Source organism: Camarhynchus parvulus, chromosome 5, assembly GCF_901933205.1.
Source record: "Camarhynchus parvulus chromosome 5, STF_HiC, whole genome shotgun sequence".
Taxonomy (NCBI): Eukaryota; Metazoa; Chordata; class Aves; order Passeriformes; family Thraupidae; genus Camarhynchus; species Camarhynchus parvulus.
The window spans coordinates 59,863,969-59,969,343 of NC_044575.1; the positions used below are offsets into that span (position 1 = coordinate 59,863,969).

The following is a 105,375-nucleotide window of genomic DNA, read 5'->3' on the forward strand; positions in this document are numbered from 1 at the left end:
CACCTCCCAGATGTTTTTTCCAGCAGGGAACCAAGCTGGGAAAGATGAATTAAAGCTCAGAACACAAGATGGGCTCTGAGAGCTCACTCTCCACCACTGACAAGATGGGATGCGAAACTGCACCTCCAGGTGGGAAGTGAAACTTAACCCAGCAAGGACTAACTACAGCAGCTTTTGCAGTGAATTGCAGCCCCTCAGATCTGAAAGATGTTCTAGGAGGCCAAGCCTTAATGCACCATCTGCCACTGGAAGATGAAACGTCCTTTTTGCTGTGCCGTCATCCCATGGCTTGTCAGGAGCAGCAAGTCAGCAGAGTGAAAAGCATCAGCTGAGGAAGGGGAAAGAAAAAGGACACAAACAGCTCCCTATCGGGAGCACAGGAAGCTGATCTATGAGGGGAAAGGTAATTGCTTTGTTAAAAATCACTTGAGGAAATACAGCTCTCTAAAGGGTAAATAGTTCCTTGTTTATTGGGGGTTCAGGAAAACTTGGGTATTTATGTTGGAAAGGACGTACAGGATGCAGAAGGCTTGGAGAACACAAGGGGAAATTAAATGGGAATCTCTTTAAGTGAGCAGCCCTGAGCTCTCCTGTTGCTGGGAGGTGGGGCAGGTTACATTTTGCAGCCCAAACGAGCCCATAAATAAATCCCAATAAACCCAAGGGCCACTATGCAATTCTCAGGAATCTGCACATGATGCCTTTGAGTTTAACCTAAAGCACCACAGATCCTAATGAAGTCTGCTATGGAGCCTGTGGTCTGCAGGAAAATCTTATGCAATCCACACCACTCTGTCAGGTACTACTTGTGGGATTTCTAAGTGTAAGAGCAAGTTCAAAGCCAGGCTCCATTTTAAACCCAAGATCAGTGCTTGGCTACGTTGTCATTAGGCTATATTGGGCCTGCCTGAGCTGTGTGGCTGCCAAAGAAGCAGAATCTGTTCTGAAATAAGCAATCCTGGACACCAGAGACTCCTACATCTGGCATCCATTTGAATTTTTTCTACCTAACTTCTGCAGACATATTTCCTGCCCTGAGTATGTGGTAGTTTTTATGCCTAGAAAATCACACCTCCTTTCAGGCCCTAATGATTCTCCTTGCAGCGCGTGCTACTGCAAATTCCAGCATTCCTCTACTCCCTATCCCCACCTTTGGGCTTCTTAAATTGTTCAGCACTCATTTCAGAGACCATGGGTGAGCTTTGCCCAGAATTTCAGCTGCTTTTCTGAAAATAATTGGGAAAGGCAGCTATAAATGCTTTCCACTTTGCAGGTTCACAGAAGCTTTTTTTGACTTATGGAGCCCAGGGAGACAAGTCCCAGCAACTCTGAGGTAATTCTGGTGTGACTTTCATTGCACTGGTTACCCACAAAGCTAAATGCCACCTGATTAGCCCATGAGAAGGATTACATGATGTGGCTGCAAGGCTGCAATCCAGATCAGTCCTACATCCTCCTCTCCTTCCTCCTCCTTTTCCTTCTCGAGTCTCTTGGGAAGTATCCCAGCCTCTGGTGTGAAAGATGGAAAGCTCAGCCTGGTGTTTGGTATGAGCAGATATGAGGATAGAGATATATATATAAAATATAGGTGGTGTGGCCAACCTGGGGCTTTCTTCCTGCCTCAAACAGGCTGAAAGCCCTGCCTGTACCTGCACTTCTCCCTCCACAATGAAGCCCTGTTGGATCAGAAGAGGCACAAAGGTGCTCCAAGGGCTGGAACCCTTCTGCTCCAGGCTGCAGAGCCGGGGGCGCTCACCTGGAGAGGAGAAGGCATCAGGGAGAGCTCAGAGCCCCTGGCAGGGCCTGAAGGGGCTCCAGGAGAGCTGCAGAGGGACTGGGGACAAGGGATGGAGGGACAGGAGCCAGGGAATGGCTTTAAGCTGGGAAAGGGAAGATTTAAGTTGGATATTGGGAAGAAATTCTTCACTGTGAGAGTGAGGCCCTGGCACAGAGCAGCTGTGGCTGCCCCTGGGTCCCTGGAAGTGTCCCAGGCCAGGTTGAACACTGGGGCTTGGAGCACCCTGGTCTAGTGGAAGGTGTCCCTGCCATGGCAGGGGATGGAATGGGATGGAATTTAAGCTCCCTTCCAACCAAAACCACGCTGGGATTCCATAAGCAGCCGTCGGGCCGCGGGGCGGGCAGCGCTCTGTAACAGCCCCACGGCAGCGGTTCCCGGAGCGGCGCCGGGCAGGAGCGGAGCGGGGCCGAGCCTGAAGCGGGGCTGGGCCGGGCTCGGGGCTGGGCCGGGCTCGGGGCTGGGCCGGGCTCGGGGCTGGGCCGGGCTCGAGCGGGCCGGGCTCGGAGCGGGGCCCGCGTTGGCCGCGCCGGGGCGCTGCGGCGGCGCGGAGGCGCTGCCGGCCCGTCCCGTCCCGAGCCGAGCGAAGCCGGCCCGGCTCGGCCGCGGAAGGAGAACGAGAAGGAGGAGGAGAAGGAGGAGGAGGAAAAGGAGGAGGAGGCAGCGGTGGCGGTGCTCGCCCTCCGTTCCTCCCTCCCTCCCCGGCGGGACAAAGGGCTGCGGCGCGCAGGTAGGAGCCGGCCCGGCCTGGCCGCCCCGGCGGACGGGCCGCAGCGCCGGCGGCACCGGAGCTCCCTCCCCGCCCGCCTCGGCTCTTCCTGGTTGCCCCGAGGAGCCCCGGGAGCCGCGGAGGGCGCGGCCGCCCGCCCGCCTTTGTCTGGGCCGCCCGGAGCCCCCCTGAGCCGCCGTTGCCGCCGCAGGAGCCATGGGCCGGGGGCCGCCGCGGTAGGAGCATCCCGGGGCCGGCGGGGACGCGGCGGGGACATGGAGCCGGCGGCGCGGGCCAGCGGCGATATCCTGAGGCGGAACCCGCAGCAGGACTACGAGCTGATCCAGCGGGTGGGGAGCGGCACCTACGGCGACGTGTACAAGGTGAGCGGCGGGGGGAGCGCCTCTGGCAAAGCCGGAGGATTCCCAATTGTGTGGGAAAGGATTGAATGTGAGGGAGGTGAGGCCCTGGCACGGGGTGCCCGGAGAGGCTGTGGCCATCCCTGCAAGTGTCCAAGGCCAGGTTGCACCGGGCTTGGAGCACCCTGGGATAGTGAAAGGTGTCCCTGCTCATGCCAAGAGATTTGACTGAATGAGATCTTTAAGGTTCCTTCCAACCCAAACCATCCTGCGATTCTGTGCTTGCAGCACCAGAGAAGGTTCTCTCTCTGCTGCCCTTCTTGGAGGTTTTATTGGTGAATATCGCAGGCGATTCTTCCCACGTTACTGCCCCAGGAGGTAGAGGATATCCCTTGGCTGTACCTGTTTGCAGAACGCGTCCAGTTAAAGCACCTGATTAAAAGGGTGCCACTTTATCCCCGAGGTTAATAATAGCCCGTGAAAGGCAGAAGCAGATTAAAGCTCTTCAGAAGCTGGAACGGAGCTGCAGCACGAGGTAGAGTTAGTGCAGCGCATCAAGTAGATGCTCTTGGAATGGTGCATACAAAAAGTGACCCTGTCCATGGCAGGGAGTTGGAACTGGGTGATCTTTTAGGTCCCTTCCAAGCCAAACCATTCTGGGATTCTGTAATTCCATACTGGTGCTCACATCAGCAGAACCGCAGGCGTGGGGGACAGGAGGTGCAGGCAGTGGTGTGTTCTTCTCATAGGAGCCCTGTCCTCATCCTTCAGGGATGTTCCTCACACCTCAGGGGTGTTCCTCACACCTCAGGGATGCTCAGCAGCTTTTAGAGCTGGGTGAATTATAAAGAAAGCCTCGAAGTTTTCAACCTGTGCTTGGCAATGTGCGTGTTCAGCTGCACGGGGAGGGAGCTGTGGGATGTTTTCCTTTGTAGTGCTGTTGAGTGTGTTTAAAATAGACCTGACACAGCCAAGCGTGGAAGGGAAGGTGTGTTACTGTGCCACATGAAAGGCAGCAGTAATTGCTCCTGCTGGGGGAGGGCTCTTTGCTAATGTTCAAATTGAAGTTTTATGGATGGATCCTGTTCCCACCACCCCTTTGAAATGGTTACTTATGACCTCAGGGAGCTATTTTTAAAAGTTTTCATGGTGCATATTTACCTTCCTCTTTTATTTTTTTTTAATCCTATAGTGCTGTGCACAGATCAGTCAGCTTCTTTCCTAGGGATTCTAGCACTAAATCCTTTAAAAGAACATTTCAACTGTCATAAATCTGGAGCTCTGCCTACCTTGAGCTGCCTTGTTTGTGTGTGCCTGCCCAGTGCAGGGCAGCGTGACAAGAAATAACCAGGCAGCACGACAAGAAATAACTAGTTGCATTGCAGGGAAGCGTTTTTTGTGTCATCTCTTTGTGGAAAAAGAAATATTCTGCTTCTCATTATCCTGGTAATTAGTGGAGAGCTGTGCTGACATGTCATCCAGCTTCCGCTTCCGGAGCTGGGCTGGATGCATGGCTCTGCTCCGTGCCATGTAAACACATCCATCCCCTGGAAACAAAAAAAACCCACAGCCCTCTGCCCCCTCCTCCTCTCCTTGGCTCCTGAAAAATGCTCCTTCTACTCCTGAAACGCTTTCAGATAAGGAGCAAACCCAAACTTGCTCCTCGTGCAGCCTGGCAAATTTCAATCCAAGTTTTTGGCAGGAGTTTCGGGCGCTGTTATGAGTCCGAAACGAGTATAAAGTTAATGAGTTTAAAGGAGTTTGAGAGGCTGCATTTGTTTCTAGGTCATTGGTTTGCTCTTTGTTTTTGTGAAGGCCTGCAGCAGGAACTGTGTCAAGGGAATACTGAATCAGATGGCATTGCCTCTTATGACAAATATGCACAGCAAACTTATTTTTTAAAGTCATTGATGTTATGATAATTTTAAAAGTGAGGTAAACCTTTTTTTCTTGAAAGGACTTAATGTATAAACATTGTACTTTTATTTTTCGTAGCCCCTGGTAAGTCTCAGTGCAGATGGCACATCTTGTGCTGGCTGAGGGCTGTCGGAAGTGTTTATAAAATGAATTTGTTAGTGAATATCCAAGTGTTTTTATTAGTGAATATCCAAGTGTTTTTATGTTGCAGAGCTCGGGAAGGGTTTGCTGGAGAGGGCTCTTAAATTAAAATGGAATTTTCCCCTCACCTCTTCAAGTGGTTTCTCTGCTCCTTCACTAATAATGAGTCACCAGCGTCTCCAGCTCAGTTGTTTTTGGGATGTCTAAGCCAGGCAGCCTCTCTGATTGTGGGACATCTGCCTCTTCCTCAGATGCTTTTTGGTGGTTGTGGTTAATGCTTTAAATTCTTCTTGGGGCATTTGGTAGCTTTTAGAGTAATTGGCTCTTTTTTGGATGGTGAAGGTGGAGGTTAAGCAAATATTTATCTTCACTATTAGGTTACAGAAGAATATTTAAAGGCTTTTCCAAAATTCTCCTGTCCACTTTGCTTTTCATTACTACCATGAAAGCTTTAAAGAGAGATGTGTTTTCTTAGTGTTTGTGGGATTTATTTCTCTTGTCTGTCACATGGCACACAATGGCTGATTGTAGGACTGCTCCTAAGTGCTGGATTGTTGATGTTGTTTTAATATCTTTTTTTCCCCAAAATGCATTTCAGGGCTGGGGAGAAACCATCTGTAAATAAACTCTTGTCTATTCACAGCCTGTGTAAATAGATCCAAGTTTGTGTCTAGCAATCTTGGGAGTAATTTCCATTACAATCCTGACTTGCTAGTTGTCTCATCTGTGGTGGGAAAGCTTTTTCTCCTTTTTAATAGAGGATATTAATATTAAACCATTGGAATAATTTATCCCTCACAGCATTGCACCAAAATATCCTGAATTATTGACTTGTGGAAGAGGTTGTAATAGCAAAGATGAGAATTGGAGCTTAATAATTTGCTGTTTAAAAAATCGTATTTTTATGTCCCCAGTGTCTCTCTAATCTGGCTTTCCTGGAAAGGTCTTCCCGCTGTGGTCATAAAAATTAAAATCTCAAGGCAGTGTTTAAAAATGACATCAGTTTGTTCTGTTTGCATTCAGAAGTTCTGAAATGCATCTGTTTCATGCTGAAATAGCTGTTATGTGTGGTTAATGAAGAAACACATATTTGACTGGGTTCTTGGAGCAGAAAATTTAAAAAAGCTGCTGGAGACTGTAAATGGAATTTAACCTCCAGCAGTGGGAAGTGGCTGGTCAGATCCCATCCCAGGTAAATTCCCGGTGTGGTGAGATGTTTCCCAGGATGGGTTTTCACACCAGCATGACCTGTGAGTGAACCTGCAGCTTTTCAGTAGGGCTTTGTAGTCCTAATTTGTTTAAGGCTGGGTTGATACCAAGGTCACACCATCGGCTGGATCATCACAAGTTCCTGCAGTCCATGGTATTTTCTGGAAGTACTTGGAATAGCAGAAGACTGGGCTGTTTTGCTTAACTTGTGGAATTTGGTTGCATCACAACATCCATCACAACATTGTGTGCAATTGTGGATCTTGGTGTCCTTTGTAAAACAGGACTTGAATTCAGGGGATAATTTCCTGCTGCTCGTCCTTCCTGAGATTCCTGTATGGATTTTTTATTGGAGTGTTTATTCATGGCTCTGAAGAGGTTTGCTGGAGAGATTTAGGGGAAATATTCAAGTGTCCAAGCCAGGTTGGATGAGGCTGGGAGCAACCTGGGGTGGTGGAAGTGTCCATGGCAGGGCTGGAATGGGATGGGATTTAAGATCCCTCCCACCCCAAACCATTCCCAGGCCTCAGCTTTTTGTATTTTTCATTCCAAGTGCCCCAAACAGAGTTTTAACTGCTCCCTGCTTCTGCAGAGGGGAACAAAGGGGTGGTTGATGTAGCTGGGTGTAAATCCATCCTTGTTGAAGGCTGTTGTTTGGCAGCTGAGCTGGGATGAACAGCAGCATGTCTGTGCTCCCCGATGATCAAACATGACCTTGTGCAGCAATTCTAAAGCTGGCTTGTTTGGGCTTTTCCAAGCAGGATTGTGAGCAGTGCCACAGTGTCTTTCTTGAAAAGTAAGCACAAGGGACAAGGAATGCACCAAACTCGTGGCAGAAACTGCCTGTAAACAAGGGGTGCGTTTTTATTGAATATCATGATATTTTATTTCATGGTAGTCATCATGAAAATTTCATTCTTTCTGGAGTCACCTGCTCAGTCTCTCTTCTCTTGAGATTACTGTCATTATTTTTTAATCTCCTGCACCAAATAAAGGCATCAACTTAGAAGTAACCTGCAGTGTTTTCAACTTAAAAGAAACCTGCAGTGTTTTGCCACTGATTGCTGCTGGAAAATAGTGAGCAATGAAATTGGATTATGGCACACACAGACTTTTTTCTCAAATTCAGTTTAAAACAAACCAACAAAAAGATTTGTTTTACTTTCTTAGTGTTTTCTTTTTTTTTAAAGTTGCCATAAAAGTGTGACTCTGTCCAGTTTGAATCAGGTTTCAGCTCTGCTTGTGTGGTCACTGCCTTGTTCTCAGAGCTCTGGGTTCTAATTCCTGGTGCAGCCAAAGGCTGCTGAGAACCTGGATTTGATGTTTAGAAAATAATTCTCAATGTCATTCTAATCTCTCAGATAATGAAAATTTATCAGTTTTTTATCAGTGTTTTACTGCTTAAGTCAACAGGTTAAGAAGAGAGTATTAAAGGTTTTTTTTGATACCAGAGAACAGTTATGGCTGTGACAGCTTTTAATCACATATTCCCAACTTTCATACCAACACCTTTTGGCAGCTGCAGACCAATTGGATTTGGCCATGCCTGACTCAGCACTGCTGTCCCTGGTGAATATCTGTTGCTTCCACATATAAATGACCATAAAACATCTGTCATGTGGGGGATTCCACTCTTGCCCTGCAGATCAAAGCCCTCTGGTCAGCAGTGTTTGCTGTAGCCATGCCTGAGCTCTGTGTACTCTTTTTTCCATAGCAATGGTGTTTGGAATGACATCAAACCAGGGCTCTGGAGTTCTTTCTTACTGCTGTGGAGTTCCTCTTCTGGGGAATGGCATGCTTTTCTTTTAGGATGCAGCAGTCAGTAGGATTTCTGCTTTGAGAACTGAGATGCTCTGTGGCTTGTTGACGCCCTCTGTGAGGATATTCAGCAGTGGAAGGTGAAACCTTTGGGTTTCCATTTGAAATATTTGTAATAGTTTTTCTTATTAAGGATTTGGTCTTTGATGTGGGATGTTCCAAGCTGTTTGGCTTTAAATATTATATCCTGTCACTCATGTTTCTGTTTAGTAGGAGCTGTAGTGACCGGACAAGGAGTAATGGGTTCAAAGTGAAAGAAGGGAAACTAAGGTTGGATTAATTGGCTGTGGGGGTGGTGAGGCCCTGGCACAGGGTGCCCAGAGAAGCTGTGGCTGCCCCTGAAGTGTCCAAGGCCAGGTTGGACAGGGTTTGGAGCACCCTAGGACAGTGGAAGGTGTCCCTGCCCGTGGCAAGGGCGGAACTGGATGATTTTGAATGTTCCTTCCAACGCAAACCATTCTGGAATTCTTGGTGTTAATGGGAGGTTACATGGTGGGAGTGGTGTTTCCCCTGTGGTTATTTCTCCCTGTCTCTTACTTTGAGGAGCCAGGCACTCTCCAAAATCTTAAAAATAGAGGAGGAGGTGGTGGAATCCCCATCCCTGGGTGTGTTTAACAAAACCTGGATGTGGCACTGGGTGCCAGGGTTGAGTTGTGGTGTTGGGGCTGGGTTGGACTTGATGATCTCGAAGGTCTCTCCCAAGCCAGTGATTGTGTGAATTCTGTGAATAAAATAGAATTTCTTCTCAATGTGAGATACCCATTAAGAGGAAGCAAACAGTGCAGGTCACAGCACTCACCACCCCCCAAGAGCAGAGACCTGAGAGGGAAGAAGAGATCAAAGCTGAGAACATTTGCCTGCCAGGACCTCCTTCCTTCCTCTCTGTCTCCAGAAGATGCAGTGGTCAGGTTCATTGCCAACGTTTGGAGACCCTGGAAAGCCTCCAGGATTTCTGGGCTGTGTCTGAGCCCCAGTTCTGTCACGGAGGTGTGTGGTGGAAGCTCACAGATCATCCCTGTCAGAGGGAGCAGCTCTTCCTGTCAGCGAGGCCGTGACGGAGTTTGGCAGCACGTTCTGCTGACACCAGCAACTGTCCCTGCTCATTCCAGCTGGAAAAACAACCTTCCCTGCTACCTTGAGCTGGGTTTGGCACCTGCTGCTTGCTTGCAGCTGGGAGGGAAGAGGAGAGGCAGCATCAGCCCAAGGTGATTGCAGTTCAGAGGGACACGTCCATATTCATGAAGTTATTCTTCAGCTCGAGGCAATCTCCGTGCTTGGTGGTTGAGGTTGCCAAGGCTTTTCACAAGGATGTGGAGTGATAAGATAAAAGGGAATGGCTTCCCACTGGCAGAGGGCAGGGTTACATGGGATATTAGGATTAAATTCTTGGCTGGGAGGGTGGGAGGCCCTGGCAGAGGGTGCCCAGAGAAGCTGTGGCTGCCCCTGGATCCCTGGAAGGCCAGGGCTGGATGGGGCTTGGAGCAAGCTGAGAGGTGTCCCTGCCATGGCAGAGGGTGGAATTCCTTCCTAAATTCCCTCCCATCTCAAACCATTCTGTGACTTTCTCACATTTTGCCATTTCATTAGGTTTTCAGATTTCAGATTTTCCAAAGAAGCCAGAAGAGTTCTTTCCCAGTTTCTGAAGGATTTCTAGCAGTAAAACACTCAAAGGTTTGGTGGACATAGCCACCTTGGATTTGGGGAGTTATGCTGGTCCCTAACCCATTCTGGATTTCCAATAAAAAATCACATATGGAGTCTGGATAAACTCCTCCTTCCTAGATGGACAAAAATTTGTGAGTTTGGCACAGAGAGGTTTCTGTTCTGCTCTTCAGCTTTCTAAATTCTTTCACCCAAGTACTGCAGTGATTCATTTCATCCAGCACAGTGGATAGATAGTGTCTGCAAGGTCCTCCTCAGCCAAAACTTACCTTTTTCCATGATGGATGGAAAACTGTGTGAGGAGAAGCTGCAGCTTGACCTCATCTTTGAAGCTGTTGACTGAAAGAGCACATGGGAGGCTGAGCAACAGAATAATCCCTTATCCTTTGTGTTGCTCTGTGTGTTTCCACTGACTTTACTCTCCTAAAGATAGCAAAAATATTGTACAAATATAGTCATAGATACCCTCAGAGCACACAGTCCTGGTGTCCAAAACTGCTGGGTTTATTGATCCTTCAAAATGGCATCTTTAATGCCAGATTTAATATCTTGGCACATCGGAATTACTCCTCCCCCAAGTGTATTTTTGTGTCTCCTGCATGAATATCGTGTCTAGGAGGTTCATGTTTTTATAGAGATGAGGAAGATTTGGCTGGAGAAAGAATGTCTGAAAAATGAAGGCTGAATGAACCATATTTTCAGCTCAGTGGGAAAAATCTGGATTTGTAGTGTGTTTTGAAATGTGAATTTTGAGATGTTCCAGAAAGGCAAGTGCTGTATTTCTTCTGAATGAAGAGGTTATTGCAGGGGGACTCTGTTGTCTTATTGATAAGAAATCATTCTTAAGGGTTTTTTTTGAGTAGCTTTGTCTTGTGCAGCATTAAAGACATAACTTCTTACATTTGAGGGGATGATCCACCCCAAAAAAGCTGTATTTGTGAGGATCTACCCCAAAAAAGCTGTATCATTTGTTATGATCCACCCCAAAAAGCTGTATTTGTGAGAATCTACCCCAAAAAGCTGCATTTGTGAGGATCACCCCAAACAAAGCTGTATTTGTGATTATTTACCCCAAAAAGCTGTATTTGTGAGTATTCACCCCAAAAAGCTGTATTTGTGAGGATCACCCCAAAAAAAGCTGTATTTGTGATTATTCACCCCAAAAAGCTGCATTTGTGAGGATCCACCCCAAAAAGCTGTATTTGTTAGGATCCACCCCAAAAAAAAAGCTGTATTTGTGATTATTCACCCCAAAAAGCTGTATTTATGATTATTCACCCCAAAAGCTGCATTTTTGCCCTGTTCTCAGCAGTGGGTGTGATTTTTCGCTGATCATTGCTGTTGAAGCAATAAAGAATTGAGTTTGTGTGCCTTACCTCGCTGTTTAACATACAGACATGAAGATCAGAGCTGAATTATAAACACCAGGCTCCCAAAAATGTTTGGGGGATTTAGTCATTAATCCCAAGGGAAGATAAATGGTCAAGTCTCTTGTACAGGCACAGGGATGTAAACGTGGTAAACGAGGCAAAAAGAATAAAGATGGGGCAATACCATCTTTTATGGATGTATTTTCTCTTGATAGAACAAAAAGATTTAAAATTTGACAGAAGCAGTGCCTGGGGGGTGCTCATTGCTCTCAGGGATGGAACAGCTTCAGGAATTTGTGGTTTATTTATGACGGGATGGGAAACAACAGCAGCTGAAATTTTGAAGCATTTGGTCTGCAGTGAGTAAAGGGAGAGAATTTGATGTGTTCCTTGTAAATATTCACAGCCCTGACCCCAGACAGTCCCCAGGATGTGCAGGTTCTGGTAAAACCATTTTGTTTTCTCAGGCATGTGTGTGATTAAATTTAAAGCACTAGTTGAGCTCTGATCCTTTGCTTCTTGGTTAATTATGAAGAGGTAGGAATAACTTCTGGATTAACACAGAGCCTGCTAAACTCTTGCCAAACAGTTCTTGTCCTGAGAGTCTTGTTTTGAAATTTGGCTCACAGTATCAAAGAGGACAAAGGGATTTCTGGATAAGGAGATGGATCAGGAGATGGAGAAGGAGATGGAGAAGGAGATGGATCAGGAGATCTGCAATTTTGGTTCCATGATCCATCAGGCCTGCCCAGGGCACATGAACATGGATTTTTCCTTTTTCTCGTTCTGTGGGTGTTGAGGTTTGTGTAACTCCTGCAGTGGGATGTCTGGAGCACAGCCTGACTGTGCTGGCTGCAGGAGGATGGAAGAGGAGGAGGAGGAGGAGGAGGAGGATGTGGCTTTGCTCCATGACAGCATCCTGTGAAATTCCCCATCCCTGGGGCTCCTCAGGGCCAGGCTGGACAGAGCTTGGAGCAGCCTTGCAGCGAAGTCCCTGCTCCCAGCACGAGGTGATGTTTGGTGATCCAAGCCAAACCATTCCTTGACTTTTTAAATAACTTTCCCCGAGAGCTTTGTTGTGCTTCCTCGAGGGCAGCTGAGGCAGAAATTTGGGAGCAGGGAGGCAGCCAGGCTGTGCAGGGCCTGCAGCACCATCTCCCCTGGCTCTCTCCGGCACATTCCTTCTGCTGTCTGCCTGGGGGAGGCTGCTCCGTGGAAAATGCACACAGCTGCTGCAGGGAGACATGAAACTTTTATCTTGTTTCATGTATATTACTATATTCTAAAACCTTAAACTCTCAGTTTTTTGCTATGTGATTTTTATTCATTTTTATATTCTTTTTTATTCATTTATATACCTTATTTTTATATATTTTTATTTATTTTATTATTTCTTTTATTTGATTATTTGATTATTATTTTTTTATTATACTACTTTATGTATTTCGATATTATTTATATATGGTATATTTATGTTTATCTATTATACATAAATTTAATAGAAATGTATAAAATGTATACATTATATATTATATTGAATTTATATGTAAATATATGTTTTATATAAATTTAATATAATATATAATGTATACATTTTATATATTTCTAGATTTTATCTGATATTATATTATTTTATATATTTACATTTTATCTCTATATAATATATTTATCTATATATTTATTTATAAATTCAATCTATTATATATTTATATATAAATTATATATATAATTTTATATCTTTAATATATTTATTTTTAATATTATATATAACTATATATTTTATTATTTATTATATTGTTTTCTTTTTATTATATTATTTTATTATGTAGTTTTATTCAAACTCCACACCCACAATCCCAGTTTTGTCATTCCATTTTGGAAGATTTTTCCACAGCCTCAGGTCAATGCAGTGTTCTCCTGGGGGTCGGTGCCTGGCAGCACAGAAAATCTGAAATTCTCAGGAATTTTAGGAGAGGGTTCCATTCCAAGAGCAGAGGATTTCATTCCCTGGGGATGGGAGCAGGGACAGAGCCTGGCATGGAGGGGTGGCCTTGGGGGTTCCCCCACGTGTTGGAATTCTCAGAACTTTGTAAACCAAAATTTAGAATTAAACACAAGATTTGATCTTAGAAAAAACTTCCAAACCGAAGTACTAAAAGCAAGAATATAGATTTATAGTTTACAACAGAAACATGTTGAATTAAGTTTAAATTTTTAGAGTTTAAGATATAAAAAATAAAAATAGTTACAAAGGTAAACAAGGAATTTAGAATACAATGCTATAAGTTTGTGTGTCATAACATGATGAAGTAAGAAAACTTGCACTACAGCATAAATCCATAAAACAAAATATTTAAAGATTAAATCAAAATATAAATATCCTTATTAACAGTGTTTTATTAATCAGTAAATCCTTTAAGAATCTTATAACTTGGAATCTTACAACCTTCTAAATCATACTATAAAGATGTAAACCAACCTCACCCTTCCTACCTATGTGGAAAAGAAGAAAATAAACCACATCATCATAAACAACTGAGAAATCCCATCTCTAACTCCTTCAAAACTCCTTCAAAAATCCCCATACCCAGGGATGCAGCAAATGTGAATTTAAAACCCTACAGAAACACAATCAAGAAAATAAAATCTATGTGGAGAAGAGAAATAAGGCAAGATGGAAAATGTTCTCCAGCGTGTTAAAATTTAAAAATTAAAAAACTTCTTTTAAAATTCCACTTAAATCATCAGGCCAAATTTACCAGAATATTCTAATTATTGAATAACACATATTACTTGAGCAGCACAGTTGTGGTTCATCTTTCAAAGCAAAGTGAGGAAGTCTCTGGCCAAGTGCTTGAAATCAGGTGACTGAAGTGAAACTGGTGCTCCATCACTGTAGATGAAATTGCAGAAAAATATTCTGATTTTCATGTGCCATCTTGAAAGAGTCTTGCTTCCAGGTGACATCATTTACATGAGTTAATTGGTTAAAATGAAGAAAAAATAATAATAAAAAGTCAGAGCAGGTTTTTTTTTCCTCTGTTCTGGCTAAAAATAAAGTGAGAGGATGAGATAACTTGCACGATTTTCAGTTATCATCTGTAATGAAATGGCAGCAGATTTCCTCTCTGCTTCATCAGCACAAGTGCAACACTTATTTTATCTGTAACCTTTCAGCACATTTAGAACTTCCATTTTTCCTCACTAAAAAACCTACTGAAATGTCATTACTGTTTATTCCTGCAGAATTCCAGGTTCTGATTTTTTTCTCCTGAATTAGAAATATTGCTGATCACTATTTGCATCACTATAAAATAAAGACTGGAAATAAATTCTGGGGTTTATTTTAGCAGAAACAGCTGTTCCAGTATCAGAAAGAAGCATCAAATCTCACCCATCTCCCACCCCAAGAAGGTGACAATTGATACAAACCAGATGCAAACCCAAGCTCAATTGTAGAACAGGAAAAGAATCTTCCAACTCCTTTTTTTTTTACCTAATTTTCCTTTAACTTCTTAAATTACACAATTTCTTTATTAATTCTGTTCTGGTCACTGGTTTATTTAACAATAAAGAGCAAAACACTGACCTGTTTTCTTCATCAAGGCAAATTTATGGCTTGTTAATTTAAATTTTATTTTAAATTATTTTAATTAAATTAATTATTTAATTAATTTAAATTTTTTTTTAATTTTTCGTTTTGTAATTGTGAGTTCATCTCTGAAGAACTGAAATTTTTAAGGAGGTGATTACTGAGCAGCTTTGTTGGAGGTAGATTTTTCTACTTAATTCTGCATTTTCAACTTGAATCTCTTGAGGTTCTATCAGATAAATTATAAGGAAAAGGAATTGATGTGGATTTTTACCCTTGGTTTGGAAGGTTTGAGATAACATTTGCAATCTCAAAATTCCTTTTTTTCCCTTTAAAATGCCAGTGGAGGCTCCTCAGTTTTGCCTTTCTGAGGGACACATCTCACTGGGTGTTAGCTCATATTTACAAAACAGTAAAAAATACCTTTTTTTTGGTAAAGAAGTAAATGATGGTCTGAAATTCTTTAGTTTTTTGTTATAAAAAAGCAACCCTTCTTTTCCTTTAGAAATTTGTTTTCTCCCTGCCAACAAAGTCAGATTTTTTTAAATTTTTTTTTTGTCAGTAAAAGAAGACACACAGATATTTTCTTTCAAATATTTTGGTTGTCACATCTCTTAGTTCTTTCATCTCTAAGGAATAAATAAATTCCCCTGCAGCTGATGAAATGTATCATCTTTTAATGTTTCTTGGGTTTGTACTCCATAATACTGTGAGGGTTTTTTTGCTGTCATGGTTTATGCATTCAACATAGGAATACAATAGAATTGTTTTATATTTATTCTCCCTATCTTCTGGTGAATAAATGCTTTTAAAATCCATCTTGGTTTGTAGTTTAATGCATTTAAAGGTATATTTTCTTTTTTTTTTCTCTCTTTTTCCTATTTTATACTCTGGCCTGTAAAGCTGTTGGGCATCTGTTCATTTTTGAGTGTATCAGCAGCTCCATGGGCATTCTTTGATTTTCATGATCTTATGTTCAAAAATGTTTCTTATTCCCCAGGAAAGTGAGTTATTTCTAGTAGCTTTTCAAACCACTGCAATGCACACAGTTGTAACTTGAAAAGGTTCTTTGCTGGTTTGTTTTCTTCTCCAGCTGAGTCAAAATTGGGGCCTTTTAGATTTTTTTTCCCCTCGTGTGGTATTTGTTTGTATCTTTTGTGCTGCATTAGTTGCTAAATAATACTTTTGTGGTCAGGGTCTGTTTCTAGCTTCAGCTTTTCAGTTTTAGAAGGATGATGCCAAATATTTTGCAAAGCAGGATCTGCCAAGAAAATTTCATAGGAGAATAACCAACCTCTGCTGGGAAGCACAGAGCTGACTTCTTTTGGTTTTTTTTTTCTCCTCTAAATAAATGTTAAGTTGTGCATTGATCTTTGCTTTATTACTGTTATCTTTATTATTGTTATCTTTATTGCCCCAGGTCCTTCAGTAATTATTACCAGGGATGAGAATTAAATGTTTTTAGTGGCTACTGAACCCTACAAAACCTCTCTGCTTATACAAATCCTCAGCTTGGTTTTCTGGAGAATAAAGGGAGTTGGCCTCCCATCATTAATGAGCTGTTAATCCCTTACTGCTTGAGTTAATTGGCCTTGAGTAAGAAAGTGTCAGAAGTCTCTGAGTGAAAGGTAGGTTCTCCTCCTCCCAATTTTCCCTGTCAGAGATAAACTATCTCAATTTCACCAAAATTAAATCCATTTAAGCTTTATTTGCATTATAGCTGTGGTCAGTGGTGGGTTTGGGATTCAGGTTTTAATGTGGGATTTATTGAAATCCTGGCACTTGTGCATATTCTGAGTCCTGTCCTTTCAGCAGGAAGTGTGGAAATGTGGAAATAGGGAGTGACAGCTGGGAATTTTTCATCCAGCCTCGTGCTGCTGCTTGTTCTGAGGGATGAGGACTGGCAGTACCCATCTGGAGAGCACCCACAAAATCAATATTTGTCCTCCTACAAGATTCAGCTCAGAACATCCAAAGTGATGGCTCTGTTGCAACTACAGAATAAACTAGTAAAATTACCATGAAATCTTCATTTTGGGTTTATCCCAAAAAGCAGTGACTGTTGGTTTTAAGAGACCGTTCTTTTTTAGTGTCTTGAATCTATAAAGTCTCTGTTTGGGAAATAATTTCTGAAAAGCCTCTGTGCCTTCCACTACAAAGGAGTCTGGTACTGCTCTCCACCTCCAAAAATCCAGCTGGAAGATTTCAGGGGGAACAATTTCCTCTGGATCTTTCTGCTTCCTAAAAGACAAACAGCCCTGAAAATCAAGAATGGTGTTCGGGTTTCTCTTTCCAGCAGCACAGAGCAGCCAGATCTGTCCCAGGCGTGAGCACAGCTCCAGGGAGGAGTGCAGAGTCCCCATGGGCAGGGACAGCTCCACTCTCAGAAAGGCTCAGAAATTTGGGGTTTTCAGCCTGGAGAAGAGAAGCTTTGGGATGAATTAATTGTGGCCTTTCAGAACCTGAAGGACCCAAAAAAAAAAAAGGATGGAGAGGCTTTGAGTGAGGGCCTGGAGTGACAGGACACAGGGAATGGCTTCCCACTGCCACAGGGCAGGGGTGGGTGGGATATTGGGAAGGAATTTGTTGGCTGTGAGGATGTGGAACAGCTCTGCCAGGGAAGCTGTGGCTGCTCCAGGATCCCTGGAAGTGTCCAGGGCCAGGCTGGAGTAACCTTGGGTGGTGGAAGGTGTCCCTGACCATGGCAGGGATGGAACTGGATCATCTTTAATGTCCCTTCCAACTCAAACAATTCAGGGATTTTGTGATTCTATGGCATTGGTTCTGTCTGGCACAAATCAGCCTTAAGATTTGCCAGAGTTGTCCAATTTTTTAGGTTTTTTTAAGCTTTCCTCCTTTGTTCCAATTACATTTTTAATCCATTCACAGACCTTCAGAGGTGAAAGGATATGTTCAGTATCTGTTACACAAACACTCTCAGCACCAAGCAGGAGGGATTTATCCAGTCTCACACTCTCTTTAGGTTTTCTTGGCATGGGGCTGTGGGGAATTTTGGCTTGATTTTGCTTATTTTGTTTTATGTAAAAGAGGGGTTAAAGCCCCAAACCAAGAACTGCAGCTGTGAGGGTGGAATCTGTGGATTGAATCCATTCCTAGGAGTGTTCTGAGGGTGCTTTGGGATGTGCTGGTCTTGGGAGAGGAACCAGCACACTCTACTCACTCCAAAACTGGGAAACGGTAGTGGGAGCTGCTGGTTTGGGCTGGAGCCAGGGCAAGGTGATTGTTCCTCCTGACACCAAGGTTTGGATCTTTGGATCTGCTCTGAGCAGATCTGCCTTGGCTCTGGTCTCTCTGCTTGGGTTAACCTGCAGATTTTCAAGGATTATTTATTTTTTAGAGCTTTCAGAGAGTTTGGTTTCTTTTACAAAAGTTCTTTCTGAATGTACAGCACTGCAGAAAACTGTGATGTCCTCTTGCAAAGGAAGGCAGCTTCAGCTCATACAGTGCAGATTAACTCTTGTTGCTGTTTATTTGGGCTTGGGTTAACCTGCAGATTTTCAAGGATTAATTATTCTTTAGAGCTTTCAGAGAGTTTGGATTCTTTTACAAAAGTTCTTTCTGAATTTTCAGCACTGTGGTGTCCTCTTGTGAGGGAAGGCAACTTCAGCTCACACAGTGCAGATCAACTCTTGTTGCTGTTTATTTGGGCTTGGGTTAACCTGCAGATTTTCAAGTTTGTTTTTTTGTTTTAGAGCTTTCAGAGTCTTTGGTTTCTTTTACAAACGTTCTTTCTGAATGTACAGCACTGCAGAAAACTGCTGCTGTGTCCTCTAGTAATTACAGGAAGGGAACTTCAGCTCACACAGTGCAGATTAACTCTTATTGCTGTTAATTTGGGCTTTCTGAGTCATTTTCTGGCTTCAGCTGACATTTTAAGAATCCTCAGTTCTACATTTGAGGTGTTAAACTGACCTGATATAGAGATTGTGTTTGAGAAGAGCAAACATCTCCTTTCCAGTCATTAAGAGTATGTTGCTGATACTTGTTTTTTCCAGCTCTAGTTACAAAGCATTTTTTAAATCTGTCAGATTTATGTAAATCGCAAGTGTAAGCAGAATTGTAGAGTTAATTGTAATAAACACTAGGAACATTTATTAAACCTTCTGCATTAGGACATAATTCAAATTCTGAGAGTCCAGCAGATCACCATCCACCAAGAATTCCCTGGTTTTATGCTTTTTAGGGCAGCCCATAAAATGAGAGACATTTCTTTGGGTCACTTCAGCTGGGTGAGGGCTTTTGACAGTGCTAGATGTGAATTTAGAGATGCAGGAAGATGAATTTAAGAGTCTATTTGAGGATGCTGTGAGATATGAAAAGAAAAACAGAGCATAATGGGAATTTCCAAACCACACAGAGCAGGTTAGGCATTCTAAAGTGTCAGAGGTCAGAAAGTGGAAAGCAGAGGAGCTTGAGTTTCACTCCCAGGGCACGAGGTCAGGTACAGTTAATTGTAATTGTAAGCAGAATTGTACAGTTAATTTACAGACACTAGGAACATTTATTTAAACTTTTGCATTAGAACATAATTCAAATTCTGTTAGAGTCCAGCAGATCACCATCCACCAAGAATTCCCTGGTTTTATGGTTTTAGGGCAGCCCATAAAATGAGAGACATTTCTTTAGGTCACTTCAGCTGGGTGAGAGCTTTTGACAGTGCTAGATGTGAATTCAGAGATGCAGGAAGGTGAATTTGTCTGTTTGAGAATGCTGTGAGATATAAAAACAGAGCATAATGTGAATTTCCAAACCACACAGAGCAGGTTAGGAATTCTAAAGTGTCAGAGGTCAGAAAGTGGACAGCAGAGGAGCTTGTGTTTCACTCCCAGGGCACGAGGTCAGGCACCTTTTGGGGGGATATTCAGTGACTGGGGACAAGCAGGCAGCACTTGGAGGCAGCAGAACCTCGTGGTCAGGGGTGAGTGAAGCTTGGCAAGGGGTGAATAAGCTGGGCAGGGAGGGGGGGAAGGAGGGAGCGCTGCCACAGGAGCTGCAATCAGGATTCAGTTAATGGAGACACGCTCCAGCAAACAGCTCCTCTCTGAATGGCGCTGCTGATCCAAGGCTGGAGATGAGACAGTGACCGTGGGGAGAGGAGAGCATTTCACCATGGAAATTGGAAATACTAATTTGGAGCCTGACAGAGGGATGTTGCTGCATGAATCTTCTCTTTCTCTGTGGTTAGGAAGAGGACACTGAGCACAGATTCAAATGTCCAAGATTCCCCCATTTTTGAGCACCTCACGTGGCTCAGCACTGTGGACCCCCTGGGCTGGAACTGTTTGGCTTGCGCTCTTGGAAACAAATAAAACACAAGTGCAGAGTGCATAACTGGTTTTGAAACCAGTTCTGTGTGTTATTTCTGGTCACTGGCTGCAGAAATGCCCTCCCCAGACTGTATTTTCTCAGGTGTGGTGTTTGGGTGTGCGGTGGGAAGCGTCGCACACAGCGACTGCCACGGGCCTCACCTCGGGTCCCATTGTCCCACAGCAGCTGTTGGGGAAGAAAGTCAAGGCTCAGTGGGAAAACCCAATGATTTTTTTGTTTGTAATGCTACAAAACTCTCCCAGCTCCCCAAAATAGTCCTACTAACAGAGCTGTCACGTTAGTGGGGTGGGATGTGCTCAGTCACTACAGCAATGCAATGCAATATCCAAAAAAAAGTACTTGTGTTTGTACTTTGTGTTTTGTTTTATTTTTATTTTGAACACAGATTGCATGTGATGTTCTGCAGTGTTAGTATTCAGCTGCTAAAATATTCTGGAAGAGCTGAGCTCAGTGGGATGCTGTCACTCATCCTCTGTCAGGATGTGGGACAGCTGAAGAGGTGACCAAAAGGCTGCTGCCAAACTCTTCTTTCTCAGTAAATAAACCCTGTAAATGACATTGAGCAAATGAAAATTTGGCTGTGGTTCACCTCATTCAAATACATTCTTGTTCTGATCCCATTCTGGTGTGGCTCGTGTTGGAGCTTTGCAATCCTTCTGCCAAAATCCTGTAGTGTTAATTTTCATCCTATAGGGAACATGATCTTCAGCTTTGAGTCTCATTAAATAAAATTAGGATCAATAGTAATAAAGGGCAAAGCTCTGTCTTCCTCTTGGAGAAAGTCTTGCAGCAAATATCATGGGAATTTGGGACCTGCTTCTGTCCTGTGGAGCTGGACCACGTTGCTGATGGAGATGTGGACACCAACACTGAGTCTTTCAGCCTTTAGTGTCAAATAAATTCTTAGGAGATTTTCTTATATATTGAAGGGATCAAGGCAAGAAGAATGAAAGACAATAAGGCATCTAACAAATCTTTTCTTCCTTAAAAGTGAAATATATCACCAAGGGTCATTTTATAGATGTCATCTTTATGGGATAAATGCATATAAATGATTATTTCCTTTGTCAGTAATAGCTCACGAGATACTGAACAGGTCTGGATTACTGGCATGAAGTAATAACTTCCCTGGCCTCTGGCTAATTTCAAAAATTTCAGCTGATTTTAAATTGAAATTGAAATACAGAGGAAATTTCAAGGGATGAGGAGGAGGCAGATATCTTGCTGTTGGGCTCAGGAAATGTAAATAACATGAGTTGAAGAACTGTAATTTCTTAGTCTGTAGTTCCACCTCTGCAGTGCAGAATTATATCAATAAGACAGACTGATAGATCATTCATTAATTTTTCCCATTAGGGATTTATATTTTTGTCAGATATCATTTCTAGTCAAATTTCAGGTTTGATTCACAAAGCCAGTGACGTTGGCTTTGGTGCCTTCCTGTCTGTGACTTCCTTGGTAACTGCAAAGTTCTTTAAAAAAAATTAGAATGATGCAAACTGCAGTGACTCGTGGGAAATGAAGATTTCTTTGACTAACACATCCCAGAGTGATCTGAGGAATCCTGATCTGACACTTTTCACATCTAGGTGTGTACAAGGAGAACCAGTTTTTAGCCCTGGCCTTGTTGCATTTTTAATGAGAGCAGTAATTCATTATTGATGGAGTGTTCAGTGACAGGTGGCAGAGGGAAGGTGGAGCTGCTGCCAGCCAAGAGCAGGGAACAAAAGCCTCTGGTGACATCTGGGTGACGTCCCTTGGGAAGCATTTTGGGTGATTTGCTGTGTGCTCACAGTGCCAATGTCTAGACTGGAGATGTAAAACCATTCCTTGTCTGGGAGCACCCACACAGGGATTTTAAGGATCAGGGAATATTTGGGATTTTGCCTTTGGTTCTGGCACAGCAGGAGTTAATGATCACGTGTGGTCTCGGTGTCATCAACTCAAGAATGTGTCTGGTGGAAGGGGAAAGCTGTGGGACCAGAAAACACAGACAACTTGATAGCTTTAGGTCATAAATATCAACCCAGTGGGGACTTCTGTGTTCCAGCAGGCAGAGTCTGAGGGTTGAAACCCAAAATAGTCCAAGCTATAGATTAAATATGAGCTTAGTGGTGATATTGGAAAGCAGCAGGACAGGATTTAGTGGAGCTGTGTCGTGTGTGAGAGCTGGGAGCCAGGAACTGCAGCATTCCCCTGCCTGAACCTTCAGATCCCAGCCAAGCAGACCTTTGGCAGACTCCATCCATTCCTTCAGGCTTCAGCATGACAGTGGCACTTACTGCTGGTGTGGAAAAGGAATCTTTGTGAGGAATATGATCCTTTTGGTACTCCAGAAGTGAAGCTGATACTCTGGAAGCGGTGCAGGCCACTTCACCTGAACAGCTGAGCTGCTCCTGGACAAAAGTGTGGGTAGTGGAGCACCCCTGGCTTCAGTGAGGCAGAGTCTGTGTCCCTGCTGGGAACATCCCTGCTTCACATTGGTCTAACAGGACCAGAGCAGTCATTTATCCTTTATCCTAATCCTTTATCCCACTGGCATCCACCTGCTCCTTCTGCATTTTGAAGGACACCAAAGATTTTGCTGTGGTCTAAAAAAAAAACACCTCGGTGGGAAGGTGCTTTCAGAAGTGGTGAATGTTTCCTTTGTGGTTTGCAGATGACTCTGAGTGATTTGGTCTGCAGATGTTTGGGTCCTTTGTAGAATTGTTCAGATTCTCTTTGAGATCAGCTTGAGTCATATTTGTGTCCTTGGCCTGCATTTTGAAACCCATCTCTTGTCTTAGCACTGAAGGATTTTGAAAGGCCAATCATTGGGTTTGGTTTGATTTGGTTTGGCTTGGCTTGGTTGGGTTTTTTTCCTGGCTGGAAAGCCTTTCCCTATTTTGAAGCTTGACTAAGTATTGATAAAACTCAGAGGTTAATCCTTCAGTCTCTTGATCTTCCTTTTTGAAGGACTTTTTAAACAAGAAGTTTTTAAGACTTCTTGTCCATGCACAGGAGAAGAGTGTTCTGTAATGACTCCCTTCACAGGGTCAAATTTCCTTTATATCCTCATCTTAAGTCCAAATTGATTTAATTTAACCCAGTTTTCCCTCCATTTTCTATAATCCACCTCTTCACCAGATTTCAGCTGTTCAGAAGATTCTGCATATTTGTTAGGGTGAAAATGAAACAATTGGGGTTAAACTCTTGTAAGTCTTGAATGCTCAGCCTAATTAAATCAGGTTGTGTGTCCTGAATAATAGTTTAGCTCTGGTGATGGTGCCTGAGTGATTTAGTTACTAGAAAGTGTTCACAAAATCTTCTCTTAAAACTTTCTATATCTGAGGTTCCTGTCACATCTTCTTCCAGTACTGAATTTTCAGTTGAAATTTGGAGCTTATCCAGAGAGGACAGTTCTGTAAAAGCTTCATTGGAGCTGCTGCTGCTTCTGAGGAGGAGGAGGAGGGATGAAGGAAGGAGTTTGCAGAGAGAAGTTGTTGCAGGGAGCTGTGACTCATCCCTGGTGCCTCTGCTGTGCCTCTCCTGCCCCTCTCAGTTCCACTTTTGGGGCACTCTGAGGTTCAGCACCATGAGATGGCTGAGCCCCTGGTGCATCCTGGAGTGCCAGAAACTTCCCTTAAAAATGGTGTTTGAGAGGAGTGAGCTCTCATTTCCAGGTTCAGGTTGGACATGAGGAGGAATTTCTTCCTCTAAAGGGGGTTCAGGGGTTGGAAGGGGCTGCCCAGGGAGGTTTGGAGTCCCCATCCCTGGAGGTGTCCAGGGAATGACTGGATGTGGCTCTCAGTGCTCTGGGCTGGGGACAAGGTGGTGACAGTCACAGATGGGATGACCTTGGAGGGCTTTTCCAGCCTCAGTGATTCTGTGATTTGATGTTTTAAAGTCTGCAAAAGAACTGTCAGGAACATTTCACAATTCCAGCCAGGCTGGTGCTGAGCTGATTCCAAACCCAAATTATCCTCACCCACGTTGGTCTCAGCTTTGCATTGTATTTGTATCAGACAACATCTTATTTTTGCACAATCTGTAAGACTGTGAGGTGCCTTGATTTATGATTAAATATATCTTAACTATAGCTAAATATCTAAATATCTATCTTAACTATATCTAAATATATCTTAACTCTCTTGTTTCAGGCTAGAAATCTTCACACAGGAGAACTGGCTGCTGTAAAAATAATCAAGTTAGAGCCTGGTAAGTTTTACATTCTTTCCTGTATTTTTGAATCACATTTTCATTTTTTCCATGTGTTTATTTTCACCCACTGTGAAGTCCTAGACAAAAGAAGTGTTTGGGGTTGGGGTTTTTTTTGTAGTTTCAGTGGTTAGATGACAGGAAGCCCTGCAGGATGTACCACTGCTCTTGGCTGCATCACGCTCACTATTTCCTTGTTTGTTCTTATCTGCCTGATCAATTGCTGCATGAAGAGATGTTGCAATTACAACGTGTTATTGGTACAAAGAGGAGATTAGGGACAGATGGTAAATTGTGAGCTCTGAGCCAGTGAGGAGCTGTGGGAGTTGAAAGGGGGAAGGGATCAGGCAGTGATCCCAACTCCCACCAAAGGTGCACTGGGAAAAGCAGAGCCCTGGTTTGGGATGTGTCATCTTTTCTTTTTGTGCTGAGGGAGGGGGATGGCTCCTACTGTCCATGGAGTTTCTGCCATTCCTCCTAAAAGCAGGAGGCCCAGGGGATCTCCTTTGCTGCCCAGATCTCCTGAGCGGAAGTTTTACCTGAGCCCTGCACAGAGAGCTGAAATCTGAAATTGTGTCCTGAGTGGAAATCATAGAATCACAAAATCCCAGCATGATTTGAGTTGGAAGAGAACTTGAAGACCATGTGGGGCTGAAGGGCTGAAGGGAGGGTTAATTTTTATTTCTGGTTGGTTCTGTGCAGAAAAAGAAATGGGTTTGAAGGCTGAAGGTAGAAAAAGCAGGGAGAGACTCCGGGGAGGAGTGAAAATCACCGTCGTTGGGTGCCTGGGACTGCTCAGCCCCCTTGGCAGAGCAGGCTGGTTTATTAATTGGGCTGCAGTGCTGGGGTTAATTAGGCAGTGGGCACACAGGGGAATCCCTCACACCCTGTGTGAGCTGCTGTGGCCAGAGCCTGGGGCAGTGGGGCTGTGGTGAGGCAGAGTGAGGCTTCAGTGACAGAAAAAGGACAATAATAACCCACTGCTACCTTGGTGAGGAGCTTCCTCCAGCCCTGTGTCACTGCAGCTCATCCAAATGAAGTGTGTCTGGTTTTATTCTGAATTTGAGGGAAATGTTTTGGAAGCTGAAGTGAAGCAGGGACCAAATCCTCTGTTGATACTGAGGGAGGAGCAGGATTCTGCCTTTCCTTGGTGCTGCTTAAGCACTCCAGTGATAAATGCAAGACTCTGGCCCCAGTTTTAATTAGCACTGATGACCATGTCTTGTGTTTAATTATGTTGGTCTGATCACCACAGGGAAGCCATTTTTTCTGGTTTGTTTTGGTTTGGTTTTTAATCCATCTTCTTTTAAACGTTGCCAACCTGATCTCCATCCATCTCATGTACACCCACAGCCTCCTGGCAGGGATCTTGTTGGGTGTTTGGTTTTTAAGGAGAATTCACAGCATTTATTTACTTACTTACTCCTTTTTCAGTTCTCATGTTTGAAATACTCCAGATTTTTAAAGAAATTATTAATTGGCTGCTACACATTAAATTTTCTGACTAATTTTAAGGGTTTTGAGTAGTTTTTGAAGACTGTAAATTGCAGGGCACTATCAATTCCTGGACTAGGTCAGGAGCTGTTGGAATTCTCTGTGGTGGTTTCCTGGGAAGGGCAGCCCCTCCAAACACCAGCACAAGTTCCTTTCACACAGTAGGGCACAGCTGGAATAAAATTAATAATAAATTTCCTAAATTAGAGAGTGCAGAAATAGGCTTGGGAGTTACATACAGCATCTTCTGGAGAGGAGGAGGAGAAGGCTCATCAATGGTAATTAATTAGCTGATGGAAAAATAAGAGCTCTAAACTCAATACTTGATTAATCCATAGACAGGGGAATTGGGAGCAAAAGACAAAAGGCTCTGAAGCAGAGAGTGCTCCAGAGGAGGTGAGGAATGTGTTCAATGAAGGCTGAAGGAACTGCACTCAGTAAAATGGCAGGATTTGAGGAGATCAGGGTACTGCTGGCATGGCAGGGGTGATCCTGGTTTGTTCCTGTTCCTCCCTCATCTCCTGCAGGTAGTGAGTGAGTACCCAAAGAGAGCTGGGAGCAGATCCCAGCATGGATCTGTATTTTATTTCATCAGCTCTTACCTTTGTCTCTTGTCCAGACAAAGAAAACAAACTCAGCTTGGAAGGTTGCTGTCAGTAATTTATTTGAATTTGGGGCAGTTCTCTAGGTCTGCTCCCACAGTCACTTGGAGTCAAAATAGTGTTTTTCCCTTTTTTTTTTTATTTTTTTGGCACAGACTTTGGAGAGCATTAGGCAAAAGTATTATGGCACGCTAATGACATTTCCCAGCATTCCCTGAGCACAAATGCTTCAAATAATTTGGGAGCCAATTCTATTTCAGAAACTAATCCAACTGTACTCAGCAGCACAGCAGCCAAAACTGTCTGAAACACTAAAGCCTCTTCCTTCTATGGGTTTAGCAGATGACTCTAGAGGGGACTCAATACAAAGAGGGAACTATTTGCCAGTGGAGTTTTCAGCCACAGAACGTTCTCCCTGGGAGAATATCATAAAAAGTATTTTTAAATATGCTAATGTCTGTTTTAAGTGCTGCTGTCATGATAACTAATGCCCTCTGTCGTGTTCAGAACCTTCTGCAAGGTTACAGAAGAATCTCACTGCTGGGTTTTGGGGTTTTTTTTCAGTCAATGATTGCATTTTCCATCTGAGATCCCAGAAATGGCAGTTCCCTATTTCAGGTTGGATGCTAAGCTGGACAGGGAGCTGCAGGAGCAGAGCCATGCAGAGCTGTGAGGTTTGTGCTCAGTGCATCCAAGCCAGGTCTGTGTGTGCTGATCCTGTGCTTCAGCCAGCTCAGGAAGGGGATTTTCCACACAGGAGGAGCAGGGTCAGGGCCACAAGGGGGTCTGGCCCTCTGCACCAACCAGAGCAGCACAGCAGAGCTGCCCTGTGGCAGCCCAGGACTTTGGGGACTGAGGCAGGGCAGCCTCATTTCCCATACAATGAATTCCCCAAAGGTGACATGAGCTGTGGAGAAGAACCAGCTTGAGGCTGATTTAAACTGAGCCTGAGGCTGATTTAAACTAACCCTGCTGGGCTTGAACCGTTGTTGGCAGCACCTGGGGTTGAGGAAATATGAAAATAACTTCTCATTAGCACACACACACCTTCCATGCCTCATGCTGTGCAGCCTGGTTGGGTTTGGGATCATGGCTGGGGCCAAATTCCTGAGGTTCCAGGGGTTCCAGAGCCGTTAAAGGCTGGACATGGCCTGTGTGTGACATCCCATGTCCCTTGTGGTGCTGTCACAGCCTCAAAGCTGCTCAACCCCACACAGGGCAAAGCAGAGGCAGTGTGGACTTGGAATCCTGAGTGCCCAGAATTTTAATTACATCCAGCTTGTTGAAATGGGGTCAGATTTTACTTTGTGTCCTTGTAGTGAATTTATAATCCACTGTTCTTCTAAAGAAATGTGTGTATCCAGAGCAGGATCCAGGTAGTGCAAGTTTTCACTTAAAACAAGACTTTTTGGGATGGGGAAAGTGGGCAGAAGGGGTTGTGGTGGGGGAAGGAGGTTCTACAAGTAGGAAAGAAGCTGCAGAGTCCCACATTTGAGTTGGAAAGGAGTGCAGAGTGTGACCCTTGGGGTGAATTAGAACACATCATTTGGCAAAATACATCAAGAAAAACAGCAACAGCGAAGATCAAAGACGGAGCTGTACAACAGTGGGTAGGTGAGGCAAGGAGAGAGAAAAAGAAACTGCTAAGAGAGAGGAATCCCAGAATCCCTGAGTGGTTGGGGTTGGAAGGGACCTTAAGGATCATCCCAATCCACCCCTGCCATGGCAGGGACTCCTTGCACCATCCCAGGGTGCTCCAAGCCCTGTCCAACGTGGCCTTGGACGCTCCAGGGTTGTGACAGCCACAGCTTCTCTGGGCAATACCAATTATATATTTTGAATTACCAATTATATATTTTTAATGACCAATTATGTATTGAGAGGCTGGTCATAACCAGGAGCCAGGCAGGGCAGAAGAGAAAATCCACAGGGAAATTGTTCTGGTGTTGGATCACTCACTCCAAATTCTGGTGTGCTCCTTGCTGTGGAGCTCGTGGCAGCACATCACCATCAGAAATATTTAGTATCAGCAGAGAGATAATGAGGAGCATCAGTGGTTAGCAGTTGGCAGCTCCATGCCCAGCAGGAAAATCTGCTGCTGGAAACATCACTGTTTCCAAATAGCTGCTCCTGCTTGGAATCAAGTTTCTTGAGTTTCAGGTTTGGGGAATTGAAATTCTTTCTGTCGGATTGCAGGTTTCCATGAGTCCTGTGAAAAGCAGTCTGGATAAAACAGCATATTAAAAATTTCTATAGAAGATATGGATAAAGCAGGATGAAAGATCCTGCATTTTGGGAAATCCATCCCTTTCCTCAGCACAGCCTGAGCCTTCCTGAGCTTCAGGAGAGTGGTTTGGAGTGAGTGACTGGGATCTGTTGGAGCACAGGGGTGTTGGGGAGTCAGCACAGAGCTCACCTGTGGGAGAGCTGGGGGTGCTCCCCTGGAGAGGAGAAGGCTCCAGGGAGAGCTCAGAGCCCCTGGCAGGGCCTGAAGGGGCTCCAGGAGAGCTGGAGAGGAGCTGTGGATGTTGCTGGGCTGTGGACTAGGGCAGATAGTTGTCATTCCCATAGGGATTCCTCTCCTTGTTTGGGAACTCAGGTTGTTGAAATAAGAAATGTTTGAGGAATGGTCCCAGCAGAGGCTGCAGTGGTGTGACCCTGCTCTTTGTCCTTCAATGCTCCTTACAAGTGTTCCTCAAGTCCTGTTGTTAAATACAATCTAGTTTTTAAATTACAAATGTTAATTATTAAAGTGTTAAAAATCCCAAATCTTTGTTAAAGTATTAAAAATCCCAGGTCAGGCTGCCTGGAGAGGTTTGGGAGTCACATCTCCATGTCCATCAGGAGAGGTCCATGGTGTCCATGTCCATGGTGGGGACTGGGAGGGATTGGACAGGAGTGCTGCACCTGGAAGGTCTGGTCTCTTCAAATGTGCCTCTGTCCCACCCTCTGGTGACACTGGGGTGTCTCTGAGTGCCATCACTTCTCTGCTCCCACACAGCACCAGCTGTGAAGTGATGCAGAAGAAACCAATTTAAAACAAACCCCAGGAGTTTCTCCCCCAAGAAGTCACCTTTGGACACCAAAAGGATTCACAGCTCTTCCCAGGGGTTGTTGTGACAAGTGACCTGGGGTCTTCCTGCAGGATGGGAACACTGGGAGCAGTGGAGCAGCTGAAAATAGGTGCAGGAATAAACTTGGCTAAAAGCCATGAGGATGAGGAATGCCCAGAGAGCAGCAGTGCTGGGGATGGGCACTGGAGCCAGCAGAGACCCAGGGTCCAGCTGCTCTCCATCCAGGAAAACCTGGCAGGATCTCTCTACATTCCAGCTGTGCACAGAATCATGGAATGGTTTGGGTTGGAAGGGACCTAAAGCCCACCCAGTGCCACCCCTGCCATGGCAGGGACACCTCCCACTGTCCCAGGGTGCCCCAGTGTCCATCCTGGCCTTGGGCACTGCCAGGGATCCAGGGGCAGCCACAGCTGCTCTGGCAATTCCAGCCCAGCCAGGAATTCCCAATTCCCAATCTCCCATCCATCCCTGCCCTCTGGCACTGGGAGCCATTCCCTGGCTCCTGTCCCTCCATCCCTTGTCCCCAGTCCCTCTCCAGCTCTCCTGGAGCCCTTCAGGCCCTGCCAGGGGCTCTGAGCTCTCCCTGGAGCCTTCTCCTCTCCAGGTGAGCACCCCCAGCTCTCCCAGCTTCTCACACAGGTGAGCTCTGCAAGTAGAATAATTCACAGCTATTGATGTGCCACCAGTTTCCTCCATGATCTCCCATTTAAATTCAGATTTATCATGAATTTCCCAGCCCTTACCTTGCTCAGCTTCTGGGATGGGCTCAGATCCCACCCCATGGCAGGGGCTGGGTTCCTGCAGTCCCCTCCCTGGCAGCTGGGGACAAGCAGCCTCTTGTTCTGTCCAAGGAGAATATTCCCCTGTGGGGCTCTCTGCAGAGCTAAAACCCCACAGCAGAGGAGGCTGCAGTGCCTCAGTCCCTGCTCAGGCTCAGACTTTGCAGCATTCCCCTGATGGATGGTCCCACCCAGTGTGCCACATCCCGAAACTGCCACACATCCCAAAACTGCCACACATCCCGAAACTGCCACACATCCCAAAACTGCCAACATGGCAGCAGGCAAACCCAATCTTCCCAATTCCCTCTTGTTCACCATCAAATCCCTGACTGCTAAACCAGATTATTTTGTATGGATGTTTTGTCACCTTTGGTCTAATTCTTTTTATCTTGCTGTCTCCCTGTCAGTGAAGTATTTTCTACAAATTGTGTCTGGTTTTTTTCCTGCTATCCAAGGATATTTAATTTTTGCCCTATTCCAGTGCTTCTTGCCAAGATTAATACTGCAGCTGCCTGGAAACTCTGAATTGGTTTGTTTTGTATTCATTCTTGTCATCTTTGAGCAGCTATACATCTTCTCCCCTATCTCTGTGTCTCATCTTTCAGAAAAATTTCCTCCATATTTTAGCCAAACTTTTCTCATGGATAACTTCTCTTCTTTCCATCTGTTTGCTACTTCTCTATCAGCTCCCTGTCTTCTTTCTTCTTTCTCTTCCAAATCCTTTATTTCTCCTCCTTTCTCTATAAGTAACCCCCATTTCTTGCATGAATTCTTCATTTATAAATAGCAAATCACAAGATCATCTTTGCTGTCTCCCTCTACTACAGGCAGCATCATTTCAAGTCATTCCTGGTGGGTTTTGTTGAATGTTTTCTTCTTTCTTTTTTTTTTTTCATTTGTTGGAAATTTTACACAAAAAAAATTGTTGGAAATTTTACACAAAAGTAAACATTCCAGATTCCCATTCCTGATATTTCTCCAGTTAGGAAAACCTTTTCATCTGCCCAGGCAATGTAGGTGAGGGTAATTTAAGCCCATTGTTAATTATCCTATTATAAGACTGCAGACAGATTATCCCTTCTCCCCACTTCCCTGCTATCTTTTATGTGCATTGTTATCTTCTCACTGTCAGTCCTTTTCTAGCCCAAAAGTCTGCATTCCCTTCAATTTCCCCCGTTAGTCACAGTTCCTAGAACTGCCCTGGCGCTCGGCAGCGATCCCCACGCAGCTCCAGCTGCTGCCTCTGAGGTTTTCCTGTTCTGGGGATGTTGTCAACAGGATTTTCACATGGGGCAGTGTGGAGTCTTTGCTTCTTTGTGCCAGGGTTGGGATTAAATGCACAGGACAGTATTTCTTGTTGGGATTCAGATGTTTATTAATTCTTATTTATGTTTGTCTGGGTTTGGAAAGACAGGTTTGAAAAGCAGGAGCCTTCCTTGAAATGGAAAATGCAAACCTCCTCTCTCTGAATTATTATAATTTTTTGATTAAGGGGCTCTCAAGCAAAGATATGGGAAAAGGAATAACAGTTCTTTACTAGGAAAATTAAAAATACAAATTCAATAATACAAAAAAAAGAAAACAAAACACAGAGTGAGAGCAGTCCTGCCCCGTGTGTGTCAGGAGGTGGCACAGCCCCATCCCATGGGGGCTCAGCCCTCCTGCAGTGCCAGCTGTGCTGCTGCTGGAGCAGGGATCCTGCACAAGGGGGGAGTTTTCCTCTGCAGCTCCAGGGCTGCTGCAGATGGGCCTGGGCTCCCTCTGGCAATGCAGGGCAGCAGAAAGCTGCTCCTCTGGCAATGCAGGGGGCAAAGGCTGCTGTGCTGCTCCAGGCTCAGATTGGATCCAGGTAGGAATGCTTGGCTCCTCCCCTGGGCGCAGCATCTCCCCATGGGATGCTGGAATTGGATCAGCCCTGCAGGGACACTCAGTGGCCATGGACAGCAGAGATCTCCTGGAGGGAGGATTGGCTGTGGCAGAGATAAAGAAAAAACTGCCCCATGGACAGCAGAGAACTGCCCCAGCTCTGACAGGTGGACATGGAATACACACATATCTTACAAACCAGGACAATGTCACAGTCTCACAAACCTTGAGTTCTGCAGCACTTCACTCTCACAAACTAAAAATGGAGCCCCATCTCTCTCTCTCTACAAGGCCTTTTAGGGATAAACTGTCCCATTAGGAAATGACACCTCAATTATTTCACTTTTAACCCAATAACCAACCACCCCTGCCTGCAATGGGGACTTTTTTATCCAATTACACAAAACCACCCCAAGCCCATGGAGAAGGAGGTGAAGAAGAAGGAGCAGGAGCAGCTTCCACCCTAAAACCTCCATTTTGTTTTAGATATATTTCTGTACTCTAAAACCCCAAACTCTGAGTTTTCCACCCTGTGATATCACACACTTCTAATCAATCCCACACCCACAATCCCAGTTCTGTCATTCCATTTTGGAAGCTTCTCTACAGCCTCAGGTCAGTGCAGTGTTCTCTTGGGGGTCAGAGCCTGTCAGCACAGAAAGTCTGACATTCTCAGCACCCAGTGTTCCAACAGGTCAGGATTCAGCTGTGCTGAAAGGCTGCAGCTGACATTTCAAGGATTCTTCGGTTTGAAGAGGCTACTGGCATTTGGCATTGGATCCTCTGAGCTCATGGACAAGGGGCTGTGGAGAAAGATGGAATTTTTTCAGTGGGGGTGAGAGGATTTTGCTTTCATTCTGGTTCAGATTTGAATTTCTTGAAAATGCTTGAGTAGTTTGAAAATTCTCCAGTTGTCTGAGAGAATTCAACAATTTCCTTTAGGAATTTTGTTGGAGAAACGGGAGGAATGAATCCATGAGATTTAAGCTTGAATTAAAGAATCTTATAAAAAGGAATGAGAGGGACTTTAAACAAAGGATGGAGGGTCAGGATGGGGGAAATGGCTTTTAACTTGGATATTGGGAAGGAATTCCTGGCTGGAGGGTGGGCAGGCCCTGGTAGAGAATTGCCAGAGCAGCTGTGGCTGCCCCTGGATCCCTGGCAGTGCCCAAGGCCAGGTTGGATATTGGGGTTTGGAGCAGCCTGGGACAGTGGGAGGTGTCCCTGCCATGGCAGGGGTGGGATGGGATTTAATTTCCCTTCCAACCCAACCCATTCCATGATTCTCTAAACTCGGGAATCTTCACTCACAGTGATCATTTATAAGCAGGATGTGTGAATCCAAGCAAAGCCGTAGCTGCAAGGAATCCCTAAACCAAGCCCAGTGTGAAATCTGTGCTAATTTTATGGAGATTGTGTTGCCTTTTCTCTTTTTCATTTGTTAAAAAAATACTACCGATGTTTATAAAAAGCCTCTTGACATTTGAAACTTCTCTACTACTGTTTTCCTGCCCCAGTGAAGTGTTTCTTAACATAATTCAACATCAAGAACCCCTTGAGGATTTACTTAAATCAGTCAGGGGTGGATTCCTGTGAGTTGGTTCCCATTTTCCTTTGTATTTTGTAGTTATTTTCTTAAATGAAAGCCTGGCAGTCCCTGAGACATAAAGGTTGTGATAATTTCTTCTATAACACGCTGGTTCTTCTTTTGCCAGTGACACTGTTCTCAGGGAAGCTGCCTCACAGCTCAGCAAATATAAACATCTCTTTTAAATGAGGTTATTAAAAATATTAGCTGTGCTGCTACTTAAATAAACACATGAAGAATTCAATTTACACCAGTGCTTGAGTCCTCTTGGACTTGTCAAAATCAACTAAATTAAAGGGAGCAGGAGAAAGCTCTTCATGTTTTCTGGGTTGGACATCCCTGACTTTAATTTAGGAGGGAATTTTACTGGGGAAACTTGAAACAAAAGTAAACATCCCAGAACAATTTGGGTTGCAAGGGATATTAAAGCTCATCCCAGTCCACCCGTGCCATGGCAGGGACACCGTCCACTGTCCCAGGCTGCTCCAAGCCCTGTCCAGCCTGGCCCTGGGCACTGCCAGGGATCCAGGGGCAGCCACAGCTGCTCTGGGCACCTGTGCCAGGGCCTGCCACCCTCACAGGTGGGAATTTCTTCCTCATATCCCATCTAAATATCCCTTTCTTCACCTTAAAGCCATTCCCCTTTGTCCTTCCATGTCACAGGATGAAAAAAGTTAATAATATATAAAATAATGAAAGCAGAGCTGCAGGGTTTGAGTTCAGGATTCCGGGGAGAGCATCCTCTGCTTGGAAATTCTCTCAAGGGGATTTATCATCTGTATAAATACAAACAGAAATTGCATCTCTGAAATTATTGCTTTTTTAATTTATAAAAAATTATCCTTTTATTTTAAAGTGGCAGAAACATGCCCTGCTCATAATGGATTTTTTAGTAGATACTTTTTTTTTCCCCAAAAAAATATATTTAGGATGTGCCAATGTGCACAACCACCCAACCCCCCACCCTGAGCTCTGAGTCAGCTGAGTGGGTGTGCAGGCTCATATGCTCCATCCAGGTCCCTTGGGAATGAAATATTCCTCACAACCAGCCTGTGGAACGTGGGCTCCCCTCCTTCCAGGCTCTGCAGTTCAGCAATCCTCACTGTTGGGGGCCTTGTGCTGGGAGCAGCTGGATGGAAACAAAGCTTGAAAAGTAAATTTTGAATTTACTCCCATCCCTCCCTGGATCCCCGTGCTGCTTTCCTGGAGCTCTCTGAACTCATGGATCACTCTCAGGCCACCAGCTCTGGTGGTCTTCAAGGAATATCTGTGCAAGCCCTGCTCTCTTGATCTTCAAAAAATATCTGTGCAAGCCCTGCCCTCTTGGTCTTCAGAAAATATTTGTGCCTCACTGTTGGAGCTCTGGGTGCTGAGAATCTCAGACTTTCTGTGCTGCCAGGCTGTGACCCCCAGGAGAACACTGCACTGACCTGAGGCCCTGGAGAAGTTTCCAAAATGGAATGACAGAACTGGGATTGTGGGTGTGGGGTTTGAATAGAAGTGTGTGATATCACAGGGTGGAAAATGGAATTATATAATATCTGGAAAACTCAGAGTTTGGGGTTTTAGATTAGTAATATATACAAAGCAAGATGGAGGTTGTAAGTGGAGGCTGCTCCTTCACCTTCTTCTCCATGGGTTTGGGGTGGTTTTGTGTAATTGGATAAAAAAGTCCCCATTGCAGCCATGTGTGGTTGGTTATTGGGTTAAAAGTGAAAATAATTGAGGTGTCATTTCTTAATGGGACAGTTTATCCTTAAAAGGCCTTGTAGAGAGAGAGAGGCAGCCATTTTGTATCTTGTTAGTAGAATACTGTCTCTCTCTCTACAAGGCCTTTTAAGGACAAACTGCCCCATTAAGAAATGACACCTCAATTATTTTCACTTTTAACCCAATAACTCTGCTCCCCAGCTCCCATCTCCATTTACTCACCTCCAGCTTTGATCCTTCCCTGGCCTTTCCATCACCACTTTTCCAGCTCCTGGTGCTTCCTGGGCCTCTCCAGGTGGAGCAGCACGCCAGGGACAGATGGAAACCCGTTGGAACCCTGGATGCTGAGAGTTTTGGGGTTTTGTGCTGAAAGGCTCTGACCCTCAAGAGAACACTGCATGGACCTGAAGCTGTGGAGAAGCTTCCAAAATGGAATTATAGCACTGGGATTGTGGGTGTGGGGTTTGAATAGAAGTGTGTGATATCACAGGGTGGAAAACTCAGTTTGGGGTTTTAGAATATAGAAATATATACAAAGCAAGATGGAGGTTTTGCAGTGAGGTTGCTCCTTCTTCTTCACCTTCTTCTCCATGGGTTTGGGGTGGTTTTGTGTAATTGGATAAAAAGTCCCCATTGCAGGCAGGGTGGTTGGTTATTGGGTTAAAAGTGAAAATAATTGAGGTGTCATTTCTTAATTGGACAGTTTATCCTTAAAAGGCTTTGCAGAGAGAGAGATGGGGCTCCATTTTTAGTTTGTTAGAGTGAAGTGCTGCAAAACTCAGGGTTTGTGAGACTGGGACAGAGATAAGAAATGATAAACATCTGAGCCTGAACCTCAACCATCATCTCGAGTGCCTTCAGTCCTGACCTTGACAGAGGTGGAAAAAAGAATCCAAACCCAGCACCTGAGCAAAGCTCAGCACAGGGAATCCAGCTGGGGGGATGGGCTGGGATCCAGACCCTTGGAATGTTTTCCCAAATTCTGTGCATCCCTCCAGAGCTCTCTGGACGTTCATCATGTAACCCTGGCTGCTTCCTGTTTTTCAGGAGATGACTTCTCCCTGATCCAGCAGGAGATATATATGGTTAAAGAATGCAAACATTGCAACATAGTCGCCTATTTTGGGAGTTATCTCAGGTAAATCCAAGTTTTTATGTCAGTATTCCTGCTGGTTCTCTCCTAAAACAATCCCAGTCTGGTTTACTCCTCTATCCTCATTACATCTTCTTCCAGAGGTTGAATTGCCCTTGGTTTTTTGTTGTTTTTTTTTTTAAGCCAACCCAATTGGTTCTAAAAACCAAAAGTGACTAATATTTTGTTTTCTCTGCTGGCCAAAAGGCTGGAATATTTTTATCACTAGGAACAGAAAGAAACATTTCCCTTGGAGGCTCTTGCAACATACCCAGTCCTACTCACACATTTATCAGTTCTAATATAAAAGCAGTTCATTATTTCTCTAGAGCAGAATTGCCTTTGGATATTTTATTTAATTATAGTTGTCTGGGCTATGAAACCATGGCTGGGGAGTTAAATCTGAGCTGCTGGAAATAACATTTCTCACAGTTCTGGTGTAACAGAGGCAGAACCAAGGTGGTGTCAGCTCCCTGCACCTTCCATTTTAAATGTTAAATATATTAAATATTATACAGGAAATCAGGGAATATTCTCCATTTCTGTGCAACTCTGCCATTTATCATTTGGCTCTGTGGGAATATAAATCTGCACTTTGCCTGCTTGGTCTTTTTTTCTGTGAGACTTCAACTTTTTCTTGGAGGGCTGCATTTAAATAATCCCTGCAGCCCAAATGGACTCAATTGGAACTAAATTTCTAATTTCTAATTCTGAATTTAGAAGAGTTTTTTAGATATAATGAGGTAATTTCAATTTAAGATTGAAACACTGAGTTTAGTATGATATTTAGTGTAATTTTGCTGATAGCAGATAAACCTCAGGTGTTTTATTGTAGAGTTAAAGCACCACCTTTTATGTTTAATAATGTTTAAATATTTCTCAGGGACTTTGGCATAAAACTTTTGTTTTGATTGGTGAAAATTATATTTTTATATTTTAGCATCAATATTTTTATATTGATAACATGAGAATTTATATTAACAACACAAGAATTTGGATTTATAACAGTGTAACTGCTGGTCATGTACCAGAATGTGTATTTTTAACAGAGAGTGACCAAGAATAATAGAAAATAATTTAAATTATGAAGTTCTGCATCCAGATCAGTCAGCTTCTGATGCCTGTGTTTGAATTTTGTTTCGTAGCCGTGAGAAGCTGTGGATATGCATGGAATACTGTGGTGGGGGATCCCTCCAGGACATCTACCACGGTACTTGGCCAATTATTTTCACTTCTTTGACTTTGGAAAGCTTTCTGCAAAAAGAAAAATAAATAATAAACCTTACAGGGAACAGTTGGCACTGGATGTGAGGGCTTTGGGGGGGACATAAAGTGTTTTTTAGCTACAGTCAATAGATTTTGAGAGCACTTTCCAGATATGGTGAGCAGCATTTTTCATATTTTTGATATTGACATTTTAATATTGACATAATATTTGACATTTAATATTTGACATTTAATATTTGACATTTTATGGCAGAACAGTTGGATGTGGACACTGTGCGTGGGGTGAGGAAGGAGTTTTCATTGGGAAATCTCCAAATTTGATCTTTAAAGGGGAAAAATTACTTTTATTCCTCCCTCTGTGAAATACCATCTCACTTCTGTATTATTTTCCTTCCTGAAGTTTCATCTGGAGTTGTTGATGCTGTAGAATAATTTATTGGAGTTGTTGGAAAAACAGTTGGGGACTTGCTGTGCCTTTAAATGATAACACTGAGTTTTTGGATGCCTGAGCTCTTTCTGCTTTATTTTTCAACTATTTAGTAAAAAAAAAAAAAGACCCCAATTAAAAACAATTTTAAAAGAATTAAAACAATTCAAAATAATTCCAACCCCCTTAGACAGTCCCTGATATGAAACATTCCCATTTCTAATATTAAAATATTAGCAGATGTCACATTTAATTTCCTGACAACAGCAGAGTACTACAAAATCACTCATAAAATAATAATTAGATGCAGTGAAAGCAGGTTTTCTTCTCACTGTGGGTATTGTCCTCTGTGGTGATGCTGTTGGGGTTTTTTTTAGAGAAAGCCTTTCTGTAAAACAAGCAAACAAACCCCTCTTTTCAGCTCAGTGCACAATACAGATCATGTAAAACCAGCCTTTAACTTTGGCATGGCCAAACCACTTTTGGCTGCTTCACAGTGTTGTTTTATGTTATTTTATGTGCTCTGTGTTGTAAAGTTAATTTTTGAATCTCTATTTCCAGTAACAGGACCTCTGTCAGAGTTGCAAATTGCTTATGTGTGCAGAGAAACTCTACAGGTACTGTACTTGTGCAGGTGCACAATCAAGTGTTTATTCCTTGTAAATCAAGCAGATACAGAAAATTGGTTCAGTTCCAGCATTTCTGTTGGGAATCAAGCAGACACCAATTAAACAGGGATAACCTGGTTTTTTTCCATACTGTAAATAAAAATGACCAAGAAATTCTAGTCTGATATACTGCAAATATTTGCTTAAATTTTGAACTGCCTGCCCACCCTGTGGTGGTAAATTTGATGATGTGTGGGGGTAAAATACCAGATAAATAAAATTCATTTTGTGACTGCTGATAGCAAAGAAATACAAGATGAAGCATCCCTCATCTGTAAATCTCAAATGTCCCCATTTCCAAATCAAATAGATTGAGAAAATTAAATTTATTAAATAAAATTGGCTTTGAAGGATGTTAACAAATGGCAGAATAATTCATTTTGTCTTTTATTTCCAGGGTCTTGCTTATTTACACATGAAGGGCAAAATGCACAGAGATATAAAGGTAACTTGGAACCCTGAGAAATTTATCTTACAGTTCCAAGTGCAGGGAAAATATTCCTGATAAAAATTCTGAATTGATTTTGTTTTAGGGTGCAAACATTCTCCTAACAGACCACGGAGATGTTAAATTGGGTGAGTTGCCTGAGTTCTGTAATATGGATTTAATTGAATTTCATTTATGGAGCCACGTGGATGTGGCACTTGGGGACGTGGGGCAGTGCTGGGGGAGGGCTGGACTCCACAATTTAAAGGTTTTTTCCAACCTAAATGATTCCATGATTATTTGGGGCAATAGATGGTGCTAGAAGGTGATGACAAAGTGTGTATCCATGGCTAGGCTGTGGAGGAGATGAGAAGTTTTGTATTCCATCAAGAAATTAGAGATAATTTCATTATTCAGCCACTGAGCCTTTAAAATCCCAGATTTTCTTGGAATTTGCCAGGCTGGCATTACCTGGATGTCACTTTTTATCCCTCAGAGCCTTTCAGGATCCTCTTTTTGAGGCAGCCTCTGCAAAAGTGGGATCTGATCCTGGCTCTGAGTGTGGTGTTGGGCAATTCCACAAAGGTGGAGGAGAGGAAAACTCCCAGGTGTGCAGGGAGAAGCTGCCATGGATGTCACCGTGCCATGGGTGTCACCATGCCATGGGTGTCACCATCCCATGGATGCCGCCATCCCATGGGTGTCACCATCCCTGCCATGGATGCCACCATCCCGTGGGTGTCACCATCCCATAGTTGTCACCGTCCCATGGGTGCCACCATCCCTGCTATGGGATGCCACCATCCCATGGATCCCACCATCCCATGGGTGTCACCATCCCATGGATGCCACCATCCCATGGGTGCCACCATCCCATGGGTGCCACCATCCCATGGGTGCCACCATCCCATGGGTGTCACCATCCCATGGGTGTCACCATCCCATAGATGCCACCATCCCATGGATGCCACCATCCCATAGGTGTCACCATCCCATGGATGTCACCATCCCATAGATGTCACCATCCCACAGATCCCACCATCCCATAGATGTCACCATCCCATAGATGTCACCATCCCTGCCATGGGATCCCACCATCCCGTGGATCCCACCATACCATGGATCCCACCATCCCATGGATGCCGCCATCCCATGGATGTCACCATCCCATGGATGTCACCATCCCATGGATTCCACCATCCCATGGATGTCACCATCCCATGGATGCCACCATCCCTGCCATGGGATCCCCCCATCCCCTGGAAGCCACCATCCTGTGGATGTCACCATCCCATGGATGCCGCCATCCCATGGATGTCAACATCCCTGCCACGGATGCCACCATTCCATGGGTGTCACCATCTCATGGATACCACCATCCCTGCTATGGGATGTCACCATCCCATAGGTGCCACCATCCCATAGATGCCACCATCCCACAGGTGCCACCATCCCACGGGTGCCACCATCCCATGGGTGTCACCATCCCATGGGTGTCACCATCCCATGGATCCCACCATCCCTGCTATGGGATGTCACCATCCCATGGGTGCCACCATCCCATGGGTGCCACCATCCCATAGATGCCACCATCCCATGGGTGCCACCATCCCATGGGTGCCACCATCCCATAGATGCCACCATCCCATGGGTGCCACCATCCCATGGATGCCACCATCCCATAGATGCCACCATCCCATGGGTGCCACCATCCCATGGATGTCACCATCCCTGGATTCAGAGCAGCTGTGTCTTAGTTCAACCCCCAGCCCCCTGTGGGGAAGCAGCAATGCTGTGTTGGGAAAGGAGAGCTTTTTAAAAAGGAAAAAATTGAGTAAAACCTGAAAAAATTGAGTAAAACCTCAACACTGAGAGGAGATTGCACTCCCTGCTTTAAACTTGGCATCCACAGGGGTGCCTCCTTTTGCCTGCTTGCATTTGCCCAAGTTACCCTCCAGCTTTCATGCCACCAATCAATCCAAACAAAACGGATTTAAATGGTTTTTGGCTCTGCAGGACCACCTGATGTTTGATATTTCTGGGGGCAAGGGATGATTGGCCCCTGGACAGAGTGTGCAGGGCAGAGAGCAGCTGCCCCATCAGTTCCTCCATAAATAACACACAAAAAGTGCCTTTTCCAAGGCATGATGCTGTTTTTCCTCTTAAATTGAATATCCAGAAATTTTGGTGGATGTATTGTGAGATGGAAAAAATTATCTAGGAGAGGAACTGTGTGTAGAAAGAAAACTCTTTGATTTGAAGTCCTGTCATTGAAGACATTAATGATCCTATTATCAATCTTCAGCTGTTTCCCTAATGAATTTTTAATTTGCATGAGACACGTGATTGTTCTTTCTTCTAACACTGTAAGATTGGGGTCTTCAACTGTGATTTCTAAGGCTCTGATGGTTTGATTTTATTTTCCAGCTGACTTTGGGGTAGCAGCAAAAATAACAGCCACTATTGCAAAGAGGAAATCCTTTATTGGCACCCCTTACTGGTAAGAAACCACTTTGGTTGCTGTGCTGCAAAGCTGAGCCTGTATTTATGCCAAAAATCCTCAAACACACACATATGTCTGTAGAAATTGAATAAATTCCCTTTCTTCCAAGTAAAATGCCCAAAGGGTAAAAATCTGGGAAGCACTGATTTGTTGCTGTAACAAAAGCTACTTGAATTTAAGGCAGGATTGTTGTTTCTCCCACATTTATTTTTGCAGATTATTCTCCCTTTTTTGGGGGATACCAGTGGTTATTTAGTTTCTCAGCCTTACATTTTTAGTGACTAAAACAGTGATGGAATGTCATCTCTGTGCAGAAAGGAAACCAGATTTTCAGACTATCTTTTAATTATCCCTACTGATTAATGTCTGCACGAGGCAGCCTTTAATACGCAAATAATCATATGCAAATAATCATATGCAAATAATGTGTCCAGAGGTGATCCAATTGCATCCCCCTCCTAAGATAAATCCATAAAGAGCTTTTGAGTATTTGCGTCCCCACCTTGCTTTTTATTGTGACATTTTTTGCTGTATTTTTGTTTGTTTTTATGATGTTGTATTCAGCATATTTATTTGTTTGTTTTTATGATGTTGTATTCAGCATATTTATTTTGTGTTCAGATATTTCAAAAGATTATACCCACTGTGGAAAAGATACATTAATTATCCTTAGATCCAAGATATTTCCAGAGCTTTAGGAAAAAAAACCAAACAAACCCAAACTCCTGAAATACAAACTTTGTAGAATAATATTGAAACAAATTAAATAATTATAATTGTATAGCTTAAATTGTTCTTAGATCCAAGATATTTCCAGAGCTGTAGGAAAAAAAAAAACAAACCCAAACCCCTGAAATACAAACTTTGTAGAATAGTATTGAAACAAATTGAATTGTCGTAAGTGTATAGGTTAAATTAGTGTGTAAGGTTTTATGTATATGTTAATAAAAACTTTAAAAGTATTAATATTAAAATATTTATATTATATTATATTATATTATATTATATTATATTATATTATATTATATTATATTATATTATATTATATTATATTATATTATATTATATTATTAATATTAACTTGATATTATTTTAATTAATATTAATTTAAACCCAATCTAAACATCAAATCCTTAACTTACTCCATTAGACATAAAAATATTTGTATTCCTCCTGTTCATTCCCCCCACCTCCCTTTTGCTTTCTTGGGGAGAAATATGAGATATTTTAAATTATAAATCAATGTCACAGACATCCAGTAATTGCACATAAAAATATGTGTAATTTTTTAAAATATTTATTTTATTTATATGTATTTATGTGGAAGTTTAGGTTGGATATTAGGAAAAGTTTTTCATGGAAAGGGTGATAAAGTTCTGGAATGTTCTGCCCGGGGAGGTGGTGCAGTCCCCATCCCTGGGTGTGTTTAACAAAGCCTGGATGTGGCACTGGGTGCCAGGGCTGAGCTGAGCTGTTGGGGCTGGATTGGACTCCATGATCTTGAAGCTCTCTTCCAACCCAGTGATTCTGTGAATTTAATTTAATTTATTTAGTATTTTATTAAATTAAATTAAATTAAATTTTTATTTTATTAATATTTCATATTTAATGGATATTTTTAATGTGCATGCCCAGTGTGTAGTTCTCCTCGGAGCAGGCCCTGAGGGAGGTGTTGGTTTTGCAGGATGGCCCCCGAGGTGGCGGCGGTGGAGAAGAACGGGGGGTACAACCAGCTGTGTGACATCTGGGCCGTGGGCATCACTGCCATCGAGCTGGCAGAGCTGCAGCCACCCATGTTCGACCTGCACCCCATGAGGTTGGTGCCCTGGGGGCTCCTCTGCCTCCTGCACCTCCCTGAGTCCCAGCTGGAATTGTGGGGATTCAGCTGGAGCTTCTCTGGAGCTCAGGAGGAGAAACTCAAACTGAGATCCCTTCACTCAGTGGCTGTTTCCATGTCTGTTTTTAAGGCATCAATCTGCTGAAATCTTGCATTTTTGATGTGTCTGGGTTTGAAAAGCCAGATGTCTGCTAAGGAAGGCAGGAGCCTCCCTTGAAATGGAAAATGTAAACTCCCTCCCTCTGAATTGTTATAATTTTGAAATTAAGGGGCTCTCAGGTAATGATATGGGAATAGGAATAACAGTTCTTTATTTGGAAAATTAAAAATACAAATGCAATAGTACAAAACCAGAAAACAAACCCCTGCCAGAGCCAGAGCAGTCCCTGTCCCCCTGTGTGTCAGGGGTGGCACAGCCCCATCCCATGGGGGCTCAGCCCTCCTGCAGTGCCAGCTGTGCTGCTGCTGGAGCAGGGATCCTGCACAAGGGGGGAGTTTTCCTCTGCAGCTCCAGGGCTGCTGCAGATGGGCCTGGGCTCCCTCTGGCAATGCAGGGCAGCAGAAAGCTGCTCCTCTGGCAATGCAGGGGGCAAAGGCTGCTGTGCTGCTCCAGGCTCAGATTGGATCCAGGTAGGAATGCTTGGCTCCTCCCCTGGGCGCAGCATCTCCCCATGGGATGCTGGAATTGGATCAGCCCTGCAGGGACACTCAGTGGCCATGGACAGCAGAGATCTCCTGGAGGGAGGGTTGGCTGTGGGAGAGATAAAGAAAAAACTGCCCCATGGACAGCAGAGAACTGCCCCAGCTCTGACAGATGGACATGGAACACACACCCCATTTCCAACCCAAGGCAGAATGTAAATTAGAAGCAAAATCCTGAACTTGTTACATTTTTGGTGGTACCTGGCCTAGTGGAAGGTGTCCCTGCCCATGGCAGGGCGTTGGAATGAGATGGAATTTAAGGTCCCTTCCAACCCAAACCATTGTGGGATTCCAGAATCAAGAATCTGATGAAGAACAGGGACAGATTTACTGCTGATAGGAAACCACTAGAGAAGCCATACCCTGATATTTAACAGGATTATGTAACTAAAAATGTTTTATTTAAAGATAAAATCAACAGATTCCCTGTATCTCTCCTTTTAACCCAGTGCAAACTCCACTCCAATCCAGTTGCACCAGTTTTATTCTCACCATAAAGTGTTCAAGTATTTAGATTTTAGAATGAAATGAATATTTTTAAATCACATTATATAATTTTTCTTTCTTTCCCTTTAGGGCTCTGTTTTTAATGTCAAAAAGTAATTTTCAACCACCAAAGCTAAAGGAAAAAGCAAAATGGTAGGTGGAGCTCCTTCCTTTGGTTCATATTTTTTTGGAATTCCATGATCCTTAAGATCCAACCCAAACCATTCTAAGATTTTATAGATAAAGGGCAAAAATATTTGTTATTATTGAAGAAGAGACCCTTCTTTGGTGTTCTAGAAGAAAAATCTTTATCCTTTCCCCTTGATTCCTGTCATGGGACACTTGCCCCTGTTGTTGGGACAGGGAATGGTTTAATCCTTTCCTGGTTTCTTTACCCTGTGAGAAATTCCTGGTGCCATTCTTGGTTTGTTTTCTGTACCAAAATGTTTTCCATGCAAGTTTCATTAATCAAATGGGGTTTTGTTCTTATTTTGTTAACTTGGGAATGTAATTATTCAAACTGAGGTGAGGTACCTGTACAATATTCTACTTTATAACACCCTCTTGTAATCTGTTTAGCTACTGTCTTAAAATCAATAATACCTTGAAAAATTCAACATAAACCCTCTTTTTCTTTAAGGTCAGCAACATTCCATAATTTTGTCAAAATAGCACTTACAAAAAATCCAAAGAAGAGACCAACAGCAGACAGACTTCTCTCTGTAAGTGATTTGGGACCTTTGGTGACCTCAGCAAGGATTCTTTAGCTTCAAAATGAGGAACAGATCAATAGGAAACCAAAGGGAAACCAATTTTCTTTAATCTTATAACTCAGGTAGTGAAATCTGAAGGAAAAACACGTTGATCAGCTGTTAGCAAGTGGATTTTGTTCAGTATTTTTGCACAGTTTTATACGATTTTTGGCCAATTACAGAAATTGGCTTCATGTTCTCAGCCTCGGCCTTCCTGCAAGTGGCTGCCTCAGCCTTGGAGCTGTGCAGAAGTTGAACTTCCCTGACTCCCAAAAATTTCAGCAGCTCTTGATGTATCTGTGCTTTCCCAAGCTCTGAGCTACTGATGTAAAAAATGAAGTTCAGATGTAATTGTTTGACTCCAGTTTAATTTGCAAGTGCCCCAGAGTGTGGTGTTTCCACATTGATGTTCTTAGAGAATCCAGCATTGAGGAGTCACTAAAATAATAGTGAAAGCACAAAACAAATCAGCAACTCTGTGACTGTGTTCACAGGGGTCTGAGGATGAGGGAAGAGATGAGGATCTGACTCTATGTTTCTGGAGGTTTGATTTATTATTTTATGATATTAAAACTATACTAAAAGAATAGAAGAAAGGATTTCACCAGAAGGCTGGCTAAGGATAGAAAAAGAAGGAATGAATAACAAAGGCTTGTGGCTCAGACAGAAGAGTCTGAGCCAGCTGACTGTGATTGGCCATTAATTAGAAACAACTGCATGAGACTAATCAGAGATCTACTTGTTGCATTTTATAGCAGCAGGTAATCATTGCTTACATTTTGTTCTTGAGGTCTCTCAGCTTCTCAGGAGGAAAAATGCTAAGGAAAGGATTTTTTATAAAAGATGCCTGTGACACAACTCTACTGAATGTTTATTACTGAAAGTTGTCTATTAATTGCATGTTAAAACTTCATTTTTTGTGCTCTTTGCTGTGGTTACAGCACAGCTTTGTGGGGCAGCCTGGTCTCTCCAGGTCTTTAGCAGTTGAGCTGTTGGACAAAGTGAACAACCCCGAGAACCACGCGCACTACGGCGAAGCGGACGATGACGATTTTGAGGTGAGAACATCCTTTTTATTCTCTGCCTTTTGTTAAAACTGCCACTTTAAATGCCTGGTTTGCTTTGGGAATCTAAAACTGGAGCTGAAACAGCAGCTGCTCCTGTTCTTGTTGGTTTTTCCCTCACCTGTGCTGCCATCCATCCCTGCAGCCTCACTCCGTCATCCGCCACACCATCCGCTCCACCAACAGGAACGTGCGGGCAGAGAGGACAGCATCAGAGATCAACTGTGAGTTCTGCTCTGCTTTCCCCTTTTCTGGGGGTGGTTTGCCTCTGGGGTCATTCCCCAAAAATCTCTTTCCATTTGGGAAGCAAACCCTGGAGAAGCAGCATGTGAATCTTCGACAATAATTATTCATAGCTAAAATTAACATTAATATTAATAAACTACTCTGGTAGTAGTTTATTTACTTAGTTACTTAGCTTATTTATTTACTTTTACTATTTAGTTTATTTACTCTGATGGATCTAAGCTGAAATGCTGAGGGTGGAAATGGTTTTATCTGCAGGTTTGATTAAAAGCCTTTGGTAGCACCAATAGTGGCAGCTCCATCACACTCTGGGAAATTTGCTCTTGAAGAGCCTTTTTCTCCTCTTTCACACACATTTCACAGTGACACGTGGTCAAATAGTTACGTTTCTGTGACTTGGTATTTGCTTTTGGCCTTTCTTGTGGGTTTCATATTTGCAAATTCAAGCACTCAGACAATGAGGCTGATAGTGAAGTGCTGCTCCTTTGAGAGGCAAATTCAGAGTTGTGTACACAAGATTTACATCTGTTCCTGCCTACATTTCACTGTAGTGAGGACTGAGAGATCCCAGTGCAAGATTGTGTGTATTAATTATGAAATTATTGTATTTTTAGTTGATAAGCTGCAGTTTGAGCCCCCTTTACGGAAAGAAACAGAAGCTCGGGATGAAATGGTAAGGACAAGTTTGGTATAAATAAAATAAGTTTTAGTTATTAAAATAACAGTATCTTCAATATTTTGTGGTTCAGCCCTTAGCAGCTTGCTGGAAAAATGTTTTTTAAGTTCCCTAAATGATCCTTACTGGATTTTTCACCATCAGGTTTTGTTTTCCTGTTACTTATTGCTGCTTGATCTGGACATAACACCATTTCCAGGTGCTGCTTTTAACTCTAAGAAGAATATATAAATTTATAGATTGTAAGATGTTATTTCTCTTTGGAATTTGATTTTTCTGCTTGTGGATTGTCCTGCAGGGCTGGGGAATCCCTCAGGCCTCTTTGTGTGTGGTGGAAAAGCTAATTTAAGATACTGTAGTTGGACAGGGAGAAATAAAATGACAATTTTTGCATCTTCAGGTTGTGGCAGCTGGCAGTGACTTTGCTTCACATTGGAATCCTTTTGTTGATGGAAGCAACAAGTAAGTACAGATAAAACCAGCTTTTATTTCTCTGACTTATTATGAAACTGAAAGAAAAATGAGATATGTTAAAAAAAATCAAACCATAAGCCCTGATCCCCTTTAATGTTGATAAATTAAGGAGATGTTACCCAGTGTGCAGCCCTCCTTCTGCAGGTGCTTGGTCAGTTCTCTTGCAGAGCAACTTTTAATCTCTTTTAACCACCACCAGTAGCTTGTTTTTAAGTTTGTAGGTGGGAAGTGAAGTGTAAATGCACAGCCAGGACAGTGACATAACACAGCCACAGTGAATTTCCTGCAGCAGAGCTGGGTTCAGGATCCTGCTCTGGCCTCACACTTCTCTTGTGAGCTGTGGCTGTGGTTGTGACATCCTGTGACAAGGCCTGAAGTCGAGAAAGGGAAGGAGAAACCAGTTCTGAGTGTTGATTTTTACCAAGCTCAGTAACACTGCACCGCTCCTGCTGCTCTGGGGGAGTTTATAACCCAACCATGGAGGGGTTTGGGGTGAAATGTTTTAGGGAAAGATTTGTTTGTAGCTGCTTTCCCTGGGATAAAGCAGGCCTGAGGCACAGGAGCACAACTCTCTCCAAGTTAGGACTGAATTTTTGTAGGTGTGCACCTTCCTTTTGCTGCTAAAGAGTGAATTCTGCCTTTAAAGGATTTGCAGTCAGCAGTGTGGAGGTTCAGATGCAGGCAGGGATGATATCTGGGCTCAAACCATCGCTCAGCTGAAAGAGCCTGTTTCCCATCTTTATTTGGAACTCAGCAGCAGACAGTGAATTTCTCTGGCTTTTTTTGCTGCAGATGAAAGTCTTGCATAAGCTGTCAGCTGACATTACAGCCCCTGGAAGGCTGGGGGACATTGCCAGCATTTGAGCCTTTTTCAGCATCCTGGTTTTCCTGCTCCCAGCCTCGTTGGAGCAGCAGAGCAGGGGGCTCTGGGGTTGAACTCTGGGGGGCTCTGGCTCTCTCCTGCCCTGTTTTCCTCCCCTCCCTGTGCCCTGGTTTGTTTTGTGTGACCCTGCTGAGCTGTGGATGGAAACCTTGCTGGATTTTCTGCAGCCAGCTGGAATCTGTGGGGTCCAGGAGCAGGGAAGCTCCTCCTGGCACAGGCACTCAGGGATTTGATCCTGTTCCTGTGGCTTTGTCTGCAGCAGGCTGTGCTAAAGCTGCAGCAAACATTCCCAGGGCTGTAAATCGATAAATAGGTGCAGATTCATTGGGAAGGAGGGCAGGGGCAGCAGTCCTGGATGGGGGATCCGTGCTGCTCACTTGGAAACCACTTCCAGCTGGAAAGATAAACAGGAAATGCATAACTCCTGTGTCCCAGCAGTTGTGAGTAATCCCTGGGATGTGCAGGGAGGATGTGTGCTGGGGGGCCCTTGCTTTTCCTCCCCTTTGGCTGGTATCAGAGTGGATGCTGAGGGATATCTTTGACTGAGGAATTATTTGACTGGAAAAGGGAACAGCAGAATGGGTACCTGGTGACTGAACCGGTTCCTTCCATTAAATTTAAAATGTAAATATGTTAAAATGTCCTGCATTATGGAGGTGTTTTTTATTGATGGTTTTCATAGAATCCCAGAAAGGTTTGGGTTTGAAGGGACATTAAAACCAATTTAATTCCATCCCCTGCCATGGCAGGGACACCTCCCACTGTCCCAGGTTGCTCCAAGCCCTGTCCAACCTGGCCTTGGGCACTGCCAAGGATCCAGGGGCAGCCACAGCTGCTCTGGGCAACAAGAACCTTTCCAAAAAAAAGACTTTTTCTCCTTTAAATTTTTTATTTGTTCCTGTTGGCAACTGTCTGCTGCTTTCCCTCAGAAGTGACTTGCAGGGATATTTCACATTAATCCAAATTTGGCTGGGTTTTCCTGGTCATTGCCCTTTAAAGACACAGCTTGAAAATTGCCATTTTGCAGAATTTTATCAGGGTTTTTTTTTTCTTCAAGGTTATATTTTCAGTGATGCTTTGATCTTCTAGTCACAATTTCTCTTTTTTTGTTGTCCCTGGAGTGGCTTTAAAACAAAAATTCTTACTGCAGTGGGAAACAATCTGGCTCTTTTATGTATATGTATAAATAAGGAAACTTCCCTTTAAAGGCTTTTCTCCATTTGTCTCCCAGTAACTTCCTCTGTTCCTTTTTTCTCTTTTTATATTGTACTGTTGTTAGACATTTCAACAATATTTGAAATGCCAGGTAGGGAAGTGAAAGCTGATGGTGAGGAAGAGAATCCAGTGATTTTTAGGGGGTAAGGAGAGGGAAAGGACCTTAGAGAGTGGAATTTAGTGCAGAGAAAATTATTTGTTTTGGAAAGGGCTGGGAGATGCTTGTTGTGAAACTCAGTGACATCAGGGAGGGGTTGAGTTGCACGTGTCGACCTCAGAGCTGAGCTCTTAATTTTATAAACATTCTGCCTTAGGGGACTGCTCACAAAATTTGGAGATGGGAGTGAAGATGTTGAAGAGTGAGTGCATCTCCTTCCTTGCTCTGCTCCAAAACCTCTTCCCTCAAATGCTGCAGGAGGCTTTGCCCCTCACCCAGTGAGGGCTGGCTGCTCTCTTGGCTCCTTCCCTGACCCTCAGGAGAAATCCCAAAGCTCTGTTTCCTCCCCTGCTCTCCTTCCTGAGTTATCTCAGTCCCTGTGCAAGTGCCTGACACCTAAAAGCAGATTTTATGGTGATGAATCCACCATGAGCAAGGCCTGGCTGGGACAGGATGATCCTGCACAGCTCAGGGGTCCCAGAGCTTGTCTGATCCCAAAGCAAGGCTGCCAACTGGAATCCCAGAATGGTTTGGTTGGAAGGGACATTAAAAATCATCTTGTTCCATCCCTGCCATGGCAGGGACACCTTCCACTATCCCAGGTTGCTCCAAGCCCTGTCCAGCCTGGCCTTGGGCACTGCCAGGGATTCTCTGGGCATCCAGTGCCAGGGCCCCACCACCCTCACAGGGAAGATTTTCTTCCCCATATCTCACCTAAATTCACCCTTTTCCAGCTGAAAACCATTCCCCCTTGTCTTGGCACTCCGGGTCTTTGTCTAAAGTCCCTCCAGCCTGAGATCCAGTTCCTGAATTGATTTACAGACTTCAAATATCCTTCCCCACAGATTGCTGTGTATTGTTGGTATTTATGAAAGAACAGGAGTTCATTAAAAACCAGCACTTCTAACAAGATTAATGAGCTTCTCCCCTGCTCTTGCATTTCTAGTTTAACCCTGTGTGTGCAAAGCTCTGCTCTGCCTTTTCTGTGCCTCTGGTTCATCTTATTTCCAGTCCTCAAGGAGTTCTGGCTTTGCTTTAACTCACACAACTGCTGCTCTTGTCATTGCAGATCAACACTAAAGCGAGCTGGGCCGCCCCCACTGCCTCCCAAGGTGAGAAATGTGGGATTGAAGGGATTCAGCCAGGCTGGGATGGCCTCTTGTTCTGCATTCTGCCTCTGATACTCCATCAGAGAGGAAGCTCTGAAATGATTCTGCTGTCAGATGTTTTATTTTTATGGAACCACAGATCTCCTGGGCTGGGAGGGACCCACGGGGATCATCCAGGGCAGCCCTGCCCAGACCCCCCAAAATCCCACCCTGGGCATCCCTGGCAGCTCCTGCAGCTCTGGGGCTGTGCCCATTCCCTGGGGAGCCTGGGCAGTGCCAGCACCCTCTGGGGGAAGAACCTTTCCTGAGATCCAACCCAAACCTGCCCTGGCACAGCTCCAGCCATTGCCTGGGTCCTGTCCCTGCTCACCAGGGAGCTTTTTATCTTTCTTACATTGTGGTGCCCAAAACCACACACACATTTCAAAGGCTGATACATTTTTATATAGCAGCAATGTGACTGAAATTGAATTTATCTGAGGTTTGTTCTTCCCAGGTGCCATTCCCAGTTCCTCACATTTCCCCTCTTTGGTTCCTTGCAGCCGAGGATGAACAATTACCCCGAGGAGAACCTCCCTGATGACAGCAGATGCCAGACAATAAAACACTTCCCAGAGTCCCAGAGCAGAGCCCCAGCAGCCCACAGGAGACAGAGCATCCCAGCTTGTGGGCCCCAGGTGGATTCCTGCCCCGTGGGGATGACCAGCAGCATCAGCAGCCCTGGACTGCTCACAGCCAGATACAGCGACTTGGGTGAGTGCCTCACCTGCCCCAAGGCTGCCTGGCACCTTGGAAAAGGAATTGCTCCAGAGCCAGCTGTTCCCAGTAGAGAATATCTTAAAACAAGCTGGTCATGAGGTGAAGTTTTCCTTTTTCCATGTGTGGTTCTTGTTAGAGCCATGGTGGGAATGTTCTCCCCAAAACAAGGACACTCAGCCATCAGTGCCATTACTGTGTTGCCTGCAGGAGCAGGAGAAAAACAATGAATGTGTGGGGAGGACCTTGCCACAGGAGGAGAACAATGGATGTGTGGGCAGGACCTTGCACAGCTTTATTCTCAGTGGGGTTTGTCCCAGGGACTGTTTGGATAATGGGAAGTGTGCAGCTCAGTGCTGGGAAGGGTTCAGCTCCCTGAGGTGTGGCTGTGCAGTGTCAGAGCTCACTCCTCCCCGCCAGCTCAGCACAGGGGAGAAGAGATTTTCTATTTCACTGTGTCCAATAAGCTGCAAACCTTGTCTGGGCTCCTTTTCAGGCAATGGGAATGGGATGCTGAAGCACATCGAGGAGAATGCAGAAGGACCTGGACAAATCCCTCAGCTGCCACGGAAAAAGGAGAAGAGAGATTTCCCTGTAGGTGTTGGGACTCTGGGGCTGCTGGCACTGTCATGTCCTCCAGCTGATCAATGCACAGGAGGGGTTTTATGACTTTTTTTCTTTCTTTCTTCCCACAGAAACCAGCAATCAATGGTTTGCCTCCGACTCCGAAGGTGCTGGTAAGAAATCCGTGTGCACTGGGAGTTATGGAAACCTCCTCTCTCTGGGGTGGGATAAGGCACCAGCTCACTTGTGGGGCTTTTCTGCAGCTCACAGCCTTTTCCAGTGCTGAATCCATAATATTTGTTTCCATTGTTAAAAACCTTCCTGTCGCTGTTCAGTCTGGATGTGAAGGTTTGGAGGCTCCCCTGGCTCCCTGAGTTGTGATCTCCAGTGGCAGCCCATGCTTAGGCACAGAAATGGGAAAAGGTTGTAGTGATGACTGGGTTTTGCCTGTTCTCCCTCCATGTCCCATTTTATAAGCACTCAATATGATTTTTATATTTAACAAATAATAATCAATATTCAGATAATACAGAATAATTCAGATTGGAAAAGCTCTCTAAGATCACTGAGTCCAACCTTCCCCCAGCACTGCCAAGGCCACCACTGAGCCATGTCCCCAGGTGCCACATCCACGTGGATTTTAAATCCCTCCAGGGTGATTGTTCTTACCCACTAGGTGCCTAAAGTCGTTGATACAATTTTGAGCCTTCATTGCATTTTTGAATGTCCATGAATTCAAATTAAAAGGTGTGAAAGGCAGTGTGTGTTCAGCTGTGTGTGAATGTCCAGGAAATCAGCTCTTCACACTCTAAAATTTGTTTCAGGTTTCAGTTTTGGTGTCTTTCAGATGGGAGCCTGTTTTTCCAAAGTCTTTGATGGTTGTCCTTTGAAGATTAATTGTGCAACTTCATGGATACATCCAGATACTAAAGGTAAAGTTATGTTAGGTTTGGTGATGGGCTGGGAAAGAAAACCATTTGTGAAGTTATTTTAGGTTTGCATTTGAAACTTCCCAAAGTGGGAAGGAAATAATTCTTTTCAACTGATTTTTCAGATCAGTACATCATCTTTGGCACAGAGGAAGGGATCTACACTCTGAATTTGAATGAACTTCACGAAGCAACCATGGAACAGGTGAGTTCTGGAGGGCTGAACACACAGCACAGATTTGGGGATATTATGGAGTGTGAACTTTGGCACTGGAGGGAGAAGGTGGATTTCCCATCAAAGCCAATAAGGAAAACCTGGAAATTACTTGTTCCCTGACCTACCTGTATTTTTTAGTTGCTGCTTGTCAGATCTTCCATCTCCTTGGAGAACAATTCCCTGCCCCTCTCCCTCCATCCCATCCCCACTAGATGGCACATGGCAGCTCCTTGGATGCAAAGCCCTCAATCATTTCATTCAGCTGCTGCTGCTATCCCCAAGAAGCTTTTCCTGGGCTTTCTAACCCTTTCCAAAGCCATTTCCTGCAATTATGCTCTTAAATCTGGTGTTTCAGGGTCAGGATGTTCCTGGAATCTCATTCCTTGTGTGTTTTACTAGATTATTTCATCAGACAGTCTGCTCTGGGCTTTTTCATGTGCTCTTTTATGTCCCAGTGAAGGGTTGGCTGTGCCAGTGGTGGGCAGGGAGAACATTCGGTGCACTTCAAACAAAATTTCCCTTTCCCTGAGAGCATTCCCAGCTAGCAAAGTTCAGGTGGGACTACCTGAAACCCCACAGGTTTCTGCCACACCACTTGTTCCCACATTTCCTTTTATCCTTTTGCTGATTTCTGCCTTCCAAATGCACATTCTGAAGTGTTTCTCCAACTTTTAATTCTGGTTGTATCTTCCAGACACCTTCCTGTCTGTCCAGGGATAACATCTCCTCCCAGTGCCAGGAGGATCTTGTTTATTCCATTTGTAGTTTTTCAGTGGAAACACTGAATAAACCCAAAACTATTCTATTAAACAGAAAATTGCTGGGAGATGCTCAGGGTTTGTGTCCAACCAGTTGGATCTTTTCTTTCCACATGTTCTCCTACACCTGTTTTCTTAGTTTTCACATGGGAGTGGCACATGGGACAAAGTGTTCTGGAATCGTGGAATGGTTTGTGATGAAAGGGGACTTAAATCCCACCCAGTTCCACCCCTGCCATGGCAGGGACACCTTCCACTGTCCCAGGCTGCTCCAAGCCTGTCCAGCCTGGCCTTGGCCACTTATTCCAATGTTCCATGGTCTCTCTGTGCAGGGCTAAGTAAGGATCCAAAGCAGGGAATAAACAGGAAAATGGGATTTTCTCCATTGTGGATCCCTGCAGGAATGGTGGTGAAGGTGGATCAGGCAGAGAAAATCCCAGCTAAAGATTCCTGTAGGTTTCTATTAATGAAATTATTTTCTTTTTTTCCAGTTATTCCCTCGAAAGTGCACCTGGCTGTACGTTATCAACAACACCCTGATGTCCCTGTCAGGTGAGTGTCAGTGCAGGGGAAATGATTGCAGATATAAATAAACAGGAACATTTAAATCATGACTGAATGCAGTGTGTGGGGTCAGTCTGGAGAGGAGAAGGCTCCAGGGAGAGCTCAGAGCCCCTGGCAGGGCCTGAAGGGGCTCCAGGAGAGCTGGAGAGGGACTGGGGACAGGGATGGAGGGACAGGAGCCAGGGAATGGCTTTAAGATATAAAAGGGGAGATTTAGGTTGGATATTGGGAATTGGGAATTCCTGGCTGGGCTGGAATTGCCAGAGCAGCTGGGGCTGCCCCTGGATCCCTGGCAGTGCCCAAGGCCAGGCTGGACATTGGGGCACCCTGGGACAGTGGGAGGTGTCCCTGCCATGGCAGGGGTGGCACTGGGTGGGATTTCATGTCCCTTCCAACCCAGACCACTCTGGGATTCTGTGGTTCTAAAACAAAACCTGTGTCCCTTTGAAGGAGAACGAGGTGGCTTTCAGGTACTGCTGATCCAGCAATTTTCCTGATTCCTGGGCAGTCAGTTGTGCTGGAATAGAACATTCCAGACAGGAATGAGGCACTGTGCCATGGAGGCTGATGGTGGGACTGTGCCTTTAAACAGGCAGGATTCATATAACACTTGTCTTGGTTTATCGATAAGAAAATACCTTAAATATTTCAAAATATAATTTAGAATATAAATACATTATTTATATATTTATATTATACTTTAAATATATAAATAAATAAATTAATATATAAAAATATTATATATTTTATATATGATATTATAAATTATAATATATAAATATGTTATATTATAATTTATAATATAAACATTTATTTATATACTAGGTAATAGTATATTTATATACTCTATAATATATATACTATATAATATATAATTGTATAAAAGTATATTTATTTATATACTATATAATAGTATATAAATAATCTTTATATCTATATAATAGTATATATATTATTTATTTATATACTATATAGTACTATATACAGTATACCGTTATATACTATATACTATATATTATGTATTTACTATAATTTATTGTTGTTTTGTAATTACAGTCTTTAAAAATGTTTGCATAAAGCTAACTGTAATTAAATGAGCTCTGATCTTTTCTCTGTTCATTATTATTTTTAATTTTGGTTTGTTTTTCTTCATATCTGGACTTGCCCTACCTGACACCTGTTTGCAGAAGGTAATTTTTTCCATATTTGCATTTTCCTGAACAGTTCTGTGGTGGAGGAATGGCTGAGATGTCAACTGTGCTTTTCTCTCTTGCAGGGAAAACATTCCAGCTCTACTCCCATAATTTAATAGCATTGTTTGAACAAGCCAAAAAAACAGGATTAGCTGCTCATATTCAAACCCACAGATTTCCTGACAAAATATTACCAAGGTACAAACCTTTCACTTATAGACAATTATTAATAAGTGAAAATAGCCATAAATTGTGTTGGGCCCCATCATGTGTTATTGATGCATTTTTTGGTGATTATTATTCCAGGAAATTTGCCTTAACAACCAAGATCCCTGACACAAAAGGATGCCACAAATGCTGTATAGGTGAGCAGACAAATCCAGCTTTGCCATTTGTTCCCCTGCCCTTTGACGTGGCATGTGTGAAACTCATTTCTTTTTAATAAAATTAAGAGTTCTTTGTTCAGAAAAAAGCCTGAGGGAATTGGGGTGGTTCAGCCTGGAGATGTTCCAGAGTGACCTAATTGGGACACTTTAGTGCCTGAAGAGCTACAGGAAAAATGGAGAGCAATTGTTGGCAAGGGAGGGAGTGCCAGGCCAAGGGGAATTCCCACTGCCAGAGGGCAGTGAGTGATGGGATTTTGGGATTAAATCCTTCCCAGAGCCCTGGCACACCCACAAACAGCATTTCTGCTTTGTCACCTGGCTCAAGGTGTCACCCAGCTCCAACCCTTAGTGAGGAAAACTAATATTTTCCACCAGAAAGGATCAGTAGGAATAAAAATTCTGGGAGCTTGGGGAGGGCAGAAACTCTAAGTGCAGTTTGAAGGGCACAGAAAGAGTTAAAGTTTGGGAAGTTGTGGATTTGTCCTTTCCTTTCCCTGGTGCTGTGTGAAATCAGAATCCTGGAATTATCAAGGCTGGAAAAGCCCTCTGAGATCATCCATCCATCCTCCCAGCACTAACCCACATCCCCAAGTGCCACATCTGAAGATTGTGCCTTTCCACCCCTAAAATATAAATACAAATATTGTAAACATAATTATTAAGTATAAATATAAAATATATAATGTGTATTATACATTAAAATATATAGATATATTATAAATATAGATATAAACATGAATATTATAAATACAAATATCAATATAAAGCTGCATGCCTGGAGATCCTGTTCAGCTCATCTAAAGTGCCCACAACAGCCACATTTACAGATAATTCCTGAAATCAGACTGCTCCTGTGTCCAGCTGAGTTTAAAAACCACCCCCAAACTTTGGCTCTTGTATTTTATGGGCTGTCAGAGCTCCCAGGAGTTTCCCACCTTCCCTGCCTGGGAATTTATTCCAACCCCAGGGAGGGGCACTGCAGCTTTTCTGCCCTCTCAGCCTCTGAGCTGGGACTCCAGGAATGCAACTGGTTGTTAATTAAGGCTGTAATTGAGTTTATCTGGAATGTGGCACAATGTTAATCGCTGGGGATGTTGGAATGGGAAGCCAGAAGGCAACAAGTGGGAAACTGATGGAACAGGATGGGCTTTAAGGTCCCTTCCAAGCCTAATCCTGCCATGAGATGATTTTATAATGCTGTGTTTTAACTCATTTGTAAAGACAGGTGTAGTGTTGGTTTTTGGTTTGTTGGTTGTTTGGTTTTTTTTAAGTATGAATTGAACTTGCAGAGCTTTCAAATGACTGTTTTCTGGTTTTTTTATTCTTTTATTTTCTGTAGTACGAAATCCCTACACAGGCCACAAGTATCTGTGTGGTGCATTGCAGTCTGGAATTGTTCTGCTCCAGTGGTATGAGCCAATGCAGAAATTCATGTTAATAAAGGTAAGCAGTCACTGCTGGTGGAGTTGAATTATTATGCAGTTGGTGAAATAACCTTTGCAGAGTTTGGGGTGGAAAGTACACCCCAGTCTGGTGCCATTTGTGGATTGGGAGCACTTGAAAATCTGGCTGGACACATTTTGACTCAGAAAATCTTGTGACTGAAGTGATTCAAGTAATATAAAAGTTATTTCAGTGCTGGATCAAGCCCAGCACTGGCAATAATACACCATGATCCACCTCTGCCCAGCTTCAAAAGCAGGGAAAATTCTGTATATTTATACAATATACAATTTATAAATATACAGTAATACACAATAATACAGTAATATACAATACACAATATATATACAATACACAATATGTATACTCTGTATACAGGGGAGAAATCTACATTTTATAAATATACAGTAATATGCAATAATACAGTAATATACAATACACAATATATATACAATACACAATATGTATACTCTGTATACAGGGGAGAAATCTACATTTTATAAATATACAGTAATATGCAATAATACAGTGAAGTACAATACACAATAATAGACTGATATACAATAATATTTATAAATATTAATATTTATAGATATTTATATACAGAGTATATTCTTTATGCTCTGTAATTTATAAATATACTCTGTATATTTAATTATATAATATTAATATAATCTTAACATAATATATTTTCTATTTATGTATTTTATTAAATATAAAATTCATTTATAAATAAATATATATAGTATATAATATATTATATATTATATGTAATAGATAATAGATAATATCTATAATATTATATATATTACAATATATAATAGATTATATATAATACAATACAATATAATATAATATAATATAATATAATATAATATAATATAATATAATATAATATAATATAATATAATATAATATAATATAATATAATATAATATATCCAAAATAAAATATAATATATAAAATGTATATCTAAAATATATTTTAAAAGATATTTAAGAAACTTATTATATACTATATATATTATATACATTATATATATGATGTATACATTATATAATATATAATAAATTTCTTAAATATGTTTTATTAAATAGATTTGTTATATATTTTATTAATATAAACATAGTTACTAAAAATATAATTATACTAACAGTATATTATATTCTATATATTTTATTAAATATTAAAACTTTTAAAAAATAAATGTATTTATATCTTTATATTAATATATTTATATAAAATATATATTATCGCTATAAATATTATATATGATATATAATTAATATATAATATATTAAATAGCTTTTATGAAATAGATTTACTATGTGGTTTATTAATATAAATATAATCAATATAATAGAATAATATTAATATAAACATAATTAATATAAATAGAGTGATAATAATACAAATGTACTGTGTAAATTCCACTCTGCATGCTGTTGCAGAGCCATACCAAGGTGAAAGCAAACCCACAGCTGCTGTTTTGTTTTGGCAGCACTTTGACTTCCCCCTGCCCAGCCCCCTGCACGTGTTTGAGATGCTGGTGATCCCCGAGCAGGAGTACCCCATGGTGTGCGTGGCCATCTCCAGGGGCACGGAGCCCGGCCAGGTGGTGCACTTTGAGACAATCAACCTGAACTCTGCCTCCTCCTGGTTCACTGAGATCGGGGCAGGTGAGGCCTTGCTCCCTCCTCCTGCTGCTCTGGTGCCTGGGGGTGCTGGGAATTCCTTCCTTGGAGTGCTTTGGAAAGCTTGGGAGTGCTGGGAGTTCCTTCCTTGGAGTGCTTTGGAAAGCCCTGAGCATTGGCAGCTTCTCTGCCTGGGGCAGGTGGAAGCTGATCCCACATGGACAAGGGATGGAGGGACAGGAGCCAGGGAATGGCTCCCAGTGCCAGAGGGCAGGGATAGATGGGAGATTGGGAATTGGGAATTCCTGGCTGGGCTGGAATTGCCAGAGCAGCTGGGGCTGCCCCTGGATCCCTGGCAGTGCCCAAGGCCAGGCTGGACATTGGGGCACCCTGGGACAGTGGGAGGTGTTCCTGCCATGGCAGGGATGGGATGGGATGGGATGGGATGGGATGGGATGGGATGGGATGGGATGGGATGGGATGGGATGGGATTTAAGGTAATTTCCAATCCCAACTATTCTGTGATTCCCTAATTTTTTGTTGTGCTGACTTGCCCCACATCAGTATAAACTGTCCTTACAAAAAACCTTTTATTTTCTAAATTCCCTTAACCATCAATCAGACCCTGCTGATTGGGTTCTCCTTTGTGGTTCCAAGCTCTTTCCTGGGATCCTGCTCTTTGCCCTCTTTTCCTGCATAACAACTCCCAGAAATGGATTCTTATCCATCCTCCAGCCCTTGGGGGAGGGTTGTTATCTTCAGCTGGCTCTTAAAAAGCAAAGATTTGGGTTATTTTTAAGACCTGGTTGATATTTTGCAGCTGCTTTTCTCCTTTGCCTTTGTTGGATGTACATTTTTACCTTTAAATATTGCTTTTTAGCAGCTGTAGGAACAACTTCATTAGTAAAAACTAGAAAAAAAACTCTTAAACTAGTTTATTATCATCACAAAAGTCTTTCCAGATGTGGATTTATGGGAAAAGAGTGGGTTTTTAGGAATTAAAAGTCCTTTTGTTTATTGTGGTGCCTCTCTATGGAGGAAGCTGTGCTGAACTATAGCATAAAATGTGTTTTATCCAGTAAAAGTTGTGTTTTCCTATTAAATACCTGCTTTGAACAGAGAGCTTTGTGCTCCTCCCAAAATATTCTGGGAGCCTCTAAAAATCAGAGTAACAAAAAAAAAAATCAGACTAAGAATAGCAGAGTGAAAAGAGCTTGCGGGGGGAGCAGAGTCTCTTGATGTGATATAAAATATAAAATAAAATATAAAATAATCTGGTTTTTTTCCCCAGGCAATCAGCAGTTGGATGCCATTCACGTGACACAGCTGGAGAGAGACACTGTCCTGGTCTGCCTGGACAGTGAGTAACACAAAATTCCCTTGGCTAACTCACCACACCTCGTGCAAAACTTGGGTTGCCACACTTGTTGACTTGAACTTCACCACGAGTTTGTTGGTTTTTTTTTTCCTCCCTACATTATTAATTTGTGTTGTAATATTTCCAGAAAGATAGACTGGATAAGTGAGATTTCATTCTGGCTTTTGTAATTCCACTTTCCCTCTTCATGTATGCATCACTCTGTCAGTGTAAAACCACCCCAAGCATTACAAATATTTATTTTGAGACAAAGATGCTCTTGGGTTCATTTTAGCAAATGCTGTAGATGTTAAATTTGGGTATTTCTTTGTGCCTGAAAGATTAAATTTGTATTTTACAATTAAATCCTTTTCAGCAATGGGTTTTAATGCTGATTTTTCTCTTTCTCTTGAGAATTTGTGAAAATAGTGAATTTACAAGGGAAATTGAAGTCAAGCAAGAAGTTGGCTTCTGAGCTGAGCTTTGATTTCTGCATCGAGTCAGTGGGTGAGTGATTTGCTGCTCGGGGGTCACTCAGGGGTTTAAGAACTCACTGTTGAAAGCCTGACTGGTTTCTGATCATTTCCATAGCAATGAGAACAAAATCTGGGCTGGAAAAAGTGGTTTTTTAATACATAAATCTGTGTTAGTCTTCTAAAAGTTAAGATTTTATTTCAAGTACTAGCACATCCATTTTTTAATAGTCAGGGTAATAATATTTGAATCAAATTCTCAAGCTGCTGTCTTTAGACTAGGACAGGAGTTTTTTTTAAATTGTAGTTGTCAAACAATAATTTCTGCTGTAATAAACTCTCAGAATCACAGAATTAAATCACTCAGAGCTGGCAGCTCTGTGCTCTCTCCATCCCTGAATGGAAAACTCCCATTTTCCATCATTCATCTGTTTGGAAATAATTGTAATAATTCAGGTGATGTGTCATTTCCAGCAGCCCACATGCTTTGCTTGGCAGTGTTTGTTTTTACACTTCTGAGGGGTTCTCCAGAGAAAACAGGGATGCAGGGAATGGGGTGTGATGTGTCCCTCCTTTGCAGTGTGCCTTCAGGACAGCGTGCTGGCCTTCTGGAAACATGGCATGCAGGGCAAGAGCTTCAAGTCAGATGAAGTAAGTGATCTCCAGTTTAATTCCAGTTTAATTCCTCCTGTTCCTTATTTACCACTGGATTTTTGCCTTCTCTCTCTGATGCCTGGAGAAGGCTGCCCTAGAGCAGAGGCTGGATGGAGTTCCAGAATAAAGCAGGGATTTATTCAAAGCATCTCCTCCATGGATCCACCTTGGGCAGCACAAGAGCCCAGCCAGGGCTGCACCCAAGATGAACCAAAATGGCCCCAAAATGCACGGCCGGGCACGGGGTCTGTCCCTGGGATCAGTTCTGCTCCATTTGCACCTTGCAGTTCATTGTCCCATTCCAGCTTTAGCCCAGGCAGTCCCACCCTGCTTGTTTTTCTCTCTCCAGCCCACGGGGTTTGTGCTCCTGGGCTGAGATTTGGGTCATTTGTCCTTGGTGCCCAGCTGGAGCAGGGATTGTTTTGTCTCCCTGCTCTGTGCTCAGAGCTCACCATCCCATGATATGAAGCCCAGACCCTCACACATGCAGCACAGAATCTGAAAAATAGAAAAGCTGAACCTGAGGCATCATCTCTGCTTCCTAAGTGAGAATGCTCACATTCCACAATGCTTAACATCAATTTATCCATTTCAGTCCTGTACTTTGCATTCAATTGCATTTGAATGTTTCCTTTCTTCCAACTCAGACCAATAAATTTCCTTGTGCTGCTGAAATGGATTTGAATATGTGCATTTTTCTGCAGGTGACCCAGGAGATATCTGATGAAACCAGGGTTTTCCGCCTGCTGGGCTCAGACAGGTAATCCCCCTGCAGAAACAGAAACCTTTTGTTTTATTTAAACCAGCTTTTCTAGTTCCCAGCTGGGCCTGGCTTCCAGCCCAGCCCAGCTCTGTCTGTGGGCACAGGTGTCAGGGAGAGAGGAGAGATGCTCTGGGCTTGCAGGGTGCCCAGTGCACTTCTGGAAAAGCCTGCTGGTGCTTTTGGATTGTCCTGGTGAGCTGGGAATTACCTTGGCTGGTCTGGAAATAACAAACTCAGGTTTTAGTCCCAGTGATCCAAATCTACACATTTTCCATTTCATCCCTTCCAGCTGCACAGGTGGGGAGAGGTGCAGGTGTCCCCAGGTTTGCAGCCTGAGCAGAAGCTGCCCCAGGCTCCAGGTTGGACCTGTTCACTTGTGGATTCTCAGACAGACAGAGGGATAAATGTAGGAATAGACAGGGATGAGTGCAGCAATCACTTCAGCCACAGAATCCCACACTGGTTTGGGTTGGAAGGGACCCTGAAGCTCTTCTTGTTCCACCCCTGGGCAGGGCCACCTTCCACTAGCCCAGGTGGCACCTCCTGCTCTCAAATCCCTGATCCTCTGCTCCCTCATCTGCCCTTGGAACTGCCAGACCCTTTGGTTTGTATTTTCCATCTCTGTACAAATGGAGCAGGAGTTTTCCTGCCATTCCAGTGAGATGTGGATCTCCTTTTTACCTTGGATCACTCCAGAACTGCTTGGGTGCAGAGGTGAGGATCAGGGACAGAGACTTCATTTGGAGACTCCTTGAGGAAAACAAAAAGCAGAGACAAGTTTAATCCTAAAAACAACAGGAACTGGTGCAGAGAAATCTCAGCATTTGGGAGGGAGAAGGCCCAACCACAGCAGCTGATGGTCAAGGTCCAGCAGTGGTCAGTGTGCCAGCACAGGGGGAGAATCATTGTCCAGAGTGGCCACAGGAACATGATCCAGCAGGACAAAGGCAGAGATGGGCTTCAGTGATCCCTGTGAACCCATGAGGTGATAAATATTTAGGAGGGAGGAGAATTGTTGAGGTTGCTTATCAGAAGATGTAGGAGGGATAAACATTTGGGCTGCAGATGATGGGATCATGGAACTACAGAATGGATTGGGTTGGAAGGGACTTTTAAAATCATCCAGTTCCAACCCTTCCTCTATATCTTGTCCTTGAGTGGTTTTATCAGAAGTGATGCTGAGGGAACTGGTTAAAGAATGAAACACCCAAGATATTTAGGAGAACCTCTATCCCCAGCCTGTAGAAACCCCTGAGTTTCCTCCTCAGGAGTTACACCAGGAGCTGTTCTTTGCCCCTAACTGTGGATCCCGTTTGTGTTTGGTTGCAGAGTGGTTGTGCTGGAGAGCAGACCCACAGAAAACCCCACAGCTCACAGCAACCTCTACATCCTGGCTGGACATGAGAACAGCTACTGAGCAGTACCCAGCCCAGGCAGCAGAGGGACTGGGACCCAGGAGCACCAGGAAACCGGGACTTGGCTGCTCCTTGTCTGGCACCCGAGCTCTGCTGGGCTTTGGGGTGGAAATCAATCCATTTTTGCAGCTGGGAACAGCTGGTTCTGTCTCTTGCCACTGTGTGGTTGGTTATGTCGAGTTTGCTTAATAAAAGCTGAGATAAAGAGCCCTTTACTCGTTAGTTCTAGGGAAACAGAGCCTTGAAACATGTTCTGCAGTAAAGGTGCCATAAACTGTTAAATATTCCCCTTCCCTTGGGTTTTCCCTTTATTCTGTAGATACAGATCTAGTGCTGGCTGTTGCCCTGTTTTATACTGAGTCTTATTCTTAATAAAACAAAGATTTGTGTAGGAATTGAAAGTATCTGCAAAGCTTTTTGGTTTTAAATCTGCCATTGGGTATGGCTTTGTATAATAGACTATTTAATCCTTATTTATTAATCTGCTGCTAGGATGGGGTAATGTCTAACTTTTAGCAAAGGAAGGTTGCAGAGCAGCTTACTTTTTTTTTTTTTACACAATTGTATAAAGATTTGATTATTCTTTTTCCTTGTAGGGATGTAGTGCATTACTGAGGGGTGTGTTACCGTGTTGGGTGATCATGTAAAAAAAAATGCAGTTTTGTACAACAAAGTATTTTGTACTGATTTTTCTGCCTGCAGAATTGCCATAAAAGGGATTTTCTTACTTCCTAGACGTAGGGTGTGTGTACACAAAGTAGAATATTGATATCAGACCGGTTGCTCCTGGGTGGCTGTGTACAATATCCATGTGTGTGTGCGTGTGCATGTGTGTGAAGTTGCCTGGCAGCGTGTATTTTTATATATATATATTTATACATATATATATAAAAATGTACAAAACATATATGCTTTATTTTCATAAATTAGGGATAAGCCTTGTGACATGAAGTGGAAATTGTAGCAGGTCATCATCCTTAATGAATGAAAGTATCATGTATCCAACTGCCCACGACGTGTGGTTTATTTATGCTGTTGCAGAGGGGACCTGGAGCCACAGCTGAGCCTGAGCAGCATTGCAGCTGCTGTGCTTTGGGGATGGCTGCTGCCCCAGCTGTGAGTATAAATAAACATGATAAGAAGCATATTCTGTATCCAAGCTTTGATCACTTTTTGGTCACCTGCATTTTTTTTTTCCTTTCTCTTTTCTCCATTGAAGAGTCGCATCGGTTCCTTTTGTCTTCCTCATTAATTACAATTCTTGAGGTACCATTAAATACAGACTGACTCCAGGAGAGCATCTGGTTTTACTACCTCACATTACCCTGCTGGCTTTGATGTGAACACTCCTCAGGCAGGTGCAGAATTCCAGTGCTCAGAAACATTGGAATTGAAGGGGTTTTTTAATTAAATGCCTGTTCAGCTCCTGAGATCTGCTGCCTAGGAAGGAGAGGCTGGAATTCCCAGGTCATTTGAGCAGAGCAGGAAAGGTGTGTGAAGAGCTGGGAGTGCTTTGGTGCTGTGTTGGCATCCAGCTCCCTGATCCATAATTTACCAGGGAGGAATTGTCTGGGCCCACGTGATGGCTCAGGGACATCTCCTTACTCAGGACAGCTGCAAGGTGGGAAGGTCCAGAGGGGAAAACAGCCCTGCACACATTCAGCATTTTAGCCACTGTCATTCAAAACTAATTCTTGCTGACTTGACATCCAAATCAAGTCAAGCTTTTCAGTTCTGACACTGTGTCAAAGCTTAATAAGTAGTAAGTGTACAGATGAAATTTATAAGTCACTCCACAGAGCATGAGAAATGTGCTTTAGGGGTGGTCACCTGGAATTGGCTCAGCAGTATTAAAAGCAGGACGTGTGATTTTTGTCTTCTAAAAGAGTTCTCTAGTATTGAAATTACTCCTCCACAGGTAACAGTGACTGGTGATTAACCTCAAATGGTGCCTCTCCCGGTCTTTAAAACAAAAATTAAGGTGAACTGAAGCACCAGGTGTAGATATTGTAAAGCAAACACTTTTTAATTTACCTCATTCACTACAGAAGGTAATTTCAGCTTCGTCTTTGAAAACATTTAAAGGAGATCTCTAAAAGACTAGAGAAACCTGTAAATAAAATCTGAATATTTATGGGGAATAACTGGAGTAAATAACTCTTAGGTTATGACACTATCATGCAGGAATAACAAGCAGAAAGTATTTTTCTTTGACACGAATTGCTGATGTTTTGCTGGATCCTAAAGAATAAACTTAGGCGAGTCCTCGTTTAATCAAACCTTTTTTAGCTGTTGAAGCATTTCTAATGGCATGTTGTGAAATGCTTAGTGCTGGTTTCATAGACAGTGGCATTTTTTGGCATGATCTGCAAGATGCTGTTTCCTAGTGTAAAACCTCACTTTTGTTCCGTACCACAGAGCAGATTTGTGTGTTCCAGCCAGCCTCAGTGACTCTGATCAGTATAATTTGTGTTTGACTGTTTAATTTAGTCTGGTATTGTTTGTACCTTTGTTTTTGTGGAATTTAAACCAGGCTTGAGAAAGCCTAACGGGAGGAGCTTGGGGGTGATGATCAAAAGCTTGCTCAGCCCCTCCTTCCTTGCTCAACATTTATCAAAATTTTAATTATTGGATGCATGAGGTCATGTACCCAACTTGAAAGCCTTAAAACAGGCTCCCAGAGCTCTTGGAAGTACAAACAGCATAGGAAGAGCAGTCTGTGGATGAATCTCTTTGGATTTCCTGACCAAATTCCTTGCAAGTGAAAAATACAGCTGGAATTGTGCTGATATCTCTGTAAAGAAGAAAGGTACAACGCACCAGGGGAGCCACGGTGTCTCTGGATGGAAAGGACCAGACTGGGAGACTCTGAAATGTGCTTTTTTTACCTTGTTTAGTCCTTAGGTGTAACTGAGACTCATAACTGCACTCGTTCAGTTTGTGTAACCAGGCTTTGTTCCACGGGAATTTCTGTTGCAGTTCAGTCTATGCCAAATAAACTGCTTTGTTTGATCTGTGCCGTGGTGACTCTCTGGGAACAATCCCTTGGTCAGAGGGCTCTGGGGAGGATCCTGCCAGCCGCAGGTTTTGTGGCTGCTGTGGGAAGGGCCTGGCGCCGCTGATCCCTGTCCTGCAGACTGCAGGGAGCCAGCAGCAGCTCCGGGGACAGCACAGGAGGGAGAAATCACAGCACCAGGGACACATTATTCCCACAGGGACCCATTATTCCCAGCCCAGTCACCTGGGAGCACCGAGGATCTACTCAGGAGTTGTTTGGCTGGAAAAGCAGAGGCTCCTGCCTTGTACCTGGGGAGAGAGCAGGGGCTGGTGGGCTCCAAAGGGCTGCTCAGAGTAGGAAAACACAGCTCAGGACCTAGAGCAGTTTACTCCTTGTATAAACACACACTTTGGCTGTTTGCTGCAGGTGCTTCAGGTGCTCTACCTGTATCCCAGACCTTCAGGGATCTGCTGAGGAGGCTGAAAAAATAATGTAATGAATGTGACTTTGGACAACATAACTGCCAGTTACCAGCAGTTATATTTATAAATAAATACTTATAAATAATATAAGTTATATTTATAAATAAGTTATATTATTTATAAATAGGTTTATAAATAAATATTTATACATTTCTATAAAATATATAAATATAAAAATAGAAATAAATATTCCTCCTCTGCAGGAGATGGTTAACTCTGGGGGGGTCAGTCTTGCCAGCTGAAATGTGAGGACTGCACATCCCTGATGAATGTGGCTTGGGAAGAAAAATAATTAGTGGATCTTTGTTCTGAGTGGGGAAGCACCTCAGGAAAGGATTGGGGAGGGAGGGAGGAGGCATGAGATGGAGTGCACTCACATTCAGATCTAATATTGAAAGCAATTACCAGCACAAAAGGCTGCCTTGGTCAAGGGATGAGGAGAGGGATGAGGATCCAGAGACCCAGCTGGGTGCACCAGGAGAGAGAACAGGATGGTCAGGGATGGAAAGCTCGACCGAAGGAAGGGTCTGGCTGCTGGCAGGAGCGCTTCAGTGACAGAGACCCAAACACTGGAACCGTGCAGTGGGAAAATGTTCCAGGGGAACCTCCAGGAGCCAGAGGGAAGTGCGGGCGCTGCCCGAGGCTGGCGGACCCTGTGGGAGGATGTTCCCTCTTCCAACCCTGCAGGAAAACGGAGTCAAACCTAGCGATCCTCCGGAAAGGCAGCTGTAAAAACAACGTGATCATGGCAGGGTGGTTGGAGCTGGGAGGTCTTTAAGGTCTCTTCCCACCCAGTCCATGAGTGGTTCTGTGACTCCGTGAACACGGCGCTGCGGGGCACGAAGCCCGGGGGGATCGTGAGGCGCGGAGCGAGTGTGCGGCCCCAGCAGCGGCCATGGAGATCCCCGCTCTCCCTCCCTTCCCCCGGGACCGCCCCGGCCCTGGCGGTGTCCCCGGGGCGGTTCCTGGGGCCGTGCCCGCCGGGGAGGCTCCCCCGCCCGGGGCCCGCCCCGGCCCCGGCTCCGCGCTGAGGCGGCGGCGGAGCGCGGCGGGGCCGCCCGGCCATGGAGCGCTACGAGAAGCTGGGCAAGGTCGGAGAGGGCTCCTACGGCGTCGTGTTCAAGTGCCGCAACAAGGACACGGGGCAGATTGTAGCCATCAAGAAGTTCCTGGAGTCCGAGGAGGACCCGGTGATCCGGAAGATCGCCCTGAGGGAGATCCGCATGCTCAAGGTGGGCGGGCGCGGCGGGACGGACCCCGCCTGGCTGTGCCCGCCATGGCGAGCCCCGGCGGGGAGCGGCCAGCCCTGAGGGAGCTGCAGGGGACGGTCGTGAGGGGTCAGGGTGTGAGGACATCCGTGAAGGGACATCGTGAGGCTACAAGGTGTGAGGACATCGAGGAGGGGACAGAGCGTCCTGAGGGGACGGGGCGTCGTGAGGGGACGGGGTGTGAGGGCAGCCATGAAGAGACGGGGCATGAGGGCATGTGTGAGGTGATGGGGGAAGCAAAGAGACGGGTGTGAAGGAGCACCATGAAGTGCCCAGGTCAGTCAGTTCCTCTGAAAGAAAGCCATTGCCAGAGAATGTCCGACCCTCTTGTCCAGGGATGGCGATGCCGGGTGATCCTGGCCAGGGCAGGCAGAAGGAGCAGGTGGGAGCTGAGGCACGGCCATGAGCAGCATCAGCGCAGTCACGGTGTGCCCGGCACAGAGGGAGCGAGCCAGGCTCTGTCCCCATGGAGCCAGCCATGTCGTGGCCGGTGTGGGCACAGCTCTGCCCTTGGTGTGTGTCACAGACCCCTCTGTGTCCGGGAGATTCCCCAGAACACTTGGAGCCAATATAAAACAAATGGGCAAAAAGTGAGGCTGGGCAGCATGAGGAGGGGGCAGCCAGGGGACACAGCTCTCCCTGCTCCGCAATTGAGAAATCTGCCCCATCTTCTCCTTCAAACGACCTTTCTGAGCCCCTGGCTGTGCAGGATCCAGCTGTGGACTGAATGCCAGGGGCTGTGCAGGGTCGGGTATTCCACAGGGAAGCGACAGCAGAACCAGCACCAGTGAGCCTGGTCCTTGCTGATCCTTTCCTGACCTCTCTGCGAACGCTCATCCTCACAGAAATGGGTTACTCCTTCAGAAATGGGTTACTCCTTCAGAAATGGGTTACTTCTTCAGAAATGGGTTACTCCTTCAGCCTCTGGCTTTATTTTCCCCATGAAATAAAAGCACGGGAGCATCTGCAGTGAGTCACACCCCAGGTCTATCCAGCATGCAGAAATTAGGAGAGACCCCGGAGGAAGGAGGAGAGGATCGGGTAAAGGTTTCCTTCCACACTCCCAGTTTCTAGGCAAGGATTCTGCAGCAAAGGCTGTGCCTGTTGCTTCATCCATCTGCAGACTTTTGGGACTCTGTCCCATCTCTTTGGAACTCTTGTGTTCATTTGGTCTCCATAGTGTCCTGAGGCTTTAGGAATGTGTTGTGTGAAAAAAAATATTTCCTTTTCTTTGTTACAAACTTGCTGCTGGGTGATGGCACACAGTAACCTCAGCTTTGTGTTCCAAGAAATGGGAAGTCTCACTTTTTTTGCACTTTTTCCAGGGTGTTCATGATTTGTACACCTGCTATCCTAGGAAAACAATCATCTAGAAAAAAGCATAATTATTTTTCAGTTATATTTTGGAAGAAGCAGCCAAAGTTTTTCTCCTATCCAAAGTAAACACAGCACATGTAGCTATATTATTTCAGTGAATAATGCTAGATTTACATTAAGATTTAAATGATATTAAACATCTGAAAAGGAAAATAATCATGGCAGAAGTTCCTTGTAAAGCAGCTGGGAGCTGCATCATCCTTAAGGATGCAAAGCTACTGGCACAGCAGGATCTGTGTTGATCACTGTTGACTTTAACAAGTGCAGACCTGCTTGACTCTTTTCAGATTTTTCTCTGCAAATAGTGACTGTTTGTTTGTTTGTTTGTTGAGGCACTTCCTTGCTTAGGCAACTCCTGTTTGTCAGAGATGGAGTGAGATTGTGTTTCTCAGCAGAAAATTACGGGCCTGATAAATCATTTTTCTGCCCAGCAAACACCTTGCAGACCAAGGGATTTTTGTGGCCAGGAGCCAAGGGACGTGGAGTGGGAGTTTGCAGATTCTTGAAATCATAGAATCCCAGGATGGTTTGTGTTGAAAGGGATTGTAAAAATCATCCCATTCCACTCCCTGCCATGGGCAGGGACACCTTCCACCATCCCAGGTTGCTCCAAGCCCTGTCCAGCCTGGCCTTGGGCACTTCCAGGGATCCAGGGGCAGCCCCAGCTGCTCTGGGCACCCTGTGCCAGGGCCTGCCCACCCTCCCAGCCAGGAATCCCTTCCCAATATCCAAGGATAAGGGGGACATTGGGGCTTCCCAGTGCCAGAGGGCAAGGATAGATGGAACGCTGTGCAGAGCTTGTTGCCCACCCATTGAGGTCTGCTCCCGAAATAAGTTCACAGAGGCTGAGCTGTAGCTGAGCTGTGCTTGTAGAAAGGGTTCAGCTTAAGGAATTGTGACCCTGCAGGACAGATCTGTCCCCCACCCCTTCACCCTGTGCAGTTCTGACCAGCCCACCCCCTGTGTGTTGCAGCAACTCAAGCACCCGAACCTGGTGAAGCTGCTGGAGGTGTTCCGGAGGAAGCGGCGGCTGCACCTGGTGCTGGAGTACTGCGAGCACACCGTGCTGCAGGAGCTGGACAGGCACCCCCGCGGGTGAGTGAGTGCACAGCGGCCTGGCCGTGCTGCTGCCCCGGGGCTTTCAGAGCCATTTCATTCATTACAGGACAGGTTTCTTCTCAGGAGGTTGCAGTTTATTGCAGCCCCGAGACACATGAAAAGTCTCTATTTCGGCCTGCACGTTCAAAGAATTAGTCGGAGTTTCTTCAGTTCTCAGTCTCAGAGTTGTTTATTGTATTTTATCTATAAAAATTTTTCTCCTGCCCTGCCGAGGTCCATCCAGCAGGACAATTCCAGGCATACTGACTGCCCCTGGGGCAGTGTTATGTCTTTATACTACAAACTACGTATAACATGTTTACAATTACTTTCCAATACCTATCACCTATGTTAGACAGTGAGCTTCTACTCTAAACCAATCCCAAAGTGCCAACATCACAGCAGAAGATGGAGGTAATGAAGAAAAAGAAGAAAGGCTGGACACGCCCAAGTCCCTCCATCTTGACCCTAAAACCCCTATTCTAAAAACCCCAAAATCTACTTTTTCACCCAGCGATAATTTTATTATTACACTACTTAAACTTCTGTGGCTTTCAGGTCTTCATACAAAGCTGGTAATTTGCTCCACGGGTCCTAATCAAACCCACAGGTGTTCTGGGCTGTGTGCCAGGGTCTCTGAGCCCCCTGGCAGGGGTCCCGGCAACTCTGGACACCCAGAGGGATGTACTGAGTTGCGACACATTCTCAGCAGCCTGGTGCCCGGGATGTACTGCGTTGCTGTGGTGTGCACAAGAAGCCTGGGAGCCGGGACTGCCCGTTGCTGTGGTTTGGCACAAGAACGGCGTGGGGAGCGCACGTTCCCGCGGACAGCACCGGGGCTTGGGAGCGGAGGGGTCATGTGCCTGCGCCTTTGAGGGGCTCTGACTGCCGGGGGACAGCGAACCGCGGCTTGGGAGCAGGGTGTGTCATTGTGTCCTGCTCCTTCTGAGGGCTCTGTGTGCCAGGGGACCCCCAAACCGGGGCTTGGGAGCAGCTGCTCCTTCCACTGCTGCCATCACTGCAGGCACTGGGTGCGACAGTGGTCACAAGGGTTCTTGGGTGAAGGAAGAGATGAGATCCTTGACTCCATTATCAGAAGGCTTGATTTATTATTTTATGATATATATATATGCTATAACTATACTACAAAGAAAAAGCAGGAGAGCTTTTCAGAAGCTTCCTAAGCTAAGAATAGAAAAGTAAAGAATGATAACAAACCCCGCTCTCTCGGACTGTGTCTGAGCGAGCCCAGTTCTGGATTGGCCATTATTTCTAAACATCCAAGCTGGGCCAATCCAGACGGACCTGTTGCATCCCACAGCAGCAGATAACCTATTGTTTACATCTTGTTGCTGAACTTCTCAGCTTCAGCAGGAAAAATCCTGAGAGAGGATTTTTCATAAAAGAAATGTCTGTGACAACTGGGCACCCAAACACAGAATCAGGGACTTGCAGAATCATTTCGGTTGGAAAAGCCTTCTGAGAGCATCGAGTCCAACTGTTAGTGCAGCACTGCTGTGTTCACCACTAAACCCAAGTGCCACATCTACCCTTCTGAACACTTTTAGCCCTTCAGAGTGAGGAGTAATTCCTAAGAGCTGAGCCTGCACCTCTCTGCAGAACTTGCAGGTTTTGGGGGTTTTTTTTTGCTCTCTGCAAAACTCCTCTTCAAGCAGGTGCTTGCACCAAGTGTGAGCTCCACACAGGGTTTGTTCTGTCCACACCTTGTAAATACCACTCCCTAATTATCCAGGTGCCTTGGTGCTGGGGAAATGCTAAAGCAGAAGTCCATAAATCATTTCACAGGCCTGGAGCTGTGAATTTGCCTGCAGCATAGGGGGTTGAGTAAACAAGAGTTTTGTTATTTACTCCCTTTCTCGGGGAGAAAGGAGCATGCTGACAGCGTGTGACAAAGCTGAGAGCTTTGTGAGCTGCCCAGCAGCTGCCACCCCCACTTTGAACCTGTTCCCTGGAACCTGAGGAGGGGATGGAAAACTCTCCTGAAGGAAATGCCTCCCATTTGCTGCCTGTTGATCAGAACAACTCCAGTGTGAAGGAACATGTAACAGCTGGCTGCATGCTTTGCTTTTCAGCTTTGCTGGGGCAGATGGTCAAGTCTTTTGTGGTCAGGTTAAGATGGGTGGGCATGGACTGATTCCAGCTCTTTTGACCAATTCCATCCCCTTTTTTGCTGTCACAGCATCACTCCCATCATTCTGGGATGTTTCTGGAAGGAATCTCTACTCAGAGTGTCACTGACTACTGACAGCCACGTGGGAAAGAAAAACTCAGGCTTGCATTGTTTTGGTTTAGTTTGGGGTAGTGTTTTTATTTATTATGAATCAGAAGCTTTTCAGCGCTCAACATGTGAAATAAAATTGTGTTTGAATTGGGAAATGCCAAGATTGTCACTTCTGCCTTTCCTGGGGTTGTTGAAGATCATTACAGACAGCCAAGGAAGTTCAAGAACTGTTGCCCAGTAACTGAAAGAAAGGAAAGGGGGCTGGGAAGTGTTTGCTGCCTGTGGGAGGGAAGGAGGGGGATCCAAACCAAAGCAGAGCTTTATGCTCTGGTCTGAGCACCCTTCCCTGGCCCATTTTTCACCTCTCCACTCTGGACAAGCAGTGCCATGGCAGCATTCCATGTATCTGTACCATGGATACTGCAGCAGCTCCAGCCCTGAGAGGTGCTGAGGCAGAAACTCCTGCTGGCATTTCAGGACTGCCAGGAATTGTAGGACAGGCTCTGAGATGGACTCACACACTTTGCTGTGTGGTCACCGTGGCAGCCCTTGCTGGCTGTGACACTGGTACCAGACACAAATCCTCTTCTCTTGTTGCACTGACTGGCTTTGGCAGGGTTTCCTGACTTCCCTGATGGTTTTGCTCAGATCCCTGTACAATGTTAGCACTCATTTCCCCTGAAATACTGAATTCATTATTAATGGCCAAAATAAAACTCTGGTTTTTTCCAACAGGGTGCCAGAGTACCTGGTGAAGAGCATAACCTGGCAGACCCTGCAGGCTGTGAACTTCTGCCATAAACACAATGTGAGTCCCCTGAGCTGCACCAATCATTGCTGGAACGGGGCCTTGGAGGAGAGAGGGGGGTTCTGTTGGCATTTTCCTGATTCCAGAGCTTTCATGGGATGGAGTCAGGTGGAATCTCCTGTTTTGAACAGGAAACACATCTGAAATATTGGTGTATAGCCACACCAGCTGCCTTCACTGTCACACAGCCCCTTGGCTTGGCTGTCAGGGAGTGATTTGCTCTAATGACCTTAGACGAGGCTCCAGGAGGAGTGGGAATGATCCTTGTGTGATTCCCTGGGGCCTGCACCACTCCTGCCTTCAGGAACCTGCCCTAGCAGCTCATCAGCTGGATTTCACAGAAAGTGCTTCGCTTTACTGGCATGGGGTTGAATCATGGCACCAGTGAAGTGAAAAGATTTCAAAACTCAGACACAGTAAATCCTTTTTACTCCCTCCTCTGCTCTCTGGAGGGAGACACGAGTTGTGTGCATGTCAGATACTTCAGTGGGAACATTTTAAGAAGCAGGGAAGGAGAAGGAGTCTTTTGGAAAAGCTCTTTAGCCAAACTTAGCTCTAATTTTTATTTTTGTTCATCTGCCAACATTTGAGATTTAAGAGTGGGGCAGGAGATGGCCCTGGAGTGGGTGTTTTGTCTTTGCTGAGAGAATTACGTCCAGCTGAGCCACAGGAACTTGGCCACAGGTGTCTCCTGCTTCCAAGATTTGTTGGTTTGTGTCTTTTATCTGTTCCCCTGCTCAGTCTGGAAGATTCAGTGGAGTTTGAGAGCAGAGGGAACAATGAGATGCTGCAGCCTGAGCTGCTGTAGATCACAGGTAATGAGGTTTTGTGCAGCTGCCCTTTTTGGAGCTCCATGACAGTGTTTGATAAGCAGCATTTCAGTCCTCAGGAGGAGACACAATAATTTACCACAGCTTGGCAAGGAAAGTCCAAGGGGTTTGCTCTGAGGTGATGATAGGAGAGGGACAATGTGAGTGAAACTCCTGTGAGTTGAGTAGAACAAAAGAAATAAAGGTTTTGTTAGTTTGATCAGCAGAAATTCTTTGCCAAGCCCAGATTAAGTTGTTGTGAAGGACAAGGTCACCTCCAAAGAATCACAGAATTGCTGATGTTGGAAGGGGAGATCATCTCATCCAACCCTTCCAATCAGTCTGGCCCAGCTGGAACAGCCTGTTCAGAAACTTTTCCAGTCAGGATTTCAGTATCTCCACGGCTGGAGTCTCCACAGACTCTGGACAATCTGTTTGGGTGTCTGGCCATGCCTTCGTTAAAAAAAGATAAATTGGTTAGGTTTAAATGGAATTTCCTGAGTGTTCAGTCTGTGCCCATGGTCTGTGTCCTTTCACCACCAAGAACAGCCTGGCTCAGTCTCCTTTCCTCGTTCCCATCAGGTATTTCATGCACATCCAGAGTTTCACCTGGAGCCTTTTCTTGGTGGTCCCAGCGCCCTCATCCTCGCCTTGGATGTGACACCCCAGTCCCATAAATTTCAGTGGCCCTTCACTGAGTCACATCCTCCCTCTGTGGGGTGTCTCACCTGTGCTGAGCAGAGCCCTTGCTGAGCTTGGTCAGCAAAACCATTGGGCAGGAGCTTCCCAGGGCATCAGAGCTGGCAGCTGAAGCTGGGAGCCTGCACAGAGCCTCTGCCCAAGCGTGGGCTGTGGACAGGTCACTGTCCTGCTGCTCAGAAACCCTTCCAGCAGGAAGAACTGCCTGCCACAGTGTGCAAGGAGGTCTGGCTGAATTTATCTGAGGGTTAAATACTCCTAACCTTGCTGCTTTGTCTTCTTCCAGTGCATCCACCGGGATGTGAAGCCAGAGAACATCCTGATAACAAAGCACTCTGTCATCAAACTCTGTGACTTTGGATTTGCTCGAATACTGAGTGAGTGCTGAATTTATCTGCACTCTTTATGTGCTGGGAGTGTGGGATGAGCCATTCCAGCCTCACCTGTCTGTGTCTGACACCCTGCAAGTCCTCCCGTGTGGTAGCTGTGTGTTTTCCCAGGGAAGCTGTGCTGAGGGCTGGGTAGAGATTCCTGACCCGTGCAGAGAGGGAGCCGGGACAGGGGGGGACAGCTGTGAACAAACGGAGCTCCCTGCTGGGCTGCTGGGGGTGCTGGCACGGGGGATGGATGGATGGATGGATGGATGGATGGATGGATGGATGGATGGATGGATGGATGGATGGATGGATGGATGGATGGATGGATGGATGGATGGATGGATGGATGGATGGATGGAAGTCGGCCTTGGGCGTCTCGGAGCTGCCCAGCCGTTGTTTGTGCAGGGCTGCAGACACAGCTGGAGCTCTCTGGCAGGAAAAGCCCCTCTGGCTGCCTCTGCAAACAATGGCTTCACATTTTCCGTTGTAAATAAAACCCCCAATCTGGGCTTTTTTAGCTCTTCTTCAGACAAATCACATGGGTTCTGAGAACTGCCCACTGGCTGCTGCAGGGCCCTGCTGTGGAGCTGTGCAGATTTTCATGTGGAGGAAAACACGGTCTTGATTTTTACCAGATCCCGAGTGTTTCCAAAGTTGGGCTCTGCTGGTGGCCAGTGACTCACGCTGCTCCTGCAGCTCAGGCCTGCCCCCAAAGTGTCACAAGTGATGATGGCTCCCGTGCATCGCTCTGACCCCACGTTCCTGTGTTCGTGTCCCTCTGCCCTACCCCGAGCCAGCAGGTCCCAGTGATTACTACACGGACTACGTGGCCACCAGGTGGTACCGCTGCCCCGAGCTGCTGGTGGGGGACACCCAGTACGGCCCCCCCGTGGACGTGTGGGCCATCGGCTGCGTGTTCGCCGAGCTGCTCTCGGGGCTGCCCCTGTGGCCCGGCAAGTCGGACGTGGATCAGCTGTACCTGATCCGCAGAACTCTGGGTGAGCGTCCCCGGCACCCGCAGCCCCGGTGGGGCTTGCCCGGGAGGGAGGGAGGGATTCTCTCTGCGGTGGGAATGGGGAGGAGCCAGGTGTGGTGTTCGCAGGGATCCCAGGACGAGGGAAGAGATGAGAATCCTGACTCCATGTTTCAGAAGGCTGATTCATTATTTTATATATAATAATAACAATAACAATAACAACAATAATAACAACAATAATATGTTGATAATATTATTAAATATAGAATAAATATAGCATAATAATATAATTATAATAGTATTATTCTTAATAAATATTATTAACTATAGAATAAATATAGACATATTAATAGAAATATAATTTATATTAATATATTTATGAATATAGTAACATAATGGTTTTATGTTTATTATTTTATATATTATATTAAAATGATATATTAAAACTATACTAAAAGAATAGAAGAAAGGATTTCATCAGAAGGCTTGAAAGGAAAGAAAGGAATGGAATGATAATAAAATGTTGTGACTGGCCAGAGAGTCCGAGACAGCTGGGCTGTGATTGGCCATGAATTAGAAACAACCACATGAGACCAATCACAGATGCACCTGTTGCATTCCACAGCAGCAGATAATTATTGCTCACATTTCATTTCTGAGGCCTCTCAGCTTCTCAGGAGAAAGATCCTAAGGAAAGGATTTTTCATGAAATATGTCTGTGACAGCCAGGGGGGATTTAGCCGGCAGATCTCTCCCTTTAGAAGGTGCTGGTTGATTTGAGGGGTTCCTGTCCTTAGGAAGGAGCTGGGTGTTCCTGGCATTGTGTGCATGTGCTGACAGGCTCACAGGGAACCAGGCTGAGAATTGGGATCTCTGCCTGCAGACTGCCTGGAATCTCCCTCCACTGTCCTTACCCTCTGGGAAGCTGGGCTGGTGCAGGGCACATTAGGAAAGATGTGGGATGTGCTTGGTGACCACTGGGTGCCCCTCCTGGTCCCTGCTGGGGTGGGGGAGCACAGCAAGTTCAGCTGTCTCCACACAGACAAAAACATGAGGTGCCTGTATCAGAAAGGACCAGGAATGTTTTCCATAAAGGTTTACAAGATCCAGGTGTTTGTTCAGCGTTTGGTACCAAATTAAGCAAATTACTCCAATTTTTTTTTTCTTTTTTAAATTCTTGGTCAAAGGGGATCTCATTCCCAGGCACCAGCAAGTGTTCAGCACCAACCAGTTCTTCAGTGGGGTAAGAATTCCAGACCCAGAGATCATGGTAAGAGCTGCCTGCAGCTGCACTTCCCTCCCTTCCCACCCTGCCCTGTCCTTTGCTGTGCAGTGTTTTTCCTTATCCAAAAGCTTTGTCCTCTACTTTGCCAGTGTGCACCAGAATATTATTTGGAGGTGGCTGAACCTCTCATGACATTTTAACTTACAATCTGTGTAAAAGCAGTCAAAAATGTTTAATCTCTGCTGCTTTGCCCCATTTCTGGGGGCACATCCTCAGAGCTGCCAGGCCTCTGAGCACTTGGAGTGATGGAGACATTTTGTGAGGAACAGGTCATGTTCCTATGGAAAGCTGGGTCTTGGTACCTGATGAATGAAAAATTTGCTAATATGAGTCCATTCACTTATTTTTTTTCCCTGCAGGAGCCATTGGAAGTGAAATTCCCCAATATTTCATACTCTGCACTGGCTCTCATGAAGGTGAGGAAACTCCAGCTTGTGGAGGAACCCAGCACTGGGATAAACAAATCATCTGGTGTGAGAGTCTGGCACTGAGTTTGAGATTCACTGAGAAACATTCCTGGTTTGCTGCCCCATGTTACTGCAGCTGTTCCTTGAGCCACAATTCCTGCTGCAGTTGTGGATTCTCCATCCCTGGAAGTGTCCAAGGCCAGGCTGGACAGGGCTCAGAGCAGCCTGGGGTAGAGGAAGGTGTCCTTGCCATGGCAGGGGGTTGGAACAAGGTGATCTTTAAGGTCCCTTCCAACCCAAACCATTCCATGATTAATTCTTGTAATTGTTGGATAATTAGCTGCTCCTCAAGCTTCATGTTGATTCTGAACAGCCACTCTTAGAATGCATTAAACAATTAGTAACACGTGTACCTGTGGGAGTGCTCCTGGGCTGTGGGGAGCACAGGAATTGTGCAGGGCTGTGTAAGGAGTGCTTTGTGTGATCCTCCTTCTTTTTAAGGGCTGCCTTCGCATGGACCCTGCAGAGAGGCAGAGCTGTGAGCAGCTGCTGCAGCACCCCTATTTTGACAGCTTCAGGGAGGCAGCAGAGCTGGGCAGAGAACACCAGAAGGGCTCTCAGAAACCGGCCAGGCTGGCTCGGAAGCACGTGCCAGGGGTAAGGCTTCCATGGTGTTTAATATCCCCCCTGAGGAGGGGCTGCTCTCTTGTTGGCCCCCAGGGTGGGCTGTGCTGGCAGAGAGGGTGTTGGGCGGCTCTGGGTTCTGTCCTGAGGAGAAAACACCCCCTGGCTAAAGAGTAACTCTGTACAAAGTGGATTTTGCACTGCGGCTCCCTGGGGCACTGGGGATAAACAGCTGAGCCCCGGCACAGTCCGGTTCATCCAGGAATGTGCATTCCTGACAGAGAGCAGCAGGAGGGCTGGACAAACTGCACACTCTCACTGGTTTAATTTTGAGTACTCAGGTGCTTTTAAATCCTGAATTATGGAGATGGAATAAGCATCACTTCTGTTTCTACCCCACACCCTGGGTGTTTCTGTAGCTGGAGCTGCCAAGCAAATTTCTCCCTGCTGCTCTGGCTCTTCCAGACTCCATCCCAAGTCCCCAAATCCAGCCTCACAATGCACCTCATTCCACAGTTCTTTATTCTGTGAGCCACATTCCCCATGGCAGCTCTGAGGCTGAGCTGGGAACGGGCAGGGACGTTGGAGGTGAGGGATGGAGAATTGCTACAGGGTGTCAGTTCTGGGTCACGCTGATTGGCCTCTTCCATTTCTATCACCTGGGATATTTTTCTTGCCTAATGGAATAATTTAATGAGTTGTTCTAGTTGCAATCCAGTTATAAAACCCCAGAATCTTAGCTTGGAAAGTACAGGATTACAGTAGGAATAGTTTTATAGCTCATATTCTGTGTGAAGATTGATTCCATGTGTGCTTTATTCCCATTCCAAACAAATACACGTGGTGTAACTTTTCCTTTAGTTACAGCACCTGCCTCAGCTGACCTGCAGCAAAGTTCTCCCAGCTTTGGACAGCAAGAAGAACTGCTGCAAGACAAGGAAATCAAAGTACCACTTGCCAAACATCTGACCAGGTGACAGATCAAAACTCAGTTGTTCAAAGTCATGCAGGATTTATAAAAGGAGGATTCACAGTGGAAAACTAAAAGTTCTGGCATGTACAGAGTGATCTGTCCTCTACTCTGGGTCACTGATGGAGAGGAAGTGATGCAGAAAGAGCTCCAAGCTCATCTTAAGTGTTCTGTGTACAAAGGCAAATGCATTCTGCTTTCATTCCTGGTTGCCTCCTGGTGCAGGATTACCCCAGCCCAGTGCTTACAGTATGAAATTTAAATCTCTGTCCCTGCATTTCAGACTTGGCAGGAGAGCTCCACCTTGCCAAATACACAAACCCCTCCTGCTTTAGGCTGGGCCCGAGTCCCTCCTGCTTTAGGCTGGGCCCAGGTCCCTCCTGCTTTAGGCTGGGCCCAGATCCCTCCTGCTTTAGGCTGGGCCCAGATCCCTCCTGCTTTAGGCTGGGCCCGAGTCCCTCCTGCTTTGGGCTGGGCCCAGGTCCCTCCTGCTTTGGGCTGGGCCCAGGTCCCTCCTGCTTTGGGCTGGGCCCAGGTCCCTCCTGCTTTAGGCTGGGCCCAGGTCCCTCCTGCTTTAGGCTGGGCCCAGGTCCCTCCTGCTTTAGGCTGGGCCCAGGTCCCTGCTGTGTGAGGGGCTGTGCCTGTGCTGCTGAAGGGCTGAAGCTGTGTTGGTGCAGCCCAGGCTGGGAGGGGTCTCAGCTCCAGAGGTTCACTGGGCTCACTCCTGCCCTTCCAGAGCTCAAAGGTCTCCAAGTGCTGCTGGGGTTTCAGAGGCTCCACAGACACCAGGAGATCAGAGCAACACCCCTGCTGTTTCTTTAGTCTTCCCAGAGCTTCTCCTGCAAGTTTTGTCCTTGAATTCTGCTTCTGACAAGAGTGAGGGCACTTGCTTGTAGTTATAAAAATGATTTTATCAAAACTAATCATGAATGTAATTTATAACAACAGCCAGACACAGGCAGGAATTCTACCTAAGTGTTTGTATTAGAACGACTGGGGTTTGTGGAATCTCAGAATGTAATATTGTGATGATTTTGAATAAAAGAAATTTAGCTTTTTCCAATTTACTGGAGGTATTTTGCTATATAAAACTTTACTGCTGGTCCTCCTCTTTTTACTGACACTTACAGCAAAAATGTTTTGCCAGTACCTTTTGTGTTGCACAGCAGTAAAAGCCCTTTCAGTGGGACAGATGCCATGTCCCGTGTGTGTCTGTGGACCTTCTGTTTCCTTCCACATGGAAAACATCTCTGAGCCAGCACTGTGCATCTGACTGCTTGGAGTCACTGCCTGCTGCCCTTCCCTAGCCCAGACCCAGGGATCTGAGTGAAAATGCTGTGCTGTCCCTGAGGATGAGCCATTCCCACTGGGCTGGCACCAGTGAGGCTCCACCTCAAGTCCTGGGGCATTTCTGAGTCTCTCACAAGCATCGAGGGGCTGGAGCATGTCCAGGGAAGGGAAGGGAGCTGGGAAGGGGTTGGAGAATCCCTGAGGAGCTGGGAAGGGGCTGGAGAATCCCTGAGGAGCTGGGAAGGGGCTCAGCCTGGAGCAAAGGAGGCTCAGGGGCCCTTGTGGCTCTGCACAGCTCCTGCCAGGAGGGCACAGCCGGGGGGGTCGGGCTCTGCTCCAGGGAACAGGGACAGGAGCAGAGGGAACGGCCTCAAATTGCATTGTGAAGCTTTAGGTTTGGTATTGGGGAAATTCCTTCTGGAAAGGTTTGTCCAGCCCTGGCACAGCTGCCCAGGGCAGTGCTGGACTCGGCATCCCTGGAGGGATTTAAAATCCCTGTGGATGTGGCACCTGGGGACACGGGGCAGTGCTGGCCTTGGCAGGGCTGGGGGAACAGCTGGACTCCCATGATCTCCAACCTCAACAATTCTCAATGACTTTTATGTATCAGGAGGGAAGAGGATGGAACTCCAGAACTGCACAGAACTGCTGCAGTCCATCAGCACACAGCAAAACGTACTCAGGGCTGTGTCCAAGAGCTGCTGCTCCTGCACTAAGAGCCTTGTTCCCTTCAGCAGCTCAGTGCTCTGAGGGGGTGACCCTGCCTGCCTGCAGATCATTGAACCAGACAAACTCCAAGGGTGAAGAACACAAAAAAGACCCAGAACCTCTTTTATTAATCAGCACCCACCTACTGGGTGAGATCTCCCAGAGGGAACAGCACCAACAGCAGGCACTGACCACACACACCCCAACACTCCCCCCACTGCCACTCTGCTTCTGTGCAATAAAGCACTGAGAACTTCTGAGGTATTCAGAGCTTCCTAGAAAAACAGGAAACAGATGCCTACGTGCAGAGGCCTGCCCTGTTTGCTGTTGATCCACCACTGAGTTTAAGCTTAATAAAAATGAATGGCATGATTTCTTAAAAGGTCACATCCACCTCTGAGGCTGGACTGGGAGAGCTGGGCTTACTGGAAGTACAGTGGTGTCTACAACTGTAAGATAAATCCTAGGAAATCACATCTCAGTTATGTGCTGCTGTGTTTATTCCAAATCCAGCTCCAGCTCCAGCTTGGGCAGTGCCTGCTGAAGGACACGGAAGGTTGTTTCTTTCTCTCTGATCCCAGGAAGGTCACTCAGATACAAATATTCCAGGTTCCTGTAAATATTCAAAAAGAAAATGGACAACTACTATTGAATTGCTGACAGAGAAGTTGGAGAAATTATTCTACTGCAGTTGTTTTGACTATTTTAGGTGGTGACTGGAGTTTTTGGTATTTTAACTGGTTCTACTGGAAGTTTGTTACTGAAGTGGGTGTTTGGGGTTTTTAGCTGCAGTATCCAACTGCACCCTCTTCCAGGGCACCCAGGTCTGTCCCAGACCCTGAGGCAGGACAGGAAGCTGGGAGGTGGAGAAGCACTGAAAGCTACAGGACACAGTCAAAGTGTGTCAAACAGAGCTGCTGAGGAGAGGGCTCAGAACAGCAGCCAAGCTGATCATTAATTACCTATCCTCGAGCCCACCCCAGAGCCCCTGCAGGCAGCACAACCCAATCCCAATCCCACAGAGCACTCAGTGCCTCACGTACGCCAGCTTGTGGAGTGCAAGGATGCCTTTGTCAGTGACATTGCCACAGGAGATGATCTTCAGCTGCTGCAGGCTCTTCTGGAGGTTGTTGGTCTCGCTGAGCCTCTGCAGACACTGGTCCTGGATGTACATGCACTTCTCCAGCCTGATGTCTGTGACGTGCTCCAGGCCATCTGCAGGGGACAAGGGAGGGTTTGCTCCAGAATTCCAGGAGCAGCCTGATACTACAGGGATAAAATGTTTCTAAAATCATGGAATATTCAGGGGAGTTAGAAAGGAAGGACAGGCCTGGTAGGCCCTGGGGAAATGTTAGGCTGCACCTGTATAATCACTGAATGACCATGATAAATGATAGGATTGTTAGATGCAATGATTGTTTGGTAATTACATATAATTACTGTTTAATTGTAACAAGAATCATGAGAAACTTATGTTGGGGGCTTTGATGAAAATTACAAAATCTATGCTTGGATGAAATCAATGTATACAATAGAACAATATAAGTTTAATAATTCATATGTAGTTATATAACAATGAGGGTATAAAAACATGTTCATCCTGAACCCATGTCAGAGTCAGCTTTGGGTCTGTGCCCCTGACACCCAGAGCTCCTCAATAAAAACCCTGCACAGAATCATTCCCTGATTTTGTGTTCCTGAACACTAACAAGCCTGTGCTGGTTGTTAAGTTCTCAATTTAATAACTGCCCCTAAAACCACCCAGCAACACATTCCTTTATACAGTGGGGCTGTAGCACACAATGAACCTCCAAAGTCCTTCTGTGGTACTTCAGATTTAGGAAAACATCGGGGTTTGAATTGTTTCAGTAAGATTTCAAGAGCTTTGAAATGGGCAAGTAACAAAAAACCTACGCAATTTTGGGTAATAAACAATGACTCCAACATAAGAAAGTGCTAATGCCAGAAATTCAGGGTCCCTTGCTATGAAAAAATAAAACAGCCTGTTCCCATTTTGGTTTCTGTTATTTAAAGACCACCTGAAACACTTGTTTAATCTCTTATTTTTAAGAGAATCTGCTTTTTATTTGTCTTTAGACAAATAAAGACAAAAGACATCACAAATGCCTGGAGAATTAGCAGAATTACAACTTCAGAGACATTATAGTGCTTTTTGCTATGAACTCATCAAAATTGTGGCACTTCCTTAGTGCTATGGCCACTTTGGGTAAAAGCTGAAATTCCCAATGTCTTTCCACTTTGTAACACAGCTCCAGCAAAACCTTGGGGACTGATGAATATTTATAAAGGGGGAAAAACCCCACAAATTATTTATCAGTATCGTGCTAAGGAATGAGAATATGATACCATTATTCATATTTTGATGCAATTCAAATGAAACCCATTAAGAACAATCACAGTGTGTACTGTGAAAAATGTGTATTTTCTGATTGGCTTTTCACAAATATTCAAATGAGTATTATAAGTGTTATGTTAGAAAGTAATGCTGTGTTAATTTTCTTAAGTAGTGTGTTAAATATAGTTTTAGGTTATAACATAATGTTAAAATAGAAACTATGCTATGTAGGATACTTTTTTTCTAAAGAAAGAACTTGGAGCAAGATAGCAGCCCCAGGACACCTGAATCTTTCAGAGAAAGAGAATTTATTGCTCCATTATCAGGACAAATGAACTTCTTCCCACCTTGCTCAGCTATGAGGACGCTGTCAGGATTCAGAGGAAGAAGCTGACACTGCCCAGACAGAATCCTGTGTTTGAATGGAATTTATGCATCATGGATGAGGGGTATGAATATGCAACAGGCTGTTGCTTTTAAGGGTTAATCCTCTGTTAACGTGGGGCCTTTTTCAGGCTTGTGCTGCCCAGAAAAGGTACCCGGACTCTCTGTAACTCTTTGTTTCTATTGTCTCATACTGTCCTAATCCAAATTATCCAAATTATTATTACCCTAATTATATTACTATTTTTATAATAATTTTATTACTCTTAAACTTTTTAAATTCTAAAAACAAGCGACTGGCGTTCTTCCACGTGTACATTACCCAGGTAGTCGAATCCTCTGTACATGATGCAGGAGTCGGTGGCGTTGATGGCTTCGATCTTGTACCTGCCCAGGGGCCCCGTGGGCAGCGCGTTGTAATCCTGCTGCCACTTGGGCGAGCCCTGGTACCGCACCAGGGCCCCGCAGCGCAGCAGCCACTCCGAGGCTGCCCGGTCCGGACCCACGGCTCGGATGCGCTCGTGGTCCACCCTGCAGGACACAGAGAGCACCCACAGCCCGCCTGTAGTGGGGCAAAATAACTCCATGGATCATTAAACTGCTCCACAGCAAGTATCTGGTTATGTGCACGCTCAGAGAAGTGAGGACGTGATTTACCAGAAATGGTTTCTGGGTGATTTTTGGATTGTGCAGTGTTTAACATGAAAAATGCGTATTTTATGATTGGCTTTTCACAAATATTCAGATGAATATTATATGTGTTGTGTTAGAAAGTGATGCTGTATTAACTCTCTTAAGTAGTGTGTTAAATATAGTTTTAGATTATAAAATATGTTAAAATAGAAACTGTGCTATGTAGGATACTTTTCTTTAAAGAAAGGACTCGCAGTGAGATAGCAGCCACAGGACACCTGAATCTTCCAGAGAATGAGAATTTATTGCTCCATTATCAGGAGAAACAAACTTATTCCCACCTCGAAGGCGCTGTTAGGATTCAGAGGAAGAAGCTGACACTGCCCAGACAGAATCCTGTGTTTGAATGGAATTTATGCATCATGGATGAGCTGTATGAATATGCAACAGGCTGTTGTTATTAAGGGTTAATCCTCTGTTAACGTGGGGCCTTTTTCGGGCTCGTGCTGCCCAGAAAAGGTACCCGGACGTCTGTAACTCTTTGTTTCTATTGTCTCATATTGTCCTAATCCAAACTGTCCAAATTATTATTACTCTAATTGTATTACTATTTTTATAACCATTTTATTGCTATTAAACTTTTAAAATTTTAAAAACAAGTGATTAGCGTTTTTCACGCTAATCTGGTGTGAGGTTTTTTAACTTAAGTGGCAGATGCTCTTTATTAAAAGAAGAATACAAATACACCTGGACTTAACTGTTTCCTTCCATGTCTGTAAGGAAAGAAAACCGTGCTACTGGTTAAGGTGAGTTTTAGGGTCAAAGAAGAGCAGGATTTAGGGATGGGATCCATGTGGCCAGCTTGTCTTGGCCATTCCAGGGCAGGGGCAGAGCCCGCACCTTGCTCTGGAAGGTCACGGCTTTGGAAGGGGAAGCAGACATGGAATGACCCCTTGCCAACAATAAACATGCAATCTGAGGGGAAAGAGGAGCATTAATGACAGAAAACGTTTTCTGCAGCGTAGGGACTTGATTGTTCCGCTTCACAAACCGCGCAGAGAATTTGAGGGATCTGAAAGTTAATCATTAACCAGCGACTCACTCTTACTTGTTGAACACGGCATTCAGCCATCCCCAGAAGGCTCTACAACTGCCCGGCGGCAGCGGCGGCTTCCTCAAGAACGTCCCCAAGGCCATCATCACCTTCTTGCAGGCGGGAGAGGGAAAAGGGAGCTGTTATTTGGTGCTATTTGCGGCGCCAGCAGCGCCAGCAGCAGCAGGGGGAGGCCGTGCCGCCCTCACGGCCTGACCGGCGCTGGGAGCCCGGAGGGCCCCACGGCTGCAGGGAGGGCCGGCACCGCCCCCGGGCTGCACCCGGCGCCCAGCGGCCGAACCTTGCCCGGCGGAGCGGAGCGGAGCGGAGCCGGAGGGCAGGGGCAGCAGGAGGAGGAGGAGGAGGAGGAGAGAAGGACGCGCGGCCCCGGCGCTCCCTCCGCCCCCAAGATGGCGGCGGCGCTGAGGGGCCGCGCGGGCCCGGGCGGGGCCCCGGCGCTGTGGCGGCTCCAGAGCCGGCGGCGCAGGTGAGGCCGGGGGGCAGCGGGGCGGGCCCGGCACACAGCGGCACCTTCCCCTGTCCTAGTCCCTTACCTTCCCTTTATCCTTGTCCCATATCGCTAAAATTTTCCCTCTCCCCTCACCCCTTCCCCCCTCTTCTTACCTTTACTTATCCACTTCCCCTGTTCGTTTCTGTGAAAAATGCGTATTTTATGATTGGCTTTTCGCAAATATTCAAATGAATATTATATGTGTTATGTTAGAAAGTTATGCTGTGTTAATTCTCTTAAGCAGTGTGTTAAATATAGTTCTAGGTTATAACAAAATGTTAAAATAGAAACTATGCTATGTAGGATACTTTTTTCCCTAAAGAAAGGACTCGCACCGAGATAGCAGCCACAGGACACCTGAATCTGTCAGAGGAAGAGAATTTATTGCTCCATTATCAGGAGAAATGAACTTCTTCCTGCCTTGCTCAGGATTGGAGATGCCGTCAGGATTCAGAGGAAGAAGCTGACACTGCCCAGACAGAATCCTGTGTTTGAATGGAATTTATGCATCATGGATGAGCTGTATGAATATGCAACAGGCTGTTGCTTTTAAGGGTTAATCCTCTGTTAATGTGAGTTCTTTTTTCAGGCTTATTTTGCCCAGAAAAAGGTACCTGGACATCCATAACTCTTTGTTTCTGTTGCCTCATATTGTTCTAATCTAAATTGTCCAAATTATTATTACTCTAATTATATTACTATTTTTCTAACGATTTTATTTCTCTTAAACTTTTAAAATTTTAAGAACAAGCGATTGGCGTTTTTCACACTTTCCGTATCATTTTCCCCTATCCTTTCCCTATCCCCTGTCCCTCTCTCCTGTATCCTCTATGTTTGCTATATCACCTTTCCCTATCCCCTTTCCTCTCTCCTATATCCCCTATATTCTCTATAACCACTTCCCCTATATCCTTTAACTGCCATCCCTATACTTTCCCCCTTTACATTATTAATCACCCCTACCCTCTTTCCTTTATCCCATTTTCTTCTCCCCTATGTCCTCTTTATTCCTTATATCTCCTTCCCTTATATCACCTTCCTTTATATCCCCTTTCCCTATCCTTTCCCCATTCCCTATCCCTGTTCTTTCCCCTATTCCCTTTCCCCTCTATTCCTGACATCCCCTTCCCCTATTCCCACCCTTTTCCCCTATCCCTATTTGTGAAAAAATGCCAATCACTTGTTTTTAAAATTTTAAAAGTTTAATAGTAATAAAATGGTTATAAAAATAATAATATAATTAGAGTAATAATAATTTGGATTAGGACAATATGAGACAATAGAAACAAAGAGTTACAGACAGTCCAGGTACCTTTGCTGGGCAAAATAAGCCCGAGAAAGGCCCCACGTTAACAGAGGATTAACCCTTAAAAGCAACAGCCTGTTGCATATTCATACAGCTCATCCATGATGCATAAATTCCATTCAAACACAGGATTCTGTCTGGGCAGTGTCAGCTTCTTCCTCTGGAATCCTGACGGTGTCTCCAGGGCTGAGCAAGGCAGGAAGAAGTTCATTTCTTCTGATAATGGAGCAATAAATTCTCTTTCTCTGACAGATTCAGGTGTCCTGTGGCTGCTATCTCTGTGCAAGTCCTTTCTTTAGAAAAAAAGTATCCACATAGCACAGTTTCTATTTTAACATTTTGTTATAACCTAAAACTATATTTAACACACTGCTTAAGAGAATTAACTCAGCATAACTTTCTAACACCACACATCTAATACTCATTTGAATATTTGCGAAAAGGCAATCATAAAATACGCATTTTTCACCCCATCCCTTGTCCCTGTCCCCATCCCCGGCTGTGCTGATGCCGTGTCCCTGTCCCTGCAGCTCGTTCGACGTGGCCGTGGTGGGCGCGGGGATCGTGGGCCTGGCCACAGCCCGGGAGCTCCTCCAGCGCCACCCCTCGCTGGCCTTGGCCGTGCTGGAGAAGGAGCAGGAGCCAGGTACGTGTCACAGACACGTTTTATGAAAAATCCTTTCCTTAGGATCTTTCCTCCTGAGAAGCTGAGAGGCCTCAGGAACAAAATGTAAACCATGGTTCTCTGCTGCTGTGGAATGCAACAGGTGCATCTGTGATTGGTCTCATGTGGTTGTTGCTAATTAATGGCCAATCACAGCCCAGCTGGCTCAGACTCTCTGGTCAGTCACAAGATTTTATCATCATTCCATTCCCTTCCTTTCTCACCTTTTGATGAAATCCTTTCTTCTATTCTTTTAGTATAGTTTTAATATACCATTTTAATATAGTATATATCATAAAATGATAAACCAGCCTTCTGAAACATGGAGTCAGGATTCTCATCTCTTCCCATGTCGGGGTTGCCTGCAAATTCCACAGGGTATGGAGCGGGACAGGCTGTGCCCGAGGACACTCTGCCAGAACCTCAGCACCCCAGGGTATCTGTGTGCAGGGAGCAGGAGCTGTGGGAGAGCAGCTGCCCTTGTTGTTGTAGTGGGTGATGGATTTCCTATTTTCAGGCCAGGTTGGACAGGGCTTGGAGCAGCCTGGGATGTGGGAGGTGTCCCTGAGCATGGCAGGGGTGGTGATCTCTTTAGAGGTGATCTCTGAAGTCCCTTCCTTGCCAAACCATCCTGGGATTCTGTGCTGACTCTCACAGAATTCCCAGAATCACTGGGTTGGGAGAGACCTTCAGGATCATGGAGTCCAACCCAGCCCCACCAGCTCAACTCACCCCTGGCACCCAGTGCCACATCCAGGCTTTGTTAAACACACCCAGGGATAGGGACTCCACCACCAGTAAAACATTCCAGAACTTTATCACCCTTCCTGTAAAAACCTTCTTCCTCATATCCAACCTGTATTTCCCTTGGTGCAGCTTGGGACTGCGTGTCAGTGCCAAGACTCTCCCCTAACAAGGATTTCTTCCACCCTTCTCCCAAGGAGTGTCCTTCAGCAGAGTTACATCAGTCTGTGCTTCTCTGCTGGGGCTGCAGATTGGGAATTTTGAGTTAAAAACTCCTGTGCAAGCTGCAGTGGGACTGCTGGGGCTGCAGATTGGGAATTTTAGGTTAAAAACTCCTGTGCAAGCTGGAGTGTGACTGCTGGGGCTGCAGATTCAGAATTTTAGGTTAAAAACTCCTGTGCAAGGTACAGTGGGACTGCTGGGGCTGCAGATTCAGAATTTTAGGTTAAAAACTCCTGTGCAAAGTGCAGTGTGACTGCTGGGGCTGCAGATTGGGAATTTTAGGTTAAAAACTCCTGTGCAAGCTGCAGTGTGACTGCTGGGGCTGCAGATTCAGAATTTTGAGTTAAAAGCTCCTGTGCAAGCTGCAGTGTGACTGCTGGGGCTGCAGATTCAGAATTTTGAGTTAAAAGCTCCTGTGCAAAGTGTGTGCTGGGTGCAGATTCAGAATTTTGGTTAAAGCCCGAAGCTGCAGTGGGACTGCTGGGGCTGCAGATTCAGAATTTTGAGTTAAAAGCTCCTGTGCAAGCTGCAGTGTGACTGCTGGGGCTGCAGATTCAGCATTTTGAGTTAAAAGCTCCTGTGCAAGGTACAGTGGGACTGCTGGGGCTGCAGGAGAGAGGACAAGGAGGGCAATAACCAGGATAAGGAGTAGTGCAGCTTGTGGGAGGGCACAGGCAGGTCCTGCATGGAGCTGGGAGAATCCCAAGGGATAGACATCAGTGATTAACTCCAAACAGGACCTGTGAGCCCCAAATCTTGTCTGAAATAGCTCCATCAGCCTGGCTATAAATTGCTTTTGAGATGTTCCATGACTGATACAAAATGACTTTTTATGCCCAAGGCACACAGCTGTGTGAGTGCCAAGCAGGAGTGACCTTTGGGCATCCACACCTTAAAGAGGGAGAGAAACCTGACCAAATTACTTCAGTAAAAATGTTTGTGGTGTTTTTCACCTCTATTTTATCTATTTGCAAAGAGGAAATAACAACCTAATCCAGTTCACAAATACTCAAAAGTCCTCCCAGGCCTGCCAGCATGTCCAAAGGAATTGTGGACTGGACAGGTATTATGTTGGATGAGGCCCTAGGAGATGCATTTCATTGTAAAAATTGGATTTTAAAATTGAATTTTAGCCTGTTTTGATTGACTGGTTTGTTCTTGAAGGAAAATTTTGTTGTTTTAGGGTTTTTTTTCCCTGTTGGTCCAACACACTGCAGGCTGTGATGGATTATCATTAACCAGAGCTGGCTGTGTCTGTGTTTCTCTGACCTTTTGAGGCCAGGGGAGGAATTAATTGTGCAGTTCTCTCACTTGATCATCTCTTATAATGCTGATTTAAGGCAGGACCTCAACTAACTCATTTTTCTGACAGCACAAGTGATTAAATGGGAACAACTGAGTTCTAACAATGTGTTTTTCCTTCTCTTTAGCCCATCACCAGAGTGGCCACAACAGTGGTGTGATCCACAGCGGGATTTACTACACGCCTGGCTCCCTGAAGGCCAAGCTGTGCGTGCAGGGGGCAGCCCTGTGCTACAAATACTGTGACCAGAAGGGCATTCCCTACAAGCAGTGTGGGAAGGTACAGGAACTCTGGGATTCCCTGCTTCACCCTTGGAAACTGAGGCTCTGTGATGTGTGGTACCACGTATGGCACAGGCCTGCTTGTGGCTTTTCTCCACACTCTGCAAGCTGCAGATCATTTTATACAGAAATGTGTATAATGTCCATAATCCCCTCCTGCCCCCAGATCATCCCTTTCAGTTTGAGGGAAGGTTTTTCATGATCTCCCCACCCTGTCTTCATGCTCTGAACCATTTTTAATTCAGTGTCTTTGGTGCAAGGTGAGGACCAGGGCTGGGCAGAGCATGCCAGGTGTGGTCAGGCTCAGAGAAACAGTTCTGTGTCCATTTTCCAGCGTCTCCAACACTCAGTTCAGGTTTTCCACCTCTCACTGGGCATTGAGCTGCTGTTTTTACAGGACTCTCTGTCCTGACCCCAAGGTTTTGGCCCTGAGGGATAAATTTGAATTCCAGGGTTTTTCTCGGAGCTGTGTCCGTGCTCCCTGTGCTGCCAGGCTGGGCACAGGGTGGCACTGTGGCTCTGTGCAGCAGCACACCTGAGGGGACAGCCAGCTCAGAGCTGTCCTCAGGGGCTCAGCCGGAGCCTGCGGGAGCTGAATTTGTGTATTTTGTACCAAGGTGTCCAGGGCATCTACACTGGAGCACAGATACTTGTGTGTATATACCTAGCAAAACCTAACAGTGACATTAGTCTTTTGTCCTTGGGTGTGTGTGGCAACCATCTTGACATCTTCAGTGTCATGCTTTTTATGAGCTACAAGAACGTAAAATTTGGTGGATAATTGGTTGATGATTTATGATCATGGTTTATATTTTTGCAGGGTGGCCAGAGGGAGCAGGGCAGTGCCTGTCCCCTGTACTGGGGACAGCTCTGGGTTCCTCCCAGCAAAGCCACAGGAGGGGCTGGAGCATGTCCAGGGAAGGGACTGGAGCTGGGAAGGGTCTGGAGCACCAGGAGAGGCTGAGGGAGCTGGGAAGGGGCTGGAGAATCCCTGAGGAGCTGGGAAGGGGCTGGAGAATCCCTGAGGAGCTGGGAAGGGGCTCAGCCTGGAGCAAAGGAGGCTCAGGGGCCCTTGTGGCTCTGCACAGCTCCTGCCAGGAGGGCACAGCCGGGGGGGTCGGGCTCTGCTCCAGGGAACAGGGACAGGAGCAGAGGGAACGGCCTCAAATTGCATTGTGAAGCTTTAGGTTTGGTATTGGGGAAATTCCTTCTGGAAAGGTTTGTCCAGCCCTGGACTCACCATCCCTGGAGGGATTTAAAATCCCTGTGGATGTGGGACATGGGGCAATGGTGGCCCTGGCAGTGCTGAGGGATCAGTTGGACTCTCAGAGGACTTTTCCAGCCTGAACAATTCCATGATTCCAGGACACTCCCCTGGCAGTTCATTCCAGGGAAGATGATGGTGAAACTTCACCAGCTTTCCCTGGAGCAGCCCCAGGCTTGGAGAGCTTCACCTGGGAGGTGCCAGAGCTGAGCTGGCCCAGCAGGATCATGGGCTGTGCAAAGCTGGCCCAGGTGATTCTGTCTGCGTTTATCTCCTGAGATAGCTGTGAACAGACCCCTTGGTTAAATGAAACTGGTACAATCCCACCCAGGCCATGTCAGAACATGTCCCCACTCTCTTATCGAGGCTCTTGGAGGTTTGTACATCTTGGGTTGAGTTCAGTTTTACTTCTGAAAGCATCCCAGTGGTTCTTCAAATTCAAATTCTCTTCTCTCACATGCAGACTTGTAGTCTCAGGCTGCTTCTGGCAAATATTTTCAATTGATTGTAACTCAAACTATGGTTTAGCATTTATTTTTTCATTCTCTGGGATATATTAGTGCTTCCTCAGCAACAGAATTCCGTGCAAATAATGGCACCAACCATTCTTCACCCCTGGATTTATTGTTCACTCATTCCCTACTGCTTGTGCTGGATGCCAAACCTGCCCTGTTCCTGTTTTGCTCACTGCTGTGCCCTTTTTTCCTTTCCCAAAGCTGATTGTGGCTGTGGAACAGGATGAAATTCCAAGGCTCAAAGCTCTGTATGAGAGGGGGCTGCAGAACAATGTCCCGGGGCTGAAACTCATTGGAGCCAAGGAAATCCAGGAGAAGGAGCCCTTCTGCAGGGTAAGGGGTTGCCATACTGCTATTTACCTTGTAAGAGCTTCTAATTCTAATTTTAAGAGCTGTTTCTCAGGTGAAAACATCTTTTAATTTAACACAAATACTTTTCTGGCCTTGAGGTTCACGTTCAGAAGAGCCTGAAAATTCCTTCCCATCCATAAAAGTGGATTTGGATCAAGCCCATTTCAGTGAGGTTGTTATTGTAGCACTTCTCAGCCTGGTTATTTTCACAGCAGGAGGAATGTGTGGAGTTTGTGGAACACGGATTTGTTATTGATTAGTGTGTCTCTGTTTGAAAGGAGAGGCTGGATGGGAATTCCCTGTGCTGTTGCAGCTGGCAGCTCGCTCTGGTGCAGCTGTGGCACTTAGGAGTGGTTGTAGATACAGAGAGAAATTTTCTGGAAAACAATATTTTCATTTTCCCTGTGTAAACATTTTGGATCTGCTCCCTAAAACATCCTTGGAGTGTTCCAGATCCAGCTGAGCACATGGGAAGACAGCATCACTCCCTTCTCATGGCACTGCAATATTCCAGATGAAATATTCCAACTTCCACTTTTCCTCTGTGTCTCAAACCCTGCCAGGGACTGATGGCCCTGGATTCTCCCTACACTGGCATTGTGGATTACAAACAAGTGGCCCAGTCCTATGCCAGAGACTTCCAGGAAGCAGGGGGGACAATCCTGACTGATTTTGAAGTCACAGCCATGGAGATGGCCAAAGAAAGTTCTGCACAAAGTGAAGATGGTAAGGCTGCTTTTTTTTTCCCCTCCATTCACCACAAAGATTTTGTTCAAAACACAAATTTTTAAACATTTCTGATTTTTTCTGTCTCCTAGGGATGAGAAAAAAGGCAAAATTATCTTTTAGTGAGACTATTCAGCAAACTCACTTGGGTTTTTTTTTTGCAGGCAGGTCACCCTTCAGCTGAAACAAGTGAGAGTAAAATGGAGAAATAAAGTTGTTCTCTCTTAAAATCAGATTTATCTGAATCTTGCATGTTTATTCTTGTGATAGTGATTTTTATATCCTGAAGGCAGGTTGGATCTGTGCTGGCACAGACAGGGAAGAATAAAACCCCTATTAATTAATAAATCCAGTCATGTGCAACAACATTAATTATGACAAGAGTAGTTCTTACATAGCTTGGAAGATATTCCAGAGGAAAATTCCTTCCTGTTCTGTCAGGTCTCTGGTGCCTGTTTAAGTAATTCCTTCTCTTGTCTAATTCCATTTCAGGGCTGAAATACCCAGTCATTGTTAGGAGCAAAAAGGTAAGGCTGAAAAAGAAGTTTTCATTCCTTCCAGGAAGCTGCTTCTCCTTTTCTTCTGATTTTTTTCCCTTGTGAATTAATAATTAAAAAAAAAGATTAAAAATCTGCTGTTCAGCAACATGCCCAGTTTGATAAAACAACTGCAATCAGCTCTTAGCAATGAGGATGTCCAAATTAATTAATAATAATGACGATGATGATGTAAAATATTAAACTATAACTTTCTGCAGCCTGACATTTAACATCCCTTATCTGCTTTATTTGCACAATCTCCTGCTTGCACTTCCAAGAACTCCTCTATGACTAGTTCATCTGGTGACAAACACCAATTTTCATGTTTACTTTTGGGCTCTGGCATCCATAAAATGATAAGGAGGCTTTTAGCATCGTTTTATTATCATTTTATCATCACAACTGTGAAGCAGGTGCATGGCAGCTGCTGTTCCTCAATCAGGATCTGTGCTTGTAACCCCTTCACCTTCAGGAGGGAATGGCTGCAACAAAAACAACTTCACAACCCCTCTGGTTGTTTTTAAATTTAGTTCTGCTGCTTTTTTCTCCTATTCTTTTTTTTGCTCTTTCATTAAAAAGCAGCTTCCACAGTCTGTTAAGATTTTTTTTCACCCAATCCTGGTGTTCTTTTCATGCAAATGTTTTTCAGTTGAAAACAAAATTCATATTTAAAAGCAGATACTAAGCTAAATGAATAGATAATAGTTTTTGATTTTGATGTATTTATTTATTTAGGTGGTAAGGTGTTTAATATTTAGCAGCTCTCCACACCTGTGTGCTGTTAATTTATGTAGATGCTCCCACCCTGTGGGGTCAAATCAGTGAACATCCTTATTTAACTATGTTAATTTTTTAAAATAAGTTAAATAAATTTTATTTATTTAAATAAATGCCTGTGGGGGTTTTCTGGATGTTTTTTTTTAGCAGATACATAGAATTTTGATGTGTTTTTAGGTTTTTTTATAAGTTAATATTTTTTAATAAGTTAAATAAATTTTATTCATTTCAATAAGTGCTTGTGGGTTTTTTTAGCAGCTATATAGAATTTTATGTGGTTTTGGTTTTTTTTTAATAAGTTAAATAATTTTTTATTTATAAGTTATATACTTTTTTTTAATAAATTAAATAAATTTTATTTATTTAAATAAATGCCTGGGGGTGGTTTTCTGGGTGGTTTTTTAGCAGATAAATAGAATTTTGTTGTGTTTTGTTGGGTTTTTTTAATAAGTTAAATGATTTTTAATAAGTTAAATAAATTTTATTTCTTTAAATAAATGCCTGTGTTTTTTCTGGGTGTTTTTTAGCAGATCAATAGAGTGTTGATGTGTTTTGGGTTTTTTTAATAAATTGAATAAATTTTATTTATTTAAATAAATGCCTGGGGGGGTTTTCTAGGTGTTTGTTTTAGCAGATAAACAGAATGTTGATTTTTTTTTTTAATAAGTTAAATAAATTGGATTTATTTAAATAAATGCCTTTGGGTTTTCCTGGGTGTTTTTTTTAGCAGATAAATAGAATTTTTTTTTAATAAGTTAAATAAATAGAATTTCTTTAAATAAATGCCTTTGGGGTTGTTCTGGGTGTTTGTTTTAGCAGATAAATAGAATTTTGATTTTTTTTTTAATAAGTTAAATAAATAGAATTTATTTAAATAAATGCCTGTGGAGGTTTTCTGGGTGTTTCTTTTAGCAGATAAATAGAATTTTTTTAATAAGTTAAATAAATAGAATTTATTTAAATAAATGCCTTTGAGGTTGTTCTGGGTGTTTGTTTTAGCAGATAAATAGAATTTTGATTTTTTTTTTAATAAGTTAAATACATTTTATTTATTTAAATAAATGCCTGTGGAGGTTTTCTGGGTGTTTCTTTTAGCCAATAAATAGAATTTTGATGAGTTTTTTTTAACTAAGTTAAATAGATGTTATTAATTTAATTTTATTTATTTATTTATTTTATTTATTTAATTGTATTGGTGATTTTTGTCCCCCCAGGGGCAGGAGGTGTCCTGTGGGCACATCCTGACCTGTGCAGGGCTCCACTCCGACCGCCTGGCCCAGATCAGCGGCTGCAGCCCCCAGCCCAGGATTGTCCCATTCCGGGGGGATTATTTGGTGCTAAAACCAGAAAAGTCTTATTTGGTGAAAGGAAATATTTATCCAGTGAGTACCCCCTGGTTTGTGTGCCATAAGAGCTGCTAAAAATGCAGGAAAAAGGAAAAATTGCGTGGTTGTTTCTGTCAGGCAGTGACGCACACACGCGGGTGGCGATCGGGTTGGTTTGGGACAGGACAGTTGGATTTTGTTAATTTTTTTGTTAATTTTTTTTTTGTTAATTGAGGAAAACATGGAAGTACCACATAGGAAGTTATTGCCAGTTGTTTTGTTTAAGGGTTTAGTTTTGGGGTTTTTTTACTTAATAGAGAAAAGATGGAATATCACATTGCAACATATCCAGAAAACTCTGAATTATTTCTGTATGTCCTAAAATGAATCTGTAGTGAGGGAGAGATGACAGTAAATTATTATTTATTATTTAATAATTATAACAGTCCTGTTTAATCTCTTTATTGATAATCTGGGCAAAGGTGTTGAATGTACCCTCAGGAAATTCACAGATGACACTGGAGGTCTTTTCCAGCCTCAGTGATTCTGGGATTCTGTGATGAATTATTGATAAAGGGTTTAATCTTTTGTGCTAATACCCAACACTCAGATTTAGGTATTCTCCTCTCAACCTTATTTTTGAATTAGCTGATTTTGTCATTAAAAATAGATGTGGGAGAAAAGAAAACAACCTTTCTACACCTAATATAGACAAATCATGGGATGAAGAGCAGCGATCCCAGACAGAAAATTAATTACAGAGCAAGGAGAGAGAATTCCTAGGGCAGCATTTTAGGTAATTCTGTCCATTTAAATGCTGATTTTCTGAATGTGAGATTGGCTTTGCCTGAGAAACACTTTGGGAAAATTGGAATGCTGAGCTTTGCTGTTTGTCTGATCTCACCTGGGAATGATTCAGGATCCTGTCTTGGGATGGGAGGGAGGAAGTGGAACAAAAAAAGAATATGCAGATTTATTATTTTTAGCATTGATCTGCTAAGTTCAGGCTGGTTTGTACCCACAGTAAGGGTTTCCTAATTTTTTCTATTCTATTTTATTGCAGTGTAATTGCTGCTGGTGAATAACATCAGGGTATTGTTGATTTATATCCTCAGAAATCACGTGGACTTTTTTCCTCCCTGTTATTTGTTTTCCTTTTCCCTAAAGTTCAGCTTTACCTGGCCCTGCTCTGTTCTCCAGTGGTTTAATTAATGACATGCCACTGCTGCACAATTAACAAGCAGCAAAACCAGCACAGAGCCAATTCTGAGGTTCTGTGGCTCAGTTTTGTTGCTGTGGTGGGAAATAAAATGGTAAATCTGCTGTTTCTAAGAGCTCTGCTCACTGCTGTCCCATTTCAGGTTCCCAACCCTCGTTTCCCATTCCTGGGATTCCATTTCACTCCCAGGATGGATGGCAGTGTCTGGCTGGGCCCTAATGCAGTGCTGGCCTTTAAGAGGGAGGGTTACAAACTCCTGGACTTCAGCCCTGGAGACTTCTTAGATGCTGTCACCTACAGGTAATGCCTTGTGCTTGTGTTTGCTCGTGTGGACATGTGAGCCATGGAGCCTCTTCCTGCCCCAAACCCTGCTTTTCCCACGTTTTTGGGGTGTTTGTGCTGATAAGGGTGGACTTCCCCAAGACATTTGACTTCGTGTGGTCTCATATTTGAGTTTTCTGCCAGGACATGTCTCAGCCAGTCTGGGAATGTGGCTGCTCCCTGGAAGGTGCTGCTGGAGCCATTCCAGGCTTGGTTTGCACTGTGATAACTTAATCAACTTAGACAGCAGCATTAAATACCTGCACAGGGTGCTGGGATGAGGGAAAGGCTGGGAGAGAGAGTTGGGAATGTTCATCCTGGAGAGGAGAAGGCTCCAGGGAGAGCTCAGAGCCTAAAAGGGCTCCAGGAGAGCTGGAGAGGGACTGGGGACAAGGGATGGAGGGACAGGAGCCAGGGAATGGCTCCCAGTGCCAGAGGGCAGGGATGGATGGGAGATTGGGAATTGGGAATTCCTGGCTGGGCTGGAATTGCCAGAGCAGCTGTGGCTGCCCCTGGATCCCTGGCAGTGCCCAAGGCCAGGCTGGACACTGGGACACCCTGGGACAGTGGGAGGAGTCCCTGCTCAGGTTTCTCCAAGCTCATCAAATCCTGGAACACCTCCAGGACTGGAATTCAGAATTAATTCAATGCCACAGCTCTGTGAGCAAGGTTTGTTGGAGCAGAGAAGGCCAAACGTGTATTTCTCAAACACAAAGCATGATGTGGTTCCTGATTTTGGCAATGGGAACTTGTGCCCTGCAGTTGCATTTGCTGCCTCGTGCAGCAGCTGCAGCTGGTGCATTTGAGGCAGGTTTTCCCTCAGTGCAGCTGTTTCTCCCCTTTTGTCCACAGTGGGCTGTGGAAGCTGGTGCTGAGGAACGTGTCCTACGGCCTGGGGGAGCTGTACAGAGCCTTCTCCCTCAGTGCCCAGGTCAGGCAGCTGCAGAGGTTCATCCCTGAGGTCACCACCAATGATGTTCTCAGGTAAAAGAAGCTTCTTCTGTTGGGAAATCTCCTATTTGAACAGCAGAAAACGTGGCAGGGGTTTAGTCCCTTCCTCCACCAAGATATGATGGAGAAGCTTGGAGCTGCCTCCAGCTTGGAGGTTCGGGGAGGAGTGCCTCCTCAGTCCAGAGGAGGCATCAGGATGGTCAGGGGGATGGAGCAGCTCTGCTGGGAGGAAAGGCTGAGAATTTTGGGATTGTTCAGCCTGGAGAAGAGAAGCTTTGGGGTGACTTCACTGTGGCCTTGCAGTACTTGAGGAGAACCCGCAGAAAGATGGAGGGGCAGGACAAGGGGGAATGGCCTCAAACTGGCAGAGGGCAGGGTTGGATGGGATATTGAGAAGGAATTCCTGGTTGGGAGGGTGGGGAGGGGCTGGCATGGAATTGCCAGGGCAGCTGTGGCTGCCCCTGGATCCCTGGCAGTGCCCAAGGCCAGGTTGGGCGGGGCTTGGAGCACCTGGGACAGTGGGAGGTGTCCCTGCCATGGCTGGGGTGGCACTGGATGGGCTTTAAGGTCACATGTTGGCCACCTCAGTGATCCCATGACTGTCAGATGCCTCCACTCTGCCTTTTGAGTGTTAAAATTCCCCAAAAAATGCTTTGTCTCCACTCCCTGCCCTCCTCACTGTCTCCCACCTCCTCATGGGAACTCCTTTCCTAACTCAGAACATTTTCCTTCTGCTCCTCCTCGTTCTTGCAGGGGTCCCTCAGGTGTGAGAGCCCAGGCCCTGGACAGTGAGGGCAATCTGGTGGATGACTTTGTGTTTGATGGGGGCTCAGGGGCCGTGGGCAGCAGGATCCTGCACGTCAGGAACGCTCCTTCCCCCGCTGCCACCTCCTCCCTGGCCATCGCCGCCGCCATCGCCGACGAGGCCCAGCGGCGCTTCCAGCTCTGAGCCCTGCAGCAATCCCGGCAGGAATCCCGGCAGGAACCCTGCCTGCTGCCCCTCTGCAGCCTGGCACTCCTCCTGAAGGACACACACAGCCCCCAGGCAGTGCCCAAGCAGTGTTCTGTGCCCGTTCTGTGCCCACAGCTCCTCGGCGTGGTGAGGAAGGTTTGGCCGGTGCAGCAGGAGCGGCCGTGGCAGGGTGTGCAGCACAGGCACAGCAGGCTGGGATCCCTCTCTGTGCCATTTTCCACCTGGATTTGCCATGGCTCTGCTCACAATGCTGCCTCCTCAGAGGGGTCTGAAAAGCCACGGGCGTGGGGTGGCTCTGATGGCATTGAAATTGGATGTGCAGCCCTCTGGATGACATGGAGGTAATGGACTAGGAGGATAAGCCCTGCTGATGTGGAATTAAAGGCTTTGGCAGAGATTGAGAACAACATTCAGAGCCTTCAACGTGAATGTAGAGTATTTCACAGAAAAATAAGCTTAAAGAGGATTACCAAAGCCAAGTCAATTTAGATCTGCAATTCAGATACTCTGTCTGATCACTGTCTGTGTTTTTTATAGGGGAGAAATCAAAATATGGATGCAAACAATCACTTTTCATTTCATTTACAGCTGGGCAATCAGCACTGATCAGAAACTTCATCAGTGGCTTTGGGTTTCTTCCTTTGAATGCTGATGATGCAAAAGGAGCTGATCTTTGTCCAGCCACTTGAGCAATCCAGGGAAAATGGTCTTTGGAACAGGAAATGTGAAATGTGAAGGGAGGGAAGCTCCAGAAACCTGCCCTGAGTCATGGTGGTGTTGCTTCCCTTGGAGCCCGAGCAGGGATGAGTCAGGGAGATTTCCCATTTTCCCTGAGCACAAGGGGAGCTCAGGCAGGGCTGGTGACCCCTCTGAGCTCCACTGATACCCAATTTTTATCAGAGATACACCTGGAGGAGTCTGTGTGCAGGGAGAGGTGAAGTAAACTCAGGGCTGGGCCCAGGATCTGGGAGTGTCCTGCAGAATTGCTGTGGAGCAGAATTTTGTGGCCTCAGGGACAAAGTATTGAGGATTTAATAACAGCTGCTGGGTAGCACAGATAATTGTGGGGAGTTTGCACCAGAAAATTGGACATGAATTTTTCCTTAAAACATTCTTTTCTGAGTTCCTCTGATGGGAGTTAGCACAGGAGGGCAGCTGTGAGGCTGATTTTACTGTACAGATTTGAGACATTTTTGAGGGGGAAAAAGGGCTTAATCTGCCTTTTTATTATTATTATTTAATTTTTTTCCTTTTTTTTTTCCTGTTAAAATCTACTTTACCAGCAAATTGACTGCTGGAAATTCAAATACCAGAGCAAAGTTTTGGTCACTTCAGGCAGAGATTCAGCTGTTCCAAGTCTTCCAGTGCCACAGGGCTGTGTAAAACTTCCCACAGTGGAACAATCCTGTTTTCCCTCCGTGCCAGAAGTGTTGCCTATCAACAGTAAATCCTGCAAAAGGATTGCAAAAGCCACTTCCTCCCACATGGGGTGTGGCCCTGACATGTATGAACAGAGTAAAGAACATGAAAATGCTCAGCAGACAGAGACCAGGGGGAGTCCTGAGTCAGCATTTCCCTGTGCACTGCTTTTTCCTCTCAGGTGATGATTGTTTGGGGGTAAAGTTTTATTTGAAATTTAAATTATGAACCTTGATGTAGCATTCTGTGAAATGGAAATGTTTTCAGAGATAAAAGTTTTACACTCTTGTATTAAAAATAAGTTCAGAGATTATGATGTCAGGCTTTCAGGCATCAGTCTTGTTGCTCACAACGTGTGAAAATGTATTAATTTATTTTCCAAATGAGCCTCACTTTGATAATTTCATAAATGTGCCTTTTATGATTAAAATGGTGTGGTGGGGTTTTTTTAAGTGCTGTAAAATTTGTGTAGTTCTCCTGACTCAGAGAAGAGTTCCACTGGAATTTGTTAATTCTCAGCTGAATTGGGCAGGATATCACTCTGTGTAACAGGAATCACTTCAGGATGGGGCCACATGACCAAACTTGTCTTCCTAAATTATCTTATCTGTGCTCCTCACACCTCACAGCTTCTTCCTCACTCGACAGGACTGCTCTGATCTGGGCCTGCTGGGACAGGTGGGATGAGAATTCCTGAAACTCTGAATAAATATTTGGACAAACACCATTTGTTCCCCAGAAGTGTTACAGAATCAGAACCCCAGGCTGCTTTGGGTTGGAAAAAGACCTTAAATCCCATCCCATTGCATCCCTTCCACTATCCCAGGGTGCTCCAAGCTCTGCCCAGCCTGGCCTTGGGCACTCACAGGGAATTCCTTCCCAATATCCCACCCAAACAAGGTCAGTCCTAAACTCTGGAAGGAGGAGGAGGAACTGTGGCTCTGTGGATGTGCCACCATTATCCCATCATTACTTTTCCTTTTTGCTCACAGTTTGGGTTTGAGGAACAAGTGTAAAATAGAAATCAATAGAAAGAATATAAATACAGAAATAGATAATTTAGATATATATAGATAGAATAGAAATAAATACAGAAATAATTTTTTTTTGGAAGCTCCCAGACTGCTCTGGTGGGGCAGGAAGGTTGAGCCATGGAGGAGAAGGAGAAGTTTCTGCCTCTGGAAGCATCAGGCTCCTCCAGGAAATCTTACAAAAGAAGGATCACAATTTTACTATCAAGAAGGTATATTTTTTCCCCTTTAGTTTAATTTATCCATTCCCTCTGTGGACAACTCTTAAAAATGGGGAGCAGAGGGAATATAAACTGAGATTTGAATATTTTGCTGTCAGGAGGGAAATGAGGGAAAATTTAGCTGGATTTGGTGATGAGTGGGTGAAGGGAATGGTGTTCTCTGGAGCAGGGAGAAAACTGCATCAAAAAAGGGAAAGGATTTCCTTCCAGGTGTGGAGAGAAACTGCTGGCAGGTAGGAAAACATCCTCCAGAGAGGGAGGAAACTGCCTCGAGGTTGGGATGGGAACTGCCTTGAGGTTGGGATGGGAACTGCCTCGAGGTTGGGATGGGAACTGCCTCCAGGTTGGGAGAAGAATATTCTCCAGCTGGGGAGGAAAACAGCTCCAGGCTGTGAGAAAAATTGCCTTGAGACAGGGAGAAGAGTTTACAGAAAACAGGCTCCAAGTAAGGAGAGAAATTCCTTCCAGGTAAGAAAACAATCTCTAAATAGGGAGTGGGAGAGAATTTAGGTAAGGATGGGAACAGCCCCCAGGGGGAAGAGGCACAGGTCTCCAGGAGCCCTCCAGGTAAAGAGAGTCCCATCCTCCAGGTGGGGAGGAACAGGCAGGGAAAAACCCAGCCTGCAGGGAGGGAAATGGCATGCAGGGAGCAAGAACAGCTCCAGGGAGGGAGAGGAGCAGCCCCTGGGCAGGGAGGGGAAGAGCCTTCAGAAAAACTGCTTCCAGGCAGGGAAATATCCCCTAGGAAGGGAAATCTCCTCCAGGTAGAGAAATATCCTCTGGGCAGGGAAATCTCTAGGAAGAGAAATATCCTCTGGGTAGGAAATCGTCAATTGGGCAGGGAAATGTCCTCCAGGTAGGGAAATATCATTTGGGTGGGAAAATACGCTCTAGGTAGCGAAATCTCCTCTAGGCAGACAATTATCATTTGGGCAGGGAAATGTCCTCCAGGTAGGGAAATTTCCTCTTGGCAAGGAAATATTCCCTAGGTAAGGAAATCTCCCCTGGGCAGGGAAATATTCTCTAGGTAGGGAAACATCATCTGCGTAGGGAAAATCTCCTCTGGGGAGGGAAATCTCCTTTAGGAAGGGGAATATCCTCCAGGTAGAGAATTATTATTTGGGCTGGGAAATACCCTCTAGGTAAGGAAACATCCCCTCGGTAAGGAAATATTCCCTCAGTAAGAAAATATTCCCTCAGTAAGGAGACTTCGCCCAGGCAAGGAAATTTCCCCCGGGCAAGGGAAACATTCGCTAGGTAAAGAAATCTCCCCTAGGTAAGGAATTATCCTCTCAGTAAGGAAATATCCCCCGGGCAGGGAGACATCCCCTCGGTAAGGAATTATCCCCTCGGGAACGAAACATCTCCTAGTTAAGGAAATCTCTCCTGGGTAAGGAATTATCCCCTCGGGAAGGAAACATCCCCAGGTTAAGGAATTATCCCCTAGTTCAGGAACTCTCCCCCAGTTCAGGAGCTCTCCCCTAGATCAGGAATTATCCCCTC

General features: G+C 44.7%; 4 protein-coding genes across 6 annotated transcripts; 3 read left to right on the forward strand and 1 right to left on the reverse strand.

Annotated features, from left to right (window-relative positions):
• Positions 1-2,355: 2,355 nt before the first annotated feature.
• On the forward strand, positions 2,356-67,339 carry MAP4K5 (mitogen-activated protein kinase kinase kinase kinase 5). Of its 3 annotated transcripts, XM_030949156.1 has the most exons (34): positions 2,356-2,525; positions 2,716-2,887; positions 24,061-24,118; positions 36,282-36,372; positions 37,512-37,576; positions 38,582-38,637; positions 39,086-39,133; positions 39,222-39,264; positions 41,543-41,615; positions 43,303-43,434; positions 44,734-44,796; positions 45,284-45,365; positions 46,337-46,453; positions 46,605-46,683; positions 47,320-47,378; positions 47,782-47,843; positions 50,268-50,312; positions 51,180-51,222; positions 51,762-51,972; positions 52,472-52,569; positions 52,671-52,712; positions 53,387-53,471; positions 53,594-53,673; positions 54,935-54,995; positions 56,195-56,197; positions 56,284-56,398; positions 56,507-56,565; positions 57,926-58,029; positions 59,531-59,708; positions 60,955-61,023; positions 61,435-61,527; positions 62,074-62,144; positions 62,852-62,907; positions 64,240-67,339. In XM_030949156.1, exons 2-34 carry the CDS (start codon positions 2,780-2,782, stop codon positions 64,325-64,327), a joined length of 2,637 nt encoding a protein of 878 aa, XP_030805016.1. In that variant the 5' UTR covers positions 2,356-2,525; positions 2,716-2,779; the 3' UTR covers positions 64,328-67,339. The 3 variants fall into 3 exon arrangements, with proteins under 3 accessions (XP_030805016.1, XP_030805015.1, XP_030805017.1); XM_030949155.1 differs by having other exon boundaries at positions 2,356-2,887; XM_030949157.1 differs by lacking the exon at positions 50,268-50,312 and having other exon boundaries at positions 2,356-2,887.
• Positions 67,340-68,776: 1,437 nt separating this feature from the next.
• On the forward strand, positions 68,777-81,655 carry CDKL1 (cyclin dependent kinase like 1). Its single transcript, XM_030949636.1, has 9 exons — positions 68,777-69,037; positions 71,424-71,545; positions 74,526-74,598; positions 76,393-76,483; positions 77,281-77,481; positions 78,647-78,729; positions 79,104-79,160; positions 79,653-79,808; positions 80,637-81,655. The coding sequence occupies exons 1-9, from the start codon at positions 68,870-68,872 to the stop codon at positions 80,742-80,744; spliced, it is 1,059 nt and encodes a 352-aa protein (XP_030805496.1). The 5' UTR covers positions 68,777-68,869; the 3' UTR covers positions 80,745-81,655.
• A 1,181-nt stretch (positions 81,656-82,836) lies between these two features.
• On the reverse strand, positions 82,837-87,614 carry DMAC2L (distal membrane arm assembly complex 2 like). The gene is made up of 4 exons (XM_030950292.1): positions 87,225-87,614; positions 85,806-86,014; positions 83,787-83,958; positions 82,837-83,356 (listed from the first exon to the last, which is right to left on the reverse strand). The coding sequence occupies exons 1-4, from the start codon at positions 87,314-87,316 to the stop codon at positions 83,242-83,244; spliced, it is 588 nt and encodes a 195-aa protein (XP_030806152.1). The 5' UTR covers positions 87,317-87,614; the 3' UTR covers positions 82,837-83,241.
• A 5-nt stretch (positions 87,615-87,619) lies between these two features.
• L2HGDH (L-2-hydroxyglutarate dehydrogenase) lies at positions 87,620-103,031 on the forward strand. Its single transcript, XM_030950291.1, has 10 exons — positions 87,620-87,696; positions 89,557-89,672; positions 92,087-92,238; positions 94,221-94,352; positions 94,934-95,096; positions 95,589-95,623; positions 97,627-97,794; positions 99,099-99,256; positions 100,130-100,261; positions 100,982-103,031. Exons 1-10 carry the CDS (start codon positions 87,620-87,622, stop codon positions 101,175-101,177), a joined length of 1,329 nt encoding a protein of 442 aa, XP_030806151.1. The 3' UTR covers positions 101,178-103,031.
• The last annotated feature ends 2,344 nt before the right edge of the window (positions 103,032-105,375 follow it).

Coding starts and splice junctions, on each gene's coding strand:
- MAP4K5 (XM_030949155.1), top strand. CDS start 2,780: ATGGAGCCGGCGGCGCGGGCCAGCGGCGATATCCTGAGGCGGAACCCG. Junction 56,399..56,506: donor CCTGACAAAATATTACCAAG/GTACAAACCTTT, acceptor TTATTATTCCAG/GAAATTTGCCTTAACAACCA. Junction 62,908..64,239: donor CGCCTGCTGGGCTCAGACAG/GTAATCCCCCTG, acceptor GTTTGGTTGCAG/AGTGGTTGTGCTGGAGAGCA.
- CDKL1 (XM_030949636.1), top strand. CDS start 68,870: ATGGAGCGCTACGAGAAGCTGGGCAAGGTCGGAGAGGGCTCCTACGGC. Junction 71,546..74,525: donor CTGGACAGGCACCCCCGCGG/GTGAGTGAGTGC, acceptor TTTTTCCAACAG/GGTGCCAGAGTACCTGGTGA. Junction 76,484..77,280: donor TGGATTTGCTCGAATACTGA/GTGAGTGCTGAA, acceptor ACCCCGAGCCAG/CAGGTCCCAGTGATTACTAC.
- DMAC2L (XM_030950292.1), bottom strand. CDS start 87,316: ATGATGGCCTTGGGGACGTTCTTGAGGAAGCCGCCGCTGCCGCCGGGC. Junction 83,959..85,805: donor CAGAGGATTCGACTACCTGG/GTAATGTACACG, acceptor TGTCCCCTGCAG/ATGGCCTGGAGCACGTCACA. Junction 83,357..83,786: donor CTTGCACTCCACAAGCTGGC/GTACGTGAGGCA, acceptor GAATATTTACAG/GAACCTGGAATATTTGTATC.
- L2HGDH (XM_030950291.1), top strand. CDS start 87,620: ATGGCGGCGGCGCTGAGGGGCCGCGCGGGCCCGGGCGGGGCCCCGGCG. Junction 94,353..94,933: donor AGAAGGAGCCCTTCTGCAGG/GTAAGGGGTTGC, acceptor AAACCCTGCCAG/GGACTGATGGCCCTGGATTC. Junction 95,624..97,626: donor TCATTGTTAGGAGCAAAAAG/GTAAGGCTGAAA, acceptor TTGTCCCCCCAG/GGGCAGGAGGTGTCCTGTGG.